The following is a 141,573-nucleotide window of genomic DNA, read 5'->3' on the forward strand; positions in this document are numbered from 1 at the left end:
AAGCTACATGGCTTATTTAACTTGGTGATCATGTCAGTGCCAATGGTTGGTTGAGGGCCCCAGGGGCTTCAAAGAGCCTCTCAATGGCCTGAATGGGCCATGCCATGTCTTACAGCCCTCCCCTGGCAAGCCCTTGGGCAACAGGCAGCAGTGCCTCTTCTGAATGGGAACAAAGATCAGCTCCCATCCATGTTGGATGCCCACCATCTTAATCTGCCGAACAGACCATGTCCCAGTCTATAGATGTATGAAATACATAGGTGTTATCTACATATTAACAGCACTCCTTTCCAAATCTCTGAATGATCTCATTCAACAGTTTCATGTAGATCAGGGGTACAAAAATGGATCCAGCTAATATAACAGATCCTTATCTCTACCCCACCTACCCACACACCAAGTATGACAAATGAGTGGGGCCACCAACTTGCCATTCGCCACTTAGACATTTTATTACTACCAAGCCATTCAAAAGCATGCCAATGCAAGTAGATAAATAGGTACCAACTGCCAGAAGCGGCTTAGTCATGCTGGCCACATGACCCGGAAAGCTGTCTGTGGACAAACACCAGCTCCCTTGGCCTGAAAGTGAGATGAGCGCCGCAACCCCATAGTCACCTTTGACTGGACTTACCTGTCTAGGGGTCCTTCACCTTCACCTTTTTACTTTTTACTACCAAGTGGTATATGCACCAAAAGCATAACACCAAAGGAGAATTAGACAAATCAGTGGAGGACAAGACTATCAGCAGCTATAAGCTATGATAGCTATGTTCTGCCTCCATTTTTGGAGCCACTGAAAACCAATATCTGCCACTGAAAACCAATATCTGGGGACCAGAAGTGGGGAGAGTTCTGTTGTACTCATGTCCTGCTTGCAGGCTTCCAGCAGGCATTTGACTGGCTACTGTGAGAACAGGATGCTGGACTAGGTGGGCCATTGGTCTGATCCAGCAGACTCAACTTATGTTCTTAGGAGATGAGTAGAAATGGTGCCACCTTATAGAATCAGCCACCCAGAGAGCAGTAGAATCGCCCAGAAACTGCTAGCCAACCTCTAGCTTAGACCTGTCTAGAAGGATACCATGGTAGGTGGTGTCAAAAGTTGCTGAGAGACCCAGCAGGATTAACAGGATCATACAACACCCCTGTCTCTTTCCTAGCATGGGTCATCTGATAGGGTGACCAGTGCAGTTTCTGCACAAAAACCAGCCCTGAACCTGATTGAAATGGATCCAGAAAATCAGTTTCATCCAAGAGTGTTGGATTTGGTCAGAAATGACCCACTTAAAATATCTTGCCCAGGAAGATAATGTTAGTTGCTGAAACCTTCCAGGTCCAGGCTTTTGCAAACAAACGAACAAACAAAAAACCTTCACATGAATTTGTTCTGGAATGGAATGGATTGGTTCATGCTGCCCATCTTTTGTAAAATAGATGGCTTCAAGTTTTCATGGAGAATCTGTTGGAAAGCAGAATGGAAAAAGCCACAAAATTTTGCACAATCCATTCATGTGGTAATTTGACTTGGCATAAAGTACCATAGTAGACGCCAAAGGAGGTAGAGTTGACAACAACAACAACAAAAATATTTGGCTGATGTGGAAAATGGGGACTAAGGAATTGCACGTCAAGCAGATGTACAAATATCTGGGAAAGCAATGGCTGCTGATTTTGGAAATTAATCCCATAGACGTTCAGATAGCTAAGAAAAAAGGCTACTCACCCAGTATTGAAAACAGCACTGATTCCATGTATTGCACACCTGATCTTATGGTGCCTTGAATGAGAGAAAGTGTACAATGCAAATGGGCTGGTCAAAATGAGAAGATATGGCAGCATCAGCATGAAACAAGTCAACCATGCTGCTGCTGCCTCCTTCCCAATATGTGACACAGGGGCATTGTGGCAAGCTGTAGAAAGGGAAGGGCCTGCTCAGACTGGAGGCCAAACTAGAAATGCCTAGTGACAGAAGCGAGACAACAGTAAATCACACAAGCAAGTTGGAGTTAACTATTTATTAGCACAAACAGGATCTGCAAAAGAGGGTCATGCCTAATGAGCACAGCAAGTCATTTCCAGCAGGCCTTGCCCCCATGAAGCAGGTGCTGAGATTGAAGGTCCCTGCCTCCCCACAACTGCCCAAATCCCCTCCTCCCCAGGGTTTCTCCCAAGCATTTTGAGACTGCGCCTGTGTGGAGCTAGCTTCTCCTGTGCCCTCTTCATGCCTCTCTTGGTTCTAGTAGACCAGAGGAGAGGAGAGCTTGTTCCAGCCAGACTCATCTCTGCCTCTTGGCCTCCCTTCTCTCCTGCTTCAGTTTCTTCCTCTGAATCTGGACTGCTCTCTCCACAGACTCCACCTCCTCACTAAGTCCTGTTACCTCTTCAGCTTCCAATACCTCCTCCCAGTCTTTTCCCTCTGACCACTCATCACCATCCCACCACCAATCCCCTGGCTCTGAGCCTTCTTCCCATGGGGTTTCCCCAGTAAAACTGGGAGGAATAAAAGAGAAGAAAGGCAGAGGACTCTGTGTCCAGCTGAGCAAACTGGACTGTGATTTTGGGACTGACCCTAGGATTCAACTCTGGATCATCTTCAGAGATGGGAATCTGGCCTCATGACTTGACTTCGAACCTTTCTCATTGCATCGGACCTGAATCTGTATTTGACCCTTGGACTGTCCAACTCCTCTCTAGTGTTGCTCTTGGGACTGTATGTACTGTTGGGACTTGCCTCAAAGTACATTCAGTTCAATCTGCCAGACAGCTAGAAACTTGAAGTTGTTAGCAGAAGTAACTCACTGAGAAAGCCCTGGTCTTAACATCTGCTGCTTCAACAGTCCAGTCTAGGTCAAGACATTCAGTTGCAGAGTGGCAGCTGGAATGTTAGAGAGCCAAGGGGGAAGCACAGCTTTACCAGAAACCATTGTACTACTGTCTTTTATTATATATTGAATATATCACGTCACCCTGGAATATAAGAGAAAGCTACTGAGTCAAGCCAGTGGCCCATCTAGTCTAGCATCCTGTTCCCACAGTGACCAACCTACAGACCATGCCTATAGGAACCCCACAAGCAGGACCTGAGCACAAGAGCCATTTCCCCTCCTGTGGTTTACAGCAACTGGGATTCAGAAGCAAACTTGGGGGGGGGGTACAAATCTTCCAATGTAAATAAATCAATAAAAAAATTTTTAATGTCTTCTGGAAGCTTGAAAGTCTGCACGATGCTGACCAGTGTCTCATATACATATAGCTTTGATCAAACTGTTTTCTCCACTGTTGAATATGTCTGGAGTAAAACTGTTGCCCGCTATAACAGTAGTAGCTGGAACTAATTTATGTTTTATGAATTCAACATAAAAAAAAATCAAGCCCATATCCATATGCTGCTATAATTAAGTCTGTCTTTTATGGTGGTGGGAAGGGGGAATCTATTTCTTTGAGTCCATGCAAGATCACAGCAGGGGGGTGTTACCCGAACCCATCTTTTGCATTAGCCTCCCACAAGAATCCTACTTTCCATTTGGTCAAGCTGTAATCCTTATTTCATAGTGTTGCTCAATGCTGTTAGCTGCCTTGGTACCATATGGGGGAAAGTAGGGCAGAAACGCTGAGGAACAATGGCTCTGAGAGACCTCCACTCCAATCCCACCTTAAAGCAATTTTGTCTTGTTCCAAGGGGGAGCATGACTAGAGGTCTCTTGGAACATTTGTTTTGGAACATTTCTGCCCCACTTTCCCCTAGGTAAGCCACAGTACCTTGTCTTGGAGTGCACTCTGTCTGCATGCATCACCATGATTTTTATTGCCCACAGACAGGTTCCTTACTCTTGGACAGACACAAACACAGACACACAGAGAGAGGGAGGGAGGGAGGGAGGCAGACAGGCCTCAGTTTACACACATTTGTCTGTACAGTCTAGTTAGCTGTTTAGCTTCCCTTAATTGTATTTCAGAGGCTATATTATTTCTCCCAGTTGCCTTTATATAATAGGCCCAAAGCCCCAATTACCAATTTCCTTTCACTCCTAAAGCTTTTTCATGCCCTTTCTGAGAAACCACTTAAGGAAAACAATTTGTTTTACTTGCTTGCATATTTTTTTTTACTCGATAAGAGTTTTTATTTTACTCTTTCCTTGAGGAGATGGTTTAAATGTTGCGCTTATGGTTTGTGGATTTGGGGGAAAGAGTTAGGATGGCAGTCGGCAGCATTACTTATATGCCCACACAATCAAAAGATTCTTATAACGTTATAATATAGTAGTAGCCTTCTAGAGGAATTGCTTTCCCTTCTTAATAAATTCTGCTCCTTTTGGTGGGCCCAAACAAAAATCAGTATGATTAATTGTCTCTGTGTTGCAAAAGTAGCTTTCCCTGCTTTTAAAGTCGGGGAACCAGAGGAAGTTGAAACTTCACATGGACAAATGTTGCTGTTGACAAAGTGTCACAATTGCCATCCCAGTACAATTGTAGCATGGTGTGTTAATCTAGAGCAGGGCTGAGAAACCCATGGCCCTCCAAATGTAGGACTACAACTCTCATTATCCCTAGCTAGCAGAAGCAGTAGTCAGGGATTGTGGGAGTTGTAGCCTAACAACTACTGGAGACCCAAGTCTGAGAAACACTATAGGCTACCTAGTGGACAGAACTGAACTCTTTGGGGTGCTGCTGTTGCTGCTACATTGCCACAATACCTCTATGCCTTGTGGAAGCTGTGACCCATCTGTTGCTTACCAAAGATTTGGGCAGATTCAAGGTAAAACTGGGAGAATCTGACCTCCACAGCATTTTGGTGACACTCAGCTGTATATTGCCAAACTCTGGCACCCAGGTCTTTGGCCATAACCTTTTACGTGATTGCATATCAAAGCTTTTATCCCTTGCCCTCCACATTATGCAGTTATGGCTAGTGACATTTGGTACCTGCAACCCCAGAGTCATTCGTGACTGGACTGGACTGTCAGGGGTCCTTTACCTTTATCTTTACCTAGCTGAATTTTTATTTTGGGGGGGAGGGGAGGATGAAATCTGTCAATATTTCCAAATCTGAAAAATCCAGATTTTGAACCCAGCATAGGAGCCAACTCCCTTTGCCCCCCTAAAATATTTGAGGGGATTACCCCCTCCAACGTTGATGGACATTGCCATTCAAATGGTGTGCATATGCCATGTCACGTGAAGTGGAACTTACCTGGGCCCACCCAATATTTTATTCAAGTTGGCACCTCTGGAACCAACTTGACCATATGCTCTATGGTTCTTATGCATATTTTATTCAAAGGTAATACACTGCTGACTTAAGCGAGCCATGCTCTTCCTTGCTTCAGCTTTAGATTTATAGGATAGCCTGTTAGTTAGATACTGTCAAAAGTTGGTTGTTCTGTCTATTTCTGATGTTCAGATTGTGAGTGCTATTGCTTATTCAGCCAAAAGCAGTGAACAGAAAGAGGGAGAAAGAGGAGGAACAAAAAATGACACAACTCAGTGCCAGTTATGAGGGATGGTGGTAGAAAGGATAACCAGGGAGAAAGAGGGTGAAATGGGAGAGACCAGCAACTTTTGACTCCACATCACAATGGACTGTTTTCTATTCCAGCTTCTCATTTATAAGAACCTTGTCACAAGCAACAATGCCTGTGTTCACTTTCTCCCTACTTCGTCCCAATATGTTTTCCTTTTGTGCTGTACTCCTTTTTAGACTGTGAATATGAAAGCAAAGTCCATCTTATGAAACTGCCCTGAGAGCCTCTTTTGACTTAATAGCAGGTTGAAAATGAATTAAAGAAAATAAAGGTAAGTGTGCACAGCATTGTAGCCTTAAAGTGCAAGGTCATGCATGTCTATTCAGAAATCAAATTCAGTTCCATAATTACTCCCAGAAAAGTGTGCACAGGATTGTGGTCTCAATATATAAACATATCAGTGGGGCATTGTAGAGTTCGATAGAGGAATGTGGAAACTAGAGGAAAGATTCATATTCTGCACTTGCTTCCCAAAGACCTTAATTAAATCATCAAAGGGATGCATCCAGGCAAAGCTAAGCACCTTAAAGTTCCCTTCACTTCTCCTGGAAATATTTATGCAGCTACTTAACCAATGGAAATCGCTAGGGCCTGCCACCTGATCTGAACCATGCTTATAGTTTGTCCCACTGACATTAATAGTTTCCACCTCCCAAATCAGTATGCTGAGGGTTGCCGTAGGAACTTAACTATGGCTTGATTGCTCCCCAAATAAAGTTGTTGTTAAAAGATCCATCATGAAATGACTTCTGCTTGGGCAAAACACCTGACATCTTAAAAAAAAAAAAAAGAAGATCATGGGGATGAAATAAACAGCAACTAGGCAATCTTGATTATTGAAGGGGGGGGGGTGTATACAGGTTTCTTGGGAATTGGCAAGGGCCAGCCATGAACCACATGAGTTCTAAGAATAGTGTGGCATGTACTGCAGCAATGACCTATAATAAACACCGTATTTCCAAAGGAAACTGCAGTTATTAAATGTTGTGCCAGAAGGGTCAGCTGGTATGCATAAAGATGAACTGGGGGGGGGGCGGAGGAATTGCTGTGAACATTCTGCTTCCTTGCTTCTTTGACACACACACAGAGAGAGACTCAAACACGCACACGTAACCACTTATTCTCAGAAATGTGGACATCTTCACATTAGGTTTTTGTTTTGTTTTTTGGTTGAAAATATCACTTTCCCATGACCTTAAATAGCCTTCACAGGTTTTAAACCAATTTAACAACAACATCTTTTTCCACAGACTTGAAGATCCCCCTTCAGCATCCTGCAGAGAAATAGAAACATATGAGAAAACGGTGATATCCTCTCAGAGATGAAAATTAAATCTAAGATGTCTTGTGGGACAGCTGTGGGAATCTTGTTTTTTTGGGAAGCTGAGTGAGGAAAACCACTCAAACTATAAATCTAGCAAGCAACATCATTTTGTCTAGTTGAGCCATATAAGAATATGAATCCATGCTGCAGTTCAATTGTCTCAATATTTATTCTCTAACAGGTTGTTGAAGCACATGCACCACCTGAAGCCCACCTTTTCTTGGGCTGTCTACAAAATAATCACCTTCATTAACGCCATTACTAATGGCATCCAGATGTGAAGGATTCAGATAACGGGAGAAATTAAATTCACAGGCTCCACCCTCAATATTAAATTTTCTAAATTTTAGCAAAAGCATGTCTCTCCCCACACCCCACTCCCACAGCCTTGTCAGCACAGCACTGGGGGGCGGCATCACAAGGTGTCAGGATCGGGCTCCCTCTGCTGCCCCTGTAATTTGAGCATTAACTGTGAGTAGATCTGGACAGATAAACTGGGTAAACAAAGTAGTGCAGAAGTGGAGTTGGGCCAGGAACATGGTTATATAGGGCAGAGGCAGAGGGGCAGCTGCTCTTCCAGGCTACTTTTTGAGGGCCACATGCCAATGCTGGGTGGGGCCAGAGGGAAAAGTGGGCAGGCCAGTTGGTATAAATTTTCCCTTGTACAACAGGCTACTTTCCACACCTGCCCACCTGCCCCTCTCTAGCCTTCATCCAAGTAAGCTTTATCAGAGTTGAAGGATGCATTTCAGCCAGCTGAAAACACACAAGGAGGGTGTGAAGCAAGGCTGCTGAGGCAGGGGGCCTGGGGAGAGATCCAAGGGACACACAGAGAAGCCTGAAGTGGGCAATGGTTGATCCCTGGCCCTGAGATTAGCTACCCTTGCTATAGACAGACATGGAGGAGGGATCCAAGCAGGAAGGGCACACATACCCTTGAATAGAGGAGAGGAGAGCCAAACCATCACTTCCCCAGAAGCTGCCTAGAACAGTAGCTTGAAGAACCATTCCTAAAGGTTGGGGACTTGCTCCTAACTGGCAGCAGTGACTGACAGCATTGCATGGTAAAAGAGGCCTTGGTACCCACTTTATGTCCCTCTGGTGCAGGATTGACATTGGTACAGAAGCCTATAATTTTAAAGAGATGTTGAAGGAACAAAGAGGAAGGATTCAAACTCTCAGTCTTTGCCACACATCCCCAAATACATTTCACACCAGGATCTTGAGGTTCCCAGCCAGCTGATTTTTCAAGGTTCCAATTAAATGTAACATACAAAGGCTCACATTTGCCTCCTGTCCCGCCATGGAATGTATGTCCTGGGGGCGGAAATAAGACATTGCCGACTCCTTGGGAAAGTACAGATTATATAAGAAGCTTTGTCTGACGGTGGCAAGATGACTGGACTTTTGAAGAACTATGATTCTTCTTTGAAAAGAGAAGAGTCGGAGGAATAGAAAGACACACAGAGCATCTGTTGGAACAGGGGGGCATTGGGGCACGAGCAAAGCCTTCATTCAAACCAAAACAAAAGGGAGGGTAAGAAACATGGAAAAGATAATACTAGGGTGCCTCTCTTTACAATCACTGTACTGTGTCTCAGATAGTTGCTGAAAAAGGCTAGCAAAGGAGGACTATATATTGTAAAATTCAAAAATATGCATTAATTTTGACTGCTACCATACAGTGCTATTCAATAATAATAATAATAAATTGCTGTAAGATTATATGCATGATACATTTGGCACCTCAAAGCATTGGTTTCTTTAAAACACACACACACACACACACACACACACACACACACAAACATAACACACACTGTCTCCTCACAACTCCTGGCAACTTACACTTGAAGGCAGGCCTTTGACCCTTCCTGAGAATCTGAATGAACAAAACCATTTTATTTGTTAGCCGAAGCTCATGAAATTAGTTAAATCAACCCCTCATAAGATCAACCATAGTAAAACAAAAGCAGGGGTAGTGGGCGTATGCTCTGCTTCAACAGTTTTCCATATTTCATACATTGTGCAGGTTTGGAAGAGAAAAAAATCATAAGGGTCACAAAGCCACCAGCTGCAGCCCAATCATACAAACCACTATTACTGAGGGAGGTTTTTGTTTTGTTTTTTTAAGGAATGGGCATTGTGAATTAGATCCAAAGATGGAAGAAGCTCTTGTCTGCCAAAGGAAGGAAAACTTTAGATACAGTACCACTAATTGGAGGGAAACCCCAGGAAAGAAACCAGCAAAATTTCAAAGTCTTGTTAATTCCAATATCCCCTTAAATCAATGGAGATTTAAAATGCTTAACTTTGTTAGGATTGTACCCCAGGATTCCAGCACCATTGCAAGCTGACAACTTACAGTATGTCTTTACGCCCAAACATGTATTAAAGTCCTGCTAGACCTGATACAAATAAAGCTGATCCGTTATACTACGTGGGAAGTTCCTAAGTTCTTTTTTTAATATACTAATTATGTTTCCTTTCCTGTTTTCCTTTCCCTAGCTGGGGTCAATTTGCAACCCTAGGGCACCGTCCAGTCAAAGTCAAGCACTTTGAAAATAACTTTGATCAGTAGGAGAGTTAAAAGATATGTTAAACAGTGCATAAGTTCCCTGGGGGAAATTTACTTCCAAGTAACTATACATAAGATTTCAGCTTCAACCTCTTCTATTTAAACAAAGTATTCAGACCCTCTAAGTGCCCCTATTTTCCAAGGACGTTCCTGATCTGGAGAAGCCATTTCAGTTTCTGATTAGATCCCAGAATGTCCCAATTTTCCTTAGGATGTCCCTATTTTCATTGGAGAAATGTTGTAGGATATGGAGTTATCCAGCCCCTGAGCCGTCTGAAAGCAATCCTGTATAAGGAAGTTTTTTTAAAAAAAGTTTAATGTTTTATTATGTTTTAATATACAGTATGGTGGAAGCTGCCCATAGTGGCTGGGGCAACCTAGTAAGATGTGTGGGGTATAAATAGTAAAATTATCACTATGGAATGGGACATCCCTATTTTCTTCAGATAAATTTGGAGGGGTATGAGTATTTCCAGCTACTTAACTTTGATGAGGTTATGTTTCTATATTTTCTGTTATTGCGCTTGCTGCAAGAAGAAAAAGAAATAATTGTAAGAGAAAATATGTTAATGAGTTGGTAGAGCATTAGAATCTTAATCTCGGGGTCATGGGTTTGAAAGGTGCCTATAGAGCTCCCTAAATAGCTTCAGGGTGTGCTACAGAGTGCTGGATGCTAACTAGATAGCCTTGTGACATTTCGACTTAGAGCAATGCCACATCAGGTAGCGGTTCACATCTTCTTCTCGTTCTCACCTGGCTTTGCAAAAAAAAAAAGACTGGAAGGAAAAAACACCCATCCCACTGTCAGCGGATTCTGTATGTCGCACAATCAGAAAGAATGCTTTTTGGAAGCAAAGTTTATCAGTCCTTCTCCATGCTGCAAGTTTTGGGAAGTCAACACCCAAGCCTGACCTGACCCAGTCTGCAATGAAACTGTTTCCTGCCTGGCACATGCAAGAATTGAACCACCACCACCCAAGTGATCCAAATCAAACAGCTCCGAGAGAGGAGAGTCAATAGCATTATTATTATTTGTCAATCACATCATTTCTTTATAGTCTAGAAGCCAAACATTAGTTGACTTTATTACTCATGCTGAATGTAGATGGAAATAAAAACACAACCATAGCTATAAAAACAATCAAATGAAATAATAATACTCAAGATGGGTTTGTTTTGCCAATGACAGGAGTATTTAACACGGTGGGGTGAACCTGAGGACCTCCAGATGTTGCTGGACTGCAACTCCCATCATTCCTGGCCATTGGCCATGCTAGGTAACACTGATGGGAGCTGGACCAGTTGGAAATCCTAGACAGGTACTGCCAGTTAGACAGACAAAACTCAGTTAGATGGACTAATAATTTGACTCAATATATACTAAGGCATCTTCCTATGTTCCTCATATCTGGAGGGTCACAGTTTCTACCTCTGATTCTAACCTGATATGTTGTTTTACAGCATCTCCACAACAGCGTGGGCAAGGAGGGACAAAGAAATACGTGCATCTGTTTAGTGACCAAAACACCTATGGGCAAATGTGCCACAAGTCACAAATGCTAGAAAGTTCCACTCTTATCAGGGCCAGCATTTCTCATTTGAGGTGTGCCCCACTCTGCTTATACTAACCTCATCAGGTACAGGGCTCTTCTTGGCCCTAAGAATTGAATAATACTAATCAAATAAATAATTGCTAACTTGTGTATCGAGGCCCCATGACCACCCTGTAAATAACCAGACACCACACAGGATATTGGTTTGGGATCAAATAAGGCCACAACTTTATTGGTTACAGATTGGCCATAAGCATTGGGGTAAGCAACTGCGCATATCACTCCTGCCCATCGGCTGGGAGAGTTTCTAAGGGTGAAGCCAGGGTGGGGTGGGAGATGACACACGTCCTGTGACCTATGTCAAATCTGTGTGTCCCCCAAGCAATTCCCATTGGAGGAGTGGTATGGCCCTATTCCCTGTCTGGGCATAGGACAGGGATCATTCCTCCTGGATCCTTTTAACAGGATACCCTTACTCACGGAGGGGCAGCCAGAGGCTACAACCTCCCCCTCCAACTAGGCTTACCCAATGCTTATCCACCTTACAAAGTTGTCATGATTGCTATGAGGTAGGCGAAAACCCAAATGGCAGTGCTTATGCTAACCTCATCAGGTGCAGGGCTCTTCTTGGCCCTAAGAATCAAAAAATGCTAATCAAATAAATAAATAATCGCCAACTTGTCATAGCCTTGAAAATCCATTGCCTGAGGCAGCTGCCTCATGCTGCCTAATGGCAGAGTTGGCCTTGATTCTAGTCCTCTGACTTGGTTTTTCTGCTCATCTTGTTGATTGGGGGAGATGACAGCAACATTGGGTGAGGCAGCATAGCTAGGAGTGCAGGGCTGACTATGCCATAACTATTAGGCACACACAGTTTCCTGTTCCTGCCCAGAAGGGCCACAGATCATTGAGGCCTGTGCATAGTAGCTGACATAAAATTTTCTAGAACTATTACAAATATGGATCAAACATACTTAATACTAGTAATTTTGTTTTTCATTGGTCAGCCCAGAAAAGAGGCATCAATAGGCATCAAATATAATGGTGATAATTATATTACTTGTTAATCACTGTTAATGCTTTTCACTGACATTTTAAAGTGGTTTCCTCACTATTTCTTTTCCAGTCCTGGAATTGCACATCTGCAAAATATCCTGTCATCCCAACACAGACAAAAGGCTGGCAGTTAACTGCTGGTCAAAATCTTGTGTTGTGGATAGCGACATTTTCTATAAAGATGTTTCACTCTTGATGTCGTTTCCATGGAGAGGGGCCCTTTGTGCTGACCACCCACCCTGTACTGTTCTTCTTCCTTGTGCAGGAAAAAGAAAAAAGAAAAGTCATGCTCTTTCCCCTGTTTTTGCCAGAAGAGTTCCTCTTCTGGAGGAAAGAAAGGAAAGAAAGGAAACTAAGTGTTTTACAGCAGCAGCAGCAACAAAAATTATATTCTCACAAACAAACAAGTCACAGAATTTGGAGATCCAGGACAAGACTTGATGGTTACTGTGCCAGTTCTCTTTTTTTTTTTTTTTAATTTTTTTTATTGAGTTTCTTTCAGTGTATTACAAGCATGAAAAAGAAAAGGAAAAAAATACAACACCAAAAAGTGATTAAAAATACATCACAAAAAAAATATAACTACTCACTTCATCCGATAGTAAGCGAGTTAAGAAAAGAAAAGAAAAAAAGCACTGAAGAGAAAAGGAAAAACCGAGAAAATACATTAAAGGAAAAAAGAAAAGAAGACGAACAAAAAATATGGTGCATGTTACAGTTAGAACATGTCACCTGACCTCCTTCCCTGCTGATTTCGGATTCCAATTTAACAATTTCCCTTTAACAGCTGGTGTTAGTCTAGATTTGTATTTATACATCGGAAGTTTTAAAGCCAACCTGCTATAGTTGGTAGGTTTTTGAAATTACCTTCAATATAGTTCATAAATTTAATCCAATCCTCATTTAGCTTTGTATTTTTTTGGTACCTGATTCTTTGCGTCATTTTTGCCAATTCCAGAAAGTCATATAATTTCGTTTGCCAATCCTTCACCGATGGTATGTTTGTATTTTTCCAATTTTGGGCGATTAGCATTCTAGCCGCTGCTGTTGAATACTGAAATAAAGTTTTATCTGCTTTCTTAATCTCGTCTCCGACGATCCCTAATAAAAAGGCCTCCGGTTTTTTGGGGAATGTGTATCTGAGTATCTTTTTTAGTTCATCATAAATTTGGTTCCAGAATTTTTTTATTTCCTCACATGCCCACCACATGTGTATAAAATTACCTACATTTGTTTTACATCTCCAGCAGGCCTTATCACCGCTCTTATACATCCTGTTTAATTTTTCTGGTGTTAGGTACCTACTGTGCCAGTTCTCATCACCTAGAAAGGGATAGGCTTGTAAAACAGGGCAAATATTGTTCTTGGCTGTTCAGAGCAGCAAGCTGTCAAATTCATTACCCTTATGAGATGCCCAATATATTCTATCACTTTTTAAAACTTTAATAAGTTTAAATCAGACTGTGTTTACATAAATTAAGGAGTTTACACATTCTTCTTTTCTGCAGTGTTTCTCCAGATGGTTTTATTTTTTCTTCCTTTCCCAAATTCAATCAAAATTATTTAAAGTTGATAAGCTTGTTTTTGAAACAAAATGAGCCTTTGGCCCATATTCCTGGGAATCATGGAAATCTCTGGACCTACATTCATTTCTGTGGTCCCCTCCAGACAAGAAATTGAGCTGTGAGCCATGTGTTTATTGCAGATATGTTTTAAAATTCAGCAGACAAGAGTTTTCAGAAATCCTCTTTGTAAATAGCCACTCTGTCTGCCGCTGCTGCTCCTGCTGCCACCCTGCTGCCCCTGCCCAAGCATCCCTTACCTAGGTTGAGTGATGCCAAGTTCTGGCCAGTGGCAGAAGCAGCAGGGCACGTGGCGGGGGGAGCAGGGTAGTGCTTTTGAGGACTTCTGCTGCTTGAGACAGCTGCTTCACCCTGCCTCATGGGTAGGCTGGCCCTGGCAGGAATAATTAACATGTTTCTTGTTAAACATGTGGTTCCATCTATGATGAAAAAGTTGGGTTTTCCTGGACCGGTTGGATCAAAAAGTGTTTCTTTCTTTTCTTTCTTTCCCTGCGAGCAAATGGTTAATGAACGGCAGCCTCTGATTGGTCATGGTTCCAGGAGGGAGAGTTTAAAAGGAGGGAATTTGAGAGACAGTTGTGGGTTGGTTGAGAGGGTTGGTTGAAGTGGGTTGAAATAGAGGTTGGGAGATAGGTGGGGAGACAGGTTAGAAGACAGGTTGAGGTAGAAAGAGTGAATGTGAGAAAGAGTTGCTTATGGGAAAATAAACAACTCATTTCTGAGCACGGTGTTTGTGGTAGCAGCTCAACACCAAGCTTCCTTGCATGAAACTGATAGCAGGATCCTTTGGTCACTTTGGTGGGTGACTTTTGCCAGGAAGTGGACAGTGGGCATGAGTCCCTGTTGTTTCTCCTGGAGCTGTCAACAGCTTCCAACACAATCAACCCATATGATATATATATGTCTGAAACGATCATTTTCCAGTAACACACTAACTGATATACCATGACTTGTTTTCACTTATGATGTGGTGAGACTTTGCTGGAAACAAAAGCCTTTGATATTCATCTTCAGCTGTGGAAAACACCATGCATACAAACTACCGCAGATTTCTTTGTGGTGAAATTACATGCAAGACCATCCTAAGGCTACTTGACCTCATCCACTGGGTAAAATGAATCCTGATCACCATGTTCTGTAAACAAAATCAGAGTAGTTTACATCTGTAAACATTTTTCTCCTTCTCTGCAGTTTTCTTTTGAAGATATCATAAAATATTTACCTCAACGGGATATTTAAATCATTCATAGAGTTTTGGTTTTTTTAAAAAATCAGTAGTCTATCATTAGCGACATTATGCAAAACAAAAACTGAACAAGATCCCAAGGTCCTGATTATCATATGCATCTCTTATATATTTAAACAAAAATGCACCAAAGCCAGACAAAGTTAAGCTTTTTAAGTGTGCCTTTCTGTTCCAGCACAAAAGCTGAGTTCAGGATGTTACAATTATTCAATCTCTGCCTTAATTTAATAAATGGAAACAACTGTCTGGGACACAACAGAATGAGCTCTGGAAAATAAATTGCACGCTTCCAAGAGAGTTCATCTAGTTGATAATCACACAGCCATCTTTAATTATTATTCTTGTCTATCCGTCTTCTCCAATTTTCCATACAAATATTTCAAGGATGATTTTATAAGGGCTGTTTAAAGTTACTAGAGGTGGGGGGACATTGTAGACAGCACACTGGGGCAGGGAGGGTTAACCCTTCCTTCCCAGCTGCAATCTCAGTGAAGAACACCCAGCTATTTGGGAGGTGAGCAGTGAGCCAGCAATTGAGGGGGATGGGCAGTGTTATGTACTGAAGTTCTCACCCTGGGCCAGTAGGGGGATACTGTAGATACTTATGCAAATAAGGGATCGAAAGTGACGTTCAGTGATTGGATAGTTTTAAAAAATGGTTACAGTTACATTGTACTGGAGCTCTATATAAGCAGTGTTGTCTGATATGTTCACCCACAACTTAACAGGCAGGGAGATTAAAAAGTTAAAGTTGAGGATGTTGCTGGGTTAATGTAAAAATAAAAAGTAAAATAACAGTGCAGACTACTGGGAATGTTTTTTTTTTAAGTTTATGTTTGTTTCATTGAATTTCTGAAGGAAGTACAGTGGTACCTCGGGTTACAGACGCTTCAGGTTACAGACTCCGCTAACCTGGAAATAGTACCACGGGTTAAGAACTTTGCTTCAGTATGAGAACAGAAATTGTGTGGTGGCAGCGGGAGGCCCCACTAGCTAGAGTGGTACCTCAGGTTAAGAACAGTTTCAGGTTAAGAACGGAGCTCCAGAACGAATTAAGTTCTTAACCCGAGGTACCACTGTAGTTACTATGTTCTTGTGGAAGCTTGTTCCAACACTGTTTGAGGTGTAGACATGGAAAGCACCCAAGAAACCACACAATGTAAGGAACTCTTCACCCTAAGATGGAGAAAATGTCTTTCAGGTCCCTTTGACATCACTGTTTACAATTCCCCCCACCTAAAAAAAACCACACAGAGAGAAACCAGGATAGCTCTACATGCATCTAAGTCAGCCTTTCTCAACCTTGGGTACCCAGATTTGTTGAACCACAACTCCCATCATCCCTAGCTAGCAAGGCCAGAGCTCAGGGATGATGGGAGTTGTAGTCCAACAACAACTGGGGACCTTGTGTGATTATAAATTTGATAAAATATTTAAGGTGCCACAAGACTTTGTTTATTTGCTTTTTGTATTCTAAAACAGAGAAAGATTGTGTTTATGTGTGTGCATTTTATGGGACCAGCTGTGATAATGTAAAATGCACTGAAGCTCCACAGAGTGTCCTCATTTTGATAAGGATTAGAGGAAAATATAATAACAGAACACAATTATGTGCGTTCATATATCTGTCTCCTTGTTTGCCTTTTAAGACAGAAATTTCTTTGGTAAGATGAAGTAGGGTAGAACTCAATTTATACCTGTGTTCTCAGAATCTAATGTCTTGCAAAGAAATCACACAAAATGTCAGCTTTCTGGGGACTGGAAAGCGACTAATGAACAATTGCTTTAACTATCCAGCAATATCCCTCTATGCATGCAAGGAAGAAGTGATATAATAGGATGATCTTTCATTTAAAGAATGGGATTCCACACATGTCATGTGATTTAGAACCAATCAAAAAGTCTGGTGGAGTCTCCTTCTTTGGAGGTCTTTAAGCAGAGGCTTGACAACCATGTCAGGAGTGCTCTGATGGTGTTTCCTGCTTGGCAGGGGGTTGGACTCGATGGCCCTTGTGGTCTCTTCCAACTCTATGATTCTATGATTCTATCATTCTATCATTCTATCATTCTTCTTGTTACATTTCAATCAAACACACACACAAAAACATTTTACCCAAGAACAGAAGATTGAGAGGGATAGGTCAGTAATATCTGGCCTCTCAGCCAAGGACATGATATCAAAACAATTGTTATGTATATGGAAAACAAATAGTTCAGTCTGGCATTTATCCACATTGTACTCTAAACAAATGTATTAGGCTCTGTGGAAGTTTAGACTACAGCCAAGATGAAATACGCAATAATAGAAATCAGGCATATTTCTGTATCTAGCAGAGCAGTTATATTCATACCACACTGACAATTTATTAATTGGCAATAGTGCTATTGTGTACACACTTGATGCATAGCAAATCTGAATTTCTTGCCATGTAAAATGTGGAACCACCCTAAATCTTCCTACAAACGAAGTCCTAGATTGCAACCAAGAAAGGTGGGATATATTTATTAAACAAATGCCTATCATTTAACCCTTTCACTTCCAATTTCAAAAATTGCTTATATTCTGCTCTCCTCTAATCAAATAAGTATTTTAGTGCTGTCTTAGATTCTATATAGCAGAATATATACATTTTAGAACATATTTGTCTTCAGCAGTAAATATGCACAGGCAGTAGAAAGCCATTTGAGAGCAATTTTCTGCAAATACTCCAAAGACCAACAGAATGAGGATAAAGGATGGTCTGTATGAAATCTGAAGTGTTGACAGTTGATCACTGACAAAAATTAACGAAAAGGTCTAAAAAAGGAATGCTAGAATTTATGCAGTCCAGAACAACAAAATGCAATCAGAGTTTTGCTATTAATTTAGATGTGATGTGGAATGGATTCTCTCTCTGAAACCAATATGCAAGAGTATGAAACCATGACAAATGGTTCTTTAGCTTCAACGGTCAGCTCTGATCCCTAAGCCTGGCCTAGCTGTCCATCTGGTGCCCTTGCAGCCTCTGACACTAGGTCTGGATTTCTGCTAGATTCTGGGTTCATAACAAATGTAAGAGGCCACATGATGGGGAATGGGAAATTAGCGAAAACGACCTCCCTCCTGATCACAAACCCCATTCCTTAAGTACGGTAGGTGAGGCCTTTCTATTTGTGGGAGGGCAAGTATGTATCCAACCTCTTCTGTTCAAAAGAGGACAAATATTTGAAAATTAAGATTTAGTTTTCAGAAAGTGGCATCCTTAAATCTTGGCACCAAAATGCAAACTTCCAAACACAGAAGTTTGCCTCCAAACCCGTAATCCTTAAAAAATAAAAATAAAAAACACTTTGAAATTCTGGAGAGAGACTCTATTACCCAATTTCTGTTTGCAAAGGAGCCATCTTATGAATGAGAGATGGAACAGCACAATTGGTGTTGTGCCTAGCTGTCTGGGACCAGTAAAAAAGCCAAAATTAGCCTTGTTTTGTGTTAATTCATATTTAGAGCATTCATAGTGGATCCAGACCATGTTAAGACCATGTTCATGGAAGACAATCTTACTCAGCTATGAGTGATCGCCAAAGAAGAAGTATAAAGTAGGACTGAAGCTCTTCCTATGTCATATTCTTGAGCTAGCTCGGCACTCTTTGGTTGGTGCTTTGAGCATGGTCTGTGCACAAAGGAACACAAAGGAGCAGGTGCTTGTGCATAGGAGCTTCAAGCAATTGGCACATTTGCAGAGGCTCCAAGTGTCCCTATTTTCCAGGGACAGCCCCAGATTTACAGAAGCCATCCTAGTTTCTGATTTGATCCTGGAATGTCCTACTTTTGCTTAGGATGTCTCTATAGTGGTACCTCGGGTTAAGAATTTAATTCGTTTTGGAGGTCCATTCTTAACCTGAAACTGTTCTTAACCTAAGGTACCACTTTAGCTAATGGGGCCTCCTGCTGCTGCCGCGCAGTCAACGCAAGGTACTGCTTCTGGGTTAGTGGAGTCTGTAACCTAAAGCGTCTGTAACCCAAGGTACCACTGTATTTTCATCAGAGGGTATGGTAGGACGTCCCTATTTTCATAGGAGAGATGTTCGAGGGTATGGAGTTGCTAATGTGTAGGTCCTGTTGAGGTTCCCTTGGAGAGGGAGGATCTGACGCAGTGTTGCTCACAGTGCTCACAGGCACTGCTGGGTCCTTGAGAAATAGCTTGGTGGACCAACATTCCTGGTAGAGGCAACAAGGCAGCCTGAATTTGTTGACCTTACAGGGTGGGGCCTTGGCCTTCTGGAACCTACTTGGAATCTGCCAGCTTCTCAGGTGGAATCACAGGGCCAGTTGCCTCTAGACCAGAAGGTCTGCTGTTCTTCCTCACAGGGCAGGTAGAACCGATGTCCCTGTGAGGGGCAGGAGGGGTCCCAGCCCATCTGAGGAGAGAGCAGCTGTGAGCAGAGTTGGCAGTTCCTGACTGTTTAGCTGCTGCGTATATTAATAATAAGCAAAGTTTCACACATGGAGATATGATCAGTTTGCTTAAGTTTCCCCACTATTATTTTATTATTTTTATGGTCTGTCTGTAAAAATAGAGAACAAGTTCTGTTGTTAAAGGGAAAAAAGGGCTTTCATCCATTCACCACATTCAACTGCTCTTTGTGAAAGCCAACACAAATATTATTATTCACAAGGCTCACCTCTTGACTATTTCTATGGTTCTCTTTCCCTTGCTGAGCTTTGTTTCCATACATCATGTAAGTTTGCAAAATGTGGGAAATGGCTACATACTTATAATGTGATCCCATAGCCACAGGTGCTGAGATCAGCAGATTTTGGATCAATATATCATGGAGGTGTGGGTGTGGAGGGACCAGGAGCTGTCAACTGATCCACTCTCCTACACCGAGGCAGGATTTTCCTAAGCCACAAAAACGCAAAAGTAATAAAGTGCATCCAGTGAAGAACTGGAGAGTATGAGCTGCAATCATAATTTTTCTGAAATCAATAGGGGAAACTACCATCAGTTTCAATGGATTGGAACTGCTTCATAAGAGTTATTCATTCCAGTGGCATACACTGCCAACAAGGATTTATTCGGGAACCAAAACTACTTCTTTTGCCTTCAGGATGAAGCACTGTGAGTCAGAAGGCTTTGCTACACGTTGATTCCCCCCCCCCCATGTTAACATGTGGCATTTAGTTTCCATCTTGAATACAGTACAGAAATGTAGATTATTACTATTACTATCATCATCCCAAGTCTTTGAATCAATTGGCTGCAAATGACCTGTAATATGACTTCCTTTGTCACTTTGGGGCTTGTAGACTGTTACCAGTGTAAAAGCAAAAATACACACACACAAATATAGCAATGAACTTCAAAGGTTTTAGAGTTTAGTTTTGGTTTGGATAGTCTTCCAAATTTGGAGATGCTCATTTAAAACTTATCCAGACTTTCCAAACTGCTCAGTCCTGCTAAACTGGGCTGAAAACACAGAACTGAGAAGACTTTTCCTCGTGAGGTTTCCAGTGCTTCGGCTAATGTACCCCTGATGGAAATATTTTGAGGTCAGCCTTCCTTGCATATTTCTAGACTTCCACATCTGTTCAGAAAATGGAAAATTAGAAAAGTCAATGCAGAAAATGAACTGCATGAACCTTTCAGTAATTCAGCTAATGCTTGGTTTTTAAAACGTGCAAAGATTGACTGGCTTTTTACCTCTTTTTCAGGCTATTTTGCACAGATTACTTGTAGAGCTTAGAAACAAAAACAATGCAAACATTATTTATTTCAGAATTCTTACAGAATCCAATGAACGTACAGGAACAAGTGTCACACTTAAGTGCTATTTCATATGTTCAGCTGGGGAGAGCAAAAACTTGGAGGACGAGAGGCACGAGCCCCTACTCTGGACTTTGCAGATAGCAACATGTACTGTGCCTGCTCTGTGAGTGCTCAAAACATGTAGAGGCAACGTTTATATGTTCACACTTCACACAATCCACTTATTTATTTTTAAAGAAGAATCATGTCCACAGGGCCTCTGCTAAGCAATCTGCTGAGTAACCAGGTGGCGGGCAGAGTTCCCATTGAAGGCTATTATGCATGATTGAGAGAAGGCACTTGTGCAAATTGTATTTGATGCTGTTAGTTGAATGCATATACTGGATTTTTGTTAAACCTGGTATAACCAATCTGGTAAGAATCAAATTAATGTAGGGTGCAAGCGGGTTTCTTAACTGCATGTTAAGAACTGCATGTGCTGTACTAGTTTGTTCCTTAAGTGGTACTTGAGGGCAGTGAGTGATATTTTCTTTACAGCAATATTGTCTATTATCTCTTCCATTATCAAGGAACATTTTTACCCAAATCTATCTACAGCAGAACTCTTGTATTGCAAAGGATTCTGAAGCATATTCTAGAGCACACCCTCACTTCATGCAGGATGAGGTCCAAACCTCCGGTGTTTCACTTTTGGCTCACGTGAAAACAGAGGATGTGAAAAGCAGATGAGAAGACCAAAGGTGGATGAGGAAAGAGCACCAGGTTTTATATGGGCAGCTGTATGGGGAGAATTGTAATTCCACTAGTGCAATTAATCCATTTGGAGTAGAGAGTGGAATGTCCTCCAGTAGAAGCTAGGTAGGGAACAAGCAAGGGGAGTCTTGATCCAACAGCAGCAGTCCCAGAAAGCACTCTAAGATTGGGTGGCAGTTATATATTTCACAAAGCATCCACATAATCCCATGATGACACAATCACATGAATTTAAGCGTATGTTTGAATATGGGTAAAGACATGTTATTAGACCACATTTGCTTATTTGTGTGTAGAGAGCTCTAAGCAATTAAGAGGAGGCAGGGCTTCAAGGTACCTTTGGTGTATGGTGTGAATAGTATAACTTCGGAGTCACCAACTCACAGATCACAGAACTGTGAACTTCAAAAGTGTACATTGTGACACTTTGAGTTCCTGCCAGATGAACACAATCTCATGTGAATTTGTTGCCCAGATGTTACTCTGTTGACATAAGCAGACCACTCGTATGAACAGGGAATTGGGGACTGGTCTCAGGTGCTTAGAAAGTTTGGATCTTCATATCACTGCTCTTATTCTTGCAGCAAATCAAGAAATGATCCAGAGGGATGCTGCAAACCCATCTTATGAAGATGGATGGTTGCCAACTCTTGACTCAGTGTTCCAGTTTCCAGGAACAAACACAGCATCATCTAATGCTCTGGGGGGTGGGGTGGGGCACAACACACACCTTCACAAATGCATGAGATCTTTAACCACTATGTCCCACATACTGTTATGCCTAGCATTCAATGCTAGAGGAACTTTAGGTTTCTAAATCTAAATCTACAGTCAGCTTTCTCTCATGGCAGCTGCAACAGATAACTGAGAGTGTGGCTTGCTTCCTGCCAGACAAGCATGACTAGTGTAGCGGTCCACAGCTTTTTATTTATCTACATAAAATAATATCCTGCTATTCCTTCCTCAGAGCAGCGTGCATTAAAAAGAGTACACAAGAATAGCAGCCAAAATATCTAGCAGGGCAAAGAAGCGCAATAAAAAAAGAAAAGTTTTAATTGCATCTGTATTAATTTTGCTTCTGGAGCACTTCTTCAGGAGCATGGGGACAAAGTATTTCTCTTTTTTGAAAACTCTGTGGCAGCTAGTACATTAGTAGTCTTTAGTCTTTTCAGCACCCACCCGAAGCTCAAACGTACATTTGGCGAACCCACTTTTTAATTTTACACCATCAATTTCTGTATTGGTAGTGTTGTTGCTGCAACCCACTTTAGGTGAGGCTGTGACCCAACCATGGGTCTCCACTTTAAGACTAGTGCAGCACACATACAATGGTAAGGAGTGATCTAGTGCTTTGAACTAGGATGTCACCTCTGCAATCATCATGCAATAATTAATTATAATGGTACTGGTGCTTGATTAGAGTATATAAACACTTACATATTATTTTAAGCTGAAGGGAAAACCTCTGAAGCCGGGGTCATGTTTTTGTTTTGTTTTTTAGATGTGCAAAACCAATCCAAAATGGCAGCTAGTGAACTTGGAGCCAATGGTGGTACAGTGGTTTTAGAGTGTTGGACTAGGACCTGGGAGACCAGGGTTCTATTTCCCAGTAGGCCATGAAGCTCACTGGATGACCTCAGGCCAGTCACTGCTTCTCAGCCTAACCAACCTCACAGGGTTGTTGTGGGGATTAAATGAGGAATGGAAGTATGTAAGTAAGCCACCTTGAGCTCCATTGAGAAGAAGGTGGCATATAAATGCAACAAACAAACAAAAAAGTCATACTACTGAAATGCATGTGGTGTTCACTGAAATATGCACAGGCCTCCTTTTAGGGTTGGAGCTTCTCAAGGCTGCTTCCAGCAAATAATTTACAAAGCAATAATATATCAAAAACAACAAACAGTATAATAATAAAATTTATAAATAACCATAATTAGCAATAACACTAATCACTAGCAATAACCAGTCCAATATACACTATAGATAGTGTTTGTGTGTAGATAGAGCAAACAGATTTTGGATTTACAGTTAATTTGGAGGCAGGGGGCAGGTTGGACATACTGTTAGCATGTTATGGATTTTTCTTCTCAAGTTTTTCAGTTTGGAACATTGGTCATGAAATTCTTCAGGCTCATTATCATATCCTATGCATTGCTTCTTGAATAGGGTGTCCCTCAGTGACTCAACCTGAAGTCAACCTTCTGTTCCCAGGAAGTGTGCATGCATGGGGGAGGAAATGTATTTCCCTTTGATCCTAGCAGAATGTTGATAGATCCTGAGTTAGTGCAGCTGGCACATAGCCAGTGATTGTGAAACAAATTAATCATGCTGATTCACAAATGCATGTTCATGGCTTGAGAGTTCATCACTCGGTGACTTGCAGGGGTGTGCACGCGTATCTTAAATTATTTATTTTCTTCAACCATCTATCTATATACCACTTAACACTGTAGTTCCTAAGCAGTGTACAGTAAGGTTAGATGCAATATGAAAACTCAGTGATGTTAAATTTCTGATTATCGTGTCACACATGGCAATATTCACATAACACAGCAGTTGCAAGGGGATGAACAGGTATGTTTCAGTTAAACTGTCCAATGGAAGTGTATGGCACGTACCACATACGAATGAAATTGCCACTTGTTTTTCTGCCAGTAACGCTGTGCCTCCTTGAATAACTTATGAGAAACAGAAGGAAAGAGGAAAAGCTGAATCTACATGGTGCTTCGAGAGATTTACATGGAAGCCGTGCAAACTTACCATCAAATGATAACTCATTTCCATGCTCAGGCAAAAAAGCACAGCCCCAGTATTCTGGGGTGCCACCATAGTCCAAAAAGTGATCCTGAGTAAAAATCTCAAGGATGCGTGGGGATCCTCCCCTTGGCTCTCTGTTTTTGTGCTATGGAGCCACGGAAAAGTATCAGGTTAATGCGTTTCATGATGCAACCCATGAGCATAGCTCCGTCATTCGATGACGATTTGGGGGTCTCCGTCAAGGGTGCCGACTTGAATAAAATAGGGAGGGGCTCACACTATTGATCTCTTGACGTGGCACACCCACACTATTTGAATGGCAGTACAGTACCTTTTTACTAGCGGGAGGCGGGGCGGATCCCTCAAAAATATATACAGGTGCAGCTTTCCTCGGAAGCGTGAAAGACGCCTTCGCGGGATTTTCCTAACGCACATGTTTCAGGGCCCTTTGGAAGTCAGGCCGGGGAACCTGGGGCAGAAACTGCAGAACTCCCCCACCCCCACCGTTTCCAGCACGTGCTTCTCATTGAAAAGGAGATTCCAGCGTGTCGGCTCGTGTATGAAGCTGCGCGGCGGCGGCGCTTGAGAAACTTTTGGGTCCCTTTCCTCCGCCCGCCGCTCTAGGGTGGGGCTGAGCGTCGTAGGCCGGCCTCCTGAGGCGAGAGGGGGCCAGCCGGAGCCCGCCCGGGAGCCCCACAGGCGAATCTTGAGGCGCGGCAGCCACCTGAGCGGCCGGCCTCTAGGTCTTGGCCCTGCGCGAGAGTCGCCCCACTGGGCGGGAACGTGGCGCAAAGGAGCCCTTTCCGCCTCGGTGTGTGTGGGGCTCCTTCGCCCTCAGAAGAGACGCAGCTGCCGCCGCCGCCGCCGCTCAAAGTTTTCCCTGCGGTGTTTTGTGCCGCGTTTTTCTTGGTTTTTTATTTTATTTTTTAGCCTGCCCCTCAGGCGGGGAAGAGGCGCGAGCCGGTATACCGCCAACTTTGCGCGTGGAGGGAAGCCCTGAGGGGGATGGAGCAGCTGCGCTCGTGAACTTGTCCACGGAGAGGTAGAAAAGCCCGAGGAGGAGGAGGAGGAGGAGGAAGAGTGCCAGCCAGCCCTGAGCAGGAGAGGATGGTTGCGCGCACCGAGTAATGTGAACATGTAAGTTTCGCCCTCCTTCTCGGCCCTGGGAAGGGAAGGCGCTCTGCGTTTCTTCTTCTGGCCGCAGCCTCGCGAATGGCTCTCTGATGCCTTGCCAGCCCCCGGGAACCAAATAAACCGGTTTCGCGGTCGTCTGCACTTTTCTTCCGCGGCATATTTAGGCCAGACACGACAAGATCATATCTCCTCACGGCCTCCCCCGAGACTGAGATGGTGACTCTTTTCGGGGCAGAAAGGTAGGCAGGGCCGGAAAGGAGGGACGGAGGGAGCCTTTTCCCCCCTGAAGAGCAGGTAAGAGGCTTCGCACCAGCCCCAAAGCTCGTGATTTACCAGGATCTCTCTCCCTTCCCCTTTGTTAAAAAAAAGAGGGAACAATTGATGACATTCCGAATAGCAGCGGTGAAAGAGTTAGTTTTAAAGATACCACAAACTCACATTTGACGCTTGTTAGTAACTTGATTTACTTCTGCTTTAGGGTTTCCTGCTCTCGTGGATGAGGTAGGAGGGCAGTTGCGCACTTGTGGGTTTTTGTTAGAACTTCATAAAGTTATGGTGACATACCTCTGTAGAGTTTTAAACCCCAAACTTTCCCTGAGTCAAAGTGGGAGCGAGATCTTGGTTCATAAAGGAGCTATTTCTAGCTGAAAAGGTGCTCTGCCAAAAAACAAGGGGGGAGGTTCAGAGAACCGAAGGTATTGAGCTCCTTTGGACTTCCAGCCTTTCTTCCTGTCTGCTAGGCTTTTAGATTTTTTCTTTTTCTTGGAGAGAGAATGACATAGCGTTAGATTTGGGAGTTTATGCATTTAAGTCTTCTAGTGGCTGGCTGGACTTGCCCATTTGGCTACTACTTGTTACTGCATTCATGCACAGTAACCAAAATCCTCTCACCTCCTTTACTTGGCACTTGGGTAGTCTGCCTATATAATCAGAGGGAATGGGGATTTTTGCAGACTCAGTTATTTTGTGAAAGGTGAAGAATAAAAGCTGTCATTTCAACATGCTCCTGAATTAATTCTCCCATTTTGGTTGTAATGCTTGGGAGTCTTGGAAGTGGTAAACAATCAATAATGTTTTGTTACCAACTTAAGCATGTTTTCCTGTGATTAATTAACTACCTGCTATAAGTTAATTATGAGAGAACACTTACATACCACCTTTCATCATACCAGATTTCAGATGCTGAAATTAATACATTTTTAAAAGGTATCAGATTTATATCAGAGCAACAATGCAATGCTTAATACAGCTATAATGACAATTTCATCAACATTTCTTTTGGTTCCAGTACAAAATAAACGAGATCCAGTTCTTTTGAAAATCCCTGTCTGGGTTCTTCCCTCCCATAGTTGTTTGAAACTGGTAATTTTGGTCAATACTATAAATATAATGTCCTGGGTCTTCCTCTGCCAATGATCAATTGTTGGAGCCTTAGTGCTTCTCCAAGTTTTTGCAGTCATAATCCGCACAGCTGTTAACGTTTGGATGCCAACACAATCCTATATTTCTGAACCTGCTGTTTCACATGACTTGGGAACATTGAACAGGGTCCATTTGGAGATTACATCCCACTTTCTCTTTAACATTACAGATTCTTTTACAAATAAAGACAATTCTGTGGTGGTTGGTTGGTTTAAAAAAATCTCTTAGATCATTTGTTACTATCCTACCAGTTTTGGCAGTGTTCATTTCCCACTGTAGACAGGTGTAATGACGCGAACTAGGGCACCATAATGATACTCATAAGTAATATTACACTACTGCAAAATGAAGTGTAATAGAGCTGGCTGCGATATAACGGAATTAGGGACTCCTAAACAGAACAGATTTACAAGAAAAGGGGGAAGTGGTGAGGCATTGGGAGGGAATCCCACCCTGGGCTCCTTATGCAGGAAGGGTGGGATAGAGATTGAATAATAAATAAATAAAAGGTTAAACAAAAAGTTTCTATCATGTATTTTGGTCTTTCCCCCCTTTCAGGGTTTATTTTGAAATTGTGAGCTTCCAATGGTTTCAGCAATAAGATGAGATAAAAGCTGCAATCCTATGTGCTGGGAAATATGCCTAATTGAACAGAGAAGTATTATTGTTGCAATGCGTTGTAATGGACACTGAGCCCTTGAAAAAAGTTTGGAAGCTTTTTGGAAGTGTTGCAGATATTTGCATTATAATTAATTACATTCTTGAATGTTAATGTTATAAAACTATTAATACATGGGTTGGATTAAATTATTCTTTTTATAGTTTATACAGCGGTACCTTGGGTTACATACGCTTCAGGGTACATACGCTTCAGGTTACAGACTCTGCTAACCCAGAAATAGTACCTCGGGTTAAGAACTTTGCTTCAGGATGAGAACAGAAATCCTGCTCCGGCAGCAGGAGGCCCCATTAGGTAAAGTGGTGCTTCAGGTTAAGAACAGTTTCACGTTAAGAACAGACCTCCAGAACAAATTAAGTTCTTAACCCGAGGTACCACTGTATATGCATTATTGTTTAGCAGTTAAAATCTCTTTTATGATCACATTATAGTCTTGATATTTGGTTTTGTTTTCCTTCACTCCAAACTACCCTTATGGAAAAGCACCTGAGACAGCAGTTTCTTCTAAATCTATTGCACATCAGCAAAAGTTAGTCTTCAAGAGGAAACTTATATTTGCATGCTCTCTTCTGTACATGTAACTTCATCTGAGGTCAGAACTTCACAAATGCTAGTTCTGGTAGCTAATCATGCAGGGTCACAGTTAGCTGAATGAAACCAAGGAAACCCTGTGCTCACCCTATTCATTACTCTCACCAAAGTCAGACTTTGTAACATTCAGCTTTAGAGGGTTGTACTGAGTTCTTTGTTCAATACATCATGTACATATCACAACAGTGCAATGCAGTCTTTGGCAATGCTCTTCTCTGTGAATGACTTTTCTTGTTATAATATGCCTACTCAAGACCAACTACCTAATCCACAAGGACATATGTACTTTTTAAAAAGCAGTTGGATTAAAGATGATTGATTCTGTTCAACTGTCATCATTTTTCAGTCTCAAGACTACTTCATTTTAATTGGGCAGTGCATCAGACAACAGGGAGGTCAGCATTTTGAGTAAAGACAAAATTATGGCACTTTCCCGAAAACTATGATAGACAATGTAAACCTAAATATGGTCCAGGAAGGAAATAGAATGAGGATATACAGTTATTTGTCTAAATATCTTATATGGAAATGTACTGATTTTTTTTTAAAAAAAATCATCATCTCTACAGTAAAAACGAATAAAAATATAATATTTCTGTTGCATTTTCCAATCACTTACATTAAAGTAGAAAGGTCTCTCTGAAGCCCACTGGTTTGCATCCACCATTGTGGAGCTATCAAAACTCTTAATGCTTATTATTCACCATTGCTTTGGGGTCCCTGAGGCCTCCATGCTTGTAATGTCTTGGAAAGAATGTCAGAAATTACAGTTAGAAATATACTTTACATACCTTTCATAAAGGATGTGTTTTCAGTTTCAGTGCTTTAAATGTGAGTCACTGAGCTCAGGAAAGTTCTTTTAAAAAGAAAAGAAGAGTTCCCACATATAGCTTCATTTTTCATTTTCTTTTCTTGAAACTTAATAAGCCAAATGCAGCATGCTAGTCATATATTGCAATTCAGTAGAGTCTCACTGAAATGTCTGTTTTTGCTGCCTGTCTAGTATTTCAAAATTGGGGAAAGGTGTGAGGCCAGAATACACGTTTGGTGGACTGTGTTCAGCATGATCTCTTAACTGTATTGTAGCTATACATTGACACAAACATTGTTTTTCCATACCCAAGCAGGCAACAAGAACAGTTATTTGCAATTGAAGTAACTACAAATTGAGTGGCATGCAGTTTAACTCAGCACAGTTTTATTCTGGATTATTTGATAGATGGGTTGGCTTACAGTTAGGATCTGATTGTGGAAGTTTCCATAGCTTAGGTCAAATTGAATGGTGATTCTGGAAGAGGTTGCCTGCCCATTCAGATGTGGTTTGCATCTGAATCTGCGTGAAGTTTTATTTGGCACCTTTGGATAAGTTCTGTGACACATTTGGAACTTGAGTGCCTTAGCTGATCTGTGGAGAGTTGGTAGAAGAATGGTCTGCTTTGGGCAGAATTTAGACTATATGCTGCATAGTCACTTCCGGTCTCTGACTATGCAAACTAAATCGGGAAATCAAATAATGATTCTTTTCTAGATGCCACTGTGTTTGTTGACTTTAGGTGAGTGTTTTAAAAACCGATATGTGTGTACATGTGAGGTAACATTACAAAATAGTGTCCATTGTTGGAAGCCAAAGGAAGAGAATTATGTGCAGCAGTCAGTAGGAAGGAGCAAGGGAGGATGTTAGGAATATCAGTAGGCTCTCACCTTCACAAAGTAAATTTGGCTTTTGGTATGCCTCAGTGTTTGGAGTACACATGTTGAGATTTAAATACCTATATAAAAACAAAATAAAGTAGATGTAACTTGAGACATAGACTCTGGATTGAGTATAATAATTAATTTAGGACGATCCAATCTTTCTTACCTTCAGTGGGAGGAATTTGGTGTAGCACAAGCATTTCAGCTTGTCCCCCATCTCCTCCTGTGCCAATAGGGTGGGGACAGTATTAGAAACTCAGATATATAAGCTAGGCACCAAATGCCACCTTAAACCTAGGTTACGGTCACTACAATGGAATGTCTATTTTCCAGGGAGTTGGACTAGATCACCCTTGGGGTCCCTTCCAACACTAGAGTTCTACGATTCTGTGATCTCAGTTACACTGCTTGACTGTAGCTTGCTCTTAAAACAATTCACTTGTCCCAGTATGCAAGAAGGAGAAACCCACAGAGTGGAAATGGAAATGGAATTAACTATGGAGTAAGGCAGAGGTATTTAAACTGTGGCCACCAACCTGACACCCAGAAATCACAATTGGACCTGCGCCAATGTTTGGTAAGTCATGTGTTACAGACATATTAGGATACATAGGAATCTGAATAACTTGTTGTCTCTTTCTCATTCCTCCCCCCCCCCAAAAAAAAGTGAAAGCATAATCTTTTTTAAGGCAAACTTGACTAAATATGGAAGCTTAGATTTCACTTTGTGATATTCATGGTGCAGTCTGTATTTACCCAGTTCAGCTTAGTTCATAGTTGTATTTGTTGAAACACTGGAGTAGCTACTTGTGTTCATTTGAACAGATAAGGTAGTTTTGTCTCAGAATTATGTTCGAGCCATTAATGCTCCTTAATTCTGTTCCTACAGAAATTATGTGGAGTTTTCCCTATTATCGCAGAGAGGCAACTAAGATAAGAGAATTGAAGGCAAACTTCTAGGTCTAATAAAGAACCCAGCATATTGGTACATTTATTAACTATTCATTACACATTTCTGGCATTCCATTTTCAGGGTTTTTATTAAGGATTTAGTTGCAGTTGCACTGAGTTGCAGGACAATCATTTTGTTGTGTGCGAATCTAGTTTTAGAGTGTCTGGCTTCATCAAAGATCTTTTTATGTCTCAAAGTCCCAAGTGGTGTATGATCATCTTCAAGTGCTATTAAGTTTATTTTTAAGTTCATAATTCTTTTAAGTTCATAATTTAGAACAAGCTTCAATAAGGAAAAACCATGTTTCATAATCATCTGCTTATTTATTTAAAGAAAATAAGAAGCAGTTAGAAAATTTAACAAGAATTAGGTTGCAATCCTGTATACACTTTTCTTAGAGTAAGTCCCATTTAATTCAATAAGGCTTACTTCTCAGTAGACATGAATAGGGTTGCACTTTTAGCCTCCTACAGTTTTCATTTGAAATGCAAGCTGGTTCATTTTTAAAAGATACCTTGTGGATGTGATCTAGAGAGAATTATGGAGCGATCCTATACTCTATTTATGCTGGGGGTGGAGAAAGACGTGTTGCCGCTGCGCTGGTGAAATGACCCCCATATTCAGTCTGAGCTCAGGCCTGGTTTGGGCACTGAATTGACTTTGGTTACTGTGATGGATTATCTTCTCCACAGGAGAGATGCTGCTCTGTTATTCCTGCTGGATCTCTCAGCAGCTTTTGATACCACAGATCGTGGTATTCTCCTGGACCGTTTCTGTGTGTTATGGGTTGGAGGGGAACTATGTGTCTACATTCTGGCAGCTCAGATGGAGGGTGCCACAAGATGAATCCTGTTAAGATAGATAAACTGTGGGTGAGTCATTCCGTGGTCTGTGAATTGGGCTTTTTGGCTGTTGTAGATGAGGCTGCACTTCCTCTGAAGGATTTTATTGTTTAGGGATGCTCTTAGAACCACCTTTCTCCATGGATGCCCCAGTGGCCTCACTGGCAAAGAGCGTTTGCTATCAGTGGCAGCTTGTGTGTCAGCTGTGCCCTTTCCTGCACAAGGATAGCTTGGCCACTGTGATTCACACACTGGTAATCTCACATTTAGACTGCTGTATTACACTCTTTGTGGAGCTTCCTTTATGGCTGGCCTGGAGGTTGCAGCTGGTGCAGAATGCTATGGCCTCTTTACCATGTTCATCATGCCAAGTCAGCCAGTGGAACTCAAATATAAGATTGCACAATTAAGCTGAAGTCTTAACACTAATCTTGTGGTAACCTCATCAGAATAAATGGAATAATTCCTGAGATAAGCATTTCAAGGTGTGTAATATAATTTCCTTTAGAATTGCTGCATTAAAATGACATTCTGTTTGTTTTCTTCCTTTCCAAATAATTGTTATTGATTTTCATGTAAATAAAAGAACCACATATAACTACAGAAACTTATCCAGTGGTACATTCTTACTAAGTTTCATATGTAGTACACAGTACACAAGCAATATGTTTGTTTATGCATTATCAGTTCAAGTATCCTCTCCAGAGATTCTTGTGTTGTGGGTGGAATAAAAATATCCAAGTCTCGCCAATTGAAGTGCCTTTAATTACCCTTCTGTGACTGATTACAGCCCAAGAAACCATGAAGCAAGCTTTGCACAACTAGCTACAGTTTTAGACTTCTCTTTCATGAACAGCAGCTTACCTCACTATGTGGCAAAATACTTTTGAAACTTGGTGCCCTTTCAAATCCATCTTGTGAAATGGCTTTGCAGAGTCTGTTGTTCCAAGAAAGTGGCAAAACATTAAAATGTTCTGGTGGGTATACATTGATAGATCTGGATAATACAGTTTTACCTGAACTTCATCCATTGTGCTGACAGATCTGGCGCTTATCTCATGGTTATGTAGTTTGACAATGTAATGTTTGTTTTATTTGTGAAAAAAATGAGAGTGAATTTATATATTGTGCAAGAAGAAAAAGGGAAGATTAGGGGAAGGAAGCCCTGCTGCAGAGTGTGCAGCAGTGTGTGGGCAGTCCAGAAGTCGCTTTCATGTTCATGACCATTGTGCTTTTCAGAAAGAGGTTATGGAAGTGGTTTAGCAAACCGAAATCAGTTTCTTTTTTGGTGTGTTTTTTTTAAAAAAATAACAACTAACACACTCTAGAATGGTCTGTCAGCTTCAGAGTCATGCGGTGACTGAACCTAGGAACAAAGCTAAACATGTTTTATTGGTCAGCATGCTTAAATTGAGCCTGATTGACTTAGATACAACTCAACTCCACCGAAGTTCTAGTTCAGAGTTCATGTCTCTAACATACCTCTTATTCAGTGAAGCAAAAATCCTATCAACTCTTTAAAGCAGGGGCAGAGAACCTTTTCTAGGTGGTGAGCCAGATCCTTATTTCGCCTCCTCAGAGGGCCAAATTTGACAGGCGGCCAAGGCCACCCACTTTTCAGACACCTGATGTCGGGTGACACTGTGCTTTAAAGCTCCAAATATGAGGACTTCAGATTGCAGCATAGATCTGTTTTCAAAAGGGATTTTAAACAGCTCACACTAGACTTTGACTACATGCCTGATTGCCGCAGGGGAATAGACATTTGCAACCAACCTTAGCCTGGTAGAACTCTCTGCTCACCAGTTTAGTGGAGGGTTCAATCCCGCTGACTACAATGGTGTACTTCACCAGAACATTACCCACAGGGAACATGATGGCAAAGTAGACTCCAGTAGGATTGAACCCTGCCCTCCTGCCCACTAGCTGATGTTACACAGTGAAGTTAGCTGATGAACAGGGGGGTATGGTTTTGGGAAATTGCTTTATGGGTCAACTTGAACCCCCTGGAGGTCCAAGATTGGCCCATATCTGGATATTCTCCATCCCTGCTTAAAGGAATGTTGCATTTGTATTAGTAATAGAAGATTGCTTGCACTAAAAAGCAAAAGCATATTTTAAATTTTCTTATTTTTTATTTTCATAGGATGTCTTATGAGAGCCAAGTGTGGTGCTACCAGTGGAAATGGAAGCTCCATTTGCTGTTCCTATTTACTCTGTATCTTATATGTGTACAGTATTCAGGTAAGAAAGATGTTTTTCTTCTCCCAGTCTGCTAAAATGGGTGAGAGTTGTAGTATAACATTATCATGCTTATTATACTTGGGTTGTCTGTGCTGGGGACAGGATGCTGGATCAGTTAGACTGCTGGTTCAGTACAACAGTTAGGTTCTACTACTACAGTCATACCTCATGTTACATCCACTTCATGTTGCGTTCTTTCAGGTTACGTCCCACGTCCCACAGCAACCTGGAAGTACCGGAAAGGGTTACTTCCAGGTTTCACCGCATGCGCAGATGCGCAAAATGACGTCACACGCATGCGCAGAAGCGCTGCTGTGGGTTGTGTTCCTTTCATGTTGCGAACGGGCCTTTGGAACGGATCCCGTTCACAACCAGAGGTACCACTGTACTGCATTAGGTCATTATTGAAACACTGTCTGTTAAATACAAGAAGAAGAAAAAACTCTACTAGGACTGTGAGGGTTTATTTAATTATTTTAAAATTTACTATCTCACTAACAACAAAATATTCATGCTTGACTTGCAATACATTAAAAGCAATAAAAGTCAGATCAGTAATAAGTTAAAAGTTAGTATGCCAGGAAAGCTAAAATTAACAGCAAGTCATGCCAAATACCTGTATGAAAAGCGAGGTCTTCGCAGAGCTGGCATCGGAGGGAGGTGGACCTCCCTGTACAGGGAATCCCAAAGCTTCCATAGAATAATTTAACACAGGATTTCAAGGACTGCATGTTACTACAGTTAATTTACTTTTATCTTTATCAAGCTGTTGTGTGGCACACAAATTTCAACAGGTGTGTGCTTTCTGGCATTCTTAAATCATATACCTTAAGTAAAAGCCAAAGATCCTATCTGTGAGTGAGTGGCAAATAAGTAAGCGCTTGTTTTTCATCCTTGCGTTACAAAGGCAGAACAAAATCACTGCAATTCCAAATACGGTGCCAAGAAGAACGGAATGTTTATATAGCATTGTTACCAATGCTTTGTGAAAATTATCTCATCATATCATCAGGGTATGGGTATGGTTCTGATTCAGCAAGACTTGTTCCTCCATATGCCTGGTATGTCTATCTTTAATAATGCTGACTGCCAGTTTTCTTGAAATAGACACCAAGCTAACTGGCCTGTAAATTGCAGAATATCATCAGTATCTCTCTTTAAAAACTTATGTTAACATTGCCTGCTTTCTAGTCCTCAGGTACAGAGGCAGATTTTAGAGACAGGTTACATTTTTTTGTTAGAGGATTGGTAATTTCTCGTTTGAATGCTTTACGAACTCTTGGGTTTGTATCATTGAACCCAGTGATTTATCAGTTTTTAATGAGTCAAAACGTTCTGGGAGAGTTTCACATTTAGGGTCAAAATTATTCCAAAACCAGAATTAACAATTACAGATAGGTAGCCGTGTTGGTCTGCCATAGTCAAAACAAAACAAATTCCTTCCAGTAGCACCTTAAAGACCAACTAAGTCAGTTCTTGGTATGAGCTTTCGTGTGCATGCACACTTCTTCAGATACACAGTGTATCTGAAGAAGTGTGCATGCACACGAAGAAGTGTGCATGCACACGAAAGCTCATACCAAGAACTGACTTAGTTGGTCTTTAAGGTGCTACTGGAAGGAATTTGTTTTGTTCAGAATTAACAAGTACTGTTCAACATGCACTCTGCAAACACTTATAATGTCTAACTGTGTCTAACTGGAAAATGTATTAAAATTTGGGTTTGAAATGTGGTTTTGTAAGTCTGTGGGGTATAATTGCTCCTAAATATTAAGAAAAGTGAGTAATGTTTCTTAACACAAAATAGTGTGTTTTCACCTTGTGTGCTTCTTTCTCATGAAATGGAAAGAAATATTAATTTATTTCATAAAATTGATTTACTGCTTGATTGTAAAATAAACCTTTAAAGCAGTTTTTAAAAACCATGGTACATTGTCTTAACATTTTCTCTTGATTTCCATTACAGTGGTACCTTGGTTGTCAAACTTAATCCATTCTGGGAGTCCGTTCGACTCCTGGAATGGTTTGAAAACCAAGGTATGGCTTCCGATTGGCTGCAGGAGCTTCCTGCACTCAATCCGAAGCCGCAGAAGCCATGTCAGACATTTGGCTTCCAAAAAACGGAACACTAACTTCCACAAAAGCCGGAACACTAACTTCCGGGTTTGTGGTGTTTGGGAGCCAAAACGTCTGAGTACCAAGGCGTTCAACCCAAGGTACGACTGTATTGTGTTTAAAACCCTGCACGCAGGGATGCTTTAGTTGTGATTCATGCATTGCAGGGTATTGGACTAGATGACACTTTGATTTCCTTCCAGCTCTACAATTCTTTGATTCTATATATTTATGACATCAATGTTGGCTTATTTGCGAAAGGGGGGGGTTGTATGTTTATAGTTCAGATCCAACAGGACAGTTTTAAAAAAATATATGCATAAACACAAAGTGGGAGCAGAGTTTAACTTGAGCTTGAGCCCATCAAGGCTTAGTTGTGGTCTGGATCCTGCTTTCAATAACATTCCACAGCTTTGGAACAGGCAAAGCGGTTATAAAGAAAACGTCTAGGATAGGGTGAATTGAGTTGCCCTCATTTTCATGTTCTGATCATGACAAAGAGATAAAATTTCTAGATATCCAAAGTAACTGCGCTCCAGTTTATCATGGAACTGATGAGGGGATGGGCATTCCTCAACTTAAAATTAAGTGGCACATGGGACATGGTGAAAGATGTATGCGTTGTTGAAAGTTTTGGGAGCGGTGATCATAATGCTATAAAATTAAACATATGTGTAAGCAAACAGTTGTCAAGAAAGTCCAGTGCAGTCACACTTGACCTTAAAAAAGGAAGCATCTCAAATAGGAGAGGATGGGTAAAAATGAAGTTGAAAGGGAAACCCAAGGAAGTCAAATCTCTTACTGAATGGTTGGGGGTTATTAAAATTCACAATACAGTGGTGCCTCGCAAGACGAAATTAATTCGTTCCGCGAGTTGCTTCGTCTTGCGATTTTTTCGTCTTGCGGAGCGCGGACTCCCCGGGTATTAACGGCTTTAAGAAAAAGGAAGCAAACTCGCAAGACGTTTTCATCTTGCGAAGCAAGCCCATAGGGAAATTCGTCTTGCGAAGCACCTCGAAATACGGAAAACCCTTTCATCTAGCGAGTTTTTCGTCTTGCGAGGCACCACTGTAATTGGGACTCAGCTAGAATGTATAGTACAGATCAGCAAATGTTCCAGCAAGGCCACATGCTTTCACTGTTTCACTTCTGCTCATAGAACCAAATGAAGGCATGCATGCTGAAACGTAGGTGAATGGAGGGCTAATAGGATATTCTATTCATATGTCAGCAAACCTCTTGGACTGTAATAGCCAGATTATACCTAGACTACACTTCCTTTAGATCCTTCCATTTTGGTTGGTCCACCATCTTGGTCACTGTAACATACAAATAGATTTTAAAACAACAATTCATTAAAAGTGCAGATTTTTTAGGTGTATGTTTACTTGCTACTGTCCCCCCCCCCATGGTTTTTGAAAGACAAAGGTAGGGTTTTTCAGAGAATCAGTGCTGTGATGAGAAGGAAATGGAACACAAATTTCAGTTGCTTTCTTTCCTCTCCCTATATTTGTCATACAAAGTGCTCTGACAAATAATTTTTACAGACTGGAAACTACAGGTCTGTAGAAAGATAGGAATTCAGTTAATTTAGTAATGAACAATGGAATATGATCATAGTGTTCCTGGGGTGTTTTTCCCCTTTGTTTATTAACTCAGCTTGAGATGAGTGTTCAGGCTAGCTGCTGCAGTATTCCTTGAACAGAGTTGGTTTTGTTCAGATGCTAGCCCTGACCGTTCAGTGTTCCTATTCCCCTAATTAATGGTGCAGTGACAGGCTCATGCTATCAGACTGAAGTCATCTTTTATCATAAAGTGATTATTAGGTGCAGAAAAAGAGCTCATGGCTTAAGTTATCACAAAGGAATGTGTGGCAAATGACAAGATTCTTAGTGCTTCCTTTGTATAAGGTTATAGAAGATGGAAGGGGAGCCTGTTCCAGATGTTCCAGGGAAAGTTAGTTACTGAATTTATTTCTTTTAATGTTCAGATATAAAATTTCATCTGTAAAATGCAAGTTGATGTGCTTGTAAAGATATCCTGGTTATGATCCTAAAGGCTGTGGATTCCAAATCAAGGTTCACTCTCTCCAGTATATACCCCTCCCCCATGCATGATGTTGCCACATCACTGCCTCTTATTCAAAAGGCAAAGAACAGAAACTGCTTTGTGTTAGAATGAATTTAGGTAACCATTTCCCCCACTGTATAGCAATTTTTATGGAAATATCTCAGTCTTGAAAGTGGGTTTAACATAAGCTTGGCTGCCCCAGCACATACATCCTTCAAGACTCCAAACGAGATTTCCAGGAACATAGTGGGAAGAGCACTGAGATATACATACATGAAACTGCTATTCACAAACATGGTATGTATCTCCACCAAGAAGATGCTGGTGTGTGTGTGTGTGTGTGTGTGTGTGTGTGTGGAAACCTTATTACAAAGTACCTGAATAAGGTCAGTAGTCATGAAATAAGAGGTGTCATCTTATGGATTGAGAACTGGTTAAGACATAGGAAGCAGAAATTGGGAATAAATGGATAGTTCTCCCTATGGAGGGATGTAAAAAGTGGAGTCATCCAATGACCAGTGCTGAGATGTGTGCTTTTTAACTTGTACACAAACTACCTAGATTTAGGGGTGAGCAGCAAGGTACCAAGTTTGCTGCTGAAACCAAATTGCTTAGGGTCACAAAAAGGGATTTGTGAGGCAATATCTCCAAATAGGATGATTTGGCAGTAAAATGGCAAATGATATTCAATGTAAGCTGTAAAGTGACACAAATGGGGCAAAAAAACCCCCCACAACCTAATTGCAGGTGTAAACTAATGGAGTCTTGGCTGACAGTGACGGACCAGGAGCAAGACCATAGGGTCATAGTGGATAGTTCAATGAAGACATAAGCTATGTGTGTGGGGCAGCTGTGAAAAATATGAATTCTATGTTGGGGATCATCAGGAAAATAAAACTCAATATCTTAATGCCTATATACCACAGTTGGAAGACAGTGTATTGTTTGTGTCACCTTTACTCAAAAACGAAAGTGCTGAGGTGGAAATGGTTCTGTCAACCAAAGCATAGTTTGAGTTAGTACAGCTATGCTTTGATAGACATTCCCAATTTACAGTTCAGAAAAGGACAACCAAAATGGCCAAGCTCCCCTATGAGGAAAGGTTACAACATTTGGGACTTTGTAGATTAAATAAAAGATTGAGTAAGAGGGGGAAAGAAGGAGGTATGTCCAATAATTTATAGTGTAGAGAAAGTAGATGGAGAAAGTTTTCTCATAACACCAGAACTTGTGGACATCCAATGGAGCTGAATGTTAGAGGGTTCAGCACAGACAAAACAAAGTACAAAATAAAGTACAAAAGGATGCTGGATTAGATGGGTCTTTTGTTTGATCCAGCAATGCGCTTCTGGTGTACATGGAGGGAAGATTTCTAGGAACCCTCATGGAGCTAAATAGTTTGAGACAGATTTTAGAATTGATGTTCCAGAAATGGCTCCAGAACTTGTAGACTGTTGCTTCATTACCACAAATGCTGCAATGCAGTTAAAGCCACAAATAACTTGGGCAACAGGAAGTCAGTTTTATGCAATAATACTTGAATAGACAAATATGTAATAATGTCTGTTTCTGAATTTGCCTGTATTAGTGTTGATGTTTGTATCCGTGAGACTTGTTCTTGCTGAACTGAGCTCATTTAGTGACCAGGACTGGTCTCTCTTAAGCTCACAGGGTTGTTGTGAAAATAAAAATTGGTGGTTCAATTTTATAACATAATGGATGTGATTTTTTTAAAAAAATTACCTGGGTATTAGGTAATTGGACATAGGATTTTAATCTATGTGTATGTTCACTTTGCATAAAAGTATATAGTTAAGAGACTGATCTGCGGTGTATATAAAAGCAGCAACAACTGGAAGTACAGATTCTTATCAGGCAGCTGGGGTTGGGGCTCTGGGATAATTTGTTCACAGAATCCGTGGAATAACGCTGCTGCCCGCAGGTTGGGAACCACTACATTGGGGCATATGCAACACAGTTTTGTTTTTCCATAAAGATAAACAACAGTGCGATCCTAAACATGGATTTTCAGAAGCAAGTCTTGTTAAATTCATTGGGGGTTTACACCTAGATAAATGGGATTAGGATTGGAGCCTAAGCAAGAAAAATAAGGTATGATGCAATCCTTATAGTGTCTATATTATTACAAAATATATACATTGCTGCTGTGCTTTTTTATGCTGCCTGACACAAACACTATAAACATTGGGGATGAAAGAAAATGTAGTATGCCCTGAATTTGTAATCTTGATTATTATTATTTTTCCCAGTTCCCAATATTTTTGAACAGGACATGGTTAGGGCATAGTATAAACAAATAAATAATGTTGGGCCAAAGCCAGGTTATATTGCAAAATAAAGTTAGTTAATACAATTGAAAGTTTGTTTCTTTTATTCTGGCACTTCCAGTGCAGCTGTTTTGCAGAAACTGATTGCTTAACTGCATCCAGCCAGTGAACTTAGAAAAGTGGTGAAATCCTTCATACCTTCCCTCTAAAACTCTGCTCTTCCTTCTTCCTCTCTTAATCTTCAGTCCGTACCACATTTACTTGGGAGTAAGCTCCACTGAATTCAGTAGGACTTCTGAGTAGGCTTGCTCTGTGAGGCTCTTTCACTGCCTTTCTTCAGTACTGTATTTCCTGCTTGGGATCTTCTCCTGCTTTCACTCAGCCAGTTTGACCCCTCCTTCATTTTTGCTTTACTGGTCAGTCCAGCGCACGCAGGCTTCTGTATTGGGTCCTATGGTGCACATGCCTGACAGCCATTCTATTGCATCTGTTAGTTTGAAAGCATTTATATACTGTTTAATATCTTTCAGCTCTCTGCAGCGTACAGTCTAAAAACAAACCATTTATCATTAAAACAAAATAACAGCCTTAAACCAGTAAAACAGTGTGTGTGCCACATGAACACCTTGTGTGCCACAAGGTGTGGTGCCACATGAATTTTCCCACAGGCTGTTTTTCAGGTAACCTGGTCCTGATTTGCTTAGGGCTTTATATGTTAACAACAAGGTCTTGAACATGGCCCAGTAACTGACTGGTACCCAGGGCAGTTCCCTCAGCCCAGGTATAATATGCGTGTCTAGGTGTGTCCATATTTTCTTCATGGCTCACTCCCAGGCAGCAGTAGTCACCCAGTTGACTGTAGCTGTCCACACCAGGCCCTGGGACCAGACAGTGAGGTTGGGCTAAGGCCAGTGAGAGACCCCTCGTAGGTTCCTGAGCTCTTTTGAATGGTTGGTCACTGCTGCGGTGATAATGATAGGGTCTACTGCTGATTACATGTTTTTGTTCTTGATAGTTTTATTGGTTTTACTAGTTGTTTGTTCATTTTGTTGTACAGTATTTTATTTTTGGTTGTTTAAATATTGTTGTTACCCATGCTGGGATTGATATGAAGGGCAAGATATAAATAAATGCTGATCCAGCCAGAGGACATTTGTAGTTTATGTCGAAGTAACACGACACTACTGTGTCAGAAACGTTGGGGGCCCCCCTTCCAAACCTTTAAAGGGCTTGGTTTTTTGTTTTTGTTTTACTGTTGTGTTGCTATTCAGTTTTCATACTGTGAAGGGCTTAGAGGATTTGAGAAGAAAAACTTGAGCATACTTGGCAGTGAAATGTGCTGCCTCTTCTGTCCTGCAGGTTATTGTGATCTCTTTAGTCACATTGCTTGAAAAGAGAAGGGATTTTCCAAGTCTGCTTTTCATCTGTGTAATCATCATGTCATAGGATGACAGTGAAGTTGGGTTTAGGCAATGATTTAACTCCCTTTTTGCGAAAGACGTAAAAGGACAAGTCCCATTGGGGACTTTGGTATCAAATGTTTTTATTCAGTTCTGTTAAGGCTAAATAACAGCCGTCCTAAATAAATTCCAATATTGTATTGGCTATGTTTTCTGCTGAGATCTGCATCGTCCAGTGGTTTCAGTGGGGCTGATATTGGCTTAGAAGCTCTGTTAATGAGGCCAAAAATAAGAATGGGGATTTGTTTTCTTTCTGTATTTGCTTGACAAGTGTGTTTCTCCAGCTGAATCTGGGGATGTACAAATTAACTTTCTAGTTCCTCTAATCTTTACTTCCTTCAAAGTAAACTTTAAAAGGTTCTACTGTCCCCCATTCAGTAATTCTCACAGCCAATAAAGCAATAAATTGAGTCTGGTTAACCATCCATGTTGTTACTTACCCATCCATGTATAATCTGGATGTTTTTAATCCAAGCTCAATGAGAGAGGGAGAGAAAAATGTTTTCTTGGACATCAATTATTTTTGTTCACATTGTGGCGAAAGATTTATTGTCGCTTTACAATCAATTTACTGTGGTGTGCTGGCTCCCAGTGATAGTAGTTCGGCTGTCTAGGCCAAATTCTAATCTTGGATACATAGTGTGGAATGCTTCTTATCTTAAATAATCAGCTACTGCTTTTGTTCACTCCAGATGCATGAAATGCTCCATGGACATCTTGTACCCAGCAGGAAGCAAACCACATTACCAAATAAAATAAAAGTCTTAATGATTCATCAATTTAACTTCTTTTTTCATTAGCCTTGTTTATGGTATCGGTTTCAAGGAATTTGTTTAAAGGATAGCATGAGACTGACTGTGTTTATCACTAATTCTGTCAAAAGAGAAAGTAAAATCTTGTTCAAGTAGATATTATTTTGTATTAATTGCAAGAATCACTTTCATATGGGCCTAATGCATTGCATGACAAATGGGCTCACAGTAATTGATCCATTGTAGCATGTTGACATTTAGTTTGTCTCATAAAAATTAAGTCACTCTTTCTCTCATTTGTTGCTCATTCACCATTGCTGTGTCCTCTGCTTTAGGAGAATGATTAATTTGGATTACTTTTGTTATCTGTCTGCCTGCTTTTGTTATCTGCCTGCCACAATTTACACTTATTGGGGATAGTAAATGTTATAATTTTAAAATACACTTCATTGTACCAATTTCCAAAGATGTTAGCTGTATTGAGCTGTAGCAAAAACAGTGTCTTGTGGCACCCTAAATAATTTGTTATGGCATGTTTCCCTAGATGAGAGTATATATATATCTGATGAAATAATAAAATAATAAACCTTTATTGTCACTACACCACCCCCAATACACTCAGTCTTGTTCATGCTCTGTGTGCTTGTCGGAAGTAAATTGCACCACTATTTTTTTCCATTCAGCAGCCCAACAGCCCACGGATAAAAACTGTTCTTTAACCATGAGGTCCATGAAAACTCGATGTGTCATATTAAATGTGTAGTCATTTTCTTGTTTTTAAATTATCTATTCTATTTTTAAATATTCTCTCTCCCCCCCCCCCCCATTCATCTTTTTGGATGCTACTAGATAATTCCTAAAGGGGATATTGGGAAGTAGCACCAGAAATGAAGTAATGATAGGATGGCTTTTTACACTACATTTTGATAGAAAATTGACCTCAGAAGATTGTGAACTGCATAAAGAGTTTATGCAGACTTAAGTGAATGGCAGAGTGCCTGGAGCTTATGTACAGATATTTGTGTGTTCTAGTAAGCTCCAAAATAAATAAATACTTTGCACAATATGGTACTTTTGATGTGAAGGTATTCATCCAGATGAAAGAGCCTAGTTACAAAGCTAGGATGTAATGCCAAGCTTTTCTGCTTCCTCAACACCTTTCATTCCAACATCTTCCAAAAGAGTGAGGTTTGTAATTCCACTTCATATTTGAGGCAATAATTTCCTTTAGATCTAAGGATTCTCTCTAAGCAATTATCATGTGATTTAACACATACATAGGATGTGGTTCTCAAATACGAGGAGAACTGAGATATTAAGAATACTGTATCTTGAAAATACAAGTTACCCTCTTAATGTTACTACTTTATAAGCTATAACATTGCCTCCTGTTTGGGGATGCACAGCATTAACAGTATGCTAAGATCTGAATAAGGAGAGGCTATGACTGTTCTGAACCAGAGCATGGATGCAGTGGGGGCTGGCTGGGGACCAATAAACTGATGCCAAACCCTGGTAAGGTGGAAACTGAGTGAGGGGTTTCAGGGTCCATGGGTTTGGGAGTTTACCACTTCTGGACAGGGTTGTGCTCCTTCTAAAGCAGCGGCTACTTTGTCAGTGGAGACTCTGGTGAGGAGAACCTATTAACTAGTTTTGGTATGCCAACTACACCCTTCCCTGGACAGGGAGAGCTTTGCTGCTGTATCCATGCACTCATAGCCTCACAGTTGGATTACACAAGTCCTCTATATGGGGCTTCCATTGAAACTGGTCTGTAAGATGTTACACCCAAGCCCAAACCAACTTGAGTATAAACAGTTATTTATCTATTGCATCAAAATGGTAAACCTTTTGTCTACTATATTTTGTCTAGAAGAGCAACTTGTAGAACAGGACAAACCCTCCAAGCATTGCTATTTTCCAGGGACAGCCCCAGATTCTGATTTGATCCTGGAATATCCTGCTTTTCCTTAGGATGCCTCTATTTTTATTGGAGAAATGTTGGAGAGTATGATGTTAGGCAACCCCTGAGCTAAGGCGATACAACCTTTAGAAGACATCTGAAGGCAGCCCTGTACAGTGGTACTTCTGTTTGTGAACGCCTCTGGTTGCACATGCTGTGAGCTCCGGTTACCTGGCAGTAGCCGCTCCTGGTTGTGAACTTTGCCCCGGGGTATGAGCGGTAATCGCATGCCAGAGGCATGCTTTCACTAATGGGCTACAAGCCTCAGGTTACAAGCAGTTTCTGGTTACAAATGGACCTCCAGAAGAGATTCCGTTTGTAACCAGAGGTACCACTGTATAGGGAAGTGTTGTTTTTTTTAATGTTTAATGCTTTATTATGTTTTTATGTTGGAAACCGCCCAGAGTGGCTGGGGCAACCCAGTCAAATGGGCAGGGTATAAATCATAATATGATTACTATTATTATCATGGAATACGATGTCCCTATTTTCATCAGAGAAATGTTGGAGGGTATACAGAGAGATACCCACTATGCCCTGAGTGGGCTGCCAGCTAGTGCTGCTGATTGGATTTATAGGCTCTGTTACATGTGTGAATGAATGAGTTATACCTGTGGTCTCAGGGGCCATACAGAAACTGACTCTGAATCCCAGGGGAATTCAACAGAGTTTAAGTGGCATTCATCACTCACTTATAATTAATGTACATACATTCCATATGTATGTGTCTCACTATAAATGCAGATCAGCCAGAAATTTAAGAAATGTAATATTTCTCAAAGGTTCCTAAATAAGCTGACAAACACACTAATCAACTGCCCAGTTTTTCAAACAGATAAGGCCTTTCATGATTGGGGGATTGTAGAAATAATGCTGGGGCAGTGGCACCAGTAGTAAATTCTGATCCTGTACATTGTGTTAAAGTTCAAGATAAGGAGGATTGCAGTAAATTAAAAACATAGTCAGTTTTAAAACAATTTGTTCAGTTGGCTTCATTAACAAAAACGGCATTAAAAACGTTTTGAGTCACTTCCCAACTCTCTTCAAGAATCTCTGTTGCACTTGTTATCCGGCTTCATAAATCTTTTCAAGCCTCTTTAAAGTATGTCTCCAGAGATAACAAAATGCCATTTTCCTGTCTGTATTACTTTTAAATACATAATCATGAAAGAGATTTCCTTTTGGCTAATGTGCTTGGTTTGGTTTCAGAAATTGTAAAGCGAGTCAGTCATAAAGCCCGGGCAGTTAGAGAGGGTAATTTAAAGTGCAGCAGCAGGTCATTTAAACAAGCCCATTTGTAATAGCATGTTTTTTTCCTCTGCACCTTATGTAACTTAATTGTTTGGGATTTTTGGCAATAGGAAGTTGCTTTTTCCTTTCTCTCTTTTTTTTTTTAAGGAATACTAAATACAACATGAAGTCCACTTTTTATTTCTGACTTAAAATATTGCATGTTTTCAGGGAAACTTTTGTAGCGTTTCCTATTTCTTTTGTAAGGCTTTACAAATTTCCTACGTTTTCATATCACATATGATAATAATGAATGGGGTGGCTGACGTGGAAGTGGAACCATCTTTCCTGGAATACTTATTGACAGGGGGAAAAAGAAACCCTACTTGTCAAAACCAACGTTAAGGAAGTCACTTTTACAGTGGGTGCCTCACTTCCTAAATATATGCAAGGGAGATATCTATCTGCTTGGAAGTAAATATATCCTACACACTGGCATGGAAGGTGATAACATACATGATAACTACGTAAAACATTATTGCATATTCTCATATTTCATTACATTATTCTTACCACTTGTCATCCTTTTGTTGAACCCATCAGGTTGGAGATGTGGGTAAGACACACCCGGAGAAAAGACAGGGCATATCAAGGAAGTGTGCAGAGCTTTCTTCTCACCCTTGTCTCTGTTATAATGGTCTAGCTCCACTGGCCAAAAGGAGAAAGTGGAGAGGCTGAGAGCCAAGAGATAGATTCACTGAATACTATTATAATCCTGGAATTTATAGGCGTAGGATGAGGATTGACCTGGAAGCTAGGCTAGAGGGCCAATTCTCGCACTGTCCATGCCAAATCTGGATGTCTGGAACATCCATTGACAACTTGGATAAAGTTTGACCTTACTGTGCAATCTATTATTGTATGGAATATTTTTTCCAAGAGAAGTGGTGGAATCCCCTTTTGGTAAAATTGTTCAGAAATAGATTGGAAAAAGTTATGCTAGGGAAAATTCTACGATGGGATGGATGAAGCAATTTTAATAGCTTTCACCCTTCTTTTTTTTAAATAAATGTATTAATAAAAAAGCCTACATCCAAAAGGTTGCTAAAGCCAGTGTAGAAATTTCAGATATTTTCTGTGTATTTTGAAGCAGCTAAGGGGAAGGACTGTAGTTTAGTGGGAGTGCATTTGCTTTGCATACAGTTCAATCCTCTGCATAGCCAGGTAAATATGTGAGAAACACCTGCCTGAAACCCTGGAGACCCACTGCTGTTCAGTGTAGACAATATTGAACTTGATGGACCAATGGTCTGACTCAATATAAGGCAGTTTCCTATGTTTTTATGTTCCTAAAATGCATAGATATCCAAAATAAACCTTTTTTAAAAGAAGTCAAAACACAGTGCAGTATTCTGACCTTCAGATTCCTCCCCTTCCTCACATTCCTTAGACTCAGTCTGGTTATGAATTCTATGAGACAGTTGCATGTCCTTGTAAATTAATCTATTAATATGTGAATACAGTGGTACCTCGGGTTACAGATGCTTCAGGTTACAGACGCTTCAGGTTACTGTTATGTACTGAAGTTCTCACCCTGGGCCAGCAGGGGGATACTGTAGATAGTTTTCACTCAGGTCCATGTCAGTTATTTTAGGCGGGAAACCCTGGGTTGTTGTTGCTACAATGTTGATAGCCGGCTGCCTATGAAAGCAGGCCGGCTGAGCTTTTTGCTGTTCAGTTCTGTCCAGCTTACAAATAAAGAGCTGCTCTGGAGAAATCGCTGTGTCTGCTATGTTCGCCCACAACTTAACAGTTACAGACTCTGCTAACCCAGAAATTATTTTTTAGCGCCTCCCAACAGGGCTTACATTCATGAATCTCCAAACTTTAGAGAAAGAGAGTGGAACTTTCAACCCAGATACAGACCGGGCCCTGCACTAATTAGTCCTAGCTAATGAATTTTATGTTAATGGGTCCCCACCCATGGGTGTTAGGGATGCCGTTTCACTTTCATATCAAGGACTCGACGTGGAGCATAGTACAGTGGTACCTCGGGTTACAGGTTACAGACAGTTCAGGTTACAGACTCCGCTAACCCAGAAATAGTACCTTGGGTTAAGAACTTTGCTTCAGGATGAGAACAGAAATCGCACAGCGGCAGCAGGAGGCCCCATTAGCTAAAGTGGTACCTCAGGTTAAGAACAGTTTCAGGTTAAGAAGGGACCTCCAGAACGAATTAAGTTCTTAACCCGAGGTACCACTGTACCTGTGTGGGTTCTGAATTTGATAATTGAGGTTCAATTTCAACTCATCATGACTGATGCCTTTCCTTTAACAATATATCTCTCTTTACTCCTGTAGGGGAAAGTGTAGTGGATTCTGCATCTATAGGCACAGATGTAGAATGGGTTTATTGGATATCTTCATACACCTCATGGTGCTGTAGAGTTGACATAGGTTTTACAGTGGTGCCCTGCAAGACGAACGCCTCGCAAGACGAAAAACCCGCTAGACGAAAGGGTTTTCCGTTTTGGAGGCGCTTCGCAAAACGAATTTCCCTATGGAAATTTTGGGATGGCTGCTCCGAAGGCTGGCGGTGGGGCGGAGAGACCTCCTCCCGCCGCCAGCCTTCAGAAGGCTGCTCCGAAGGCTGGCGGTGGGGCAGAGAGACCTCCTCCCGCCGCCAGCCTTCGGAAGGCTGCTCCGAAGGCTGGCGGTGGGGCGGAGAGACCTCCTCCCGCCGCCAGCCTTGGGATGGCTGCTCCGAAGGCTGGCGGTGGGGCGGAGAGACCTCCTCCCGCCGCCAGCCTTGGGATGGCTGCTCCGAAGGCTGGCGGTGGGGCGGAGAGACCTCCTCCCGCCGCCAGCCTTCGGAAGGCTGCTCCGAAGGCTGGCGGTGGGGCGGAGAGACCTCCTCCCGCCGCCATCCTTGGGATGGCTGCTCCGAAGGCTGGCGGTGGGGCGGAGAGACCTCCACCCGCCGCCAGCCTTGGGATGGCTGCTCCGAAGGCTGGCGGTGGGGCGGAGAGACCTTCTCCCTGCGCCAGCCTTCGGATGGCTGTCCTGAAGACTTGCGGTGGGAGGAGGGTTTTCCTTCCCACCGCCAACTTTCAGAATGCTGTTCTGAATGTTGGCGGTGGGGAGGAAAAACCCTCCTCCCACCGCAAGCCCCGGGAACAGAGGAGAAGCGCTGCGCGCCTTCCCCTCTGTTCCCGTACCTGTCCTGAAGGCTTGCGGTGGGGAGAAAAGCCCTTATCCGCACCGCCAGCCTGGCAAGCGGTCTCCATAGGAACGCATTAATTGATTTTCAATGCATTCCTATGGGAAACCGTGCTTCGTAAGACGAAAAACTCGCTAGACGAAAAAACTCGTGGAACGAATTAATTTCGTCTTGCGAAGCACCACTGTATCATGATTGGTGGGGCAGATGGGGAAGGTGACCTATGTAGGAGAAGGAAAATTCTGATCCTTAATCTCTAATGCCTTGTGGCTATACTCATTCATGAGAGAGGCTTTGGGAGTAAACCCCGAGGAAAAACCCATACCTGCTGCCTGATGGGACACCTTTGGGAGAAGAAAAGGCTAAGGAGTAAACCTTACACAAATCCAGAGTTGGTTGAATGGCGTCTTGTTTGCTGCCTTCCGGCAACTTCTGCAGCAAAGCTGGTGCCAAATTTATTGCAGCCCAGGACCTCCATACACATTACCCAGGCTTGCACCTTGGGGTACTCCTAACGCTGCAAAAACTACGTTGGAGGCAGCAGTTGCGAGTTACCAGTCTGCAGCCACAGCAGGTGCTGTGATTCTCCAAGTGTTTGACTTCATCCCTGGAGGCACACTCCACTGTCCTTTGAAACGGTGCTGCTGGTCTTACAGTAAAAATATGCTGCAAGACCATCTCAACATACTCCTTGAGCTATCCACAAGAGACCACACTATTCAGCAGGTAATCTAAGACTGATCTATGTATTTTGCCAGAGGAGTTGGGTGAGAAGAACAGAATATTTATTTATTTATTTATTTATTTATTTATTTAGTAAGTACGTATGTACGTACGTGCATACTTTGGAAGAAGTAACTGCACTACTTTGCAGTGGACTGAATTTGTGGATAAAGAGGAGCTATGAGCCAGAACTTACCATAACGTTCACTGGCCCCTATTCAGCAAAACACTGCTAGGTTGCAGCTTTTTATAATGTATTTCATTCTACTGACTTTTAGTTATTTTATAAAAATGAAACTAAAGTCAGTGCTAGCAAGTCAGTCTTGTTACTTGTATAAGCTTCTTGCAAAATTGCCAATGAAAATATTCTAAAGTTACATTGGGCGTAGCACAGGATTTTCACACTACCCCTTCCTCTGGGGGAAATCCACAACTTTGCTTTCAGTGTGACCTCTTCACAAATTGTGTATTGAGCCAGTCAATGTGTTTAGCTTCTACTTGAATTTTCACTGGCATGAAACCAAAGTACCAAGGGGAAACAGGCAGGGCAGGGCCCCAACCCTGGCTCTGAAAATATTTTCTCCTTTTATATCTGTTTCCTGAACTTACTAAAGGTATAACTGGTTAATTGTTAGGATTTTGAACAAGTATAGATCTTCTATAATCATGGCAAGCATTTGCAACCCTTTTATATACAGTGGTACCTCGGGTTAAGAACTTAATTCGTTCTGGAGGTCCGTTCTTAACCTGAAACTGTTCTTAACCTGAGGTACCACTTTAGCTAATGGGGCCTCCTGCTGCCGCTGCATGGCCACCACGCGATTTCTGTTCTTATACTGAATCAAAGTTCTTAACCCGAGGTACTATTTCCAGGTTAGCGGAGTCTGTAACCTGAAGCGTCTGTAACCCGAGGTACCATGGTACCCTACATAGGGTATATGTATTTTTCAAGAAACTTTGTAGGGATGTCTTTGGTGGATGCTGAACTGGTGGCTCCCTCACATCTTTTCCAATCTCCCAGTGGTAGAAGCAGGGTGCATTACAAGGGTGCAGTGGGAGGTAAAAGAGGTAGAGGACTCTGGAGCCGGCGGGGGGGGGGGGGACAGCAGCCCTGCTGTGAAAGCAGGGAGCAGTTGGCTCCTCCTGTCAGCCAGAGATCTCCTCATGAATAATAGTCTGCATGTGAATAAGGATCTGCTCCTGTGTAGAAGTCTACTTACAAGTAAGGCAAGGGAGGCAGCAAGCAGCCTTGGCTGGAGAGCACAAAGAAGGTGAAAGCCAATGCTGAGCTCTGTGGTTCTCCCTGGTTAGAGACAGGATTCCAAATGAACCAAAGGCCTACCCACTTTCCTCACAGTGATTATTATTGGCAGAAATACGGTCTGAATCACTAGAAATATATATATAGATATACTCTGATGATTTGTTCTCAGGTTTAGAAATAGTATTGACACCAAGTATTGGCTCTTCTGTGCAACTCCATAATACATTAAGAGCAGGCTGAAACCCTGCATAAATTCCAACTGGGCTGCAATAACAAAACATGGCATATGAAATGAAGAAGGTGTGAAAAAGTAGTGAAGAGAGGGCAAGGGCCAAGACAGGTAAGAAACAAAACTTCTAATGGTCATATCAATAATTTCCACCACAGTTTGACTCTTGCTACCATTTCAGTTCTTATTATACTTGCTGAATTATAGCCACCCAAACCATACTCATAGTAGTTATTTAAGCTCATTGAATTCAGTGGGTCTGTTCTGGGTATGACCAACCTTGGCCACCTAGGGTGTATATAAATTTCAAGTCTCTTGTTTTTAAGGTAAGACATTTTTGTGTTTAGCTTTTTCTAATAAGGCAAAAAAGTCTGTTGCCCTATTGCAAGTAACAACATTTCTTTCTTCTATGGATCAAAGAACCTGGGCTTAATTTGAAAAATGAGAGGTTCAGTGGGTCCAGCCTTCCTGGGAGCCAAGCCCTCTGTCCTTTTTTATATTCTTTGGGTGGACAACTGAAAAGAGATGGCTGCGCTGACTGGTGATACCTAGTTTGAATTAAACTTGGCAAAATGGACAAAATGATTTGATTTGTGTGTTAGTTATCTTGAAAATTGTTATGAGTAACTCTGAAAACAAAACTTCCCAAATAGATCTGATTAAAAACTATAGCTGTGTATACACTATATCTTTAGAGCACATTCTTTCCCACAAATAATTATGGGAGCTGTAGTTCACCCCTCACAGATTTACAGTTCCCAGCAGCACTTAACAAACTACAGGGCCCAGAATTCTCTCTGAGTAAAATAATATGCTTCTAATGTGCTTTAAAGTTATAATGTGTATACACAGCATTAATATTCTTTGTAAATGTCACATATAACTATGTGCATATCCATTTTGAGAGCCACACCTTCTGCTGGAGAGCCTGGAAGTGTGGCTTTATGCATTTACACTGTGTCAAGTTTTGGTCTGCTAAGCACAGTTTCTTCCTAGTACTATGGAGGAATTGTTGATTTTAAATAGAAGCAGAACTGTGTCCCATTTTTGCCACAAGTTACTTTCATGTAAAATTTATGTATTCATTTCTCACTTCTAAGTCTTTAAAAATGACATGGTATTGGGACAATTAAGCTCTGTTTTTCACTGAAAATTGAGCCAGGAGATTTTAGCCGACAATTCTTTTAACACTGTAATTTGGTTTCTTCTCCCAGTCATAATTGCATTGCTAACAATAGTAGAATTTTTTTTGTCAGCAAAGCATTTATTTTGGGTTAGCACTATACAAATCAAAATTAAGATTCATTGTGGCATCTACAATGATACTAAACATAAGAGAATGTAACTATCAATCTCTCAGGAGGTCTTTTGACTGATTCACTCATTCTTATGTGCACCAAACAGTTCAACCATAGGACGAATTCTCTCTAAGAGACAGAGTTTCAACAAATGAAGACGTAAAGCAAGCTGATAGGGCTGGAGATATAATGCTTTCTTTGTTATCTGGCATTAGTGGCCAAAACCCAGTGGTTGCGTAATTTGTATGAGAGCACAATCCTGTCTTTCATCAAATTGTAAAAGATTTTGGTAGGCTTGTGCACTATTTCTGGTCTAGGATAGGAAGGCTTCATATGCTCCCTGGTTATGGGAGTATTATTTTGCAGATAAGGTGAAGGGTAGCAACTCATAATGCAACTGAAGGTTAAACTAAGGTTTAAAAGCTTCTAAAAGTGCATCTAGGGGGCTGTGTGTCCAATTGGTGCTCATGTACAAGCGGAATGCCTTTTGATTCAGCGTGAGGCATCTGCTAACAGAAGGGGAGAAGGGGCTGCAAGGTGGGCAAGGAAATGCAGCAAAAATTGCCTCCCCGTCTAGTTGGTTAGTGGGTGCCTCAACTAGCACAACAGTGCTGGTAGGACAAATTGAAATTTGCCCAAGATAAATAAATAGAAAAGTGGCAGCGTTTGGAGCTGGAATAGTACAGAGAGGTAGAAAATTATTTTCTTACCGCTCATGGCATGAGTGGACTCTTGTTTGGAACTTGTGCTTATGCGTTTATGTATTGGTAGGTTTAAGGGAAATATGGTTTTAATGGCATGGAATGATTTCATTCTTACATTGCTACTGGATTATTTAAGCATGGCACAATTAAAGGAAAGGTTACCCTGTTTTAAGAAAAAAAATGTGCAGAATTTGAGGAGGGGTTGGAGAAAAGAGAAACTACCATGTGCCTTGATAACATAGTATTATCTTTAAGTGCTGTATGGAATCTCCATCTTCCAGCTGTTTTCAGAAAAGCAGTGCCTTAGGGGCTGTCTTGTGGAAGTAACCAACCTATGTACTCTTACCAAAATAAGGACTGTTTTTACCTATTTATTGTGCATGTCTCAGATGTTGTACATGTTCCCTGAGATCCCACTTCCGTTGAGGGGATATCTTAGAATAATAGAATTGTGGAGTTGGAAGGGACCCCAAGCGTCATTTAGTCCAACCCCTTGCAATGCAGGAATCTCAGTCTTATTTCCCTTGTACTGAAGTGAAATTTGTGTCCCTGACAAAATGGGTTATATGTTACGATTGTTTTGTGAATACCTCCAAAAAGTGTTAGGAAGAGTTTTGTTTTGTTTTTTTTCAAGAGCTTCCCCCTGCCCAACTCATCTTATTCATGTGTCTTCAGATTTTTTTTACCATTAAGTTTTGGGAAGCTAAACACTCGCCTGTGCTCAAACCTGCCTAATAAAAGGTGAACTTTGGTGAGGTTGCCTTTGTCATTTCCATTGAAATGAGGCTGCATTTTAATGTTTTAATGCTGTATTTTAATCTTGTTTTTAAGTTGTATTTCAGTCAATTTGTTTTATATTGGTTGTTAGCCGCCCTGAGCCCGGTCTTGGCTGGGGAGGGTGGGGTATAAATAAAATTTATTATTATTATTATTCTGTGGAGACAAGGCATTGCACCATAATTACTGAATGGCACACATAGGATTACTGCCCTAGAATAAAATTGGGATACATCTTTTTTTAATTAGGCCAAATGGCCATTGCATTTTCTGAAATCAGGAGGAGATTAGCACATTGCAGTCTTGCATTTTCTCTCCCACCCACAGTTCTAAAAATGAGGCAGTGGTGAGGTTTGCCCTGGACTGTGTGCCTGACACGCTGTAACTTCTTTTCGTGATCTCTATTTGTGTCTTATATAGAAAAAGAAGTGTTGTGTTTGTCCTGTAGTCAGTCCAGGCCACATACATCATAGTGGTTTGGCTCCTTCTCTTGTTTGTCTGCAGGTGTGTCTTCCGCTGCCCTTATTCATCCACTTGTTGGGAGTCCTAAATTTAGAAATGCATCTGACCTGTGGTTTCAGCATTTACACTGCAGAGCATATATCACCACTTAAATCTAAAAAGTTAAAGTGACATGAAATTTACTTTTAATAGCTCAACCTAATGTCTCTTGGCACCAGAATTTGCCTTAGTTTCTCTTACTGAATCCTTATGCTGGAAAGACAGATGCAAACAATTCCTTCAATTTCTCTGCAATCTCTTTTCCATCTTCAGCACGCTTTTGACTCATTTGTTGTCCAAAGGTATAACCACCTGCCTAGTTGGTTTCCTGCTTCTAATGCATTTACATTTTTTTGTTCTTTATGTTTTTTAGTGATGTGTAATTTAGATTATTTTTACATGATTCATATTTTGCGCTTGCATTAATAAAACTGCTAGCACATTTGCAAAGATACACAGGGTCCTGTATGGTTTCAAATTGGTGTTTTGAGATTCCTGCATTGCAGGGGGCATTGCAGGCTACATTGTAGCTGAGCTCCTATTATTGTGGTTTTGAACAATTTCCAGGATTATGGAAAGAATTTACCCTCTTCGTTTTCCTTTCAACTTTTTTTTTTAACCAGCCCCTCATTTTTGGAAGTTTCTTCTATTGAAGTCAAATGTGACACTGTCAAACTTTCTCGGGAATTGTCCATAAGACATATGTTGCATTTTGTAGCTCAATGTTTACTGTTCTTAATCAGCTCAACAACACTTAACATCTTGCACCAGGTCTGGGGTGCCACTCTGGTTGGTTCCATGAGCAGCTGTTCAAATGAACCATTATTTAGGGTGTTGTGTACACATGCACCTAGTCTGTCTGATGGTAATTGAAACCACTCATTATTATAGCACTTCCTCCTTAAGGTGACTCTTTGATTTCTTCCTCCAACTCAAGATTGATTGGGCATTTTTGGTCAGAGGGATGCTAGTACATCTTGAGTACTGGAGGAGTCTACCCTTTTTAGGATTTCTAACATCCTGAACTCTATATACACTCCTTTTAAGGAGGACAGCAGCAAAAGCAGAGCAATTTTTACCTGCTCTGCACTTGTCCCAGCTGCTGCTCCTCTCCTGCCTCTGTTCAGGGTCCACTGTTTGTGATCCCAAAGCAGAAAAAGATTCCCCCCCCCCTAGACTGAAGCATCATTTTCCCTGTTGACTTTGGAAAAGGGTCTTAAGAAAGTGAGAAATCATAGTGTTGTAATTTGCTTGTTAAACCAACTTCAAGGCAAATGTAAAATCTTTCAGAAGGAGGACAATGTGTTAGCCTTCTGCAAGCATTCTGTTTACTTAGAACAATACATTCATGCACAATTCCACCAAAATCAGTAGAATGCTCTCTCTGTGTGTGTGTGTGTAATTAGGGCCTAACTTTTAAGGTTTTCCATCTCTGGAAAATCTGGCTTAATACTAACCAGTAGTGATGGAAAAAAGGGGGGTGGGAGTTGAAAGTCACACTCTGAAGTCTGTTCTCATATGGTTTTTTGACCATGAATGTAATGAATTTGTTCAGAATGTGTTTCCATCTCAGAAACCCTTGCAAAATTTCACTTGTTTCTTCAGTATGCACAGCTCCAAGCTTGCTCGATCAAATAAGACTACAATCTATTTCTTCTGTGTTGTTAAAACACACACGTTTACATATTTATTCTTTACTATGGTCAACTGTTTGAAAACAGAATGTTTGCTACTTAAGGTGGAGACTATGCCAAAAAGTTAGTATGTAAAAAATAGAAAGTTCCTTGTCGAGAAATTTGAGCTAAACACTTATTCCATGAGATTGGTGCATGGGTGGGTGTGTATGTTGTAACTATTTAACATTGCACTGCAGCATATTCTATCCCTCTGGAGTGTGTGTGTGTGTGTGTGTCTGTGTAGAGAGAGAGAGAAAGAGAGTTAAACATTTCCACAAAATTAAACACTTTCACTCAACTTTATGTATTGGGGAAATACTATGTTGTTTAGTTGCTTGGCACTCTACTTTAAATGCATTTCCTTGGAAATACCACATAGAGGCGAATCATGTTTTCTTTGCTACATGCTATGTAGAACATAAAATTAGACACATGGAGTTTTCCAATACTATTGTAAAGGGAGCCATAAGACAATAAGAACATAAGGGACAACGCGCTAGATGAGGCCAAGGCCCATTTAGTTCAGAATGTTCACAGTGACCAGCCAGATGCCTGTGGGAAGCAGGGACTGAGCACAAGTGCACTTGTGATCTCCAGGAAATGGTATTCCGAGGCATACTGCTTCTGATAGTGGAGGTACAATATGGTCATCTTGGTTAGCAGCCATTAAAAAGCCTTTTTCTCCATGAATTTGTCTAAATCCATTTTAAAGCCACCCAAAGCCATCACTACTTCTTGTAGTAATGAATGCCGTAATTTAACTATCTGCATCCAACTTGCTGGACGTTCTTCCAACAAGGAGATATGGCTCAGCTGCTGAGCTGCACCAAAATTTTAGTGAATGAGCCCCTTTGTTTTCTGTCTTGTTAATGTCAGCTTTAACTCCGGAGAGGTTTAAGCACTTAAGATCTCAAGGGTTGCTTCAGTTCACAGAAGGGACTCCCTTAGAGCAATGTCATTTTTTCATTTTGTCTTTGAGCAGTTAATCAACATGCCACAGGTCAAACCACTTTTGGAATGCCCCTTGCTTTCAAAACCAGCTTGCCATGGAGCAATTGGTGAGGGTCTTCTCTTGGAAAAGAAAAAACACACAAGTCTCTTGGGCTTGTGAAACTAGTTCCATTGTTTGCTTGAGGAACTTGCATGTGTCCAGAGACCCAAACAGAATTGATTAATTTCACAATTACTCTCTTGTCTCTAAATAGATATAATTATGTAGGCCAAAAGATATGTGGCTTGCATGACTAAAGGCTTTGGATTACGATGGCTCTATTTAGTTACAGTACTATGATGCACTCCATGCTACAGTGCTATAACACACTCTGTGTGGAGCTGACTTCGAAAACCATTTGAAAACTACAGTTGGTTTGAAATTCAGTTGCCTGGTTATTAGCTTGCACCTGCAGGTTAGAGCATATGAACGCATACATTATCTTGCCAATCTTTGACATCTCAGTTCAGAGTGCTGTGTTTCCCTGCCCCACCTTCCTTTAAAGCTCTAAATAGCCTAGAACTAGAATACCTCAACAGCAACCTTCTTCTCAAACCAGAGAAGAATGTTAAGATCAACATTCTGCCCTGGGCTTCTTTGAAGGAAGGACAGGATATATGTTTCATAAACACATCAAACGTCAGATTCCCTGCTCTGTTCATTCTCCTGTTGGATATGTGCATATGGCGGACAGGCCCTTCTCCATCGTGACACCAAGACTGTGCAAAGGCCTCCTCAGGGCAGTTAGTTTGGTTCGCTTCGCTAATGCATTTGTTTCAACAAGCCAGGATGAGTTGTTTTGAGATTATTGTGAGGCTGAATATATTACATGGTGGCTGTTACCTGCATTTTTAATTTATATTGGTTTTGTTACTGCCAAAATTTTGAAATCTTAAACAAGCTTTCCTTTAACATGATGCTCTCTTTTTGTGTTGTTGGCGCTTTGATGGGGCTTTTGAAATACAAAAACGGTATAAGAAAAGAAATGGGAACTGGTTATAAAAATGGAAATAAACCAGTTGACAAGCATGCTTTTTCTTAAAATGATTGAGGTACAAAAAAGAATATTTTATTGAAAATGATTTAAATCAAGTTTTCTATTGATGATTCAAATCACCTTACTTTAAAATTGTCTACTCTGGTTTGTGCCATTCATGTGCAGCCTATTAGTGTGTGGAACTGTATACATCCAAGAAGCAGCTTGTATGGATGAAGTTTTTATGTAAAGGGGACCAATTTATGTTAGCAAAATGTAGTGGAAAATGCTGCCTGGTAGTCATTCATAGGTACGCACCTTAAATTCTCCTGTCCTTAAATCTTACATCTTAAATTTTTCTCTTTTGTTTCTTCCATAGCTCTCGGGTGTTCTGAGTGTCGTATGGTGCTGTCCAGCCCTACAGGAATTTTTACCTCCCCCTGCTTCCCTAGTGTCTACCCTAACAGTCAAGCATGCAAGTGGACCATCAGGGCTCCTTCTGGATTCATCATTCAGATAACATTTGTTGATTTTGAGATTGAAGAAGCTCCCAACTGCATTTATGACTATTTAACAATAGGAGAGAAAAAAGTTTGCGGTGTCACTGCCAAAGGTTTATCATTTAACTCAACTGGAAATGAAATGATTGTAACTTTTACAAGTGACTTCAGTATCCAAAAAAAAGGTTTCAATGCCAGCTATACCCGAGGTAGGTGTATGTAAGACATTTTAAAATTTCTTTCTTGTCTCTGCCTGTAAACCTTCAGAATTTATGTTGGAAGTGTGCCTTTGAGGTTTGGACTTGAAGATGCACATCTGTGCTGAAACCTAGAAGTACAATTTTGACACACTGCAGAGCACCTTATCCTAATCCCCTCCTCCTACAGAGTTTACTGCCATATAAGTGTGCATAGGGTTGCAGTGTTAGTGATTTTGCAAGCATTCTCTAATAAAAAGATTGTCCTGTTTTTATGTTAAAAGTAGCTGTGGGAAGCTAATGTATTTGTCTTTTTAAGAAGCCCCCCCCCCAGTCTTGACCTAATGCAAAACAGTAAAAACTGAAATGTTTTCCTTAAACCCCATAGGAAGGCATAATGAACTCTGGACATTCGCACAATGCTTCATTATGCAAGTTACACGTTGGTACATCTAGGTCAGTATTGGCTATGCTAGATAGGTTTCAGGCATGGTTTCCCAGCCCTGCCTGCAGATGGCAGGGATTAAACCTGGGGCCATTTCCATGCAGAACATGTGTTCTAGCACTAAGCCCATTACAGAGTTCCCCATTACATAGAACGTTAGAAGTAGTGGGAAGTTAGCATTTGGGAACAGGAGGATTGCAAACTGTTGAGAGCTAAGGGTGAAAGGCAATTGTGAGACTATTAAAGTAATTGCGTTCCTTACTTGGAAGCAAGCCCATTGAGCTCAGTGAAACTTGCTTCTGTATAGACATGCATGTTTATACTGTAAATCTCCTAATCTTGTACCTGTTAGCTTCCATTTCATTTTCCTTTGCAGCTTTTCAAGGTAAGTTGGAATATGGTCCTTTCTCAGAACATTTGAAATAAAAATACTATATTGAAATATGGGCAGAAATGCTAGTGAATAACAGAATTAACTACCTTTAAATATATATTTTTATATCTGTACAGCAATTTATATATTCTGTCTGTGCATGGTAGCCAATAGAAGAAGTACCAACAGATTAAGATACTGACATATTAGGCAAACAAGAGGAAACCCTGCTCTTAATACTGGCACTGGTATGCTTGCCTTTTCCTGCTTGGTGATGCAATTTTTGCCCTTTCTCTCTTGGTGAGCTATTGTTGCAACTTACTGTTAGCACCAGGTTGCTACTGTTATAGAACAGAGTTGTTCAGATTTGTTACAAATCTACTAAGTGTAGTGTTCTTTTTTCCGGACTCCTGAAACAGGACCTTGAGTGTTTAACCCAGTGGGCAACTATACTAACAAAATGCCCTTCAACATGGTAGATGAGTGAGAGGAGATTCTTTCACCTTTTCCCTTCTAGTTCTACAGCTCATAATTTAAACTGCCATCCTTGTTCACAGCGCTGAGGTCATTGTTCTGTGCTGGAAAGACATCATACAGATATAGGCAGTAGAGCTCAAACCAGTCTTGGAGAACTGGACTTTCCCTTGCCCTCATTCTGCCCAGAGTAGCAGCCTACAGACCACATGGTGAGGGATTGAATGGGTGTTTCTACTCCTCTAAGTAAAGATGCAAAGGCCTGTGAATGTAGAATACATGGCATGTTTGTTTTTAAGGAAATGTGAACAGATTTATTCAACTTAAATTCTAAAGTTTGGAAACAAAGGCCTTTTATTTCCAAATTAACTCACTAAAAGCTCTCTGCACACTCTGAAAAAGACCTATGACATTCATTTATTCAGTGTAAAGCAGTTACTCAAAACAAACCTTCAGGAATAGTACTCAGGGAAAACAAAAACTTGTTTCATGTTACTGGTCTACTTCATTGTCTAATATAGTGGTTCCCAACCTTTTTTTGGCCCTGCCCCACCTAAGAATCTCTAAAATCCTGATGCCCCCCTCCCCATGACATATAATTATTATTATTCAAAAACTGAACTCCTATTCAAGTGGAGGAAGCCTAAAAGGCCATTAACTTGGTCTAAACATTCTCAAATTGCCCCTCTGTGAGAACCACGGGTCTAATATAAACAGGTAAAAATACTAAGTAGTTTTGCAAATGATTGGTTTGCAATTTTGTAGGAATAGGAGCCAATTACCATGTTATATTCACAATTTAAGATATCATAGTAGCTGTTGAAATTACTTTGAATATGCTTCTAATCTGATGCATTTGCTAGTTATTTATAATAAGAGAAAATGTGTCAACATGAGCTTCAATAATATTAAATGAAGCAAACTTTCTTTTCATTTTCTAGTTGCTGTGTCTTTGAGGAATCAAAAAGTTATCATCCCACAAGCCCTGGATGTTGATTCTGTGTCTGTGGCAAATTCCATCCAAGTACCAGAACTGAATCAGTTCACACTGTGCTTTGAAGCAAAAGAGAACAGCAGTGAAAGCAGTGAATGGAAGGTTTTCTCCTATGGTGACTCTTCTACAGAATTCCTTGGTTTTGGGAGGACAAAAAATGGCCACTTCATATCTATCTCAGGCATCGAATGTATTTTAGATGATGCACTTGACACCAATCCTGATAGATACTTCTCTGCAGAAACGTTTGAGCAGCTTTGCATTATATGGGATAGCTTCTCAGGCACTGTAGGTATCAGTGTCAAACACACGTACAGAACAGTATCCTGTACAAATACTCATGGGAAGGTCATTCCTGGTAATGGGAAGTTGGTCCTGGGCTCATATAGAAATGATATAAATCCTCTCAATGGGGATATTTACAACTTCCGGCTTTGGAATTTTACAATGAGCTCCCAGATACTCTTTAACCTCAGCTGCGATGTCAAGGGCAACATTGTAGACTGGGAAAATGACTTTTGGAGCATCCCAACATCATCATTAAAAGCAGAGAACAACCTGAGTTGTGGTAAGCATCTTTTATTTCATTTTTCTTCTGGCATAGCTCTGAAGGTGTCACATGTCAGAAAGAAGCTGTGTTTGTGATGAAAGTGAGCTTGGTTTCCCAGAGGGAAACCTCACCTTTCCTTGGCTTGTCAACTCATCTCATAAAATATGTATTTTGCTTCTGGGTATGTTTGTTCTTTTGGTGCATTCAGAGTCACATTGTGATGTCTAGATTGAGCTCAGGCATTTTAAAAGATGGCTAGCAAGATTTGCTAAATGATAGTGTTCATCTGACTGTATTATACAAGCCAGACTGAATAAATGTATTACCTTTGGTGTGGGACATGTCATGTAGTTTGTCCACCTTTGGCCCCTATCCTGCACTCATTTCTCACTTGTGGCTCCTAGAAGCTGTCAGCATATGACAGCGGCCGCACCACACGAACAGCTTCAATTGGCTGGCTAAACCAGGTGAGGGTAGCCAATGGGTCTCAAACCCTTGGTGAGTTAGGGATGCACGCAAAGGCAGGGTCCAGTGGATTGAGCGGACAAGACCAATAGGTGGTCCATTGGTCCAAGAAGGCAGTTTCTGCACGTGCTGTAGGTGGAAGTGAGGGTCAGATGGGTTTCATTAACCTAGGAAGGTAGCCTATCCAGGAGAAGGAAAAGTCTGATCCTAAACCTCCACTGCCTTATGAGATATCTTTAGGAAAATAAATGGGGCAGTCTTGTCATCTGGGCAGCCCCGGATGTCCATACAAATTGCCTGGGCTTGCACCCCGGGGAGGTCACTTCAGTGCTGCTAACACAGCAGTTTGACGTCACCCTCAGAGGCACACTCCATTGTCTCTTGAGACAGAAGGATGCCAACCATTCTTTAATCTCTCTCCCTAGATGCATGTCCTTAAACTAAACAAGATATAATAAAGAAAAACGAAGGTCTGAAAGTGGGGTGTAGTGGCTAGTGTGTAGGACTAGGACCTGGGAGACCAGTATTCAAATCCCCACTCAGCTATAAAACTCACTAGATGATATTGGGCCAGTCACCACCTCTCAGCCTAATTGATCTCTCAAGGTTGTTCTGAGGATAACGTGGGGAGAGGGAGTACCATGTACAGCACACTGAACTCCCTGGAGGAAAGGTGGGATCTTACTATAATAACAAAAATCTTAGCAAGCATGGAGGGGAGTCATAACCAAAGCATTGTGACTTTACCCAACAGAGCAGTTGTGTGCATCTTTAACATGTACTTTCCCTATTCACATAAAAAGCATGAATGGGGGTCTATTTTTTACACCCAAATGAACGCATAGAGGAGGGGAGCAAAAGTTGCTCCTCTGCTGTCTTCGCTTGCTATAGCTTTTAATCTGCTTTTCTCAACCTGACTTTGATATTGGGAAGGGGGAAAATGGACTGCAGTCATATGGACTGCAGAAAAGGAAAGCTAACATTTGCCATTAAATGATTTAGCAGTGGGTTTTAATAGAGGGCGGGTGATGGTAGCATATTAAAATAGTTTTCATAATAAAGAAGAATGAGCGACAAAGCACCCATGTAAGAATCTGAACTGATAACACATTATTTTATTACCTTCACTAAGGAGTAGAAAGATGATTATGAAGAATGGAGAGATGAAGATAGCAGCCAATATAAAATTATTTAAGATGTCTAAAACTGACTTAGTAGAAGTTGTAGAAGGATATCATAGGAATAGAAAAGCCAGCAACCCAATTGTATGTGAAATATATTTCTCACATAACATTTTTGGTGAATATACATTTCAGATATGCTTTGTATCCGCACTGGGTTTGAATAGATGATCAAATTGTGACATGATAAGCTGAGATATGAATCGGCTCCATATACCTGCACACAGTTCTTTTGCAAATGATTTAGTATTGATTGCGTCAGTTAGGTGTCTTCTACTCTCCATCTAACAGATTGTGATCAGAGTGAGCCATGGGAATCTAGTGGTGATGGGACATCCCATTCCATTTCAACCTGACACAATTTCTGTAAGAAAATACCCACATTAATACAGGAATGGCCATGATTCCATTATTGCATTTCAAAATGAATTTCCTGTGCACAGGTACTAATGAAAGGCTGAGCCTTAACTAGAGAAGATGCACAAGGGATTCCCCCTTTATCTTGTTGGGGAAATTTAATAATGTATTTTAGAAGTTCCCTTTGGGGAAAAAAGTGATAACCATGGCTACTTTTCTAGAAAAAGAGGTGCTGGAACTCACCATGAACACCTCCCTTGTTCTCTTAGAATGGCAATGGTGCCCACTTGAGAAATGCTGGAACTGAGTTCCATAGATTTTTGGCTGAAAAAAGCCCTGGTGATAACATATGTAATAGATCAGAAATTAAATATTAACAGCATTACAGTGATTATCTGTGTTTATTATTCATTTTTTTAAAAGGTTATAGAAAGACAGTCATCCCGTGCCATTCATTGCAATGATATGACATACAATAAAGGGACCTTCCTATTTGCATATAAATGTCACTGCTATTATCTCACTCATCAGCAAACAGCTTTTATTTCCTCATACAGTTGCTGATTTTCCTGGTTAATGGACTTAATGCGCATAAGCGTATTAACATATTGACAAATATAATCCTCCTGAGAGAACAATGTCTCCTCCTGGTTTAGTATGCTGTTTGAAATTGATTCCTAGTCATTTACGTAGCTTTAATTTAGCTTTTGTGGACTTATTCACTGACCTAAAAATAACTTGTTAGTACCCTACAAGTGAGAAAACTAGACATGAATTCCCCAAGACCGTGTTCCTTAGGCAGGCGTTGCCCAAGACATTTTGCTGCTTAAGGCAAAGGGCAAGAGGGGGATCCATGAGATAGAGGCTCACTGGATTGGCAGTTCAATATTATTTTGACCATGGTGATGGACAGTGTCCTCTATCACAGTTGAGTACAGGAGCCTTGTATAGATGGTGCAGGAGTGGGCCATGTCATGCAAACAGCAATGTTCTCCCACACCTTGCAGTTACTCTGTGCCCCTTGTCATATTCTGCCTGAGGCAGTCACTCTACCTAATGGTAGGGCCATTCAGACCGCATTCAGTTGGTGTTTAGACTCCCCCTCAAAAGAATTTCAGAGGAGTTGTAATTAGCAGATTGTAATTAGTGATGATATCATGGCTCAGAGTAGGGGATTCAGAAATATGAATAGGAGACTCAAGGGCTCACTTCCCAAATCTATTCTAAAATGAGCCCAAATTTAACTGAAATTCAGGACCTTTGAAAACTCTCTCTAGTACCATTCAATTTCCTGCGCTATACAGACTTACTTGATAGCAGTAGTAACAATCATTGGGAGGTGTGGCATTGAGACCTCTACTAGCCTGAGATGCTGCTGATGCAGCAGCAGCAGTGTTGTAGCATTAAGAGCCATGAGGAGAATACTGCTCATGGTTCCCATTTTTTTTAATAAGAAGCAGATTTGGGAGACACATTGGAATGGGGTTTGGTGGGTTGGGATTGGAAAAATACATATTTCCCCCGAAACCCACTCTGAACTGAGCAGAGAGAATGGTTTTCCTTCCTGTAGGCGTAGCATTAGGAGTGGTGTGTCATATGTGCCATGACGTAAAATAACTCATGCTATACAGGGAAGTTTCAGGGTAGAGAAATGGGGATGCCCTTTTCCACTATCCAGAAACTACTTCTGCTATTTCTCAATGAAGCACTTATATTAAAGGCAGTCATCCACATACCTAGACCCTTTTGTACTATATAGCACTGAGGAGGGGGATGTTCTAGAAGGGTGAGGCTATGGAAAAATTATTTTCTATTTTTCTTTTCTTTGTTAGGATCACCCTCTCCAGGCTCTGATGGGTGACTGTATGTGACTGTTGCCTCCACCATTATATATTCACAACAACACTGTTGAGTAAATTTGTGTCTGGTCTAAGGTCACCTACTGAGCTTCATGTCTGAGTTATGATGAACTTAGGCTAACCACTAGGACATTTTAAGCTACACTCACTTTCCAGAAATACTGTTTCCTTTTGTGTGATCTAAAATTTCTGGCGATCCTTTTCATTAAGTGAGTATTATGGGAAAGGAAGAGAAATATTTCAGTCCAATGTTTCCCGTATTCATAATTTACATTGTGGTTTAATTTGTGGTTTTATGTTCTGATTTTATTCTGTGAACCGCCCTGAGATGTGGGTATAGGGCAGTATATAATTTCACAAAATAAAATAAATCTACCTACTAACTTTTTTTCTTAATTAAATGTGCAAACACCCTCTACCTTTCTTCATAGGGAAAGTGCCACAATAACAGACAATTATTGCTTATAGTGCCTCTTTTTTCCCTTTTGAAAAAGGTTCATATCTCATTCCCCTACCTACAATTGAACCTACTAGCTGTGCAAACCTGGGAAGCCTGTGCCAAGGTAAGAACCCAACAGTATTTTGTATACTTGGAATATATCTCCATATTTTGTTTGTTTGTTTTTAATTAAACATTTATAGATTAAAAGGCTAAGGCCAAAAAGGAATGTAACCAGAGAGAAGAAACAGTCATAACAGAAAAATGACTATAAGGGACATAGGATATGTAAAAGGAATGTAACATCTCACTTGATAACACCCTTTCTATAAAATCTTTTTATTCTAAAACCTAACAGATTCTATAGAAAGGAAGGCTAGCTTCATTTCTTCCTTTATCTTCACCCCATCTCCACCTTTTTCATTTGAAGTTACTGGGTTTGAATTACTTTCAGGTACTGGATTGAGTTGATTTTTAAGAATATTCCACCCCCCCCAAAAAAAAATTCTTTAAAGTAGTACTGTCTTTAGTTGCTTTGATGAAAATGTTTCTATGTTCCAGTGTTTCAAAATGACAAGTTATTATGAATATTCTTCTTTCTGTTGGCTCAAAAATGCATCACTTTTTGAATGTTTCCTTTGTGGTAACCTTTGAATCTTTATGTGTGGTGCTTTTCTGAATGCCATTGGGAATTAGACAGCTGAAATACCAAGCAACACTTTGAAAATGTATCCTTTTCAAATATATCCATTTACGATTTTAATTCTGTTCTTTATCCAGACCTTAGAAGATTTAATTAGATCCTTACATGGATGCCCTGTAGAGGCTATTTTTATGCTGTTTGTAAACAAGTGTTCTTGTTTAAAGGCCTTAAGAGAGGATGATTCAGAATTTGTGTACCCACAGAAGGGCTGATATTGCAGCTGTTATTTCAGCAAATGACATTTTGCAAAAGACAGATCTAGTGTTCACTTGGTTATTGTGTCTGTTTACATCCTGAGTCTTAACACACTTCTAATGTAAATCTGTTTAAGACTGGGGTGTGGAATTTATAGCCACCTACTTACCTTAATGGCTTCATCTTATTCATCCTTACAAAGCTCTTTGGGGTAGATCTATGTTACTTCCATTTTACAGGTGAGCAAATGAAAGTTGTTCAAAATTATCTGGAAAATACATGGTTGAGTTGGTAGATAAACCCAAGTCTGGCACATTAATCAGGAAACCATACTGACTCTTTAATTCATTTATACTTTAAACAAAGAGTGTGTGTGTGTATGTATGAGAGAGAGAGAATTGTGTAACTTATTCAATAGTTAAAGAAGCAATTCCCTTCATTCCCTGTTTGTGTTTTCATGCATTATTCCATGACCTCATTAACATTCATGTTCCATACAAGTTCACTTCTTTCTCATCTTTGTTACCAGCTACTGTAAATTCCACCACTCCATCACCCACTGTTACCACTAACATGCCTGATACTAATAGAACTGATAACCAAAACTATGGTAAGAAATTCAATGTTATGTTTCATTTGTTATGTGACTGAAGCTGCAATCCTATACCCACTTGTCTGGAGTGAGCTGCACTGAACTCAGTGGGACTTACTTTTGTATAGGGTTCCACTGTAAGACATTTTATTGCCTTTTAAGTATACTTGTATATGTCAGATCTTATATAAAGGATCCTGGTTGATTCTGCTATATCAAGCACTGCTGAATTTGCTTTGTGTCAAATTAGTGAAAATGGGGGAGAAGGGGAATTAAACATATTTCCTGTATATATATATTTCCTATTTCATACATTTATAACATGTTGTTCCCTTGATTTTCAAATGCTACATGTCAAGATCAGTGACTTGCATCTAGTGCTGCCAGTGCAAGAGTGGAATGGACTTATGCTTAAACAAGATGACTTCACATTCCTCTCTTCTCCCCTGCAGCCCTCTGTGCACCCTCAAAATCTGCTTTGGGTGGTTAGGAAACCCTAACCAGATTCTGAGGTGCACATATAGAGCTCCAGCAGAGTTAAGAGGAAGGGGAAGTCCCATGGTGTGTTGGAATCCTCTCCTACAACATTAGATTCTGCCACTTTTATACTCTGCTCATAGGGGCTTCATTTATGGTTACTGAAGGGTCGAAACAGTTCAGATCTGCTTGTGAGGTTCATTAACTCAAGCAGAAGCACTAGGAACAAAGCAAATCCCCTCGGAACCAATCATTTCTTTTCTTTTGAATCATTTCACTTGTACAACAGGCATGGAAAATGTCACATATCTTAGGATTCTAAATGCGAACTGTGGCCAAGAGTCAAGTGGCATTGGTGAACTAGGTCCTAAATCCAGAGTATGCAGCATTCTAAGATAAAGAAAGAGCAACTAATACTTTTATATCATTTCATACTGCTTTGTAAGTAAAAAACAAACAAACAATCAGCAGTAACAAAATGCAAAACAATTTAGGAATAAATATGTAAAAACAATATAAATCAACATAAAAGCAAAGGCCATTTTACAAGATGCCACACCTTTTAAAGATTAGTACAATCAGGGTTTGCCTCTTTATCATTGTTATATGCTAGAAGGGATTTCTCAGCTGTCAGCAAAGATGGGATAGAATCTAAATTTAGAGAAAGACAAGGGGTTGAAATAAGTGGAAGGCTGAGACCTAGAAGAACCAGGATAGAGCATGAGCTGGAAACTGCCAGTGGGCTTTACATCTGAAATATGCAATAAGGACCAAAACGTAGCAAAGAAAACTATGGGTGAGACAGTAAAAAAGGTTGCATGACAACAACATGCCAGCGTATTAATGCAAAGTAATAACAGATAAAAATCAACTAAAATGGGTGCTCAAACTTAATAAAGGTCAAGGATATCAAATCAGCCATGGTCATTTCATGATGAAAGACTATTAAGGGCTGCCTTTAAAATGCTACTTCTTGAGCAGTTCTGAGGAGATAAAAATTATCAGGAGATAGCAGATTAACCTGGGTTCTCTTGATAATAAATGCTTGTTGCTTTTTAATTCTAACATTTCTATCAAGTAGACTGTGATAATAAACTGTCCTGTACTTCCCCCCTCATGAAACCTCATAAACCTATGCAAAAAAAATCTGTTTTAATTTGATTTTATGTTTTTAACGAATGTATATTTGTTAGAATACAGCTATTCTTGTGCAGGTGATGGTTGTTTATAACTCACCCTTAAAAAACCATAGGGCCAAGTTATGAATGTTATTGAATGATTTAGGTCGGTGAGAATTGCTGATATTTACAGTGAGCAGAGTAACTACTCAATACCCCTTTTATGTTTTTGATGTCTCTGAATATCAGAGGAGACTCAAAGTTGGTATACATCAGTGCAGTTCCCACTAAATTAAGAGAGAGTTCCTCTGTTTATTCAGTCTCTAAGCCTGATCTGAGGGAGAGGTAATTCATTTTCATAAGTAACCCTTTTGATCTTTTAACCTTATGGCTTACTATATACAGACCTGCAGGCAATGAAAGCTCCTGCTACAGTGGTCTTCAGAGTCAAGAGAAGTTCAGCTGATTCCTCTCAGCCAATACTACAAGGGCAGGAAGATTCTAAGATCAGAGGCGTCAAAAACATAGGAATTATTTCAACTCCAATAGTATGGCCTGTGAAGCAGAGGCCTCTTCATGCCAGTAAATCTGCATCAATTGAACAAAGTCCAGAGAGAAAAAATGCACCCAATTATTTTATCCCAACAACACCAGAGGTCACATCATCTGCTCCTGAGGAGCAGTCGATATCTCAAGTGAATATCTTGGGTCCTTTTACAGAACAAGTAAACATAGACGGTAATTCTTCCTTGAAGTACTCCATCTTTAATAACGTTTCAGGGCATTCTAAAAGTTTGCTAATTGAGAGTAGTAACCAAAGAGAAATACCAACTATCCCTCTTGATCATATCAGGAACATGGTACTTCCTCTTCAACAGAGTGAAAGTGTTGACAGAGAGCCAATATGGACTTGGACACCTCAGTTAGAAGATCCCAAATCAGATTCTTTATTTCCTTCTCTGAGCAAGAGTATCTTTCATCAACCCACAGAGGATACTCAGTGGTTGTTATCAACAAATAGTTTCACATTCTCTTCTGCTTATAAATATGATTACAATTTCTTACAGTCTTTGAGTGAAGTTGCAACATACAATCAAGCTGTTTCTGATATTTCAGAAGAAATGCTTCCATCTCTTTCTGTCCAGTCTTCTTATACACACCGTATGCAATTATTTCAAGAAACAAAGGTAGACTTACTAGAAAAAAGGTCACTTGGAAATGTCTACCTGGAGCCCACAAAGAGAATTCTACAAGAGGATTCTATTAGAAATGGGTTTTATATTTTTGGTGAACTACAGCCTACAAAATTTAATTACATCAAAGACTATAATTCAGTACATTTTAAAAAACAAGTTTTTAAACAGAGTGCAAATCCCTCTGGCTCCTTACAAAACATGAAAGCCTGGTTTCCAGATGTTGTGCCCATAATTCAGCCAACAGAAGTTTTCCTGCCAGCAGAATACAGTACAGAATTGCAAAGTTTATCAGCTGTTTTACCAAAAAGAGACACACAGTCAGAAATTCAACAGACTGTTTTTGTTTCATCATTGTATCATGGAACTTTCAACACTGCTTCTTTAAAAGGTGGCTTATTTAGACCTCTAACTGAAGAGGAGGTGGTAGAGGCCTCTTCTCCAGAAGATGAATTTGAACTCCCAGATACATTTCTTGCTTATACCAACGCCATGTCTCTTTCCTTAATTTCCTTGGAAAATAAGCTTCCAGGATCTGGACATGTAGAAAACAGTGAACCTGATAAACCACATAATGACATGACTCTTCCCACAGTTGATTCTAAACGGTTGGATAAAATCAGTAAGTCCTGGAAGCCTAGTGACTTGAGTCGTCCAATACAATATGTAGATAATTGGATTTTGGGAAAAGATCCTCTAGTGCCTTCTGAGGTCTCTACAGAAAGGTGGGAGCTCTTCTTCAGCCAGTCAGTTTCTTCCCTAACAGAAGGAGTGTTACTGCCTGCCACAGAAACAGATGACATCACCATACAAACTACCCCTAATAATAGCACAGTGGACCATGGAACTGAAGAAATAAACACTTCTACTTCTGTGTCAGAAAAGAATAGAGAGAAGCATAGTTCAGTTGTTCCGATACTCTCATCAAGGATTTCAGAAAGTATGGAAAGAACATTTCCCCTGGAAACAAAAAGAGACCTTCCTCTTAACATAAGTGTGTCCATGAACGATGAATCTCCACTTTATTTTCCTTTGACTTCATTAGAAATACCTGTGATTCAGCCTTCCATGCATTTGCAAATAAGTACTTCTGATATGCTGTATGTCAAGTTGAAAAGTACTGCTGTGTTAGCCACACAGCAAATTTTGGATAAAACACAAGCTGGCTATATAATAAATGCATTCCCTTATCATACTGATCTATTAACACAAACTTTTATGCCTCCATGTACAGAAAGTGCCTGTACAGTTTCAGCACTGAGTCTAATAAATGTGCAATTTGGTAGCCACTCAGCAGCACTGATGGTGTCAACACCTTTAATCTCACGAAGTCTTCTAAGTGACCTTGGTCAAAAGTCTCCTGATTTCGGCTATTCATGGAATGAAGTCCTAAACATACAAACAATCCCACTGAATGAAAGCTATATAACTGTCAATGAAAAACAACCTTTGGAAGATTCAGAAAACAAACATACCCCTTCGCTTCAGCTAGAAAATGTTGATATAGTTGTTGGTGATGTGGATCATGAAAGTATTAAGCCTAATATAGAAGCTACCATTTCAGGAGAGGAATCAGTTTGGAAGATGCATCTCTTTAGCAAGTATACCTATAGTTCTGTAAACAAAGTATTGCCCTCCTTCAATCCTAGTAACAATTATGCTACTGATTTGTACATTTGGACAATTTCCAGATCTTTTGAAAACTTCCTGGATTATGATAAAACAACCTACCATTCCTTTTTGGAACCAACAATTTCACTGGTAAAAGATGTGATAGGAGAGTCACCTCCATTTCTTGAATCCATTATTCATTTTAATGAAAGTACCTTAAACAGCACAAATGTAACAATTGGAATGACACTCCTTCATAATTTGCAAACCCAAGGCTCGGTGGAAAAGGTGACTCATGATTTTTTTTTGTCCAATGTGACATCTAAAGCAAACCAAAGTATTGTAGCCCACACAACACTGAGTCCTAGCACCAGCTCTCCCAGATCTTTGTTGTCTTGTTTTTTATGCAACATCTTCATTGACCGGGACTGCCCATGTGGACCTGAGGTCAAGCACAGTATGTCAAAGTGTGAAAGTAGATGTAGAAAACAATCACCCATCTGTTAGATTTTGTAGAAATTGATTTAGAATAACTAGGACTAGACTAGACTCCACACATAGTATTGTAAGCCTTTAACAGTGTGATCCTATACATGTCTACTCAGAAGTAACTCCCATTGAGTTCGGTGGGGAATACTTCCAGGTAAATGTGTATAGGAATAGAGGCTAAGTGAACTTGATTAGGAGTGCATTTACACCATGTTAAAAAGATTAGTAATGATAATATAGATCTTTAGTATGTAACTCTAATCACTATCATCCCATCTACTAACTACAAAAACTTTGAGGAGACTATTATGACAATCATATATATTTGATTCACCTATTCTGCCCATGCACATTTTGGTTTGTTTCTCTGTGTATACTTGTGCATACAGGCCTATATTTTATAAAGAAAATACAGTTTGATCAAATGTGGGGCTGCATGTGAGGCTTTTAAGTTCCACCCACCCAGCCTTTCTTCACTAGGGTTGCCACATCCAGGGATACACAGAGCGAATTTTTGTATCTTTCTCCCTCTCTCCTTGATTGGGGGAGAGGAGAGAGAGAGTGGAGAATCTATGGATGCTGCTACACAAACACAGCTCGGTCTGTGCTCCTGAAAACATTTCTGGTTTTATTTTTGTTTACCACCAGACATTGTTGAATGTATTCAGCAAGGTAAATCAAACCCTAGCAATTATACATAAATACAGTTATATTAAATTGCTTAGATTGCCCCTTGATATTTTACAATAGTTAGAATATCTACAAAAGAAAATAAACATAATTTCAAATAATAAAATTGTATCTTAAGAATCCTTTTGATTTTGTCATTTTATAGTCTCCTGAGAGATGCTAGAGTCTTCTATACTAACCTCAATGAAACATGTTTTCACTCACCATGTGATACATCTTAAACAATTTAGTTCTACTTTATAGATGGTTTATTATAGCTTTTCTATTAAGTATGATATAATTAATCATGTATTTCTGTATCTCCACCTAACCTAATTGCAGAAGTGTTTTTCACTGAAGCAGAAGTGTGATTTTCGTAGAAATTGGTTCATACATCACTGAGGGCTCATATAAGTGTCCACATATATGATGTGACAGAAGACCATCAGTAGTGTTTGGTTCAGCAAATGCTATTAATCCAGTCCAGTGTGATAGTGATCCATACATTGGGGGTGGGGCGTGGGATCACAAGCACTGTCATATTCATTGTGGGGAACCTGTACATCCCATGGGTTTTCCTTCAGTTGTAGCTTCACTCACAGGTTCTAGGCTGTTCAATCACTATTATGGAACATTATACACTCCCATTCTAATAAATATGTTTAGGCTTTTTCAGTTGGTTATTAGACCCTTTCATATTATTGCTTTAGTGGGAATGGGGACCTTGTAATCCCTCGGATGTTTTAGGCCTCCATCGCACAATAGTCAGGTTTGATGGCAATTGTGGGCCACAGATTTCCCATTTAGCTTAGGCAGAGAGATAGTGATTGGCCCAAAATTGCCTAATGAGCTTCATGGCTTAGTCAGGATTTGAACCCTAGTCTCCCAGGTCCTGGGCTGACACTAACCACAATTCCACATTGGTTGTTGTCACTTTTGCCATGAAGGATCAAATTTATCTCTGTCTTGAAAGTAAACAGACTGCCACAGCTGCACTGTGTATTTTATGTTACTAGATTGGTATCTTCAAGTATATCATGTTTTGAGTCACTGACTCACCTTATCTGGCATAGAGCAATAGGCCCTATTATGCAAAACAAGATAAATTTTTGCTTCAGGGATGTAAATATTTATAATAGATCACAAAGGAGGAGTTTGCAATTTGAGTGATCATATTTTAAATTCTGATTTATTTATGTTTTACTATTGATGCAATGGCCCAATATTTGTAAAACATTATCTTTATTAGTATAATGAAAAGATAATTTAATCATCAACATATTTAATACTTAAGGTAATTGCTAAATACTAGTTAACTGTTACCACAAAACATAAAAATAGTAGTTAATAGAACTGTTAATTATAGCAATGTTATATAAGCTTTCTGTTAACCTGAATGATGCAGAGTTTTTCTCCTTGGCTTTTATTATGAAAAGCCAGAGGAAATCTATAGTTGCAGGCAAATTTGACCTATTAGAAAACAAAACTTAGGTTTAATAGTTGGTTGGGCTACGTGGCAGCAGTCTACTATTTCAAGCATTACCAGCATCAAGATTTAATGGCATAGTTGGCAATGTGTTTTGATTGGTTATTTTATCATTGTTCCAATTCTATCTGGTGATACTGGGTTGCAGTCTTTGCACATCTAAGCTTCATCTGCTCACGATGAAAATAATCGAAACTTGGATATAGTCTGACTAAGCTATGGGTTGCATCCAGTGAAGATGTCTTGTTCGTGCGAGGACTTGCATTTGTGTGATAGAATTTCCCCCATCTCTTCCTGTGCTCACTTTCCATCTCCCCAATATGCCCCAGAGGATATGGGGGAAACCCTTAGAACAGATCAGGGGTGGGGAGAATTCTGTTGTATGAATGGAAATCCTTTGACAAACTGGACAAGTTCATTGGATACCACCCTATATATTTCAGTACATTTTCAAACAGGTTTTTGCAGGCTGCTATAAAACATGTATCATGGTTCTAACTTTTACAATGTTTTTGTAATATATAGGGGGACTGTTCTACAGAATTGCCATTACTGTCTATACTTCCAACCTTGAATCAGAGTCAAGTGTTCAGAATGCAGTTGCAGAATGGGTAAGTTAGGCTTTTCTATAAACCTCTTCCTCTGCTCATTATTATTCAATTTCAATTTAACAAATACACAATTCAAAACAATGCACATGTTAGAACTTAGAAACTTATTCTCCAAGGCATGCTGTAATGTAGGGATGTTTCCGGAATCCAGTACCCATAAACCCCAGCCAAAAGTGGTCATTGCTCAGAGATTATGGGAGTTGCAGTCTGGCAGCATTTAGAGGGCAACAGGTTAGCCTCCCACTGTTATGGCTGGGGTGCAAACAGTTCTCTGTTGCAAAGGATTAAAACCATCAAATGCAAGTTCCATTAAAGAATTATATGTGGAGAATTACTACAGTGCCTTCCCAGTTGCTCTGTTCATGGGCACTCTGCCTGCATCCTTGGTTAACTTGACCAAAGCGACTGCATTTGTAGGATAACAGCTGCCATAAAGTTTGTCCAAAAGTGGGGATGACAACATACTTCTGTGACTATCACTATGCTGTAAAATCTGAGATCTCTCCTTTTCTCTAACCTAGATTCAGTATTTTATGGCTATAGTGAGGGTACAGACAGGATAAAGTTTTGTACACTAGTCTCTACGTGCAGAGTCCTTTATATGCCTGTGATTTCCTCATTGTTGTCTTGCTGTATTTGTTGAGCATGGATCTCTGCCTTATTTTTCCAGAATTTTTAAAGATGGTATTTTTGCTATTACTGACCCATTGCTCAAGACAAAAATGTGGTGTTCACTCTGAAGGTTCACACAAGGTCACACATACAAAATTGGCACAAAATTGCTTTTATCAAACAACACTGTAATGCTAAAGTGAAGGCAAAGCAAGATGTACATTTCTGCCATATAGTACATGTCTTTCAACCTTTATGATGTTGTCCTTTGGTTTTCCAGCTAAATCGCACCTTTCAGAATTGGAATTACACTGTATATGTGGTCAATATAAGGTAAATGCTTGCTACGAGTGAAACGAAAGACAAGTTACCATTCTCTTGGGTAAGGTTATTTCCCCTCAAACTCAACGTTTGTGTCTCTTGTTTTTGTAGTGTTCAGCTGAGTACTGTGAAAGAAGGAGTAAGGGAAAAGAGAAGCACAAATGATCAAAGGTAAAATTATGTTGATGGGCTCCAAAATAATTCAGATAATCTTGTTAATTTCATCAGGTGCTGAAATAATTGTTTAGAATGTGACGGACAATTTACACTTACCTGGGTAGCAGTGTGAGAGATATTTTCCATACTGCCCATGATCAGAGGCATTATGCTTCTGCGTACAAGTTGCTGGAAACTACAGGAGGGGAGAGTGTTGTCCCCCCACTTCCCAGGTCCTGGTTGCAAGCTTCGCATGGGCATCTGGTTGGACATTCTGAGGGCAGGATGCTGGGCTAGAGGGGCCACTGGCCTGGTCCAGCAAAGCTGTTCTTTTTTTCAAGCTGCTCTGTGTTTGATACAAGGAAATTCAGTGAATGGGGCCAGTTGTATGTTTGAGAAGGTTAGAAAGCAGCATTCAGATGGTATAGAAGCATACATTTGGTCCCATCATTGTGGTTCCTGTATTCAGTGGCCTACACACCCACCCACCCACCCACAAAACAGCAGTAGTAGCAGCATGGAAATTCACACTCTATTCTATGGTCCCACACCAGTGGAGAATGTCCCATCAAAATGGATGGGACAAATTATGTAGAACCATATTGATTTCAATTGACACTCTGCAGGAAGGGCAATAGGAAAGACCCATGTGTCTCACGAACTTGTGATATTCACATGTGCTGCTCCCAGCACCATGGGATTACACAATGAGAGAAGTTCAGTGGGTGGCATTTCATCTGAAGGGGCAAGTTGGTCCTACTTGCACCAAGGTGAGAAGAGGCCATTTGTGAAGCAGTTCCCACACTTCTGACAGAATAATGCAAACTGAATCTATACCTTTGCTTAATTTGTAAAATTAAAGTGCCTTCAACCTTTCTACTTTCTGTTGCTGCTGCTCTATTCTCTTGCGCTTCACAGCTACCTTCAAAAAAGCCCTATTCATTCATCCTCTCAGTAAGAAAACCTATATAATTAGAAACTGAACTTTTCAAACACAGGGATAGTGAAAGAAGTGACATGAAAAATTACATCCTCAGGAAGAGTAAAGGAAAATGCAATATAGAAATACTTGGTCATCTTACATCACTTAGTAATCTGCACCAAAGTACATACTGCTCACTATGTATGAGCCAATGACAGATGCATGTTTGCCCAGTCCCAAAGTGCATGTCTTTATCAGCACCTGGTGCAGCCTAAAAATATGTCTGGACAGCAGGAGTGTGACAACACAAATTTTAGTTAATTATTAACTGAACAAGATGGTGACATTTAGCTGGTTTTTATTGTAATGTGTAATGTTTAATTTTCCTATTTCAGTATTTCTCTGTTTCCCAATTCAAGGGTCCAGCTAGAGAGCAGAGTTGAAATGAAGATTAATATGATGATGAGGGCATTTGTTTCTGGTACAGTGGTATCTCTGGTTACAAACTTAATTCGTTTCGGAGGTGCGTTCTTTAGCTAATGGGGCCTCCTGCTGCGCTGCGCCACCGGAGCGCAATTTTTGTTTTCATACTGAGGTAAAGTTCTTAACCCGAGGTACTACATCTGGGTTAGCGGAGTCTGTAACCCGAAGTGTTTGTAACCTGAGGTGTTTGTAACCCAAGGTACCACTGTAGTTTCTTTGACTCCACACTTTCACACACAAGTATCATTTGCATGTGTATTGGTTTAATTCATTGATGCCATGCCCTTTTTGACATCACAGTAATGCCACACATTTCTGTTCCTGCTGCTGCTGCTTTTCCCTGAAAGATCCTACAGATCCTAGGTGTAGCCATATGACCAAGTTTGGGTCACATGGGTAAGAAATACATCTTCCTAAGGACTCCTCTGTTTCCCAGTGTAGATTCCTCATTTTATTTTGCAAACAGCTTTGCAGTCTTTCGACTTGGTTGTTACTTATCAGCTCAATAAACATGTGCTTGCTTCAATTACCCTACTTGATTATAATATTTTAGGCCCATGGTCTATGTTTAATCTTACTACAGTGAATAGATGTTCTTACTACTGATTAACCAGCAACCCACTCATATAAAAGCACCAGTCATATTTAACAAACTGTTGAAGAACAATTTCCTAAAACTGCATATTTTACAAGAAAATACTTTTTAGAATTGTTTTAACTGTGAGCTGCTCTGAAAGTCTGGATTAATAGAGTGGGGTATAAATATCTGTAATAAGGAAATACATTCATAAATAAATAAATAAACTTCATTCCTAAGAGTAAAAGGTAAAGGTAGCCCTGCCCGTACGGGCCAGTCGTGTCCGACTCTAGGGTTGCGTGCTCATCTCGCTCTAGAGGCCGTGAGCCGGCGCCGTCTGAAGACACTTCCAGATCACGTGGCCAGCGTGCAGTGCAGCACACGGAAATGCCGTTTACCTTCCCGCTATAAAGCGGTCCCTATTTATCTACTTGCACTTAAGAGTGCTTTCAAACTGCTAGGTGGGCAGGAGCTGGGACCGAACGACGGGAGCTCAGCCCGCCGCAGGGATTCAAACCACCGACCATACGATCAGCAAGTCCTAGGCACTGAGCTTTTACCCACAGTGCCATATTCATAAATAAATTCATTTATGAATTTATTTATGAATAAATATTCATAAATAAACTTCATTCCTAAGAGTAGGTATCCTTGACTCATAGATATGATGTTGATAACAACAATGAATGTCAAAGTATTCAACTAAGAGTATTGGAAGAGATTAGGAATCTGTGAACCTCCTGTGAATCTCCTGATAAGATCTTCCAGTGGAAGCCCATACAAGGGATTCTGCTAGTGCAGATGGGCTTTCCCTCCTCCTCCTCCTCCTCCTCCACCCCCTCAGATTAGCTGGGGGGGGGCACTTGGGAGAACACATGAAACTTTGCAGAGGGGAAGCAGAGGTGATAGCCTTGAATCAAGCAACCAGAAATGCTTGTGCTAACAGAGCAATATATTTAGTGATACATTGAAGTCCTTCCTTAGTTTCCTTAGCTTCCTTTTGTGCTGTCCAGGCACAGGTCCAGGCTTTAAAGCTCCTTGTTCAAGTGGGTTTTCTGCGGATTGCCATTTGCTCCAATTCAGAGGTAAAACACAAGTTTTATTGGGAAAAGGACAAAACAAAACTCTCTCGGACATGGCTTAAAAAATCTGGATGAGCTCCTCACTCCTACTGAAATCAGTGCTACTTCTATTAAGTCATGACTAATTTATCACATTGATTTCAATGGAAGCACAATGAAACTAAATAGAAAAATTGCCCCTCTACTCTTCTCTCATCAGGAGCAAATGATGAGCCGATATCTGTTTACAGAAATGTAGGATTCAAGCCTTGGTATTTTGTGTGACCTGCAGTTGAGCATTTTTTTTTAGGTGAGAAAGTATCAGTCTGAGTGCCAGGCATTCCCTATCTTTGCTTCAATTAAAAAAGAACTCAGTGCAATGCAAAACATATAAAACTGAGGTGTGAAGTTGACTTGTTTCTGCTAACCATAGTTAAGTTTCATCAGTTTGTCCACTTCAAATGGCATGGTAAACTGTGGTTAAACCTAAAACAGAAATAAATGCTTCCAAACTCTTCCTTGCAACCACACCAGGGGGAATGTGCTATCCCAGTTCTTGCCTAGGACCCTTCTCCAAATGCTAAACTGTGCTTTAGTATTATGTCTGAGCAGCTCAACTGAACAAAATTCCCAAGGAAGTTTACTGGTTCCACTGCTGTTTTCTTTTTGGCACACAATGGAAATTTGCTGCTTTCAGCAGTCTGTTTAAGGGTTTTTTAATGCTGTTCTTTGGGTGTTGACTGTTATGTATGTTGTGAATCTTACTGTGTTTTTAGTTTGATTGTATACAGTTAACTTGGGATGTGCTGGTTTTTGAAGTTTGTGTTATTTTGAACGCCTTATGTACACTTTTTTTAAAGAAAAGTTGGCTAGAAATTTGACTCCTACCATTTATCCCCTTCCTACAAATAATCCTATATAACTTTTTGGCATTTCATTTTCTTCCCTGAGGTAAGTTGGGGTTTTTTGTTTTTTGTTTTTGTTTTTTTTTTGCAAGACTTTTAATTCCTATTTTCTAGGAGAGTAGGTGAAATCCTAGGAATGAAGGTAGGAATTGCAAAAATGGCAGCATTTCTAACATGACAAACTGTAATGTTGTTGAATCCATGGAGGAGTTTCTTCATTATTTTTGGTGAATGATAGAATGCAGATATTATGATTAAGCTTTTCTTCCATATTTAAGATGACTTGTTGCCAGTTTTATTCTGATTCAGCAACTGGACAATTTTCTTTGCAGTTTTGATGTTCGGGCTCTTCTGGTTTACAATTCTTCCAGCAATGTAAGTTTAGAAAAGCATATGATAGAGAAGAAACTCAAAAGCAGCAATGAGACTATGGGAAATGGCTTGAAACTTGATAAAGTGGATGTTAATCCAATTGGTAAGTAAAAAAGCTTCACCTTTGCGGTTCTCTGTGTTTTGGTTGCCTAATAAAAATTATTATAATTCCAACATGTTTCTATTCACTGTGTAAGAAAAGTTTGCTTTTTAAAACATGAAAAACATTTTGAAAGTGCTGTTTCCGATTATGCTTTTATAAAAAATGTGTTTAAAGTAGTGAACTGTGATCAAACAAATTAGGTCATAGTATTAATAGCACCATTGAACCAAAACTGCTGAGTCATTAAAAAACTCTTCTTTAGCCTGAGGAAAGACCAAAAAAAAATTTTTTTTGCATTGCTAAGATGTTTTTAACCATATATACTTTCTTAAGAGAGAGAAAATGAACAAATGCTTCAGACTTTAGCATGTTGTGTTTTATTGTATTACAGTTGGCATTCCATATAATTCAGATTGTAATACAATATAAGAAATAAATGCAGCAATAAAAGTAAAAATCAATGTGAATATTTAACGTGGGCATGCCACAGGCCACCTGAATGAAGTTCACAACCATTAGAAGCCAACAGACCACAATTTCTGTAACCTTGATGTAGATATTTATGAATTTTGGATTATGGGTGAATCCAGTTCAAAATCCATTTCAAAAGTTGGTCACATATGTGTGTCTAGGCATTTCTCCCTTGATTTTGAAGGGTAAATATTATAGGATTTTAGGCTTATCTTTATATGCACATATGTGCATGTGTACATCATGGGCATACATCATGAGGTGGTAACAGTGAACTTGAGAAGGGATGGAATGAGCAATCTCAGGACTTCACTGTATATTTAGTTGATACAGTTTGCCATCCTTCTGAATAGGGCCTTTGTTAATTCATGAATAGCTGTGCACAACTGAGTTATACAGTCTGTCAGTCACCAGTTATTTACCTCTAAATTCATGCAGTCCAAGCATTACATTTTGAATATTGCAAAGTACCAATTCAGGAATAAGGAAACTGAAAATTATTTGAAGAACTTCAGTATTGATTTACAAAATCCAGATGAATGATTTATCAGATTATAAATTAGCTTTAAATGGGAGAATTCTGTTGTACAGTTACTTATTTTTCAAGCTCTTTGTTTTATATCACTCACCAATGGAGAAAGTGTGGAGCTTATATTCTGCAGTATCTGTAAACACAGGTGTCTGTCACAATTGCTGATTCAGGTAGCTTTTGATAGGTAAAAAAAATGGCAGTATAAAAGAATCAGAATTTCAAATGAGCCTAATTTAAGACAGAGAGAGTGAGTGATTTTGTTGTTCTGCATCATTGTTTTCGTTCTATTTTGTAGAAAAATGCGAGAGGGAAGAATACCCACTAAATTACTTGTGGACAGAAACCAGACCAACAGTGACTGACTTCACACCATGCCAAGGCAGCTCTACTCAGAATGCATCAAGAACATGGTAAGAGCTCAAAAATTGCACAATGAGTAGTGGTGAAAGAAAGATGTAGTGATTTAGAATACAGTTGTACAAGCTATAAATGATGGACTGCATAAACATTACCATGGAAGAAAGCAGGAACAAAACATAGGTAGTACTTTTAAGGTCTATCATAGAAATATATTTTACCTGCATCCTGTATATGATCCAGTACTGTACATTTTTGCACCATTGATTTTATGTAATGCTTATGAACAGAGTTTCTAATACATGACTTACAGTTTATTAGATTGTACACTGGTCGAGAATTGCTGTTCCCTGGGTTGGAGGCAGCCTGTATGCATCCCAATCTGGCCCACAGTCTCACCTCCTCCATAATTAGGCTAAACAGCACGGGGAGGCATTTTCAGAAAGGGAAGATTAATCTTCCCCATGTGCTATAACCTGCCACCCACAATGGAAACCCCCCATGCATGTTTGAGGTTTGAAAACACATACCTTGAAGTCAATAATAGACTATTTTCAAGCTTAATTCATACTCATGTAGACTACAGCTGGGGAAAGAAGAGTTAAATTTCTCCTTTCCATGTGCTATGACACACACACACACACACACTGATAATCTCCCTGCATGGCAATTGGACTTTAAAACAGCCTCCTGTTGGGTCTAATCTAAGGCTGTTGGGGGGAGGGAAGGAAAGAGGGGGTTGGTCTTTGTGAAGAGTGTGGCTGGGGTAGGGAGGGTTAACCTTCCCAACAGTAGTCTACATGAGTATTCCCACCCCCGGCATTTAGGCTTAAAAAAGTTGAACTGTTTATATCAAGACCAATTGTGAGGAGGTGTCTATATATGAGCATGGATGGATGGATTTAAATATGTATGTACTGTCCACGTGTGAACTTTGTGTGTGCTTTATGCATGTACATGGTTCTGCAAATATGTTTGGACTACGCTTGTATGTGAACTAGCTCTGACCCATCCATTTTGCCGCCACCCCCATTGGCATGCAGCCCCTGAAAGTCTTGCCACCAGGGAGTATGTCCTTCATCTTGAAAACCGTTCCCTACCCTATGGTAGAATAAATAAAGCTATTCTGTTGGAGTTAAAATGAATGCATAACAAACCCATTTCATTAGAGCTTATATTCTTGGCTAATATAACAATTCCCAGCTCCAGAAATATGCCTTTAATTTTCATGAGCTGAGTTCATACCAATCTAATGTTTCAGAGTAATCCTTAATAATAATATTATCATCAGGTTTCTTCCCCAAACTGGGCCCAACATTTTGAACAGCAACATATTGAACATCATTTGTTGAAGTTTTCCCAAAGTGCTGAAAAGAATCACAGAAGATAAAGGATTGAGCTAATGTTCCTTGATTGCTGTTTCCTTGAAGCACAAAGTAGTATGTGAAGTGGTACAAAACAGGAGCAACGAAGTGAGGATGCACAGGATCTGGGCACATCCAGTTTTTGAATAGCAGAACTGTAAGATGCTAGAATAGAGCTTTCCAAACTGTGTGTCGCGACACGTTAGTGTGTCGGCTGCAGTGTGTAGGTGTGTCACGCAAACGCTCCCCACGCTCCTCCCAGGGCTGGAAAGGGGTTAGTTTAACCTCCGGTTCGCTAGTAAAACTGAATTACTGTGTCACAAAATGATGCAAGTCTAAAAAGTGTGTCACCAACATGAAAAGTTTGGAAAGTTTGGAAGTTTAGAAAATACAACCTCTGTACCCTGTTGTTCCAAACAATGTTGTTACTATGATCATGCTTGTTTTATTTTTATTTTTAGCTTTCTAAATCTAGGTAATTACACATCATATTGGGGTGCTCCTGACCTTAGAAACTGCACAGGCAAGTTTTTTGGTTTTCGTTATATAATGAATTTAATTTTGAAGCATTATTATAGACCTTGGTTACTAGACTCTCTGGCTTTTTGAAGTACTTTGCTGAAGAAGTATGAGTGCTTTCCTAAAGTCTAAGGCAGGGGTGGGGGAACCTTTCTTGAACAAGGGTCACATTCCCTCTTGATCAACCTCTGGGAGGTGCTTGCCAGTGGTGGGTAGGGCCACTCCACATTGTCTCACACACATACGGCATAAACAAACTCACACGCACACCTAGATGTACAACACTGACATATGCATGCATACACACATTTAGCACATATACAGATACTCCCCTGTGCCAGAAAATAGGCTTGGAAAAAGCATTTTAGTTTTTTGTGGGGTTCCCCCCCATAAATGGAAGTCTGCTTTCAAGATCAGTTATGTATGTGAGGGGGAGGTGTTTTCAGTGGGTGATCACTGTTTGTGCAGAAGGTGCTCTAATTCCTCCCCCCCCAAAAAAAAATACCACCCCCATGTTGCAATTAAGCTTGGGAGAAGGCCTGAGACAAATTTTCAAGCCCTAAAACCTGCATGGAGGTAAGATGAGGGTGGGGTACTGCAGGCCTGAATCAGTCCATGAGCCACCAATTCCCCACCCATGGTCTAAGTCAGGCATGGGCAAACTTGGCCCTCCAGCTGTTTTGGGACTACAACTCCCAACATCCCTAGCTTACAGGACCAGTGGTCAGGGATGATGGGAATTGTAGTCCCAAAACAGCTGGAGGGCCGAGTTTGCCCATGCCTGGTCTAAGTCCATAATTCAGCACAGAGTTATGTGGCTTAAGTTAAATGTTTCCCGTGGTTTTAGTCACACTTAATTTCAACATAATCACCTACAGCTCCAGATTCACAACCTAGATCTGGATCAATACACAATGCAAATCACTTTCTTTATGTTATATTCTCTTGTATTTTCTGGTACAGAATGCTTTACTTTACATTTCAATTGAGGTTTTTTCCCCTCTGGGACTGTTTTTTATTAAGATTTTGTTTTGTGTGTGCTTTTCAGATAATGCAGCTGATATAGCCAATCAGCTTCTGAATCTGACAGGAGAAGGGCAGCAGCTGACTTCAGACAAAGTCAATGATGTCATCCAGAAGCTAAAAAAAATTGTGAATGATGAAGAAATCAATGAATCCCTGGGTTCTACTGTGGTCACAATATTTTCTAATATCCTCACAAGTTCTGATAGTGTTTTGGCAGCATCGTCTTCTGAGTAAGTGTTCTTTGAAAGACAAGAGAAAAAGAGTGGCTTTTAATAACATTTATTTGAAATATATCCCCCCCCCCCGGATATTTGTCTTTCATAAATTCATAGTGCACAAGGGACACATACTGTATTCAGTGTACTCATTTTTTTTCGATTTTTAAAAATGACTTTCTCAAGTGAAGTGAATAAAGAACTAAAACCAAATTTCAGACATACTAGCATTGGGATTCATGGGCTTGACAGTAAATCCATTATTTCGATGTTAAAAAAGCATTTGCTGGAAATGTAGCAGTTAAAAGAAACAGAAGTAATAACAAAGACAATGTGATGTGACATTGTACTAATATTGATAAATTCTCAAGTCATAGATACAAACACAAAGGTGCTCCATTTAAAAATTGCTATAACACATTAGCTAAAGCTATATCCCTGTTTAGGGAAGTTTTTAATGACTAATGTTTTAATGTATTTTTAATCTCCTCTTGGAAGCCACCCAGAGTGGCTGGGGTATAAGTATTTATTTATTTATTTATTTATTTATTTCTATATCCACTAAATAGAAACATAGGCAAAATGAGCCGATGTGACCAGGAGCCTAATGGGAATCATAATGCAGGTAGAGAGGTGATTGCTTTCAGGAGCAGTCATGATCAGGTTACTTGGGCAACAGTAGTACATAGGGGCCCAAATGTCTCACAGGGGTTGATAAGTCTTTATTGTTAGATTATTAATAAATTCCAGCCTCATTACAAATGATTAGAACATTTGTAACAAAATTGTACTCAAATTAAAGACAAGAAACTAAAGAATGCACATAAACCTTTCACCCCAGGTTTTTAAAAAGGAGGGAAGTTGTTGATAAGGAGGCAGCACTGCTTCTTCACCTGACATTGAAGGAACAGTACAAATCTGGAGCTGTGTAGCTTTGAACCCTCTTCACTCCACATCTGAAATGCAGGTGTTGAGAGACTGGTCCAAGGTGACTTCCCTAGGGTGAACCTGGGTTGTGGCTGTTGGGATAGCCTATGTTTCAGGGTTTTATTGGCATTTTGAAAAATGAATAGCAGGACAATATTTACTTCCTAGTGGACCTGCTTGAACTGCAGAGACAAAAATCTTTCCTTGAGGCAGTCATGTTGTTTTTATTCTAATTGTTGTAATGATTAAAAATGATGATGATGTTCTGCTTGATTTTAGAGCTATAAAGACAATTGATGCCTTAGCACTGAAGATTCAGTTTGCAGGGCCTTCCATGAGCATCTCAACACGGAACTTGGCACTTGGTGTTTCATCTTTGAATTCAACTTCATTCAATGGCTCCTCTTTCAGTGTTGGCCCCCAAAACAATGCTTCAGACTTTCAGGTACAGGACACATATTCAAACGTGCGCATAGATAGATAGATGATAGATAGATGATAGATAGATAGATAGATAGATAGATAGATAGATAGATAGAAAGACACCCACACACAAACACACCCACACACATACATACAGATATACATACAAACAAACTTACCTTTAATGAATTTGCATTGGCAAAAATTCCACTGACTACACTGAATGCCTTATATTGAGATTGTGAATGTAAAGCTTTTAGGCAGTGCCCTGCTTGCCAGATTTTTCCTCCTAACTCATACGACCCTGTACTGTGACTGTGAGCTTTCAACAGCACTTTAATTCAAGGTGCTGGAGTTCAAAAGCCATAACTTTATTGAAGAAAGTGAATATAGAAAGCATCCAATTCAACTGAATCCATCACAATTTAACTTCCCAGTCTAGGCTATCTTAATTGGGGTCTGTTATGGATAAGTCTCCTTGTCAATCTTGGCCTTGTTCAGTGTTGAAAAAATGCTCTAATTTTGTTTTCCAGATTGGTTTTGACAAAAGTCAAGATAATTCCCTGGCTTCGGTTGCTTTACCTCCAAGCTTACTAACCCAGTTAAGTCCAGAAGAACTTGAAGCTGTATCCAGAGCTCAGTTTACCTTTTTCAATAAAAATGGACTTTTCCAGGTAATCAGGAACATTAATGACTTCATTTACATAAAATCAAAAGAGCCATTTAAGAATACCATGAAACACGTTGCTGTTTATCTTGTGTGATGACAGTGGGATATTATTGATGATATCAGGCATTATATGAACATATGGAAAGTGGGATGGCTTTCATTTGACATTCATGGAGGCTATGAGACTGGGAACTTTGAAAAACACAAAAAAGCGATCATAGTTGTGTGAACAGAGTCCTCCAAGCTTACAGTTGTTAAGCACAAGGATTCTTTCAGGGACAAACTAAATGTCGTCTTAATTGTGCAACTGCTGTTATACGTAAGTTCTCAATAATGTAAATCGCATATGCAGATGGTTCTGGGCAACTGCAGGAGGTCCCCCCCCCCCCACCTTCTCTCTCCCTCTAGCAGAGGCCAAACAAAAATCGCCCTGCAGCCTCTGTTTAGTAACTTAAATCCCATTGGTTTATGTAGGTCTACTGAAAGTTAGGGTTGCCAAACGTGCGAAATTTCCCAGACATAGTCAGAATACTGCAGTGTCTGGGAGGAAATGGCTGAAATGTCCAGGAAAATCCGGACGTATAGTAACCAATGTCGGAAGCTTAGATTTTGGCAAAATTCCTTTAAAAAAGCTCAAAAACTTGAAGGGTTTTTTGTGTGGCTTTTTGTTTGTTTTTTTGGAAATTTTGCCAAAAATGCTCAACAACCTTTTGAGATACAGGAACCCTACTGTAAGCATGACTTCTAAAAATGAAATGCTTTTTTTAAAAAAAACTATGTGTAAATTGCATTTATCTATGCAATTAGGATCACATGTATTTTGTGCCTGAGACCATATAATGAATGTGAAGTTGAGCATATATGATCTGCTTTATGCCATATAGTGATATAATGTCTTAATAGTGCATCCAACATAGACCCACTGAAATGAATGGAGTTAAGTTGGCCATGCCTATTGATTCTAGTGAGTGTGTTCAGAGTATGATATAGTTGCATTCAGCCCTACGTATCCACTGGGAATAAAAATAATAATAACTGGTCCTGGGTTATAATGATATGGTTTTCAAAAGACCTCTGATGCCACTAAATTCAGTTTAACTATGGCAATTTGAGGGACAGAGTGTTCTTAAAATAAGTGATTTGGAAGGTTCTCTTGCCTTAAAAATGCAGATAAGAATTGCTGAGTTTTAGTAAAGTCTCAGCAAAAACGTCTTTTACATTGCAATGAAGCTCTGCTCAAGAAAGAAGCTTTGTTTTTCAATGAGCAGCTTGTTTCCTATAAATCATTTCAAATGACCTTTGCCTCCAGTGCATCCGCAGCAGAACTCTGCAGCATTGTTTTGGAATATATTATTGTGCTTTTTATTGGCACTGTGTCTAGATATTAAGCATAATCTAGCCTGGCAAATCACTATGACCCACCACTGCCTTCCTAAATATTCCCAACAATATCTATAGAGTCTTTAGTCTCTACATTTTAAAAATTCCTTTGTAATGACAACAAAGAAAGTTATGGTGAACAGCAAAATCGGGGTCCTATAAGTGTTGGGGAAAATGTTGTTATGTCATGGTAACATAATTAATTTTGGCTGCAATCTTCCCTCTTCCCCTTTACATTCTTCTTAATTTTACAATAGGGAAATAAACTATGACAGCTTCAGGGATAGTATATTTTTCTCTTTGATTTGGGGGCATGTCGGGAGACTGAGAAAGCTATGTATCCTTTGTATCTATGCTTTCTGCCAGCACCCTCATGGTTGGGGGGGGGGACATTTGACAGCAAATCTCTATCTCTGATTTCTCTCCTCACCCTCAGAGACTGATATCTGATGCTTTCTATGGCCCCTTGGATGCCCTCCTAGGGATCATAGTAACTCTATACCTAGGGTCTTTGGGCGCCATGACACTCTCAGACACAGCTCTTCCTTGCCCTCCTAATTTTCCCATTTTTAAAATATTGTGGTGGGTTGGAAGTGTTTTGTATGGTAGCCTGCTTTCCTTGTGTTTTATTAGGAGTTTGTGTGTTTGGGGGTGGTTCTAGCATTACCAGATTTCTGGAGGTTTTTTTCCCTGGTGCTCACAACAGTTTCTTTGATTTTCAAATGTGTCCCTAAGACCAAAAAACGGTTGGGTATTCCTTCCCTAACTATAGTTAACACTACATGCATGAGCAGCAGCAGCCTCCAGATCATATACACTTTCTTCCTGAAGCAGATCCATGCATCCCCTTCCACTTTTAATCCACCTAGTGTTCCCTGTTTAGTCCTCACTTGAAAGAACTCTGGCTAATTTCGCATATGGATTGCCCAAACTATTGCGGACCGATCCTTGGTTTATGACCTGTTAACAAACCATAGTTTAAACTAATGGACATAATGGGAGACCCAAATTAGTTTAATAGTGGAGGTGGATAATTGCTAGCTACATCAGAAGACAAGAAAGGGGATCCAGCTTTCTGCTGGATGGTGCTAAATTATGACTTAGTAATGCATGTGGAATAGGACAGTAGGTCATCATTCTATTTGTGCAAGGTAAATATTTGCTATTATTTTATTGGTGAAGGTAGGAGGACCTTCAGGGAAGAAGGAGAACAACAACAGGAAAATGAACAGTGCTTTTCAAATATTTGTATAGAAGTCTCAAAATTTCTAGAGGGATTTCAAACATTTGAGAAAAATACTTCCAAAGTACATAGTGAGCTGGCAGGGGTTAGCACTTCGCTATAAAACACTTGTTCCTTCTACATGTTTCCAGATGACATGAAATGGACCGATTTCACATTAACAATGGCACAAGTCTACCCATTTGTTAGCATACTCAAATGGTGACTGGTGAAGAGTTATTGATGTTCTAGATGTTATAGGTAGACTTAATCTTTCTGGATAGGATGAGCCTTGTCCACAGGAAAAATGCCCCCTTCTATGTTTTGGAGGGTAAAAGATGTGTGAAGCCAAATGGCTCTTGGAATGGATTGTACCGTATAATACTTTGGTGAGATTTTTCAGACCACTAAACAGATGTGCATTCAGCACGCAGAGCTCATATCTCAGAAGTGTGTATAGCAGCACTATGAACATGATTCCTGACATTCAGGAAGCTATATGTGCAGTCATCCAAGTTAGCAATAATCTGTATTGGTTAATTTTTTATGTACACCACTTTGACATGCTAATGAATAAGCAGCATCTAAATAACATACATAAATAAATAAAAAACTACATTTTCATATCCTAGTTACATAAGGCAATTTAATATTTTCCTAATAAAATACTGCACAGAAACCACAAAAAACCTTCCCACCTGTATCTGTTGTTCTTTTGAGTGGATCTTATGTGCCACCTGTCTTCCCTGCCATAGAGTCCTAAAATTATGATGCTTATCTAAACTTCCTTGGAGGCCGTGAAGGAATAATTCATTCCCCTTAACATACATGAATGGAGCAAAAGCTGATACTGAAGAGGTATCCCCTCAAAGTACCATTCTTTGAATTTATGAGCTTTCCTCAGAGTGGCCTGTACATTCCCTAATATGTGACTGTACAAAGGACAGTTCAAACATCAACAGATTAGGTAACTTACCTATAGACACTGAATTTAGGAAAGTCTTGTGACTTTGCTTCCTTTTATATTTAGGTCTTTTTGACATTTGAGTTTAAAAAGTGTTCTTGTGTTTGGCAGGGAACCTTTTGAAACAGTGCAACTTTTTATTATGCTAGACATCGTCTCTCATCTATGTAGATGAGATATAATGGATTTATCTTTCAGTTGATGAATGGAGTTTTCTACTTGCTGACTAATAGAATTCTGGGTTTTCAGTTTATTGCTGCTTCTTTTGTAAATGCTGGTTTTGTATTGTATTATTGTTTGTGCTGTTACTGTGATTTTAATATGTCAATCACCTCAAACTATGGAGTGGATTAAAATGGATAGATAGGTAGATGCACAAGGACCCTCAAAGGGCAGTTCTGGGAAATCTTATCTCCGTTATCTAGGATATTCATTGCATGGTAGCATGTACTAATAGAAGGAATAAATGCTTTATGTTACAAGCATCTTTACTGCCAAAAAATAAAGATTACCTCTTTCCCCTGGAGACTGTTTTGTTAATAAGATAAGAAAATGATTGCGTTCTTGGTTTGGGAAGTGATCTAACTATGTCAGAATTGGATATAATCAGCATTGTTTGAGGATTAACTCTGCTTAGCCTCAGAACAAAGTGACTGAGAGAGTGTTTTTTATGGAAATTATGGTACAAGCTGTCCTTATAACACTATATGTTGCAATAATAAGGGAAATAGCAATGATTCTGTGAGGAAAAGCAAAAATTTAATGTTGCAAACAGGATGCTCTTATAATGAGCTACATTAAGTGTTAACATGCTGGCAACTTAAGCATTCTGGCAAAGCAAAACAAACTCAATTACCAAGCTAATAATTCTTATTTTTATTTTTGCTTGTAAACATTTAAATTGATTTTCCAAAGGATGCAGAAGCTCACACCAACTTAACCAGTTATGTGGTGGCATGCAGTATTGGCAATAGTACCATCCGTGATCTTCAGGATTCTGTGAAGATTACAATTAAGCACACAGTTAAGCAGGATAAAATCCAGGTGAGAAAGCTGTATCATTTGTTTGCTTTTAAAAATCAGTAATGTCACCCATAGCCAAATGAAATTCGAGGAAAGTAGAAATGTGGATTTCACAAACATGTGTTCTTCTGGCAAAGCTGTGGTAGCCATAATAAAGTCTATTAAATCTGTTAACATTCTCTTAACTTTTTTAAGAGCAACTCTGTACAGTTGTTGTGTTTGCTGTGGCAACACTAGCATGTATCTCAGGAAACTTGTAAAGTTTGAGCAAATGAGTACATGTCCTTAAGCAACTGTGTTATGGATGCACAAGCATCCCTAAGTATGCCCCTAAAGGGGGCAGAGCTTTGCACATTTTGCACAAATATTTCAAAAACTCTCAAGGAGAACCTGCGGTTCTCATCTGTTTGTTAATGCTATTTTTATTTTTATTTTACATGTGTAAATATCTAGAAGGCTCCTAAACCCACCTGTGTCTTTTGGGATATGAACAGAAACAGTAAGTTTTTTATTTTGGAAAATTTTCATTTATTATATTGGAAGAATAATGCAATTAATTATTTTTTTCTGCTGTTTGAAATTTCTCTAATACAATTAGCAATGTTCCAGCAACATTCTTTTCTTCAAAACCATGGTATAATAATACCTAGAGGAAACTTTCAACACCTTAAATTCAGGTGCTCACTGTATACTGTTGTTATCTGTGTCCTTATACAACCCTAAAAAAAATCAGTAAATAAAACATGACAAGCTTTGTGTTGAAAAATAGAAAATGAAAACTATGCTTTAACAGAGTTAATAGACATATAATTGTGCCATTTATAGAAGAGAGGATAAGCCAAACTACTCATCATGCCCTTCTTTTTGGACCAGTCATAAACAGATTTGAGCAGATCCCACTGATTTTTCAGCGTTGGTATCACGATTATGAAGTTTCCTTCTTCTAGAAATCCACTGAGCCCACCTCTCTTTTAGTCAAGCAGTTGCTAATCCCTTTTTTATTTTAGTAGGTTTTATATAGTAAATTAATAATTAATTTCTTATTCAAGTTGAGTCTCCTAATTGCTGTTCTACACTTACAATCCGGCTGTTGTTGTGTGTGTTTAAAAAATCTGCTTTTATTGTTGATTTTATATTATTTGTATTTTTAACAATCCTTGTAAGATGCTGTGCATGTTGCGATTGAAACTGGAATTATTCTGGTAATAACAAATAATATAATTGTTTGTCTTTCCCAATTTATCTAGAGGGCCAAGGTGGGTGGAATCCTACAGGCTGCCTTGCGCAAGCAGAATCAAATGAAAACGAGACTGTCTGCTTATGCAATCATCTCACACACTTCGGGGTGCTGATGGTAAGTGATTGTTTACCACTCCTGCTTGTTCACTGCTGCAGGGGGAAGCAGTTGCTGCCAGCCTGAACATGATCTTGCCCCACCCCTGACTTTTAAGGTCAGCACCAGAGACTGGGCTCATGGTCTTGAGAGACAGGCAGGCACTTGACGCAAAGTGTTTTCTTTCCCCGTAGTGGCACCACAATTATGAAATATGCTTCCCCAGGATATCCACTGGAGATTAAGAAAGTGAGGAAAAATAATGGTCCTGAAAGGGGACTGAGCTGCTTTTGAAAAAAGACTGAATCCTGTGAGCATTTTCATGTAACATTCCCCACCAAAATACGGAACGCAGCACTCAAAATTCTGAATGCCTTACTGTAATCAAGGGATTGGTTGGTTGATACTGAATGCCTGGGAAAAGGAATATCTCATGTTCCACTGCCGCCGCCTCCTCTGACCTGGAGATAGGAGCAAATTCTCAAAGCTATGAGTGATTAGTATTAGTTATGGAGATGAGAGAGCATCCAGCACATTACCTCTTCCCCTCCACAAAGCAGGGAAGGTTGTTTTCCTCAAATTCCCCCTAGACTCGAATGAGGAACATGAGTCAAAGAGATCGTGGCCACTGTGAGAACAGGATGCAGGATTAGATGAGCCATTGGCTTGATCCAACAGACTCATCTTGTAATTTTCAGACAGGTTATTAAGAACAAGGTTTAAGAGAAATAAAAGGGAAAAGGCAAAGCTGTGTGTTGAAAAAACAAAGCAACATTTCAAGTTCATCGGACCCAGAGATAGCCCATTGTTTTCAACTACGACACCTGTAACGCCTGGCCATTGGCCCAACAAAGTTGACTACTAATCTGCCCTATGTGGCTGCTTACATTTGGGCATATGTTCTCCTCACAAGTAACATAGCATCTAGATCAAATGGATAAGGATGAATTTTGAGAGAGAAAAGAATGCTTGCAACATCCAGTTTTTAAGGGCTCTTGACCCAGGTAGGATCTGATTCACAGATGGTTGTGAGCAGCCAATCCTGGGAGTTGCACAGTGTTGAAGGATAGAGGATGAAGTAAGCAAGGTGTCCGTGGCAAGGACTGTCACAAGTTTAAATTACTGCAAAGTGGTCCAGCTTCCCATCATGACTTTTTTTTATATATAAAAAAATCTTGCCCCATCAAACTACCTTTAACTAAGGTAAAGAAACTGGGTGGGGATCATGTTAAATATTAAACTTTTCTTTTTTTAAAAAAAGTATGGCTATTTTCATAAACTGAACAAGATTTCTTAGGGTTCTTAAACCCTATTCTCAATGATTATTTCACTTTAGCTGATATTAATATTCCATGTTTCCGCAGTTATTCTTCTACCTAGGAAGAAAATTAGGAAGGTACATCTGATTTGATTTAGCTGATTTAAATAGGTTTTTTAAAGAGCTATAAATATTTGAAACACCAAGAGACAAAGTGTAAGGATTGTCTTTTTCTTCCCTGCATATGATTTATGGTGCATTAGAGCCACAAGGTTCAATATCTGGCTTCCGCAGGCCTAGTAATATATTAGCTCTTTTCACATCTTTCATGAATTTAAATATGAAAAATATCACAAGCCTTTCTGTTCCCTTTTCAGGCTTCTTCTGTTCTACTTTTGCATATTTGTGGGGAAAGGGGGCATTCTTAATTTCAATGTGTCCTTTCTCCAGCTGTGAGTGCTTTTGTGGGAGAGTCCAAAGTGAGGAGAAAGTCGTCATAATCCTGGCAGTATTCCAGTTGGAGAATTATAATATTTTTCTGGCATTTTTAATTGCCAGTTCTTTTTCTCCCAGAGATCTCGTTTGGATTTACATATAATAGCACCAGCCTAGCAGGATCATTGTATGCAGAAACATATGCAGCTTCTCAGTCTACACCCACATATGATTAAGTTATGATGCAGTGATATATGCCATCACAACACATGAATCCATTCACCTTCCCTCTCCTTCAACTGGATGTTAAAATGGCAGGCAATGGGAAAGACCTTTTGACATACAAGTATATGTGTCATTCATTACTGTGCACAAAGTCCACTGCCTTTGGTTAGACTCTGGATTAAAATAACACTCCATCAGTAAGTGATGATGCACATTCACTTGCATCTTCTTGTTGGATGTGCAGGGATCATGAAATGTCAGAGGTCATCAACACTTACTCTAAAACAATTAAACAGTGGGTTCAACTACATGATTTCTAAGATCCCCCCAACATTCTGTGAATCTCATAATGCTGTAATTTCAATTTACATAAAACGAAAAATACTGTTGCTATTCTCTTACTTTTTAGAGCTAATATACAGTTACTGAAATGAGAAGTTGGGACTGCTGAAAAGGAAAGCAGAGAGATGGCCCATTCCTCGGTTTTAACACTTTGTGACATTGTAATTGCGTGGCGAGTCCCACCTCCCCCCTTGTAAAATAAAGACACAGGACACAGCATTTAAAGTTAATGGGCGGAAAAGGCCACAACTTTATTGATTGCAGGAATTGAGCCGTATTGGCTTAGGCATTGGTCCTATCGACTAACCAGCTTCAGCCTGATTGCATGAAGGCCGGCAAGGGTTAACCACCAGTAGGGGGAATCCTGCTGATGTACATCAACTGGGAGCTCCCCTGGGGTCACCGCTCGGGGGCGTGCCTTAGGTCCACACCTCCATAGGCTTCGGACAGGGCCATGCACCACGGAATCCTTTACCGGACTAGAGGGAAATCCTCGGCTGCGCCGGCCCTAAATAGCCTGGGCCACGCCTCCCTGGCCAGCCGATTGGCTGGACAGGGAGATGACGCGCCCGAAGATTCCCAGTCTCACGGGGGCTGTGAGCCAGCCCCCCGTGCGTGGGGAGGGCGTGGGCCCGCAACCCCACCTCCTCTCCAGCTCGGAAGTGGCTTTACTAGATAGTGGGTTAAGGTAAATTGTAAAGTTACAAGGCATATTTATGTTCTGAGAACATAAACAGACAATAAAGGAAAACAGGACTATTGCCAAAGGGGTACATTTCCTCTATGGCAGAAGTTTTAGGTTATCACACAGTTAGATAATAGAATCTTGAAGGAACTCTGGCAGGAAGCCACAATATCTCTGAAGTCTTAAGGGAAGAAGATGAAATGCTTGGTCTTTGTTGGCTTCATCCTGGTAGAACTTGTCACATTTGATTTCAAAAGAGGAATCTTCCCCAAAATGAGAAAACTGGTAAAAGGGAAATTGAAAGGCAAAGCCAAGAGGGTCAAATGACTCCAAATTGGCTGGGAGGTGTTAAAAAACTTGAGTGTATACTGCAGATTAGAAAAGATGCCAGAAAGGCCCAGAGGACACCAGTGTGATTAATGAGCAGAGTCAAAGAAGATTCCTTCACAAAACTGATGTCAATAGGCAGGAAGTTCCAAAGTATGGATCTCACTGGAAGAACGATTTCTTAAAAATGGGGAACAAGTATTATGTGGCACCTGTAACTGCCTGATCCACATATCAAAACACTAGAGTGAACTTACATGGGGGAAGGTGATCTTGCAAGTAAACTGGTCCCAAGCTGTTAAGGGTTTTATATGCTAACAGTAACACCTTGAACTTGGCCTGGTAGCAGATCTGCAACCAGTGCAGGTCTCTAAGCAGAGGTGTTATATGCTGACGGTCTCGCTCCTACTGTCAGTCTTGCTGCAGCATTCTGTGCTAACTGCAGCTTCTGGATGTTCTGTATAGAGCAAATTGTGCTAATCCAATCCTGAAGTAGCCAGTGCATGAACTGCTATGGCCAAGCTCTCCTGATCCAGGAATAGTTATTGTTCCAAGGTGGTCACAGATGCTCAAACAAATGACCCAGCCACATAACCGCTATAGTCATTACCCTCTAAAATAAGACATCACAACAATTCATACTATTTAGCCAGCCTCCCTTTATGTGAATTCCACCCCATCTTTCACCTGCATTTCTGCAAACATGCATCATTCCCAATCTTACACACGACATTTTTCCTGTACAAGGATTATTTCTATGTAGGAAACATTGGTTTCTCAATCTGTATAGATATTAATGTGGAGATAATCTTCATGTAGGAAATTGTCATGCGTGAAGGGGCCATTTGACACATTTTCTGAACATTGAAACAAACGTGATCCTGCTCACATTATTCACAAGGGAGGAAAGGCTGACTCCTAAATGTAAGGAGTTCTAAGGAAATGGGATATTGCATGTGGAAGGATTTCCCACAATATAGTTCTTGAGATCTGCATAATGACATAATATGAACAATAGAGGTTTGTATATTGATGCTGTTTCCAGCTGTTACACTACTTACCCTCTGAATTTTTTCTTCTTCTCAGGAGTTGTAGGAAGGAAGCAGAGGTGTGACAGTTATGCACTAAATATATCAAGTGCAGTGTAGCCAACATTCTCTGGAATTTACCTACATTTTTATCGCAAGAGAAAAATAGTTGTGCTTCTCAAAAAAACCTTATTTCCAACAGTTTATATCTCTTTTTGCCTTATGTGTAGGACCTGCCAGGAACCGCTCTACAAATAGATACTGAAAACACCAAAGTCCTCACTTTTATAACGTACATTGGTTGTGGAATTTCTGCCATATTTTCAGCTGCAACTCTTCTGACGTACATTGCTTTTGAGTAAGTATTTTGTCATAACAGGTCAAGTAATTGTTTTTAATTCAATTGGTAGTCTCAGTGTGAGGAGCAGATTTAAAATTCAGATTGCGATCAGCGAACATGATAAATAGGAGCCGCCTTATGCACCATAAATTTAAAAGGTGTCTAACCTTATCTTAAAATCTGCTGTGCTAGTAATTAGAAGTTACGACAGGACACAGACATATATGTGGCATTATGCCAGTGTAGGGAAACAAAGCAGAATAAATGCCTAGAAGCAGGATGGCGAAAAGACTTTAAATCAGTTAGGAATTTAAGAACACTTAAATGTATGTATACACCATATGAAAACACAGGTTTCTGTACACAATAGGCACTTTTGGCACTCAGACATAAATCTTGACCCCCCCCCCCTTGGATAAATAAGATCCAAGTCAAACAACAAAACAAAAAGCTAGCCGCTAAGAAACCAGAGTGATTAATTACAAATAAATAATTAGAGATGTTGTTTTCATTTGGCAGTTGCAGTTCACTAATAACTTTAAACAGTAGAATAAATGGTAGATATAACGAACAGCTTTAGCAGGGGTGGCTAGTCTACAGACCACATATGACCCTTAAAGATTTTTTTTTTTTGTCCCAACATTTGTCATTTAAACTTGTTTAATTCTGTTTTTGACTGGATGCTATGGGCTCCCTGCTGTGGTGTCATAAGGTTTTTTGCAGCTCCCCAAGGCCCAAATAAGTCAATATTAAATAAAAATAAAAGTATTTTTTATTACTGACCACTCTTGTGGGTGCCCTTCTGTGATTCTGTTATACCAGAAGGTTTTGTGGTTCCCCAAACACAAACCCCAATGCCACATCCGGTCCAACATTGACTTAAGCCTATTCATTGAGCAGGTGAGCACCTATCTGCGTGTTCATTCATGGACTCAGCAGTTCAGAAGTCCAAAGAAGACCAAAAGTTAACCTTAATAAATTGGAACCTACACTTCGTTCTATTATTATTTGCTGTCTATTTATCACCAGAAAATTGCGAAGAGATTATCCCTCCAAAATCTTAATGAATTTAAGCACAGCCCTGCTTTGTCTCAACCTGGTCTTCCTCCTCGATGGCTGGATTGCATCATTTGATGTAGAAGCCCTTTGCATCGCTATTGCTGCCCTGTTGCATTATTTCCTTCTGGCGACCTTTACGTGGATGGGCTTGGAAGCTGTTCATATGTATATAGCTCTAGTAAAAGTATTCAATACCTACATTCGCCGATACATACTCAAATTTTGCATCATTGGGTGGGGTAAGTAATACTTTTACATCCTTTTTTAAAGTAATCTGGTTTGATTACATTTCTCTGTTGCCTACAGCTCCTATTCAAGTCAAGACTGGAACTACTAGGCGACTACAGAAAAACTAATCTTGTTTTTTCTCTCCTTTTCTTTCCACCCTTCCCCTCTCTCACACACATGCACACTTTTCTTTTCTTTTCTTTTTCTTTCCTTTCTTTTTGCTGCAACATGCAGCTTACCATGTTATGGCATTTAAAGGATTCTTAATTCCCCTCTCTCTTCTTTTGTGTAACTGTCACTCTGTACATTATTCCCTCAATCCCCCAATCCCAAGCAGAAGCTTTTCTTGCGAAAGGATTGTATATCATTGCTTCTAGGTGTCCTCTGGATCTGCTTCCATTTACCCACTATTGGTAAAAAGCACCAAAGTATCATTGACTTAGTACATGTAGTGGCAGCTCTTGTGGAAATATGGCTTTCTTATGCTGAGCAGTGACAGAAGCAATGGGGTAACCATTCCTTTGCTGGAGGTGTTGCTTGGTGGGAGAAGCGGTGAAAATGCAGCAGTTCAATACCATCAGTATCCGGTGTGGATACAAGCCACACTAGCAGTGGCAACAGCAATGGTTAAGGCCTGGAAGGCGAGCATGTTCCATCTTCCTCCCAGGCCTTTGATCAGATTCCCTCCAGCTGCCTGTGCGAGGTGATGCTGCATTCTTTAGGGGCTAGCATGTCTAAGGTCGGGGGGTGGGATTTTCCTTCATTTCCCCTTCAGATCTTTAAGTCACCATACCTCCTTTTTAAAAGAGTCTTATTATTATGCATTCACTTTTCATTTATTGTCAGATGCCTTGGAGTCCTGTAGTCACATAGAAAGATAAGTTATAAATGAATGAATGAACTCATCTAAAATAGTGCAGGCAACTCCTGCACAGTACTGCTCCATTCAACCATCGTCTCCACTGCCACCAAGTGACACCTTTGGGTAAAAGTAAAAGCATGAGGCCTCTCTCCTCTTATCTTCATTTAGCAGGAGCAACCATATATTTCATTCATGCCACATAGTGACTGATGGCAGATTCACACAAGTTCTTGTGTTTTGCGGTGAATCTGCTTGTTTTCAGTCCAGGCTTAAAACCTGGTGAATTAATCATGTGCAGTTTGTCACCCATTACCATTTTAATTTGCACAATGTCAAGAACCTACCTAAACTGTATGAATGGTGATGTGTCAAATCATAGGGGGATACACATCAAAACTGTCTAGTCCACCTGACACATTTTGAGCCTAGAGTGAAAATTAGTAAGATTTCCAGGATTTCAATAAGCATAAGAGCTTTATGAATTGTCGCTGTGCTAGGAATTGTACATGACCATTTGGCACATCAAGAATTGTACATAACTATTTGACACACCAAAAATTTATATAGTTCCTGATTTTTTCAATTTATTGGAATCCTATTCCAAGCTCCATAGATTAAATCTGTAGGACATTTTTACACTGATAAAAGTGGGAATCTCTATTCATCCTTTCCATGGCAAATTACATTTGATATACAGTTGAGATTAAACCAACAACAAAAAATTAAAGATCATATTGGATTCCTGTTGGTTCAGCTAGAATAAATATGATTGCATAAAATACATATTGGTCCTGTCATTCTCCAGGGAATGCAATTATTCATAACTTTTGGGATTGCTCCGATTCCTTTGGGCAGGGCAGATAAACACAACAGTTTTAGATGAAGTTTGTTCTTTTACATTTATTCATGTAATTCCGATTTATTTTCCCAATACATGGAATTTGACTAAGGGCCAGCAGCGGTGGTTGCACAGAAGTTTTCTGATTTGCTCAGCATATAATTATAAGACACTGGAAGTTTCACTTAGTTCCAGATATTTAATGCTTGTTGGAATAGCTTGTTCTTTCAGGCTTAAAGAGAAAGTAAAGGTAAAGGAGGTAAAGGGACCTCTGACCATTAGGTGCAGTTGTGGCCGACTCTGGGGTTGCGGCACTCATCTCACTTTATTGGCCGAGGGAGCTGGCGTACAGCTTCCAGGTGATGTGGCCAGCATGACTGAGCCGCTTCTGGCGAACCAGAGCAGCGCACGGAAACACCGTTTACCTTCCTGCTGGAGCGGTACCTATTTATCTACTTGCACTTCAATGTGCTTTCGAACTGCTAGGTTGGCAGGAGCAGGGACCGAGCAACGGGAGCTCACCCTGTCACGGGGATTCGAACCGCCAACCTTCTGATCGGCAAGTCCTAGGCTCTGTGGTTTAACCCACAGTGCCACCCGCGTCCCTTAAAGAGAAAGTAATGTACTCACAAATAGATATAAGCAATTATTGGGGGGAAACTTACAAGCCCAGATCCAAATATCCTGCTACATAGGTAGAAGCCACTTCCAGGCATGGAGAGGAGTTCACCAATTTCACATGCAATCATACATACATACATAGACATATACAGTTCCCCACAAAGAGTTCACAGGTCTCAGAGGCCTGACATAGAAGTTCGAAATGGAGGCTACCAAACTCCCACCCCCCGCAGCAGGATTTTTGGATTCATGTCATAGGCTTTTGTTTTAATATGTATTTAACGTTGTGTGTATGTGAAACACCATTTGCTTGTATTGTTTAACAAATCAATTAAAACAAAACATTTTTAAAATTCACTTTAATGGGGAGCAGAGAAAGGAATTATCTAAAGCTGATATTGTAACTCAGAGAAGGAGGTAGGCATTCTGAGCTGACTGTCGTCCCCAGAGAGCAAGGGCTATGCATGAACCAGTTGCAAAGCAGTAATTTTTGTATCATGTAATTAACAACCTAGGGGCATAAGGAACACAAAACCTAAGATCCATATATATGTAACATGGTCAGTGGTAATTCTTTCATCATTAAAGTTAAAAGAAAAATTACCCATGCAGCCATAAAAATGAATTCTTTCAATCTCATAAAGGAATAAACTACAAATATGACAACATTCTTTGGATCTGGAAAATATTAGCTATGCATGTGAAAAAACACCATATTATTTGAACTATTTTACATAGCTTTTGTATGCCTCTTCTTAAAAACTGTGCCTGGATTTCAAAAAGGTTTGTGAAAACACTGCAAGGGGCATACAATTTTCATTATTAAACCATCTGTTGTTGTTTAGTAGTCTTAGTCGTGTTCGACTCTCCGTGACCCCGTGAACCAGAGCATGCCTTGGAAACTCACTTTCTTCTCAAAGCTTCTCCTTTTTTATGTCCATGGAGTTTTCTTGGCAAAATACTGGAGTGGCTTGCCAGTTCCTTCTCCAGGTGGATCACATCTAGTCTAAACTCTCGGCTATGACCTGTCCGTCTTGGGTGGCCCTGCACGGCATAGCTCACAGCTTCTTGGAGTTATTTAAGCCCCTTCGCCACGACAAGGCAGTGATCCATGAAGGGATATTAAACCATCTAGCAAAGGACAATTCTGATAACTTACTCTAGAGTTCATAACACAAGGTGCCTGTTCACTTTTTTCTGCATCTAGAACTTTTGGGTTCTGAAAAAAGCTGCAAAGGCCTGAATGCAACCATTGTGTGCAAAATAATGCAAAGCAACACAAGGCCATAAAGCAAATGAGTACAGCAGTAATTTGAAAGCAAATTTCACATAATTGAAATGGGCCCAATTATTGGCCCCCATTACTAAGATGCTTTCCAAAAAGATCCAGCAATCATCTGGAACAGTAAGCAACATTTTGCGATCAGTTCATTGATTCTGCATACTTGAGACGCAAGGTTCACTTGAATATAATTTTCTATAACGTAGTGCTTAAACAAGCCCTGAGGTCTTATAATTCCTTCTAATATTGAACCTGGGTGGTCTGGTATCTGTCAGCGTAACATAGAAATGGGTCCAGGGCCACCCACAGACGAAGTAGTGGTTTCTGCATATTCAGTATTCCTTTGATATTAATATCCTGAATATTTTACATACAGCTGCCAACTTTCCCCACTTTACAACAGTTACCTTTTGGTAAACACTTGTCTTTCTTTGGTGATCGCTCCTGGCCGAGTAAGACTGTCTTCCATGAACACTGTCTAAATGGTGTGTCTGTAAGTGACTGTGGAGGCTAATTCTGGATCCACACATCCTTCCACAGTGGGGACATAGGTTTATGGGCGGGAGTTGATCATGGTGAGGATTTGCCAAACATGGCTTCCTCTTAGCTCGTTTCCTGAGTTCGTGCTTCTTCAAAGTCCATGACATCTTTGGGTATACTGCATTTTTAAAATTTGCCTAGGTAGGCACTTGTCTTTCTCTAGTGAATTGCACACAGTAGTCACCGTATCTCATGTAATTAGAGTAACACACTGAAGCTACCTATTGGAACAGCATGGCAAAAAAAATTACGTCCTTTCATTTAGCTCATTCTCTCATATTCAATTGTACTAAGTTGGACAGAAACAATTAACTAAGATTGATTTGTACTACACTACAATGATCGCTAAGTGATGCATTACCTTTTGGTAGACTTTTGCTTACCGCTAGTGAATTAGAGTTCATATTAAGCTGTTATAGTAAAACATTGCTGTTATGATGAATGTATGAAATTGGATTAATGCCTGAAAATTTTGAGATACATCATTGAATGCTGACAGTGCTCTAAATGGGCATAAACAGAGATATAAAACAGCATTACAAATAGAATTTAATTGGTACTATGACCTAGTATGGCAGTTCTTGTATTCTTTAAAGTTATACTGTAATGTTTCCTTTTGTTACAGGCTTACCTGCGGTGGTTATAATAATTGTTCTAGCAGTCACAAACACAAATGCAAATAGTATTTACAACAAAGACCTGTATGGCAAAAATACTAAGGGGCAAGGTGGAGATGACTTGTAAGTATTTTGTATATGACTTGTAAGTATTTTACATAAAGTGGGTACAATGTAGGACTCCAATACATGCTTAGATCTCCATGTTCCCGCAGGGCTCCCTAGGCTGCGGATAGCAGCCTGCTGCATGGAGCACGGGGCGCGCTGAAGCAGAGTGCCCCGCGCTTCGGGCAGATATCCGCGGCTGGGGGGGGAATAATTTTTCCCCCCTTTATTTCCCTCCCAAAAAACTAGGTGCGTCCTGTGGGTGAAAAATACGGTAATTAGATTTCTTATCTGCCCTTTGACAATGAGGTCCCAGGGCGTGTTACAGTTTAAAAATACAATATTAAAATCAGTTAAAACAAATATCAGTCAAGAGAGTAGTGTGTATCATTATATCTATATTTATATCTATATATCAGGTGATAAAGGCCAGGGTAAAGGGTTATGTCTTCAGCAGAAAATGAAAACGAAGGTGCCAGACATACGTTTGTGGGGAGGGAACTCTGCAGCTTAGTGGCTACCACAAAGGATTTCCTCTCTCAGGCCACCATCTGCCCCCAACCTGAATTATGAGGACAGTGGAACTGCCAGTAGGGCCTCCTCTGCCAATTTTAATGCCCAAGAGATGATGTTTGGGGCCTAAGTCATTTAGGGCTTTAGACACTGATATGACCGCCTTGAATTTAGTGCATGCGCGCGCACATACACGCACGCACGCACACACACACACACACACACACACACAACTCCTGCAGATCAACAGATGCTTAGAAGTTCCCTTCAGGCTTCTGTACTACACTGGTGAACATCAGAAGTAGAGGGAATGGGAATGTTGCACACACTCTCTCTCTCTCCCCTCCCTCTCCCCCCATGCACCTTTTTGCTCTCATGTGCACAGGCTGAACATGTGAGAAGCACTTAACATTTCACACAGATGTTGTAATGAAGCTGGAGGTGATTTTAGCTGTAATGCTGAATTTCACTGGGCTAATTTCAAGCCATCAGAAAATGTGTGATCCTTTATTTACAATTTGATTGACCATTCCAGTGTAACTGTCCAGAACAGGCTGTTTTTCATCTCATGTCCAATTCATGTTGCCACTGCAGTGTGCTCACTGCTTCTAGGTGGTTGGGTCTCATGCTGTAGCAGTCATATCTGCATACAGAAAACACATGGAACAGGTGAATAAAGAAATTACTTCTGAAAGCTCCACCAACCTGAGGACCCAGCCATGAGGAAGCAGTGACCACACCACATGAGTAATGTATGGATCAGCCCAGAGTGACAAAAGCAAAATAGACAACCAGTTTTGTAACAGCAGTATCGTAACAACAGTTTATTTCTTTACAGCTGCTGGATAAAGAACACTAGTGTGTTTTATGTGACCTGCGTTGGCTACTTTGGAATCATGTTTCTCATGAACATTGCCATGTTTGTTGTGGTGATGATGCAAATCTGCGGGAGAAATGGAAAGCGAAGCAATCGGACTATGCGGGAAGAGATTCTGAGGAACCTCCGTAGTGTGGTTAGCTTGACCTTCCTACTAGGCATGACCTGGGGCTTCGCTTTCTTTGCCTGGGGGCCATTATATCTGCCCTTCGTGTACCTCTTCTGTATTTTCAACTCCTTGCAAGGTAAGTGGAGCTCTACTTGGCAAAAACAAAACGAAATTAATAACAACCTAGAGATGGTAGATATAAAAAGCCCTCTCTGTTTGACTGCTTAGGCCACACACCACTCCCCTGACCATGTCCCCCACTAGCCTTGCTGCATGCCCTTATTGAATGCCTTTGCCCAGTTGGAATGTGTATATATAATTCCTCTTGCTTGCCTAGATGGAGGAGAGAGACTGAGGGGGTACCACAATCTCTAGTCTACTCATGAAACCAATACTAAGCTTCCTGAGGAGGTTATTTATTCAAAAAAATAATTTTCAAAATCCTACATTTCAGCTGTTTCTCCTGTTCTATCCCCATTGTATGAGCTCGCCTTTCTTGTGCTTGTTCCCTAACATGTGTAACCAAGAAACTGATTTCACTACATGTCGTTTCTTTTCTTTTTATTCAGTTTTGAATATGTACCATATTTAGTATCAAGGTTATTGTCACTCAGAAACAATTCTGATATCTGAGACAAGAGCTTACATACATCATGCATCATTTTATTGAATCATCAGGCAGTTTTTCCTCCTAAAAAGACTGATCTGCAAAACATATTGCATTCAAAGAAAGCCACAGGCCAGAAATTATTCATCAGAGCTACCCAGAGGCTTGACTTTAATGGAGGTGCTCATGGAGTGTTTATGGAGAAGGGTGACGGAATCTGGGTTCCAATCCAAAGCTCAACAGAATTATTAGAGGATGTACACTGGAAATCCAATGGTAGCTCCAAAACAAATTCAACATTTACAGCCTTCCCAAAGAATCCAATGCTCTTAGGGAGAAATATGTTTCCAGTTTAACAGATCATCCTAGCAGTGTGTATTAGTTAGTTATTCAGCTGGTTAGAATGACTTAAAGCAGGCATGCCCCAAGTCCGTTTTGGGGGCCTAATCTGGTCTACCGGTTGGTTTAATCCTAAAAAACCCCCTCAACTTCAACCCTAAAAAAACCGTAACAACTTCAGTCCTAAAAAATGTTAACAACTTTGGTTGGCCCTCACGGCCCTTCACTTCATCACATCTGGCCCTCTTTGAAAAAAATTTGGACACCACTGACTTAAAGTAAACAAGAACTGGAATTATTCATTCTTGATACTTTTTTAGTAGTGACATTTATACTGTGATATTGTTAAAAGATGCCACTATATCATAGGTATGCAACTCTTAAACAATTATGCTGCTATGCATATCTAGTAGGCTAGCACACCACTGTATGTTTTTAACATTGTACTAATGTACTTGCTAATATGTCCAAACCTAACTAGGTACTAGCTCAGCAGAGTTATCTTGGCTGTTTCTCTCATAAATGCACAGGTAAGATACCTGTTAGAAAACACTCATTAATATGCTTGCATAACAATCTGAATACTGTACAAATCTTACTCTACGGTTTTGTGAGGTTGGGGCATGGCATCCTCAAATTAAGTAAGCAATACAATCCTTTTTCATTTCCTGTTTTTATTATGCAGTTTTCTTCCCATACTCTTTTCAGTGCTGTCATGCAAAGATAAATCAAATTATATTAATCTCCCCTTTATAAAACATATATTCTGATAATTTCATTTCCACTCCCCCGTAGAGAAATTAGGAGCCTTTTTGCCACTAAATTGCAGTTTTCCTTTTGACCGAAACAAAGCTGGTTAAGCCACGCCTGGTATTTGCCATGGCAGAAGAGACAGAAACATGCTCCGCTGATAATTTACAGCCAAGCAGCTTCTACCTAATCTGTGAAGCTCAAGATACTGCTTCTTCCCAGCCAGAGGACTCAGTGAGATACAGCCTGGCAATTAATAAGGGTGAAGGGATTTCTTTACAAAATGTGTCTCTTGCAGAGGCTTTTCATAGGAGTATACAGATTATCTTTCCTCTGGTGGCATTTGTGAGCCAAGTGAGCATCCAGAGCTTTAAAAAGTCACTTCATGCAACAGGTTAAAAGCTGTAGTCCCTGTGAGACCCAATGGATCCATTGCTCTCAATTCAGATCTGTAGTAGTGTCAAAGATGTCTGCAATGTCTCCAAGTTTTATTGCTTCTCCAAATGAGGACTTGTGTATGCAGACACCCTACATTGGACCTTTGTTGTTGCCCACCTATGCCTTTGCAGCAGTACATGGTAGATTTTTTAAATCAATAAGTTATTGAAATTTTCCACTATCTCGGCAATAATAGACAAATAACAGAAATAATAGGCAAGTGTTTAAAACTTGAAATTCAGATAAGAAAGGACATTATCTTTGTTGGTATCCTGAATAAAGTTATCCTGCACAAAATAAGATGCTAATTTTTTAAATTATGTGCTGCTGTGAAATGTACCCATCATTTGACCTAATTAACCAGTCTGCTCACTATGAAACCCCAGCCCATGTGTTGGATGAACCTAAAGGAAGCAAACATCTATATATTAGAACTAGAGGCTTCATGCTGCCATATTTCTTAGAAATACAGTAAAGCATTGGGAAATTATTTGTAGTGTCCAACAAAGCCTCTCCTACTCCCGGAGGGAAGGGGTTGTGAGCGGGAGACAATTCCTGCGTCATGCAGGGGGTGCTCCGCCCCCTGCTTCAACTCCAGGGCTGACGCACCACGCCCCTCCCCAGTTGGGCATCCAATAGGGAAGCTTGGCGGGGGCGTAGCTTGCCGTTCAAATGCGGCCGCGCCAGCCATCCCCGCCATTGCACACACATTTTCTTCGAGTCACCCACCCTCCACTCCCTTTAGATTAGCTTTTCCTGAGACTTTGCTATGGACCTCTGGTTGGTCGCCCTGTTTAACCAGGGGGCCTGGTAGGAGTTTTTCCAATTGGCTAAATTGGCCCGGCCTCTTGGGTTTTTTTGCCTAACTCGTAGCAACCGTCACAACTTTCGTGGTATTTGGAGGTTAGGCATTGGAATGTGTTGTTGGTGTTTTGGGGGGCAAGGTGTGGCCATCGCCTTCCCCGACAATTTTGGGTATTCCACTAAAGGAATCCGGCGGTCGTGGATCCTGTCCAATGCCCGTGTGGTGGGGGGCGACCCTCGGTGACATCAGCAGAGAGCCTATAGTTGTATTAGCATCAACAGGCTCCCCCTCCTGGTGGTTAACCCCTCCTCAGACTCACCCCTCTTCGAGTGGGTGGAGTCTAATGTTCCGTGGTCCAATGCCTAAGCCAATACCTTCTCACATGCTGTAATCAATAAAGTTATGGCCTTTTCCTTACCCATTAACCTTACATACTGTGTCCACGTGTCTTTATTCCCAAAGCGGGGATCGGGTCCTCAAATCACAACAGCAAAAAACAAAACAACAACAACAGAAAATCATTCTCTGTAAAGTGCTGTCTCTATCTGACAATTGTTATGAGCGTTAAATTATTTCATTCTTTTCACTCTGATTTCAGGGTTATTTATATTTATATTCCATTGTGCCATGAAAGAAAACGTCCAGAAACAGTGGAGACGGCATCTCTGTTGCGGTAGATTCAGGCTTGCAGACAACTCAGGTAAATAAACTGCTTACAATGGTTTTTCATGAGGTCTCCCATCCTGGCAATGACCAGACACAGATATACTCAACTCTAGCAAGGCGTTGTGTTAACCTCACTCCACACTCCGAGACCTTAGAAGCATAAGTGGAAGCAATTGACTAATTACCCAGTATACAGTGGTACCTTGGGTTAAGAACTTAATTCGTTCTGGAGGGCCGTTCTTAACCTGAAACTGTTCTTAACCTGAAGCACCACTTTAGCTAATGGGGCCTCCCGCTGCTGCCACTGCGCCATTTCTGTTCTCATCCTGAAGCAAAGTTCTTAACCCGAGGTACTATTTCTGGGTTAGCGGAGTCTGTAACCTGAAGCATCTGTAACCCGAGGTACCACTGTATATGGTGGGTTGTTTGCTTGTTTATTACCAGCCTTTCACCATAACATCCCAGGGCAGGTTACAACCATAAAACACAACACTGAAAACAGTTTAAAACAATGTATAGTCTGATTTCCCCCTCCCCCCCCAGATTTTTGGTGTTTTTTATTGTAATCTTTCTGGGTATTGTTAGAGAGTTAAAGCTGAAAGGATCAAACACTTTGCTGATGTTGTCTTCATTGTCACTGGGTTAATTCTGAGGCTATCTTTTAAGCCTGTAACAATATTCTCATTGGGTGATTGCGTGGAAAATGCAGAAATTCCTCCTTTTGTCCAATAGTCATCCTTTTGCTATTTAATTAAGCCCAGTTCTACTAGAACTACATCGTAAATAATTCCTGGAATGGGTTATATTTTTTTTAGGAATAAGAAAAGTTAAAATGATCCACTGTAATAGTAGTACCAGGAGGCTCTGCATGAATCTGTGCCACTTCTTCTATATGGCCTGGACTTCCAAAAAACTGACCACGTGGCTTAGAATATGCTTTTTGTGTCCTCATACAATTCAGGGAAGTCAGTGGCTATGTTCCCAAGACTGGAAATGTTTAAATACTCTGAGCCTGCCCACTGTGCCCAAAATGAGAAACATTCATGCTTTTTATGCTGCTTGAATCTTGGGGCAGATGGAGATTTTTCTCAGACTTGCTTTTGTGTAGTTAAATAGCTTCTTTTGCATGTTTGAATGCTGGCAAAACAAAGAGTGTGGCTTATGAATCAGACACATATAAAGGATCTTGGAATAGTTCTTTTTTTTTACCAAAATCTCCCATATCCTTTAGTATGGGCTTGTGTAATAAGAGTTGAAAATGTAATTTGGCTACAAAGTGTCCTTATAAAGTGAATGCATATATCTAGTTGAAGTCTACAAATATTCATCATAAACAGTAAAATACGCCCAACTATTAAGTTCACTATGAGACCTTGTGTTTGCCTTTGGCTTCTTTTTCATAAAAATAAGAATAGAAGAGGCAGAAAGATGTTTTACTGAGAACAACAGCCTTTTCCCATTTAAGATTTTCCTATCAACTAAAACTTGTTGGACATTTTTCTCCCATTAAGATTATTACTGTTCACCAAGATTGATCTTTCAGCACCTTTTTGAGGCTTTGCCACATTTATTTCTTTACTTGTTCACTTACTTAGCTGCCCAATAACACACACTCACAAAAATTAAAAGAATAAAGTACTATATTAAAAATGCAATATAAAACAGTAAAGGCAGCATTTAAATTGGTTTCTCTGGCAGGTATACAATAAACCATGAATCATAAGTTTGAGAGTCTCAGATTAAAGCACAATTTTTTAAAAGGCCTGGGTAAATAACAAGGCTTTGACCTGATGCTGAAAAAGACCATAGCAATGGTGCCAGGGGAGATAGCCTGGACAGGTTGTTCCATAACTATTCTTTGCTTCCTTTGATCTTTTGGCATTGCTCCCTTTCCCTGCATTATTTTCCATAAAGCTCTGATTCTATTATCCTGCAGTAGAGTAAACTTTGCCAGTGTATTATATTAGTAATCTTATGAGTTTATGGAAGTCAGGCATCCTAAATTTATGGACCCAGTTAGTGTTAGTTTCTTGGTGCCAGACCCATGTGTATTAAGCGATGTGCTAGACACTTCTAGGGGACGTGGGTGGCACTGTGGGTTAAACCACAGAGCCTAGGACTTGCCGATAAGAAGGTCGGTGGTTCGAATCCCCGTGACGGGGTGAGCTCCCGTTACTTGGTCCCAGCTACTGCCCACCTAGCAGTTCGAAAGCACATCAAAGTGCAAGTACATAAATAGGTACCGCTCCGGCGGGAAGGTAAACGGCGTTTCCGTGCGCTGCTCTGGTTCGCCAGAAGCGAGTTAGTCATGCTGGCCACATGACCCGGAAGCTGTACGCCGGCTCCCTCGGCCAATAAAGCGAGATGAGCGCTGCAACCCCAAAGTCGGCCATGACTGGACCTAATGGTCAGGGGTCCCTTTACCTTTACTTTAGACACTTCTAATCCCCCGGAATCAGCAAGTGTGAAAGCTAATTAAGCTAGGTCAAGATTCTGTGTTGAGGTGATAGCCTGGTTGATGAGTCATTAAGACAACAAAGGATCAAAGGGACTTGGTGTGAGATGGCAAGTAGGTGAGGTCTTTCTCCCTCAACAGATAAAGCCAGAGCTTAGAGAGGTTAGAGGTAGGAGTAATGTGACCGGAGGAGTAAAACAGCAGGCAGGGCACAAAGTTGGATGTCTGCGAAGCCCTTCATCGTAGACTGAGGTTGTATATATGTTATTTACACATATACACACATAAACCAAATATCATAAAGACACCACAGTCTGTGCTGTGCCTTACAGTAGTGCCCCGCAAGACGAACGCCTCGCAAGACGGAAAACCCGCTAGACGAAAGGGTTTTCCGTTTTGGAGGCGCTTCGCAAAACGAATTTCCCTATGGGCTTGCTTCGCAAGACGAAATGTCTTGCGAGTTCCTGCGGGGTTTTTCCCCTTTTCCCCCCTTTTCCTAAGCCCTAAGCCGCTTATCAGCTGATCCGCTGATAAGCCGCTTATCAGCTGATCCGCTAAAAGCCGCTAAACCGCTAATAGCGCCAATCCGCTAAGCCGTCAATGGGCTTGCTTCGCAAGACGAAAAAACCGCTATACGAAGAGCCTCACGGAACGGATTAATTTCATCTTGCGAGGCACCACTGTATTCCCAAAAGGAAACACAAACCCTGGGTAAGTGCTTGGAACCCTTGGAATCTTGCACCGCTCTGAGGTTGGGGTGATGTGCAACAGTATGTAAGTTATGCAGGGTGTTGTATTAGTGGCATTATAAAAGTGATGATAGGGTAAGTACAGGCCACTCATGCATTCAGTGTAATGTGCAAGGCTAGGTCTTGGGCATATCCTTACACAGGTGGAAGTTCTACATCTCATCCCATGGGAGATGCATGAGTTCCTACTTTGCATGCTACAAATAAGCACACAAGGAAGAAGTGAAAGTGACTGGTGCTTTCTTTATCTGTAGGGCCTGAATTATTTTAAGTTGAAATACTGTTACAGACAGCTTACATTTTTTCATTTCATTTCAGACTGGAGTAAAACAGCAACTAATATAATTAAGAAGAGCTCCGACAATCTGGGGAAGTCCTTATCTTCCAGTTCCATTGGTTCTAACTCAACTTACCTGACTTCTAAATCAAAATCTACATCCAATACATACCTTCAAAGGAGCAGCCATTCTGGTGAGTCATATAAAAGGAAATGTAAGTCTTTAAACTGCAGCAATTCATTCTGAGATCCTATGATCATTTGATTTAATTTGGCATGGAGCCTTAGATAAGATAAGATAGCTTATCCCATTACCTCCTCTTTCCTCTGTAGCCCCTGAAAAGCCTCGGGGGGGGGGGGTAGGAGCCTTCTTGAACAATGTAGGATGTGGGCTGGGGCTGCAAAGGAAAGAAAAAAATTGCCTCAAATTGGGACAATTCCCACCCCAGTGGGTAGCCTTTGCCAGCCCACATTGTTCATTTACTCACATGTGTCAGAAATTATAGGCATCCACCTAAATCTTTCCGAGAACTACCTGTATAAGCAGTCTATGGACCATATTTTTCAAGAACTCTGGGACCACAGATGCTGCACAGGCCTCTTTTTGCTGCACGGGCCTCTGCAAAGTCCTCTTTTTATTTATCATTTTTTATTATTCTTTATTAAATTTCTATATCTTCCTTCATCCAAGGATCACAGGCCAGTTTACAACATAAAAAAACACAACACGGTAACAGACAAAAGAAATTACCCCTCCTACAGTTTAATGGGCCATAGATTTTTTTAATTAGATAAAGGCTTATAAGAAGGGGAATGTTTATGCCTGCTGCCTAAAGATGTGTAATGAAGGCACCAGGTGAGCCTCCCTGGGAGCCACAAGCAGGGAGCCATTGCAGAAAAGGCCCAGTCTCCTGGAACAATTTGATTTCATGCTCCCTATACAAAAAGTTGGTTTAAAAAAACCATAATGTGCCAGTATGTCAAGGCATTCCACACAAAGGTCTTTCCACCTGTTTTCACATCAGGGTAGTGGCATAAAGGTAGTCTGGCATTTGTATATGCATCGGCTCTGACTCCCGTAACAAGCACCTTCCTGGCAAGTTGAATAGCATGAATAGTAAGCTGCATAGAAGTAGAAAGACTAGATAGTATTTACCGAGTACTTGGATACAACTATGTTAAATATTCTAGGTATTATTTGTAAGATAGAATATTGCAATATAGTTTTTTTGCAGCTAAATTCTGCCTAAAGCAGAACATTAAGTGCCAGGGCTGGGAGTGACAGCTCGCTGAAGAGGAATTGATTTCTGAAAGTGATGTGGGAAACCTACGAGTATCCTCTTGCCTTCCATTAAATTTTAGCTGGTGTTCTTCACACCATTGTAACTAAAGCACCTCTGATGCAGTCTAGCCTCAATCGTGCAAAGATGAGATCACCCAGGCCTTTTTGGTACTAATTATGTTATTTACCTTTAAGGTTTCCAAGAACTGAGGCTTAACTAAAACAAAACAAAACATGATGTGATGTCAATGGCTTCTTCAGTGGAGCATTACTAATTGCTCCTTTTACTTTCTTGCTTATCACTTTGTGTTTAATATATGAGATGTTATTTTGTTACAGAGCTCATTAGAGCTTTCTCTGCCAGAGTGCAAAAGCCACAATCATTGCCATATTACCACATAGTGGTGGTTTGTTTAAAACCATGTTTATCATTTAAGAATCACTATATCTGTCTTATCTATGTATTATCACGAATCCAAAGCTCCTAGGCACAATATACTAAATCATGTGTTAGATGTTTTCTTTGACTAGGCAGTAGGCAAGAGTGTCTAACCTTTGGCCTTCCTCATGTTGCTGGACTCCCAACTCCCATCATTCCTGACCATTAACCATGTTGACTGTGACTGATGGGAGTTGGAGCACACTTTCTGTGGGCAACGCAGTGGCGCTGTGGTCTAAACCACAGAGCCTAGGGCTTGCCGATCAGAAGGTTGGTGGTTCGAATCCCCATGATGGGGTGAGCTCCCGTTGCTCAGTCCCAGCTCCTGCCAACCTAGCAGTTCGAAAGCACGTCAAGTGCAAGTAGATAAATAGGTACCGCTCTGGCGGGAAGGTAAACGGCGTTTCCATGCACTGCTCTGGTTCGCCAGAAGCAGCTTAGTCATTCTGGCCACATGACATGGAAGCTGTCTGCAGACAAACGCCGGCTCCCTCGGCCAGTAAAGCGAGATAAGCGCTGCAACCCCAGAGTCATCCGCGACTGGACTTAACGGTCAGGGGTCCCATTAATGCTTAATGTATTATGTTTCATTTTATGTGCTGCTTTTGTAATTTGCTGTTTGTTCTTATATTTATTCATCCCATCTGAACCTAGTTATTACCTCTTTGTGCAGCAGTCCAGTTTAGCGCTTTAAGCTCATCTTTGATTTCTGATGAATGTTATAGTAGATGTATATTTCCACAGCAGTTATTTATACTGGTTATTGTTCCCTGGAATTGACTCCGAAACTCATATGTTTATGGTATAGATAATGTCTTCTAAGAACATTTCTCCATCAGAGGTGGAATATTCAAGGTACAGTGTGCATCACTTTGGCTGAATGCATGATTTTCAAAAGCTGGTGTGAGGACACTTGCATGAAGTTCCAACTCATGGCACAAAAGACTTGCTAATCATACATACTGCTTCATTTTAAATTATGCAACTTCTTCTGTCATTAATTCTGATTGCCAGTGATTCAAGACACAAGAACGCTTCACATACTGGTTAGCTATCAAATGTAAATCTGCTTGTAAATGTAAATATACTTACCAGGTGGCTGAAATCAGGTTCAATACTATTTTATATTCCATATATTTTCTTTAAGCAACAACACAGCTGATGACTTACATTTGTGCCATAGATGGTACGTCACACTACACAGATTCTTTTCTCAGAAAGTTCTGCTACAGGTTTTTTAAAACTCAAAATACAAATTTTAGTAGGTTATGGAAGCCAAGAGAAAAAGGTACTATTAAACACATATATGTAATTGAAAAAGAAATTACTCTATTGTATTATCTAGTACTGAGTTTTTTTCTATCCATTTTCAAGTTTTCAGTTAACTGAAGCAATTTTTGATTATAATTGTGTTTAAGTAGGTTCAACAGGTATTGATTAGGATACATAATAATAAAATGATTTTAAAAGTTCCATATGGATCATGTGGCCATTCAGTTAAATATTAAGAGATGCTCCAGGTACAAACAGAGTGTCTTTCTTAAACGTCCCATTTTCTCTGTTAAAGGTCATGACCAGTTTTACATTTTTTGTTGATTTTTTAAAAAAATGCTCACATAGTTAAATATGTTTGTTTATTAAACATACAAGTATGATATATAACAAATACAAATAATGTGAAATGAAATGTCATCCTCAAGCCTTTTCAAAAGCAATAGAGAGAAATTCAGATCAAATCATAAGCTAGGAGACCTAGCACTATTTGAATGTTTGCAGAGGGGAAAGGTTTGTCTGCTATGCATCACTGAACATACTTGCCTGCTTTTTTAAAAAAAAATCACTCTGATATGCTGTGGCATGCTTGTTCTTCTTTCTATGAGATTAAAAAAAATCTTTGCAACCTATTTTTCTTCACTTCCAGATCAAAGTAATTCCTGTCTTAAACTCCCTTCATTATAATTTGGGATCATTATACATTCTTTTGAGAACTGCTTTTACCTTTTGTTTTATATCTAGTGACTGGTTTGCCTCATCTAGAGTATTGCTTGTCATAGCAAGCAGAACTGAAAGTGTTTTCTTGTTAATAGTATGATAACCTTTTTTCATGAAGAAATTATTTCAAAAGCTGTTAATAGTAAAAAAAAAAAAAAAGCAACTGTTTCAAAAGCCTTATGCTAGGTCATATAAAGTAATTACAGTTTGGTCTTATTTGCTAATTGTTCATAAATATAATATGCTCCAAACTATGGAAATGATTGCTCATTACTTGAGCTCCACCTAATGGTCAAATTCAGCCCAGCAAAGCTTTACCAGCATAATTTTTAGCCTGCTGTTAATGTCTGAATCATACAAATATTGTTCTAGAGTGTGTACAAGCTTCAGTGGTTGGAAGTGATTTTATTCATTACAAACTCAGGATGATACTGATTATGATGGAATAACAAGATTAACAACCAATTATTTATTTATTTAAAATGTTTGTTTAGTTTATTTGCAGCATTTATATACTGCTTGGTTGTATTAAAACCTCAAAGCAGTTTGCCTGTTAAAGCCATAGAAAGGGAGACACTGTGCTGCCATTCTCCCTTCCTCTCAATAACACACAATATCATTTATCATGATTGTCATGACTTAGGATGGATAAATCAGTCTGTTCCTGGTCTGAATCAGTTCTGCCCCTGTTCACCCATAATTTTATTCTGTCACTTTAATCTTCAGTTTAAATGAAATAGATGTAAACATGTGCATTTAAATTCCCACAAACATGTTAAAAGCATTTTGATGCATTTTCTAATTGATGACTGTGTCAGAACATTCAGGAAGCACAGAAGCCAGTGAAAAAACTAAATTCTGATCCACTCTTTATTCTGGATGGGGCAGGATCAGTTTGATTCCTGTTAGAATCTGCAAGTACTGAACAAATTCCATAAGAATCCCTAGTCATGATGTTAGGACATGGGCACCTCTTTTTTAGACGTTGGTGTCTCTGAGTCATGATGTGTGCTTTTCACTGACACCTGTTAATGCATAGATTACAATAACACACATCATCACAATGTAACAACACAAGATTTACGATGCTGCAAATTGCAGCAGTGAACTTTCACACTGGGCTACAATTTTCAGTGGCAGATGCAAATCTACCTTAGCATGTAGTCTCATCCTCACCTGTAAACCTGCAGGCAGTACATGTCCACAGAGCAGCTGAAGAGTCTGGGATTCATTTCAGTGGAGATGCGCAGTCTGCATTCACAAAGGAACAGAAAACAAGGATTATCCCTCCGTTCCAATTTAAATTAACAATAAGGCCCTTATACCAGACTGGGGAACCTGTGACCCACCTGCAGTTGCTGGACTACAGCACCCTGATCCCTGATTAGCCTGGTGACCAGAGCTCATGGGAGTTGGAGCCCAGCAAAGTCTGAATGTCTACCTATTCCCCATCCATTAGAGTACAATCTAGAGAAAGTTAGGTTGGACTAAAAATAATAGCATTTTCCTCTTTCTGAACTGTCTTTGTGTTGCCAAATCTAATTATGTGGCATCACTGCATTAACAACGTGAGCCCCAGCTGGCTGGGATCACAATTCCAGGAGCAAGAAGAGGGGGGAATTGGGCTGAAGTAGCAGCTGAGAGGGTAGCTGGCACTACCCAATCACTTCTGTAGTAAGCTACACTTGGAATTGCAATTGACTTGCCACACTCCCAGGAATGTTGCACTTCTTGTATGTGAACATCCCACTGTTCTGTCCACACCACTGAGCATGACATGGCTGCTGTGGGTGGAGAAACAGGAGGGGCAGATTACCTCAGATGCCATCTGAAGTTCAGTACACATTCACTACAGCCTTTGCAGTAGGTACCTTTTTAGCTCATATTTTGCTAATCTAGTTTTAAATTATTGCTAAAATGTTTTCTTGAGTATAATTTTGAAAACATTACTTCAAGAGTGTTAAAATACTCAAAACAACAACAAAACCTTCCAGTCACCACCATGATTAGTATGCATGATAGTGTTATAGCAAACAGAGTGATAAAATGCCACACACTGCAAAGGTTATAGTAAATACGAGTTGAATTGTGATAGGCATCTGATACATCACTGTGCATGTCAAAACCCTACACCGGAAAAAAGAGTAGCACCAAGTGCATCTGCTCCTATGGAGATGAAGCTACTTTGCAATTATTTTGAAAAATGTTGAGATTTTCTGAGGTCTGAGAAAAGACAAAAAAATCGCAGGATGATAGTGACTGGATGGCTGCTTTGTGTAGATGCTCTGTAAAAAGTGAGTGATTGAAGCATGGTAATTCCACACTAAATGTCTAGCGTGGAAGCACCCAGAAGTGAATGCTGGTGAGCACGTGTAAAAAAGAAGGAAAAGCATATTGGTCCCTGAATTCTCCCCTTACTCTCATTTTTGTACCATAAATGTTCCCTGGAGGATATTTAGTGCAACACTCATATTAAAGCTGAGATCATGTATAAATCAGCACAGAAATAATAAAGAGCTAGGTTCAACTGAAAATTCAAGCTAGTTTTCCAGCTGTGGAAAATGAACAACAGAAGTGAATTCATACTACAATATAAACTACACAAAGGCATATTATTCACAACATTTCTTAAGAAACAAAAATATAGAAGTTAAATGTATCTATGACTGTTCATACTAAGGGATTGCCTGTGGGTGGATAACTATGCAGTTAGAAAATAACATTACTGACTAATGGATTCTCTTCCTTTTTGTTAGACAATGTTTTTCTTGACAAGCATTCACCAAAATATGTCCAAGTGGACACAGAGCAGACATCAATCATCCCGGTTCATCAGGTTATTGACAAAGTGAAGGGATACTACAGTACTCACTCAGACAACTTCTACAAAAACATCATCATGTCAGACTCCTTGAGCCACAGCACAAAGTTCTGAATTTCTGGAACAACAAAATTCAACAAAAAGCATGAAGCTTAAGAATGAATAAGGACTTGATTACAGAACGAGGAAAAAATACCAAAGTCTTTAACCAGTTATTGTTTGTCTACCAACTTCAGCGGAAAAAACAGTTGTCCTCGTTTAGGAAATACATCATCTGAATAATGTCTTCACTTACACAATAGTCACGCTGACACTTCTGCATCAGGACATTTGTCAAACTTCTGTCTTTCCCCAGTGGCGCATTAGTTATATGTTACTCCATCTGTATCGTTGCAAAAATTAAGACCACCCTAAAACCCCCAAATTCGTGACTTTTTAAATTTGCCTTTATTTAAACGTAATATAGATATATATTTTTAATTCCTTCTCGGGTGTTCAGTGCATCGTGTTCTAGAGATCTTTTCCCTACGAGAAAGCCTATTATTGGTGAATTAATGAATGCTTGTGCCTAAAGGCACAAGGCCAAACTATTCAGATAAGATACCCTGAATCTTGCTTGCAAAGTCTGGGCCATATTTATAGCTTTGTGAATGGCAAAAGTGGGGAAGTGCTTCTTTGCCTTTAGAGGTGCTTAATGAAGAATTTTGCTAACTTGAAAGTTTGCATAGTCCTGGACCAAAAGGAATTTGGTCCAACAATAGATGACCTTTCCTAATCTATTATCAAATGAGAAGGTTTGCATACCATGCAGAACACTAAATGTAAATTTTTATTGTTACTACAGTGGATGAAAATGTAACATTTTCACATAGTTTGCCTTAATCTACGAGCTCCTTATATACATGAGAACTCCTGGTTGGAAAATGAATGGGCACTTTCCCAAATGATTCCAACATTAAGAGAACCTCAGCGCTATCCCATGGCATACTGAAGTAATAGAGCTGTAGAGATAGGGCAACTCTCTGTGCACAGCAGAGTATTGGAACATACGGTTGTTAATCTGTTCACATTTACACATTTTACTCATATTCACATGGAATGTAAAAGATGGATTGCACATGAGCATGCTTTGTGTGCACTAAGGTGTATCAATCCACCAACACAGTTGAGGTGATCTCATTCATGTTTTTTATTTCATTATTTCCTTCCACCAAAGCACTCAAACCATCCTCCTGATCAACACTACCATTCACATTTTTTATTTCCCCATGTTTTTATAAAGTGCTTTGAATTACAACTCATGGCTGTAACAATCATGCTTAGATCCACTGGAATCAGTATGCTTAATTCTTGGAAATTATCTAGTAATATTCACTGTAAATATATACATTACATTTATCATTTCGATAAAATTTGGGGTTAAAAAAAGGAACTAGCCAAATGCAACAAAAATTAGAGGAACCCCCCCCCAAACCCCAATGTTATCACTGTTCAGCACCAGTACAGTTTGACTCACTTCAGGTAAGTTTGTATAGGATCGCAGTTCCTCCAAGTGGCCAATCATAGATTTCCCCTCATATTATATGCTGCTATTATTCCTAGGTATGGAGTACAACAGCAATTTGAGTGCTACCCTTAATATCATTTCATATATTGTATGGTTAATTACAACACTTTTCTACTGCATCACATATATTTAAGAATTAGAATTTTGTTACAAGGAAGTCACTTGAATTGGAAACTGCTTAGGTCCTATTTAGAATTAAACAGCTAAGACAAGTGTTTCACCTCAAAATGTGAACGAAATAATTCCTGATGACAATAATCTAATGAGGTTGAATGGCTTCTCCATGGAGAAGAAAAATTTGTATCTGAGCATTGGCCAAATTTGTATATGATTATCTCCCTTTCTTCATGGCTTCCAGAAAGCAGCTTTAGTGTGAGATTTCTTTTAGATAATTTTTTTTAAGGGAAAAATAAGAGAATAGAAATGCTTGTGAATTAAAATTAATAAAATACCCTAGTTCAATAAGATGAAACAGTAGAATTTTCCTGAGTCCTAGGTATTGTCTGACCAACAGATTAATGTATGGTTTTGCCTATATTTTCACTAAATTAAGCATATCCTTTGCTTTTACTACCATGTAGTAATCTTAAACTGTCTTATTTCACTTATACATTTTCAAATACTGTTTATTTTTCCATTGTAAATCTTTGTTTATCTTGTTGACAACGCACCACCTCTCTTGTATATAATTATTTATTTTTGAGGTTTTAAAATATGTCAGCATAGTGTTAGCTGCATACTGGCTTTGTCTGTGATTATATGCAACTGTTAAATGCATCTTTCCACAAGAGAGGGAGGAAAAAAATCATCTCAAATATGCATATATATGTATTATATTTTCTACATGAAAAGTATATTGTGTATGATATTGCTAGCAGTTTGAGGGAAGCAGTGGTGTAACTTCAAATACTAGTCATTAAGCACTAGTGAGGTGGATTTAAAGTCTGGCCAAAAGCAGAAATACTTTTTAAAGCATTCCATTTGTTAGTACTCCAAATAATTAAAAAAATTTTAAAGCTGTGAGTGGCTTTGTTTCTTTGCAACTGAGCAGAGAAATTGTTCCATAAAACTCTGGGGAATAACCTATTTTACCTATTAATCTTGAGTAATGGACGTTTATTTCTTTATTAGCATTCGTGTAACAGTGAGATGGAGAAAAGCACAATGCATAATGACATAGGATCTATGAAACACAAGCATTTGTTACATTTTCCAGCTCTGATTTTTTAAAAAAGAAATACTCTGAGCATGCACAGTTTCATTAGCATTGAGATTTGAAGATGGAACTACAGTGGTGCCTCGCAAGACGAAAAGAATCCGTTCCGCGAGTCTCTTCATCTTGCAGTTTTTTCGTCTTGCGAAGCAAGCCCATTAGTGGCTTAGTGGATTAGCTGTTAAGCGGCTTAGAAAAAGGGGGGGGGGGAGGAAAAAAACCCCGCAGGAACTCGCAAGACATTTTCGTCTTGCGAAGCAAGCCCATAGGAAATTTGTTTTGCGAAGCACCTCCAAAACGGAAAACCCTTTCGTCTAGCGGGTTTTCAGTCTTGCGGGGCACCACTGTACAGATTTTCCCCTGCAAGCTGTGGGATTCTGACATCACTGCAGTGGTAGATCTTAGTAATGAAAGTATTACTGATACTGAACTATGTTTCATCAGAGTATATACCTTTCAGAATGGGCTCATAACATCTGTACATTAGATAAAAGCAGGACACAGATTGCCCCGCTATGAGTGAGACATGTTTGGGTAAATGAATTTCATTTTTCTCCCCAGACTCATAGATCCAGTCATTTCATTTATATGCTGCCTTTCCATAGTTAAAGCCATGCTCAAGGCGGCTTACAACATGCGCGAAAATAATTTATTACAAATATAACAAAAAGAGTCATAAGCTGCAAATAAAACGCATCAAAAAGTGCACAACCAAATTGAACAATTTCCACATCGTATCTTAATAAGTTCAAAAAATGAAGATACAAAAAAACAACAACAACATCTATAGGAATATGTTGATGCATTCTACCTCATTGCAAAAAAGATAGGAACAGAGAGAGATGAATGGATGTCAGATCCAAGAAGGAATTCATATATTGCACAATGGGCAAAATTGAGATGTGGGACAGGTACATGGATATAGGAAGTGATGAAATGATGAAGCAAAAAGGCAATGATAATCGGATTTGGGGAAGAGCTTCCTATAGGTCAGTATAGGATTCCCAAGTCATCTGAAACTCCAAGAACAGAGCCTTGGAGCTACAGGGTTTGAGACTAGTTGAAACAAAGTGGCAGAGGCACACTTGGGGAATTTTGACCTTTTGGTGATCCCTCCCTTTGAAAGGAACTTGAAATGGATGAAGAAGAAAAGAAGGGCATGCCCTCAGTGGTAAGGAAGACAAGTAGGACAATGATCACTTGCTCTACTCTATACCTAGTTGGCTAGAATGGGGATGTACATTGGGATAAGTGTTCAAGTGGGAATCCATTGTGCAAATGGACAACATATTCAAGTGGACACCCTAGTACAATGTTATGCACACATGCTGAATTATTTCTGATATCCATAGGCATATCCCCATCATGTTCAAGTTCAATTAGTACATATGGACTCAAACAAAAATATTGGTGGGCATGGAATTGCCAGTGCAGTGTGGGAATGCAGAAATCATTCTGGTTCATACCAGAGTCTGAAGAGCAACCAGGGAATGGTCATAACCTTAACTCCTATTTTGAGCCTTTCAGGTGCCCCTGGATGGCCACTATTGGAGCCCAGGTGAGCCCAACCACTGGAAGCCCATTCAAGGACTTATGGTAGCACAGTGGGGGGCAATGCATCCAAATTGGCTTTGGGGAGGGTCGGAAGAAGTCCTGGAGCAGCACGCTGGGGAAGGAGAAGACAGACAGTTCCATCAGGCAAGCAGAAATGCTCACAGAACAATCTGCTTAGCACTGTGTTGAATTCCTCTCCAGGTGCTGGAATAGGTGGGACTTTGATGCATCTAGGCAATTCTTACATTGCTATTGGTTCTTACGAAACAATAATATGGATACACCTCCACTTCGGCCATGACTTGTCTGAAGAGCCCTTCATAATAAATTATGTTTTCTTTCTTCAAAAAGTCTTAAGTGTTTATTTCTTCCCAAATGGAACTAACATTGGGGGGGGTAGGGTGTTGCCTATTCAGGAAATGTTATTGGTATTTAGAAATTTATTCCTTCCTACTCCTGGTTCAGAATCACAGTGTGATTAACAATTTTTAACCATTCCTGCATTAACATGTTCCTTTCAGGGTGGAGTAAAGGAATTGAATTGAAGCATAAGGTCAAACAGATTCCTCACTGGCCTTGCAGACAACTTCGTTGTCCAGAAAGTGGGAGAAGCAACAAGAGGAACAGCCATTTTAGATCTGGTCCTAACCAATGTTGATGACCTGGTTAGTGGGGTAGAAGTGGAAGGATCATTAGGCGCGAGTGATCATGCTCTTCTGAAGTTTACTATACAGCGGAAAGGAGCAGCCAAGCATACTAGGACTCAATTTCTTGACTTTAAGAAAGCCGACTTCATAAAACTTAGGGAAGTGCTGGGTGAGATCCCATGGACAGTAATACTAAAAGGAAAGGGAGTTCATGATGGCTGGGAGTTTGTTAAGAGGGAGATAGTAAAAGCACAACTTCAGGCAATACCAATGAGACGGAAACATGGAAGGTGCCTAAAGAAGCCAGGGTGGCTATCTAAAGAACTTTTAACTGAGTTAACATTAAAAAAGGATGTGTACAAAAAATGGAAAAGGGGGGAAACCACCAAAGAGGAATTCAAACAAATAGCCAGCACGTGTAGACACAAAGTCAGAAAAGCTAAAGCACAGAATGAACTCAGGCTTGCTAGAGAGGTTCAAAGCAACAAAAAAGGCTTTTATGGGTATGTTTGTAGCAAAAGGAAGAAGAAAGAAACAGTGGGGTCACTCAGAGGAGAAGGTGGTGAAATGCAAACAGGGGACACAGAAAGGGCTGAACTCCTCAATGCCTTCTTTGCCTCAGTCTTCTCCAATAAAGAAAACAATGCCCGACCTGAAGAATTTGGAGCAAATGATTCAGCAGAGGAAACACAGCCCAGAATAACTAAGGAGATAGTACAAGAATACTTGGCTAGTTTAGATGTATTCAAGTCTCCAGGGCCAGATGAACTGCATCCAAGAGTATTAAAAGAACTGGCAGATGTGATCTCAGAACCACTGGCAGTCATCTTTGAGAATTCCTGGAGAACATGCGAAGTCCCGTCAGACTGGAGGAGGGCAAATGTTGTCCCTATTTTCAAAAAGGGGAAAAGAGAGGACCCAAATAATTACCGCCCAGTCAGTCTGACATCAATACCAGGGAAGATTCTGGAGCAGATCATTAAGCAAACAGTCTGTGAGCACCTACAAAGGAATACTGTGATCACCAATAGTCAGCATGGATTTCTGAAAAATAAGTCATGTCAGACTAACCTGATCTCGTTTTTTGACAGAATTACAAGCCTGGTAGATGAAGGGAACGCAGTGGATGTAGCCTACCTTGATTTCAGCAAGGCATTTGACAAGGTGCCCCATGATATTCTTGTAAAGAAGCTGGTAAAATGTGGACTTGACTATGCTACCACTCAGTGGATTTGTAACTGGCTGTCTGACCGAACCCAAAGGGTGCTCATCAATGGTTCCTCTTCATCCTGGAGAAGAGTGACTAGTGGGGTGCCACAGGGTTCTGTCTTGGGCCCCGTCTTATTCAACATCTTTATCAACGACTTGGATGATGGACTCAAGGGCATCCTGATCAAATTTGCAGATGACACCAAACTGGGAGGGGTGGCTAACACCCCAGAGGACAGGATCACACCTCAAAACGACCTTGACAGATTAGAGAACTGGGCCAAAACAAACAAGATGAATTTTAATAGGGAGAAATGTAAAGTATTGCACTTGGGCAAAAAAATGAGAGGCACAGATACAAGATGGGTGACACCTGGCTTGAGAGCAGTACATGTGAAAAGGATCTAGGAGTCTTGGTTGACCACAAACTTAACATGAGCCAACAGTGTGACGCGGCAGCTAAAAAAGCCATTGCAATTCTGGGCTGCATCAATAGGAGTATTGCATCTAGATCAAGGGAAGTAATAGTGCCACTGTATTCTGCTCTGGTCAGACCTCACCTGGAGTACTGTGTCCAGTTCTGGGCACCACACTTCAAGAAGGACACTGACAAACTGGAACGTGTCCAGAGGAGGGCAACCAAAATGGTCAAAGGCCTGGAAACGATGCCTTATGAAGAACGGCTAAGGGAGCTGGGTATGTTTAGCCTGGAGAAGAGGAGGTTAAGGGGTGATATGATAGCCATGTTCAAATATATAAAATGATGTCACATAGAGGAGGGAGAAAGGTTGTTTTCTGCTGCTCCAGAGAAGCGGACACGGAGCAATGGTTCCAAACTACAAGAAAGAAGATTCCACCTAAACATTAGGAAGAACTTCCTGACAGTAAGAGCTGTTTGACAGTGGAATTTGCTGCCAAGGAGTGTGGTGGAGTCTCCTTCTTTGGAGGTCTTTAAGCAGAGGCTTGACAACCATATGTCAGGAGTGCTCTGATGGTGTTTCCTGCTTGGCAGGGGGTTGGACTCGATGGCCCTTGTGGTCTCTTCCAACTCTATGATTCTATGAAGCCCAGTTGGCTGTCTTGCCTGAAACTATCCATCAGAGGGCAGCACAGCACTGTTGTTTGTAAAGCATCAAAACATTTGTCAAGATTTGTTTATTTTCTGTAAGTTACATTGTTAGGAAGATTCACATACAAACTGTAAATTCGGTTATTAAATAAATGTCCACCACAACATACAGCAAATTTTAACTCTATGCATATTTGGGGGTTTGTAGCTACTTGTGTGAGTTTGGATATTTGAGGGTACCAGTAGAACACTTTAAATTACTTTCATGGGTACAGGTGTTAAGATAAAAATGGAAACTCCGTGGGGGTTTTACTCAAGGGGTAAGCCCAGCTTCGCAGCTGACGTGACAGATAAGTATACCAGCAACTGAATTACATGCTCAGCTGTTGGATCCTATCTCTCTCCACCCCCTAATGAAGGCTTTGTTATTTTTAAAAGTGCTGCATGAATGCACATATCCATCACCTTAGTTGTTTATTTAGAGGGAACTCTATTTAGAATGCAAAACTGCTGAAGGGATGGAGAGGGAGATTTATTGGTGACATCACAGGGACCAACCAATCAGCAGCACTGTGCATAGCTATTAGGGCTGGGCAATATAACAATATGTCGTCCAAAACCAGTTTGAAGTTTACATCGTGATAATTGTTTCATATTTGAGCTGGCAATATACTGTGAATCACAATGTGTATAAGGGCTAGGCGATATCTGGTTTTCAACATTGCGATAACTCACCATGCTCACTCATTTCATGCCATATAGAACATACACCATTGAGATGATCATAGTTTCTTCATTCCTTCTACAACAGAGCCACTTCATTATCTTCCTAGTCTCCATCACATGCCAAAGCCCAAGCTAAAAACTAAAATGTGGCAATCTGGGAGAATCCAAAGAGGTAAAATGCTGGACTGGAATTATTCCCTCCTGGGCAAGAAACTAGAAACTGAGTTTATTAGGAACTTGATGGAAACATAGAAGAAAAGGGTATAAACACCTCTTAGCGTTGCTGAGAGCTGTGGCTGCTGAAATTTAGACCAGCTGAGAAAGCAATTCTGGGATATTACAAAAATGTGCCCAAAATTCTCATGTTGAAAATGCAAGTATTGATACTGAATTTTTACTTCCAATTTGAAAATTTGATCAACTTTGTGTTAAGATGTCATTTGATATGATGGAGTTGAGGGCATTCTCCATGGCTGGCTGGTTGTGAAAGGGCAGGCTCAAAGGTGAGCAAAAGGAGGGGGAGATGTGAGTTAATCTGGCTCCCGAGTGGAATTGCTAAGGAGCTGTGTGCATGTTAAGATCTTTAAATGCATATCACAAATGTGTAATTCAGTGTGACTGGAGGTGGGTGTTGATTTTTCTATTTTATCCAGTTTTGATTGATTCGTTGTTCATTCATCTCATCTTTCTATGCTATTCTCTTTCAGCCCCAAAGTGCTATATAAATCTTAACGACATGTTTGGGCTTTGTAATAGAGATGCCCCAGTCCATTTTTTCCTTAGTAGCACCTAACCTTTCAGAGTGTGAAAAGTCTTGCTCCCTTTTCTAGTCTGTGCTTTTGCTTCCCTGACTCTCTTACCACCTTAGGCAGCATTTTTTATGACTCCTGCTGCTGCTTCCTTCTTGAAATACATGTGGGGTCTACCTCTTTATTTATTTCTATATTATCAATCAGATTTGTAGACCACCCTTCATCCAAAGATCATGGGACAATTTACAACGTAAGAAGACTTTTGGGGAATGTGAAAGAGAAAGAGGTCCTCAAGGCTGATTTCCCTAAAGTGTAAAGACACGTATTTCCATAAAATAATAACGAAAACACACACACACACACACACACACACCCAATAAAATCAGAGTTGACACAATGAAGGATATGACATTACAATATTCTCTAAGGTTTGGCTTTATCAGTAGGTGCGAATGAAGTCTAAGCAAAAGAAAATATTCACAGCATTCTTAAAAATCCTGAAAGACGGAACTTCACTAAATGCTTTCAAAACATAACAAAACCTGATAGCAGTTCCTGCTCATTTTTAGAACATTGGTCTGATCCAGCACAGCTGTTCCTAAAGACTATCTAATGGCCAGCCAGGTGTCCCAGAAAAGCCCACAGGACAAGAGTGCAAATATTGTAACCCAAAAACTGGTATGCAGAGTCGTGTTGCCTCTTATCTTCTTATAAACATCATGATTAATAGCCAGTGACAGCTTTATCCTCCATTTAAAATTTGCATTGAAAATGAAAGTCTATGCCTGGTGCCAAATATTTAAAAAACCACAGAGATGTATTTTCTTGTTTGGCTGATTCTTTAAAGGCTGAATTAATCATTACTTTCACGATCGGATTTTTAGTTAAGCTCTATCAGACTACAGGAGACCCAATATCTGGACCACATCTTCATGGGCACAAACAAAAGCCAAGGCTTCATCTATTCTACATTCAGACAGTTGTCTGTGTCACCATAGAGCCGTTGCACTCAGATTACACTGTCTCCACTGCGTTTGATAGAGAGGCTGCTGGGGCTGACATCATCCCACAGCACACAGATAGATCTTTGCTCAGAATACGCCATCAAAACATGGCAGTTTCTCAATCTGCCAGCTTAAAAGAAAACCTGCCTGCCAGAATTCAAGGAGCACATCAGTATGCTTGTGAGAGAAAGAGCATTGGCAAAAGAGACAGGAATGAGAATGTGGCAGGTGCTTCCCATGTAGACAACTCTCTTGGAAATCGGCCATTTTGAATGAAGGGATAATAATACAACTTGAGCATTGCATCCAGTCTGAAAGTGAGCTCCAATTTTCAAAGCAACAGTGCCTTCCTTTATGCATACAAGACATACCTAAACATATAATGCAAAGCATTTACCTCAAAGATGTTAGGCTTGCCCTCTTTCCTCTGAAGCTGTAGGCCACAACTGGATAGCCTGAACTAACATGTGGGAAGGCTTGGCAGACTCTTTTCTTCTTCATTCACATCTGGAGTTGGAAAGGGATTTTCCCTGAAGTAAAAAGAAAAAAGGGGAAAAAAGGCATGAGGTAATTTGTTCAGAGTTATGTTATGTTTTTTCTTTCTTTCGGGGTTTTGTTTTTGTAAATCTAGTAAAGCCAGCAAGCATTCAGCAAGCATAGTTACAGTCCTGGCTGCCACTGGAAATATTCCCTCTCTCAGACCAAGGATTTTTGTCTTTAATGTGTGGAAGAGAACTCCAGTAGCATTCAGTTCTGTCACATGCACTAGTGGCACAGAGCCACCTTACCGACACCAGTACTGCTGCAGCTTACCTAGGCAGGGATTGCAGTGTGGTGCTGAGTCGGGGCTGTGCAGACACAATGGCAGAGCTAATCCAGTCTGCATAGCCTGGCCCTCACCTCCACCTTGTCCACCCAGGTAATTGCTGGTAATCATGGGAGTGGCTCTGAAGCGGCTTGAACCAAACTTCTATCTAGCTTGCCTCACTTCTGCAAGCAGCAAGAAGTTCCAGGTGGAGAAACACCAGCATTATTTTCCACCAACTGAGAAAGCAATAGGGACTTCCATGATGCCTTTGTAATATTTGCTTTAATTACAAAGATTAGAAGAGCACAGTAGAGGCAAACCTGCCTATTCTACACACACACACCTGTCCAAGAGGTAACACCAGTTTAGCTGACCTCCAGTTAAATTTTCCACTCCTCTCCAAATTCAATACAAAAGCTGGCTGTTTCTCACAAAATATATCCATTTGCTTAAGATTGCCCCAGGTCTGCAGGTAAACTGACTGTTCAGAAAAGCATTTGCAGTCACTGATAAGCATGAAGTAATTTTGGCAAGTTCCTGACTCCCACAAGGCAGCCTATTAGGAAAAGACCATAGTAATAGAGGCAAATTCAAAGTAATCAAGACAGCCCAGACTCAAAACACTATGTTGTTCCTCACAGCCACCCCAAACGGAGGTTGATTCACATTTACAGATGGGAACACACACCCTGCTGCACTTTAACTTCTGGTAGTATTTTGCTGTGTTAGAACTGCATCCCATACAGGGAAATAATAAGGCAAATTGATAGCTCAGTTGATATGAAACTCAGCATAAGACTCTTAATCTCAGGACTGTGAGTTTGAGCCCAAGGTTGGGCAAAAGATTCCTTCATTGCAGGGAGTTGGACTATGATGCTAAGCACAAGACTGGTGTTGATCCTGAATCTTAGTTATAATTCCCCCCCCCCCCCTCAAGGACTATGTGGAAGGAGAACAGGGTGTAAAAAGTAGTGGTTTCAACCCACATTTTAAATCTACTGGAAAAATCAGGAATGGGTAGAAGTTGTTTTTCTGAAGGAAGTGATAATATTTGGACATTGGTTTCTGTTTTAGATCTCCTCTGAAACAGGTGAGGCTAACAGTGCAATAATAAAGCACCTGGCAAATGTTGAATGCATTGGACATACAGCAAACTTTGAAGCAAGCCTCAATATTACAGGGTAGTATTCATCCTAGGACCAAGGAGATTGGTCCATCAGCACAAGCAGTTCTGCTTGCCCAACAGTACAATCATCCCCCTGTCAACTGTACTGAGGGCTCACCTAACCCTCCAGAGCAGATCTGAAGGTGGGCATGGAGTGAAGTCCTTGTACTCACTTCTACTCACACAACTACTTAGATGAATATGCCCCTTAATCCCCATCTTGCATGTGGAGGGAAAATCTTTGCTTAAGGCCTTTCAATTAGCTTTTAGGAAGTAGCCAGAGCAGAGTTATTTCAGGGCTGCCTCTGAATTGCACTACTCAGTTCCTCCTTGTGTGCCTACTGCTCTGATCAATTTAGGTGAAAGGCACAGGAAACATTTTAATTATAAAAAGTGCACTCAGGGCTGAAATGAGATGTGAACAAGGAATTTCCAGCTCATTCTCTTAGCTACTGCACTAAACTATAATACAGTCTATTGTTTGAAGATGAAGGTATTTTGATGGTTATAGCTGTTGGTGTTGTGTAAATCTAATTTCCATTTAATTGTAACTGCATTTGTCATGATTCTACAAAAAATGTGGGTCACAGATCTGCTGTCTTTTCTGCAGAGACAAGATCAGGCCCTGGCTAACTTTTTAAAAGAGAGTTTGGTTCCTGCGGTTTGGGTCTGCGGCTGCTGTTGCTGAATACCAGGTCCACTCTGAGTGAGACCTTCCTCATCCAATATCTGATTATGGATCAGGAGGCTGATCTGTTCTTCATCACTGAGATCTGGGTGGGTGAGCAAGGTAGAGTTGGTCTCACCCAGCTGTGCCCATCTGGCTACTCAGTGCAGAATCAGAGCAGACTTGAGGATGAGGGAGGGGGAGTTGCTGTGGTCTATAGAGATTCCATCTCTCTCTCCAGGCTCTCTGCCCAGTTGAGGGGGAATCTAGAGTGTGTGTTCCTGGTGTTGGGCAATCAGACAGGTTAGGGATTTTGCTAGTTTATTTCCTGCCTTGCTGCCCAGCAGTCTCCCTGTCTGGGCTGACAGAGGTGGTTTCGGAGGTGGTATTGAGGACTCCCAGACTGCTGGTTCTGGAGGACTTCAACATCCATGCCAAGGCTCAGGACATCATGGCTGCCATGACAACCACAGGGCTGTCCCAACATGTCACTAGCTCAGCCCATGTGACAGGCCACACTCTGGACTTCGTTTGCTCAACTGGACAGGAAGAGGCACTTCTTCCTGTGTCTCCCCTGTCAGAGGTCTGGAAGGCGGCAACACAAGAACTGGCCTTTTCTGCAGTGGCTCTGCATTAGTGGAATGCTCTCCCCAGGGAGGTTCAGCTGGTGCCTTCATTATACACCTATAGCCACCAGGCAAAAACGTTCCTCTTCTCCCAGGCCTTTGGCTAACTAAACAATCTATGGCCTTTTAAACTCTGTGTGTGGTGGGGTATTGTTTTTGTTTGTTATTATGCTATAATCCAAAAACACCAAATGGCAGTCCCCCCAGAACTGTATATACAATAGTAAATTCCTTGGATATAGCAAGCTAGAATGTCTGGGAAACAACGAATCCAGTTCCCTTGCCCCTGCCAACTAGCTTTCTATAGGCAGAGATTTCATGATGTTATGGGGTTTTTCATCAAGTACTCAGAATGCTGAACCTCATGTTACCTTATGAGCATGTGGCTTTTTAGATAATTGGAAATGAATACACTTTAAAATTCACCAACCATTCATTTTTGTGCACTAGTTCTAGAATCTTGGCTGAATGAAGTTGAGTCCCAGCTGGCCAATTACTGAAATGTACAATTCCTGTATAGCACTGAATCAAAGTGAGCATTTCCAGTGACTGGAGGAGCAAATACCAATTCGCAAAAGTACTCATAAAACAGAAATTGCCTTCTCCCCATCCTGCACCCCCTCCTATCCTTATCTGGGAGCACAGATGAGCTCTCAGTTCCAAGAAAATATATTAGCAATGTTAAAAATAGAATTTCCACCAGACAGCAAAGAAATTAAGAGACACAGCTATATGGCATGCTCAAAATCTTCATGCAAGTTACTTGTACCCTGAGTACATATATAAAAGCTGAGACGTAAAGAAGAATATAGCATTGCCTTATTATGCAAAGGATTAGCAAATTTGATTGATGTTTAATACTATTAAAGCAGTAGATCCTATAAACATATTGTGCAATAAGATTAAACTTTCAAATCTGAAAGTAAATGGACATTCTTAATAACTGCAGGTGTGTGTGAGAGTGGTTTATTTCAGAACTGGGGACGGGGGAGAACATATGACCCAGTACTGTTGGGCTCTATTCTCATCAGCCCCAGTCAGCATGGCCAAAGGTGATGCTGGGAGGGTAGATGGGAGAGGTAATCTAGCAACATCTGGAGAGCCACATCTTCCATATTCCTGTTTTAGAGGCAGAAAAGCGCCATGTTCTTGTCTACTTGCAGGCAAGTTGTCATGACAAAAGGCATAGTTGTCTCAGCTGGCTTTAACCATTTCACTCACTTTTCCATGGAGCCTCTTTCTGCTATACCAGCACATCTTTCCATCATTTGAAGGCATCCCTTGATGCTGCTGCCTCGCCATTCAGCAATTCTGCAGCTGGCCATAAACTGCACTTCCTCACAGTGCCTCATGGATAACGTGACCCCGGGGATGGGCTGAGTCTACAGGTCTCAGTCCAGGCCCATTAATAGCCAGAATGGATGGGCTTGTTGGCACCCATCATGGTATGTGGGTGTGGGTGTAGTATCCACCCAACAAAAATACAGCCCCATTTTCACAGAACTAGAATTCCCAAAGATACTTCCAGCCACAGAAAGAGGCACTCAAAAGATAGTGTGCATATCTGTACTGAAGGAAACTAGGCCTCTTCTGCAATACTATGTTCCTGCTGATTTGTGTGCTCAGCTGTGGTAAAAGAGCTCCCTTCATTTCAGAATGAAAAAATAATGTTTTTGGCTAGTCAGAGGTATAATTTAAAATTTGTGTTTCCCCACCTTAAATAATGTGGTTGTTCCATGGTTTCTGGTACATTGCTAGTAATTAAGGCAGCAAGGCAATATGAAATAAAAAGGTAGATTTCATGCCAAGATGAATGGTCTTTTAAACGAATAGTTTTAGTTTAAACAATTCTTTAAACTCTATTTTGTGGTTTTAATTTTGCTGATATGTTTAATGGTTTCCTCATTTATTTCATTGAAGGATACTAAGTTCTCTTTCTATGTATGATACTGGGAACCCAATTCTAACTCTGATATTGTGATTTTTCAGCAGAAAGATAATCTGCTGTAGGTGCAGTTTTAATGCCTGCTGCAATAGAATCCCTTTCATTTCAAGGCAATTAATCAATCCACGTGCCCATTTCCATCACATGTGCAGATGGGTTCCTTCCACTGAAATGAATGGGCACTATTCTCCATTTAGGAGTGACATTGGAACATACGTAGCATTCTGGATTAAAAGGCAAGAGATGTTTCAGAAATAGAGAGATTCCAACTTGACTCACAAATTCAATCTTAGGAAGTTAAAAGCTTTCTCCTAGTTTTTTGGTGAAGCCATTAATCATATCAGTAAAAAGGACTTCAATTAACCTTCCAAAAGTAAGTATTAATTTAGAGAAGAAATCACCCTTCCCAAAGAAATGTCCTTCACATGGCCTGAAACTAATCTGGATAAAGCACTATAGCAACACAGTGGAATGGATTCAGGTGCTATTTATGCGGTTCTGACCTCCGTTTTCAGTTGCATTCCTAGCAGTCCCTTGGAAATATTAAGAGGCATGCCAACACATTACTGGGCTGTGTGAGCTGTGGAATTGAAAAATCCCCCCTCCCTTTTTCTTCATTGATCATTTATTAAAATCCAGTGAGGAGGGAAAGCCAACTTTTAAGTGCCTGCCTGGTGTCCTCATTCAAGTTTGTGAATCCTTCCTGTCTTACTTAATGAATGGTCTGTAATTTTCTAACATTTCAAGGGCAGGTCTGCATAAATCCACACTGCGCTGGAAACCTCATTTTGGATTCTTCCAAGGAAAGTTATTTTTACAAAATATTTTTCTTCCTCCCTTCTCTTTCAACAGGATTATCTGGCTTTTTTCATATCTTATGTTTTCCTCCAGTCACTTTTGCTTCGGGAAAATAAATCGCTCCCAGATGGTATCCTCCTTAACGAGTCTGCCAACCCAAATAAATGGCATGCCATTTACTGGCAAGGTGGCGGTACTGATTCAGACCCCTTGGATTTTCCATCATATCTCTCTTGGCTTGTACAGAAAAATTCACACAAGGACAGGGGGGGGAATCAGTTCGTTATATATTTATTTGATGGATAGGCAGATATGTGGCATGGGAGTGTTATTCATTTAACAAGCAAGTTTCACCCAAGTAAGTAGGCAGTGGCTGTGCTGCCTTTATTTCAGTCCCTCATTGAGAAGGGACTTGGTCTGATGACAGATGCTAACCATTCATTACAACCGCTTTCTGAACTGAGCCAAATTTAAAGCTGGTTCATGCATGTATTTTCATGACTTAAGTACTCCACACTTGTTGACCTGAAACTGAGTGTGTGCAGATATAGATTCTATTTGGACAGAATGTCAAACTATGGCTTGGTGATAAGAGAATGAGACTATGGTGTGTGCACTCTCATTTCCCCTTGAGATTAGATTGTACAATCCAGGATTCCCCATCCTTGTGCCCTCCTGATGTTTTGGATTACAAATCTCTGACCATGGTCATGCTGACCAAGGCTGATGGGAATTGTAGTCCAAAACATCTGGACAGCATCAGGGTGGGGGAAGGCTGGTGCAAACCAAAGTTGTCGGTGTGGGCTCTGAAAGAATTTTTGCAATGAGCCACAAACTGGAATCTTGGCACACAAGATTGCAATTCCCTCACTCCAAATGGATGAAGGTTTTTTCCCCTGTTCAACATTGGCCCTGTGAAATAGTCCAAGGGGAGTAAAGCTTCTGAAAGGGTTCATGGAAAGTGCCCCCTGTGATTAGCTGTTCCCTCCCTCCTCCGTGCCAAACAGCTTATTGGCATGATTATCAATTGTCTGGGAACATTTACATGTGGGCACCATTTGATCAGAGCTTTCACTGTTGGGCTAGTATCATTCTGACCTAATCCTTCCTAATTATGCCTTCCAATTATTATTATTTATTATATATTTTAAATCCATATGTCAGCAGAAGAGAAAAGCAATTAGAAAAAAAGATTCTTTTTGGCAAGGAATATTTGTGAGCAGACCAAAAACTACGTGAGTCCAATAAGCTTTAAAGATCTCCATAGTCTTCTCATCACTGACAGCATAAAAGTAACTAAAAATTGGAAACATTCCTGGCCTCCCTGAAGTCCTTATAAATCACATATCTTTGTTAGCCTTGACTTCGTTTCTTCTGAGGGAAGGATGTTGGCAAAACTGAACAGCGCTGGAGGAAATCTAGTCATCTTACAAAAAAACAAAAAAACAAAAACCCACATACCATGTATCCAGCACAAAAGCTTAATAATGAGTTTTGAAAATCTCGTTCAGGGAACACTTAATATTTTTCAACTGGAGTAATGAATTCCACAAACTTCTATGATTTATACGTACATTTTGTAAGTTTGGCAATTTTGAAAGGAGAAGGTTATTGAGGCCAGGAGGACTGCTTAAAGTGGGGCAGAGGGTGTGTTTCTGACAAGGGCTGCCATCCAAATGTAGGCTCAATGCAAAGTGGGCAGTGCCAAACACTCACATAATCTCTCTCAACACACACACACTGTCATTTGAACCTCAGAAGCTGCCTCATACCGAGGCAAACCATTGAGCTCAGTATTGTCTACACTGAGTGGCTGTCGAGAATTTCAGTCAGGAGATGCTGGAGATTGAACCAGGGACCTTCTGCATGCAAAGAAGATGTCCTACCACTAAGCTACAGTGGTACCTTGGGTTACAGATGCTTCAGGTTACATACGCTTCAGGTTACAGACACTTCAGGTTACAGATTCCACTAACCCAGAAATAGTACCTTGGATTAAGAACTTTGCTTCAGGATGAGAACAGAAATCATGCTCCGGCAGCACGGCAGCAGTGGGAGGCCCCATTAGCTAAAGTGGTGCTTCAGGTTAAGAACAGTTTCAGGTTAAGAACGGACCTCCAGAACGAATTAAGTACGTAACCAGAGGTACCACTGTATTAGCTATTCATCATTGTATCCACATCCTTAGCTCTGTGTAAGCTTTCCTGAACACGGGTTACAAATTGCTAAAAGGGGGGAAATGTGTAACCTCCAAAAGGGGACACAGATTTGCATAGACTTTGTCTGGGCTAATTGATATGTAGCAGGTGCACATTTAGAAAGAATTAGTAAAAAAAAGAAAACCAAAAACCCTAAATAGAAATGCAGCACCTGTCACCATAAGTGCAGAAGGCTGACCAAGTGACCTCTATGCCTACTACGTTCTCCTGGCCAGGTGCTGGGTGCTGAGGGGCAATTTCAAGGCCCCTGCCCCTCTTTCTGGTGGTTCTTGATCTTTAAAGAAGAATTGAAGCAGACAGCCTTTTGAGTAGAGGACTTTTTCACTGTAAGAGTTTACAGACTTTGCTTTTACTTCATTTCATCCAGTCCCTCAAACTGCACCCTGCTAGTAAAAATCAAGCAGACTTCAAAGAATGTTCCAGCAGCTAAATGCAGCAGTGTAGCTAGCTGCTCAGGCGCCTGGGGTGGCACAAATGCCCTGCACTCAGGGGCAGGGCAAGCCACCCACAGGGCGGGGCAAGCCAGGGCAGAGCACACTGCACGGAACCTCCATGGAGTCTGCAAGCCCCATGCTGCCGTTTCAGGCAGCTCGGAGCCTGCCATTGCCCAAGCCACCCTGCAGTTATCCCCCTCAGTGATGACACCGGGGTGAACCGCAACCACTGCACCCCCCCTTCCTATGCCACCATCTAAATGTGAGTTCTGAAGCTGAGGAAATAGTGGTAGGTCTCTGTGCTGTTCTATCTCATCCAGTCAGGGTCTTCTGGGCCAAACATGCAGTGTACCTGGATTTCTATCCCAGTAACAGCAGAGCTATTTTTCTAGAAAAATACGTGCTGAAACTCACCATGAACACCTCCTTTGTTCTCTTATAATGGCAATGGCGCCCACCTAAGAGGTGCCAGAACTGAGTTCTGGCAAGTTCTGACTGGAAAAAAGTCCTGAGGTACAGCACTGAAAAACTGCAAAATATACTTAACAATGATTAGCCAAGTGCCCCCCTCCTTTATAAGATTAGAAGTACCTTGCAAGCAATGAAGGTTTTCAAAATAAGCTCAAAAAGCGAAGGTTTGTCTGCTGGGAAAAGATGATATCACATGATGTAAGGAGGATATTTCTGCCATTACCACCACAGCAGTGAATCTCTAAGGATAATTTAAAAGAAGAATTTGGAAGCCTTCTTTCTATTAGCGGGGAGAGATGACCCATGTGTCAGCTGCCTTTTTCTGCTTCTTTCTCCCTATGTGGCCCTCTAACGTGGTAACACTGGACAGAAAAATGATGATTAGTCACTGCCCTGCTTGAAAACATAATGAGTTATCATTTTTCACAGAGCCATTTCAGATGATTTTCCTGCTGAATGTGCCAGCTTTTACTAAGGCCACTCTTTGTTTTCCTGGTCTGCTCCTGTGCATTGAATAATCTGGTCCAACAATTTAGCAAGTGAAGCTTTTCTGCAACTTACCTCCATGGCAGGAAAAGCCATGGCAGTGTAGCCAGCTGCTGTTAAATCCCCAGAAGCAGAGCTGTGGAAACAGATATCTATTTAATTCTGGAGTTGTAAAGATGAGATTCATGCCCCCCCCCAAAAAAAAAAAATTAAAGAAAGGGGACAGTTGCTTTCTCTCCAAAAACTGAAATTAAATACAACTATTAGGATGGTTAAACTAATAAAATGTCATAATTAAAAATAGAAAGAAATCTAAAATATGGATCAATACTTACAAGCTGGTATTTGGTGATGCAATAGACAAAGCTATAGACCAAAAAGAGATAGCATGGGGTACACTCTTTTGATGAGCCGGTAACAATTAGTCAAATTAGCTGAACACAAATTATAAGCACATGGAACAAAAGCCCTCTTCAGGAATGCAGAAGGGTGTGTATGGGCCCTGCCCCCTCCAACATCCCTGTGTCTGAATCCCAACTTTAATATATACAATGTGGATGTCTGAAGACTGCAGGGAAGTCATACCACATCCAGCTTATTACACTGGGTTCCCTGATTGCAAGAGAAAAACTAGCTATGGGTCAATGGAAAGAAGTGGAATCCCCCTTTAAGATCTTCACACTTAATCTGCAAAAGTTTGGAGAGGAACCAAACAGATGTTGGGATGTTGGGGAGGGGTCTATCTCTACTCCATCTTCGCTTTAAGCCCACCTGTGTTATTTTGGATGCCTGAAGAGGGCTGTCAGGGAACTGCCATCAGTGCTGGAGGGAGAGAGCAAGCTCCAGAGGGATTCCAGAGAGCGTCCCGGGAAGGGGAGAGGAAGCCCAGCTTCTGGGGAAGAGAATCAGTGTAGCACCAGTGGAGAAGGGGGGCAGATGGGGGAATTGGCGAGGCGGTCCCATGACTCCTTGCCGGGGACCAGTGGGGAGAGCAAGGGTCCTCCGCTGCCTACGCCCTCCTTGCGCAGAAGGCTTCCGCGCAGGGAGAGTAGGAGGAGACTAGGCGTCAAAGAGCTTCTTTGCTGGAAGAAGTTTAAAAAACGCCCACTGACGGATTCTGCCAGCGATTGAGACAGCCACGGGTGAGTGGCTGTCCGGACAGAAAAGGTTCACTCAGGCAGCCCAGCCAGGTGTTGGCACCGGCTTATGCACGAGCAACCCCTAGAACCATTACAGCAATCCGTCAGTCCCTGACGTTGCTTGTGCGCAGCCCCGGAGAGGCAGCATGATGAGCCAAACAGGGCCAGCCGGAGAGACAGAGCAAGAAGCCATGGTGCGAGGTCTGGTCGAAAGGAACCGAGACCTGGAGGCGCATGTAGCTACCCTGTCTGCATGGCTGGAGGAGAGACGGGCTCAGGATGCACAGGTCAGAGCCACCCCGATAGGGTGGAAGGTCCCGGGGCTGATACACAAGTTTGGTGGAAAGCCCCAAGACTACAGTGCTTTCCAAACGGAAATTCAGTACGCTTTGGAATTGCAGAAAAATGACTTTGCGGATGACGGGGAGAGGGTGGCTTACATTGTGGGACATCCGCAGGATGGGGCGCGCGAATGGATCAGGCCCCTAATGGCGACGCAGAATGATGCATTGAAGGATCTTAAGAAATTCTACCAGGGAATGGACGTGATGTTCTCCAGCGAGGATGAGCAAAGCATGACACAGCGGGAGCTGATGGGGTGCAAGCAGGGGAGCCTGTCCGTCAGAAACTACTGGTCGCGTTTTGCGATGTTAGTCCACAAGCTTGGGTGGGATCTGGACTCTGAACCAATGCAAATGTTGTTTGAAGCAGGTTTGTCCCCTGAAGTGAAAGACGAGTTGTCCCGAGCGCCCCGCCCACGGTCGATGGATGAACTCACAAAGACTGTGCTTGCGATCAGTGTACGCCAGGAAGCGTGGGCTCAGGAGAAGCGGGAGATAAGGGCGGAACGTTTCCATGACAACCACATTCCGGAGATGCTGAGGGAGCCTTCCCAGGTGGCGGAGCTGATGGAAATTGATGGAGCGCGCGCGAAGTTTCAAATGCTGGTGAAGGGCAGAAAAGGGAGGGGAAGGAGTGGAAAACTACCAAGAAGTGTTTCCTCTGTCAGCGACCGGGACATTTTGCAAAGGTCTGCCCTCAACGAAAAGCCTGGCAAGGCATGATGGGGGCTGCAGGCCACGACGAGAAGGGGGAGGAAGGGTCGGTGCAGGGAAATGACAACGCCTGGCTGCCAACCAGCAGGGGCAGCAGCCAGGCCAGCAACCAATAGAAGTGCCCCAGCCTGACCCCCCCAAGGCAGCTATAGCCATAGAGGTGGTGCTAGAACTCCCAAATGGGCACCCCGTCAAAGTGGAGGGACTGCTAGATTCTGGCAGCTCGTGTAATTTCTTCAGCAGAGACTTCGCTCTGGAGCACCAACTCCACCTGTTACCACTAGATTTTCCCTTGCAGGTGACCACCATCGATGGCAGGGAACTCCTGGGAGGGGAAGTGACACACCAGACACCGCCAATGCGAATGAGGGTCTCCAGGCACACGGAAACCATTGCCTTTCACGTGGCCACACTGGCAGGACCCCCAATAATACTGGGAATGAGCTGGCTGGCAATACATGACCCAGTGGTGTCATGGCATCAGCGGTCAGTCACCTTTGGGTCAGCTTACTGCTTAGAACACTGTCTGGGAGGGAAGGAACCAAGAATGACTGTGGCCAGGGTGGCTGGGTTGGCCCTGGAGCAAATATGCTGATTTGAAGGAGGTCTTCAGCGAGAGGGAGGCAGATAGACTGCCCCCCCACAGGCCCTTTGACTGCCAAATCAACCTGCTTCCAGGGGCTCAGTTACCAGTGGGTAAGCTGTATGCCATGTCTGACCGGGAGATGCAGGAGTTGCGGCAGTTTATTGACAAGAACCTGAAGAGAGGTTTCATAAGGGAATCAAAGGCGGTGGGGGACAGTCCGGTGTTCTTTGTGGACAAAAAAGAGACTAATCAGCCCAGATTAGTCGTGGATTACCGGGCCCTAAACCTGGTGTCAGAACCCGTGACTTTCCCAATGCCCAGGATTGACAATATTTTGACACGTGTGAGGCAGGGGAAGATTTTTACCAAGCTAGACCTCAGGGGAGCATACAATCTGATTAGGATAAGGGAGAGGGACGAATGGAAAACAACCATGTTCACCCCCCTGGGGGCGAACATGAGTACTTAGTCATGCCATTTGGATTACAATCGGGGTCCGCCTGCTTTCAAGCCTTCATGCACCACGTGTTGGGGCCCCTGCTGTACAAGATTTGCGTAGCCTTTTTGGATGACATCTTAATCTATTCGGACAATGAAAAGCAACACGTCAGAGATGTCAGGAAGGTCCTACAGAGATTGAAGAAGCATCAGTTGTGGGTCAAGCTGGAAAAATGCCAAT

The 141,573-nt window shown here is 40.7% G+C and overlaps 2 protein-coding genes across 5 annotated transcripts; both read left to right on the top strand.

The window, feature by feature from the left end:
• Positions 1–24,819: 24,819 nt before the first annotated feature.
• ADGRG6 (adhesion G protein-coupled receptor G6) lies at positions 24,820–121,344 on the top strand. Of its 4 annotated transcripts, XM_081855262.1 has the most exons (26): positions 25,314–25,504; positions 33,593–33,690; positions 58,307–58,636; positions 60,858–61,478; positions 65,817–65,885; positions 67,189–67,269; positions 74,820–74,905; positions 75,798–75,850; positions 75,950–76,009; positions 80,275–80,417; positions 81,716–81,830; positions 83,603–83,664; positions 84,709–84,916; positions 86,108–86,273; positions 86,785–86,925; positions 91,403–91,531; positions 91,964–92,009; positions 92,758–92,864; positions 97,374–97,501; positions 98,513–98,781; positions 103,539–103,653; positions 104,987–105,270; positions 108,672–108,773; positions 112,262–112,414; positions 114,750–114,796; positions 118,690–118,828. In XM_081855262.1, the coding sequence occupies exons 1-25, from the start codon at positions 25,479–25,481 to the stop codon at positions 114,761–114,763; spliced, it is 3,606 nt and encodes a 1,201-aa protein (XP_081711388.1). In that variant the 5' UTR covers positions 25,314–25,478; the 3' UTR covers positions 114,764–114,796; positions 118,690–118,828. The 4 variants fall into 4 exon arrangements, with proteins under 4 accessions (XP_081711386.1, XP_081711388.1, XP_081711385.1 ...); XM_081855260.1 differs by lacking the exons at positions 25,314–25,504; positions 114,750–114,796 and adding an exon at positions 24,820–25,268 and having other exon boundaries at positions 118,690–121,344; XM_081855259.1 differs by lacking the exon at positions 114,750–114,796 and having other exon boundaries at positions 118,690–121,344.
• Positions 70,236–74,810, top strand: LOC309338244 (uncharacterized protein). The gene is made up of 2 exons (XM_081855328.1): positions 70,236–73,930; positions 74,346–74,810. The coding sequence occupies exon 1, from the start codon at positions 70,241–70,243 to the stop codon at positions 72,155–72,157; it is 1,917 nt and encodes a 638-aa protein (XP_081711454.1). The 5' UTR covers positions 70,236–70,240; the 3' UTR covers positions 72,158–73,930; positions 74,346–74,810.
• Positions 121,345–141,573: the final 20,229 nt, after the last annotated feature.

Source organism: Podarcis erhardii (assembly GCF_964252035.2).
Source record: "Podarcis erhardii genome assembly, chromosome: 3".
NCBI lineage: Eukaryota > Metazoa > Chordata > Lepidosauria > Squamata > Lacertidae > Podarcis > Podarcis erhardii.

Coding starts and splice junctions, on each gene's coding strand:
- ADGRG6 (XM_081855259.1), top strand. CDS start 25,479: ATGGTGACTCTTTTCGGGGCAGAAAG. Junction 58,637..60,857: donor CAATGCCAGCTATACCCGAG/GTAGGTGTATGT, acceptor TTCATTTTCTAG/TTGCTGTGTCTTTGAGGAAT. Junction 61,479..65,816: donor AGAGAACAACCTGAGTTGTG/GTAAGCATCTTT, acceptor CTTTTGAAAAAG/GTTCATATCTCATTCCCCTA.
- LOC309338244 (XM_081855328.1), top strand. CDS start 70,241: ATGAAAGCCTGGTTTCCAGATGTTGTGCCCATAATTCAGCCAACAGAA.